Source organism: Echeneis naucrates, chromosome 3 (genome assembly GCF_900963305.1).
Source record: "Echeneis naucrates chromosome 3, fEcheNa1.1, whole genome shotgun sequence".
In the NCBI taxonomy this organism is placed as follows: Eukaryota; Metazoa; Chordata; class Actinopteri; order Carangiformes; family Echeneidae; genus Echeneis; species Echeneis naucrates.
This window is the reverse complement of record NC_042513.1, coordinates 14,235,252-14,341,675: the sequence shown is the minus strand read 5'-3', so window position 1 is coordinate 14,341,675 and position 106,424 is coordinate 14,235,252. Positions and strand designations below refer to the sequence as shown.

At 41.2% G+C, this 106,424-nt stretch overlaps 7 protein-coding genes across 12 annotated transcripts; 5 read left to right on the top strand and 2 right to left on the bottom strand.

Moving 5' to 3' along the window:
* Window positions 1-23,495: 23,495 nt before the first annotated feature.
* Window positions 23,496-32,751, top strand: ctsd (cathepsin D). The gene is made up of 9 exons (XM_029497706.1): window positions 23,496-23,668; window positions 25,927-26,083; window positions 27,582-27,705; window positions 27,819-27,937; window positions 28,043-28,242; window positions 29,796-29,918; window positions 31,318-31,462; window positions 31,831-31,929; window positions 32,221-32,751. The coding sequence occupies exons 1-9, from the start codon at window positions 23,604-23,606 to the stop codon at window positions 32,380-32,382; spliced, it is 1,194 nt and encodes a 397-aa protein (XP_029353566.1). The 5' UTR covers window positions 23,496-23,603; the 3' UTR covers window positions 32,383-32,751.
* Window positions 32,752-33,979: 1,228 nt separating this feature from the next.
* Window positions 33,980-44,930, bottom strand: cdhr5a (cadherin-related family member 5a). Its single transcript, XM_029498525.1, has 14 exons — window positions 44,840-44,930; window positions 43,123-43,295; window positions 42,090-42,149; window positions 41,910-41,999; window positions 41,743-41,829; window positions 39,988-40,092; window positions 39,720-39,905; window positions 38,898-38,988; window positions 38,250-38,347; window positions 37,897-38,103; window positions 37,438-37,551; window positions 37,259-37,325; window positions 36,775-36,935; window positions 33,980-35,744 (listed from the first exon to the last, which is right to left on the bottom strand). Exons 1-14 carry the CDS (start codon window positions 44,928-44,930, stop codon window positions 35,151-35,153), a joined length of 2,124 nt encoding a protein of 707 aa, XP_029354385.1. The 3' UTR covers window positions 33,980-35,150.
* Window positions 44,931-53,113: 8,183 nt separating this feature from the next.
* Window positions 53,114-61,181, top strand: drd4b (dopamine receptor D4b). The gene is made up of 4 exons (XM_029498524.1): window positions 53,114-53,362; window positions 54,323-54,435; window positions 55,093-55,685; window positions 60,982-61,181. Exons 1-4 carry the CDS (start codon window positions 53,114-53,116, stop codon window positions 61,179-61,181), a joined length of 1,155 nt encoding a protein of 384 aa, XP_029354384.1.
* Window positions 61,182-67,558: 6,377 nt separating this feature from the next.
* Window positions 67,559-72,181, bottom strand: sirt3 (sirtuin 3). Of its 5 annotated transcripts, none has more exons than XM_029498188.1 (8): window positions 71,572-72,181; window positions 71,445-71,496; window positions 70,626-70,787; window positions 70,298-70,530; window positions 70,101-70,201; window positions 69,739-69,900; window positions 69,435-69,644; window positions 67,559-68,587 (listed from the first exon to the last, which is right to left on the bottom strand). In XM_029498188.1, exons 1-8 carry the CDS (start codon window positions 71,654-71,656, stop codon window positions 68,564-68,566), a joined length of 1,029 nt encoding a protein of 342 aa, XP_029354048.1. In that variant the 5' UTR covers window positions 71,657-72,181; the 3' UTR covers window positions 67,559-68,563. The 5 variants fall into 5 exon arrangements, with proteins under 5 accessions (XP_029354048.1, XP_029354049.1, XP_029354050.1 ...); XM_029498189.1 differs by having other exon boundaries at window positions 71,399-71,496; window positions 71,721-72,180; XM_029498190.1 differs by having other exon boundaries at window positions 71,810-72,180.
* Window positions 72,166-77,695, top strand: psmd13 (proteasome 26S subunit, non-ATPase 13). Its single transcript, XM_029498186.1, has 13 exons — window positions 72,166-72,403; window positions 73,581-73,659; window positions 73,843-73,877; window positions 73,987-74,042; window positions 74,144-74,187; window positions 74,269-74,355; window positions 74,696-74,867; window positions 74,977-75,056; window positions 75,151-75,276; window positions 76,519-76,581; window positions 76,808-76,888; window positions 77,098-77,214; window positions 77,430-77,695. Exons 1-13 carry the CDS (start codon window positions 72,303-72,305, stop codon window positions 77,523-77,525), a joined length of 1,137 nt encoding a protein of 378 aa, XP_029354046.1. The 5' UTR covers window positions 72,166-72,302; the 3' UTR covers window positions 77,526-77,695.
* A 6,202-nt stretch (window positions 77,696-83,897) lies between these two features.
* Window positions 83,898-95,828, top strand: jph3a (junctophilin 3a). 2 transcript variants are annotated; one of them, XM_029498618.1, is made up of 6 exons: window positions 83,898-84,279; window positions 91,060-91,840; window positions 92,648-92,772; window positions 93,693-94,093; window positions 94,478-94,936; window positions 95,748-95,828. In XM_029498618.1, exons 1-6 carry the CDS (start codon window positions 83,898-83,900, stop codon window positions 95,826-95,828), a joined length of 2,229 nt encoding a protein of 742 aa, XP_029354478.1. The 2 variants fall into 2 exon arrangements, with proteins under 2 accessions (XP_029354478.1, XP_029354477.1); XM_029498617.1 differs by having other exon boundaries at window positions 93,693-94,936.
* A 3,500-nt stretch (window positions 95,829-99,328) lies between these two features.
* On the top strand, window positions 99,329-104,579 carry znf319a (zinc finger protein 319a). Its single transcript, XM_029498102.1, has 2 exons — window positions 99,329-99,655; window positions 101,282-104,579. Exon 2 carries the CDS (start codon window positions 101,429-101,431, stop codon window positions 103,202-103,204), a length of 1,776 nt encoding a protein of 591 aa, XP_029353962.1. The 5' UTR covers window positions 99,329-99,655; window positions 101,282-101,428; the 3' UTR covers window positions 103,205-104,579.
* The last annotated feature ends 1,845 nt before the right edge of the window (window positions 104,580-106,424 follow it).

Sequence of the window (106,424 nt, the reverse complement as noted above, 5' to 3'; positions counted from 1 at the left end):
AAACAGGATGAAGCTGGGAACAAAGTTAGCATTTTTAGCTGTTCCCTGGTTCCCAAGTGGATCCAGTCTGAGCGAAGGTGCAGGGACAGTGACGTAAAGAGGAAACTTTGTACCAAAACACTGGAACACCTAACCTGTTGAATTCAAATTGATGACACCTCGTATTCATTCAGATATGCTTTTCGTAGAGTTAGGATTTTTCTGCTCCATCACTCACATCTGAAGTGCTTCAGGAAGGAATCTGCTAGAGGACAAGAAGAACTATTACAGCAAGCAAAACCAGTTTTCGAGTTCAAACCAGTCTGCAGCGTTGCCAACAGCAGATTTGAGGCACTTGTGATTATTCATTCATCTTCTACTGCTTATCCGTTTATGGGTTGCAGGGGTTGCTGGAGCCAAACCAAATATAACAGACAGGAAAAACTGAAACTGAATCCTCATACTTTATACTTCTTCAGTGTTTTATATAAAGTGCTGATATCCATGATCACTGTTTTTAAGTGATACAATAAAAGTATTGCAGATTTTAGGCCACTCAATGTTGGGCTGAGAGGATTGAGGACCCAAAAACACCAGACACAGTACTGCAACCTGAGATTGGCAGTTTATCGTTTATATTGGCAAAAGCCAGACGGGAACCAGAGGTAACTGGTCAGACTGGGGCAGTCGTAGCATTAGTGCCACATGGGTGACCGAACGGTTTAGCAGCATCTGGTGGGATGAGCTGGGCTTTGTGCTCCAGGGATTGATGAGTTGATGGCGAGCAGATGAGCCGGTTGATGAGCAGCAGCTGTTAGATGGCAGAACAAGTCACACACACACACACACACACACAGGGCCCAACAGAAAACACAAGGAAAAGGTACACAGAAACACTCATGACATTCAGAGAGCAGGGGAACCAAGCGGCTGTGTGACATCACTTATTGGCTTGGTGACATCCAAAACCCGGATTAACCCTGAAGTTAAAACTCCATGATACAGGCCCCAGGCCCCGGAGTCTCTGTCCCACATAGGCAACACATTGCACACCAAGCTGCCGCTGTTTGTGTGGGTGTCAATAAGCACCTATAAGCCAAATGAGAGTATGTTCATTTACTGTTCAAACTAAAATATGAGTAGTAATTAAAATGGTAGCAGGAGATTTGCATGCAGTTATGTAGGCAGTGGCCGCCGCTCTCTGAAAAAGCTATTTTACCTCAACTGATAATTCTCTCTTGAGATTTGACAGGAGATTCAATATGCAGTGAATAACATGACTCATCAAGATGAACTGGCTCTCCACTGACTGAGAAAGGATCTATAAGAACTGGGCTGAACCTCCCCAGTGGCCCTCAGACGCTTCAGTTCTCCAGAATGAATTCAGCATTTAGGGGAGCATTAAAGTTTCATCCTCAGGAGGCATCCACTGGGAACACTGAATGTACCGAGTACAAGAGGCTGCAACGGAAATGAATGAAGGCTTTATTAGTTTGGACCAGTGTGGTGGACTAAAGTGAATTACCTCTTTTAAAACACTGAACTGTTCTCACACAAGCAGGTGGGCACAAACAATGAATGTAAATTCTAAAGTTTGGAGAGTAAAGGCTCAGTGTATTTACTTACAGCAAAAGGTTAGTACATGAGCAGTCAGTCAGAACTGGCATCCTGAGCTGAACAAGCACACACTACATAAAAAAGAGGAGCGAGACCATTGAACACAGGTGAGACAAATTAGTGGAGGAGCAGGACATAGCGCAGGAGGGAGTCCAGGCTGGAGTAGGCTAAGATCAGCAGTCTCAGATCCTCTTTTTTAATGTGGTTAGCTGGAAAAGCACTGTTGAGCTGCTCTACTCACATTTTTTTAATGCATTCATTTATTCCTCTTCAACCGCTTATCCGTTTCTGCGTGGCGGGGGGTGCTGGAACCAATCCCAGCTCACACTGGGCGAGGGCGGGGTCACGCTCGACAGGTCGTCAGTCCTTCGCGGAGCTAACATACAGAGATGAAGAACCACTCACACTCAGACCTACGGGCAATTTAGAGTCACCAGTTAACCCGAACATGATGTGTTTGGACGATGGGAGGAAACCCACACAGGCATGGGGAGAACATGCAAACTCCACACAGAAAGGCCCCAGGCCGGGAACCGAACCCATGACCTTCTTGTTGTGCGGCAACTATGTTGCTATGCCACCATGCTGCCCTCTCCTCACATCTAGCCAAACAATTTCAGTTTGATCACCCAGTGTATTGCAGAACGCCACAAAGACTGGCAGTTAAAACAGCATCTGAAAACTTGGCTGTCTGCAACATGTCATTGGAGGTTGGTGTTCTTAGTCACATTCGAAAGAAGGAGATAAAGCAGAGGGACAAAGCGTGCGACTCTTTGTGCATACAAATAAGAAACCAAAGAGAAGGAGAAAGGAAGAAGAGTAAAGAAAAGAGCTGTGGCAAAAGCAAAAGAAAACATCAACTCCCAGCAGTCTGTCTGCTTCACAAAACCAGCTCTCTTTGTGTCCCTGTACATCTCTGGTGGAGAAAATCAAAGGGAGGAGGCAAAATGTTTGGCAGAGGCAGGGCGGTTGAAGTTGTGTATCTACCTGCTATATTAAATATAGATGGATGGAAAGTCTATGCGATCACGTGTTGTGGTCATGTTGCTGTAAAAGCTGAGGGGGAATAAGTGAAAGAAAAGAAGATAGACAGCACTCAGTTTGACAGCTGAAGAGATAAAGAAGCAGCATTGAGTCTGCAATACCACGACTGCCGCCTTCATCTGCAACTCACCTCACCCCAACGCCCATCTCATAAGGTTCTGCATCCATTGAGTTTTTCCTGGCTGAGCTTGATGAGCTTGTCAGGTCAAGACGTGGTCCAGTTTCCACGCCACCTGCTCATTGGTCTTTAATGAGCCTCAGCCACGGAGATGGAGTGAAAAGCTGGGATATCCAGAGAGGAAGTTGTGGTGATGATGGCATCAGACAAAGATGCCTGGGGGGTGACTTCCTCTGAAGGCTTTCCAGGCGTCTCCATCTGTGAGGACAGCTTAGGAAAGACTCAGATATACTGCTACATGTCCTGTTCAGCCTGGGAGGAACTTGAGGCAGCTGGAAAGGACCGCTGGGGAGAGGCAAGTATGGAATCACTATCTTAGATTGCTGCCACTGTGACCTGACCCAGATCCTACAGTCCAACTATGCAGCTTCTCAACTTCTGCAGTTTATTAGTGTCAAATCTGTGCATTCATTTACAGCCTGCAATGTGTTTCCTGGCTGTCTCACAATGTGGTGGCTGATTTTGGATTGATGTTCCTTTTCAATCCTACAATGCATCCTGCAACATCTTTCATAGGTTCAAAGAAAAGATGAATTAAAAAAGGTGATGGCTCAGTACTAAAACTTCTGGGAATAAAATTGAATACGTGCATTAAGTTGATAGAAAGTGATGCGTGCTAGTTTGGCATTTCAAGGTGTAAGAGGAGTTAAAATGGTGCCCTATCAGGAGATAAATCGTAAAAAGAAGATGCTCCTGCCCTTCACCCATCAGGTTACCAAAGGCAGGAACAGGGACTTCTTTTTGTGCAGATGCCAGAAGACAATCCTAATAGGTCCTTTGTGGACTGTAATAAGAAGCATCTGTCTGTCCGACTGACATTTAGGAGAAAGTGAAGGTTCAGAAGTCACTCTGAAATTGGCATCGGTGACTTTGACCTGGGCGATCACAGGTAGGTGGTGTAGGTTACTGAGCAGCAGGGTGATGTGTGCCCATCTGTTCCTGCTGAGACGGGAGGCCTGGACCAAGAGTTTGGGTGATGCGATTTGTCTTATGTCGTACTGTGAAAATGGAATTTTGTTGTTGTGCTGCTATGTGTTTTTTGTTTTTTTTTAAATAAAGTTGCATATAAGCTTGAGACACACCTATGCAATAATTAAGGTATGTCATCAGCATGTTGATGTGTCAGTCCTGTCAGGTGGATGCAGGAGCTTTGAGAAAGAAAGGGCTTCTGTCAATAATCCAGACCTCGACGTGCACTGTTGATTGATCAATCGATTCATTCATCCATAGTAAAAGTAAAAGAAAAGATGAAGACAGGAGGAGGGAGAATCACCTAAAGGTTTTGGGTTAGTTTTAATTTGTCCCTTTAATAATTTAATAAAATGGTTTTAGAATATAAAATTTCATATATCAAAACACTCACTATAGTCCTACATTCATTTTGAGTTGTTTCTAATATTTGCACAAAGTCAATTAACATTACACCTTGTTCGAATGGTTGGTTTATTTATGATGAAATGTGTCTCAGTGCTGGTCTAAATTTCAGTTTCATCGTCTAATACTTTAAGTTTAAGGAACCAAGTCGGAGCATTTTAAAAAGTGACACATTGAAGCAGCCATCAATCAGCTGAAACTGACCTTGCAAGTATCATCGACACAATTACTTTGCTTTCAGGCGAATGAGACTGCTGCCTGTGACATTTCTGAGATTTCCTCTGACATTGAAACTCATATTTCAGACGTCTGCCTGCTGAACTCAACAGCTGATTTTTAACCGGCACTGGAAATGGAGAATCACCTTTGGGACATGAGAAATGAAACAGCTTCCCATCTTTGTCCCTATTCCTGCTTGTTGCTTCTCTGCAACAAAAAAAAAAAAAACAACAACAACCCATTTCCCATTTCCAAAAACAGTCTTTTCCATCATACATATCATGTTGCGTCTCTAAAACAGACACAGTTCCTTTTACATATAGGAAGTGGCAGAATAACTTTTCAGTTATTTTAAGTTGTTCAGTACACAACTTAAAACACAAGTATTTAATAAAGTAAAAAAAAGGTACAATTACCACCTTGTTTGATTCCAACACTCCTTTTGCCAAATTTTAAGAAAAACATTTCTCAATGTGTTTCTGACATATCATATTAACAATGCCAAAGCTGTGTTTTGTTGACTGTGGTGACTGTGTCCTTTACTTTGGTGGGAAAAGTTCAAAATCTCTCTGGGCGTCTGTAGAGTCTTAAATTTCAACACTTAAAAACTTTCTCCAGACGTTTTGCTGTTATCCTTTTTGTGGCTGAGACACTTACAGCAGTAATGTTCCTTTCCAACTGTCTTTTACATACTGTGCACACCATCTTTACTGACATCTTCTCTTTCCAGGTTATTTTCAACCAGTATGTGGATCCAGGTCCAGGTCGGAGTAGGATCAGATCAGTGTCTTAGATTCCCCTTTTTAATCTTGAACCTCACACTTATAAGAATTTAACTGTCAGAATGAAATCTTCCAAATGAATCTATAACTCAGGCACTTAAACATGACCCCTTTCAAAAATTGTTAATTTCTGAGTGGTTTTGCGCAAATTAAGCAAACAGGATTTTGCACTTAACTGTTTGTCTTTTGAATCTCCCTTCATATTTAGCAAATACACATGCCAGTGGCAACAAAAGGTTGAAAAAAATTCAGCAATGATCAAATGTGACGTTGCGTTCACTGTTTTTTCTCTGTTCAGACAGCTGGTTCACTCCAAATGGTATTGTCTCTGTAGATGACTCACATTTACACACGGATAGAACAGCCATCAGAGGACTGAAAGGGACTCCAACACTGATCTGATGATCAGTGGATGGCAAACATCAGACACACAGTGAGAGGAAGCGAGTGAACATTTGCAGCTTCAGAGCCCGATGCGGTGATTTGTGAGGTGCTGTTTGAGAACCTCCTGTACAGAAAATGTTGCAGGCTACTGCTGGCTTCACTTTGGGCCTCACAGCTCTTAATCACAGATGACTATTGGAACATATTCATTATTCAGGAGCATCACCTACTCAGGCTTGGCACAGGGGCTCAACAGACCTCGGACATTGAGAACTTGCTTGGATTGTTTTGTCTTTTGGGGAAAGTCGAGAACTGAACATGACATCTCTAGAAAGTGACAGGTTGGTATAGTCGGGAGGTGATACATGGATGGCATGAATGACTTTTTATCATTTGCCCTCTTTGAATGTATGTGTGGTCTTGTGTGCATGTGGTAACATTACAGCTAAACAACATGGATTTTTGTCTTGTGAACTGTTGAGGTGGAAATTATGCAGCCTTTGACTAAGTGCCATCAAACGCTCTGTGAAAAGCACCTCTCACTTTGCTGCTCACACCCCTGTTGTTATGCAGAGATGTGCAGCACCTTTCTCCAGAGTAATGGTGCTTCAGCCTTTTATTTTATGTCACCCAGCAAAATGCGTTTTCATAACACAAATGCAATGATTGCACTGGGCTTTTCCTTCTGTAAAATCTATACAAAGCCATGCGTTTCAGTGTACACAACATGGAATATTATTGATCCCCTTTGACGGTGTCACCTGTCTTGTTGCACTCTTTTCTTTCTGCATTCCTGTTTTGTTTCCTTTTTCTCCTTCAATTTATTCCCTGCTCTCTCTTTTCCCATTTTCCATGTTTCGCTTTTGGTTTTGAAGACAACTGAAAGCAAATCAAGCAGGAAGTTAAACTAAAATAAATGATGCACATTCTCTCTTTAAACACTCGTTATTACTGTGGAGAATGAATATGAGGATGATGTTTATTTTTTCCAATGAATATTTAGCTGTGTGCCCAGTCAATAATTTGACCTTGTCTCAAGGACACAGAGCATTCGCTCAAATTATTTGACAGTGACTGGTTTGGGCTCCTGCTTAAATTGAGGAGACAAGTGAGAAACAGAGTACATTGAAATTCATATAACCCAGATCATCGAAGAAATCCCCGTCCCAGTTCTGGTGGCAGAGTCTTTGTGGAAACTGAAGCCATGCTGAGCTCAGTTCACACAGTAAAGGCAGTTTGTGAGGAAGGCAGAAATCTCATTGTTACCTCTTTGTCATGAATATGTTCAAACAACACACTGTTGTTGTCCTAGTGGCAACAGAAAAAATGCCTACAACTTGTTTTCTTTTACAGACATATTCTCTATGAAAAGAGTTCATTCTGTGAAATGAAGTTGCGAGGTGCAAACATATTTTGTGCATATAGTAAAAAGAAACAACATCACAACATCTGCAATGCTCTGCTTTCATTATTCATTTGAAATGTTTATGCTATGACTTATTATAATTTCTCAAATTCGAGCATGTGCACTGGAGATTTGCAAAGTCTAACACCACAGGCAAAACATCGATCAACCATGGTAACAGTAACAACATGTTCCAGAAAGCCAATTCTTCTGTACTTCAGATGGCACTGTAGTAGAAGTGATGAACTTCAAAACTGATTTGTGGCCATGTGGTCATGGCATCAAATTTAGATCTCTTTGGATTTGACATAGGCGGTTTTGATTCCAGCCCTGTTGATATAAATGATAAATGAGTATATTCTTGTTATTATTCTTATTATATAAACCACGTAATTCTGCAGCAAGCAAACATTTTAAAAGATAGATGAAAAAAGGCAACAAATAATGTTGCTGCAGTACTACAGATGCTGTAAATCAGAGAAGGTCTCTCTCTTTCATTTAAACACTCAAAATAATGGTTGGTGTGGTGCCTGATTCCATATGTTTGGACTTTTGTTCATTTCCTGTTTTAGTTCACTTTCCAGGTTTTTCTAGTGGCTCATTTTTGTCATGTTTCCCTTTCTATCCTTGTATGTTTAAGTTTCAAGCTATGTCCCAATTCTGAGGATTTTTGGTGTCATCAGCTGTTCCTGTGCTGACCATGGCGTTACAGTGGAGGTCTCTGAATGATGTCTTTTTCACAGATCCTGAGGTTTGAAAGCCCAGGTGTTTCCTTTAGCTTAAACCAATACTTAGGTTTAATGGTGTCTAGCAAATCATTATTTTACTTAAATTTTAGGTCCAGTTCTCCCCCCACGTTTAACACCAATCCAACTGAGATGAGTAACATTAAGTCAATGAAAGGGTCAAAGTGCTGCTTTGGATATTATTCCAGTTAACTGCCCTGATCTCATTACAGGGCAACAAGATTGAATTGTTGTCCAAAAGAGCAGCTCAACAATTTGTCCTCTGCATTGCAGATCTATCATCCCTCAGGCCTGATCGGCAGTCTTCACGTGTTGCGAAAGAGGATAGCTGTCGTTCTGACGTCAAGTGCTGAAGTTTCCTCTGAAGTCCTTGGCAAATCAGAAAAACCGACTGATGACTGGACCCTTCAACAGACAGACAGCAGCAGAACTACACAAAGTCTTTCACAACAGAAATCACGGTGCAACGCAGAGCTGCCAGTCTGTCACATGGGGTGTTCAAAATCTCCTGAATCCAGTAAAGAGCTGAGAAGAGCTGAATCATTCCTGCATACTGAATGCACAGAAGCAGCATTACTATGGAAAAACAAAACAAAACAACAAACAACCTCAAAACATCTGTACACACGTTCAGGATGGATGCTTAACTGTGTAGAAATTATTAATGCTATTATTAGAAAAAAGGGAGGAACTAACACACTTGGAAAACCTTTCATTAATTGAGAATTGAATGCATTCTCTGACATTTCAGTGGTTTTTAATTAAGGCACAGATTTTCTTCTTTCAATAAAGCTTAGCAAAAATCCTCCTCCATCCATCATTACAGCTGACGCAAATGCTGACAATTCACAGTCATTATTTGTGATGGCAGCAACCAAAGCGCTGCTCTTACAGCAAATGCATGCTGCTGATAGTTCACTTAAATTATTTTCTCCCTCCCCTCTAGTGGAGGACATTTTTTGCTCTGCTTTGCTAATGTGACCTATGGAAGTGGTTGGGGGATTTTTTATTAATGGCATATTTTTTTTTTTTTTTTAAGTATGCGAGGAAATTAGTGGGCTGCGATTTCATTAACTGATAATTTGTATCATAAATCTTAAAGTGTCATCAAAGCTACATATAAACGTGATGATGGGTAAATGGGCTGACCTCTCATTTGATTTATTCCCTCATTAAATATTTTCCAAATGAGTTCAGGTTGTCATTTCTGGTTTTGAGCCTTCTTGATTGACAGGCTGTGCCACAGAGGGCAGAGGGCAAGCAGCATCAACTCCCTCAACTCTGTAACATTGTCAATCATACAACTCTATCGTAAAATACAACTTAGAGCTGATTGGACCCTGACTTTAAGCCTGTAGATCTGATAGGATAGAGTGGTATATTATAGTAATTACTAAATACATTTCAACATTTTGACTGTCTCATCTCTCATCACCATCAGGGAAGTGCCTTAAACAAACCCAAACCTTCTGCAGAGAGAAGGTAAAGAGGGAGGCAAACAGCAGATGGGCTGATCCTCGCTGATCTCTGCTCACTACATCATGAAGTCAGACTGGGCTCACATCACAAACTGACCTTTTTATGAAGCAACTTGAAAACAAAAACTAGCCATGATGTTATTTATGAAAGCATCCTCATTCTTCCTCCTCGGTGTCTTGTCCATGCCCTGATACAACACTACATTTATGTCAGCTTGTTGAAAAACTGACTGGAATTGAGGCGCATCAGCACACAAATACCGTGTGCTGCAGATATGACTCCGTCATCCTGGTGTGGATCAAAGGTGGCGGCCAGGAGCTTCAGTTAATGACATTACAGAGGTAATTGTGTCTGCTACGGTTGTGTCTGGAGCAATTGTATGACTAATCTGCATGAAATAAACTTGGGTTCCCATCAGAACAGTGTTTACTCACCCATCTTTCAAAAGACTTTATTATTCAGCCTCATCTCTCAAACATAGAGACAAAATAGAACTCATGCCTATTTTAATTCGGCAAATTTACGTTTCATGCCCAGATATTAGAGGACCCCACACAAACACACAAACCTGCCCTGTGTGGAAAAACACACTCTGCAGTGAACTCGAGCTTCAGCGTGAGTTTTGAAAAGATCACAATCACTAATTGACGTGTCTCACGTGGAGGGTTCAGTAACACACGTGAAAAGTGGAATCAGTGCTTAAGAGCCTTTGAGTGGAGCCCTGCTGCTTTTTTCTGTGCCTTTATCAACTCATTTCCATCCTCCATCTTTGCTAGTGACGTCAGAAAAGTCGGTGATGTCACAGCCAATCAGTGTCTCATTCAGTGGCCTAGCTGTCAGTTGCTTTCTTACGGATTTTATCCACAAAATAAGTTTTTATTCCCGCTCACAGTGAACACAGTTTTAATTGGGGGAGATGTATAATTAGCTGAGGTAGAGTAGTGCTGACTGAAAATATGCTCGTTATGCTTTCCATTCACCCAAAAGAGCCTGTTATCAGAAAGCATTTAAAAGTGAAGAAAAGCATTTTTATTTCTTGTTACTTTCAGGGATGGTGAGGGAAGATTTTCTGGATGGTATTTATGGAATGCCTTCTCCATCAATATTAAATTAATAAATAAAATACATATGAATGAAAAAAAAAAGAGTGAGTGAAAAAAAAAAGAGCTCTTACATTATTGAAAATAATAAATGTAGAAATATTGAAATAGATGTAAATACAAAGTTGTGAGTCAGCTAATCACTAAATTTTCCCATGAAATATTGAATAAATGGCATTTTAGTAAATTTTTCATGTATTTTCTTTTCTTTTCAAATTCCAAATGTATCTCCTTTCATTTTTTCTTTGTTTGTTTGTTTGTTTGTTTTTTTATTTTCTCACAGATTCAGACAGTCAACATACACAGTGGATTGAAGCCTATAACAGGAAGTATTATAATCTTTATTTCTTTTCAAAAGTTTCCTTAAAACACCACCCGTGACCAACTAAAATCTTACTTGATTGCAGGGAAAAAAGAAGCTCAAATAGCGTAGATCATCATGTTTAATATATAAAAGCTTAACCAGAACCAGGAAAGTAAATAAGCTGTAATATAAATATAGATGCAGTGGAGGGAATGTGTAAATGTATATGATTCCCACAGAGTGTAACTTCCATTTTTCTAGTCCAAATATTGCAAAATTTGCACAACCTTTTACCACTAGTTCACACTTTGTTTATATCGTCACATCTCCCAACATCATGCCAGAGTAATTTATGCTTTTCACATCATTTGTGATTATAAAAGGAGAGTTACATTTGGTCTATACAGGAAGGCAGGTGGGGCAATGCCCAGCCTTTAGCACTGGAGGCTGGAACAACAAGCGCACATTCACAGCGTCAGAAAATGTTTTTCTAAAGAAGTGACTCTGTGCGCTTCTTCTCAAAGTACTGCAGTATTTGTTTTGTTCTGGGTTCAGTATTACAGATTATAGAATGATCCTGTTCTAACTTCTCTGCTTTTCCCTGCAGGCCGGGAGAGGCTGGTGCTCATCCAGCGCTGGAAATAGAAGAGGCTATAGAAAAATGGATGTACGTCAATTTATATTTGACGTCACCTGTGATTTTGGGCTTCGACGGCAAGACATGGAAATACACACTTACTAAAGGCAGGAATAATAAAGCAGTGTCCAAATATCTACAATGTTGATTTATGTTGATATATTATATATAGACTGGCATCAGAACACCAAAGTCTCACAGCATTCACTGTAGCAGCTGGCCAAGAGTTAATGGAATTTTCAATATAAGGCAATTTTTCAGCATAGTAATGGATAACGTCAGAGAAATCACAACCTCATTACTAAGACATATTACACAGCAGTGAGCCGGGCCGCTAACGTGGAGCACAGAGGCTTACATGCTTTAGTTCAGGGACTTATATATCCATCTGAAACCCATCAGCCGTGGCTGGTAATGCTTTATTTACAACAGAGCCAATTCATTAATTTATGCTGCCTCTGGCACATTCATTCAACTACACTGATGTCAGTGTCAGCAGTGAAACCCCATCGGCTTCAGCACAGATTAATCGGGAGCTGGATTGTTGTGAGCGTCAGATACACACGAGCTGACGCGCATGCGCAGTGTCCCAAAGTTCTGTTGAAGAAAAGGAAAAATCAGGCCACTGAATTGGGGTTCAACCTGGCTCCTCGAACATTTGAAAACACAGATCAAGGTCTTAGATGGTAAACAATCTGCTCAGTGAGCAAAACGTGGGGAAAAATATCTGCTATATCTTAGCTATATCTGCTAATATATGTTTATATTCAGTGTGCCGCCCATTTTTGAGAGCTGCTCTTTTTAAGTCTCTAGTTTGTATCTTGAACAAGAAGAAAGAATATTTGGAGAGGTCGATGAAGCTGACGAGGAGTGATGGATGAGCTGACCTGCTGTGTACTATGCTGATTGTCAGGCTCATGCTGTCTCAATTTTCAATTTTACGGTCTGTTTTCCTCTAAATCACACCAAAATTTAAAAAACGTTCTATTAAATAACACCTAAAATTAGTGACCAAGACCACAACCCCATTAGGAAAACATTTACTGAGGTAATGAATAAGTGAGCGGTCGGACCATTTTGATGGAGAATGGGCTTCACTTTACAGCATCTTCCAAGTTTACATCCATCTTTGTAGTCGGTTTATGATTTAGCATCAATACTTTTGCAAAAAAATCCATGTGAACAACTTGGCTTTCTTTTGGAATTGCGATGCGTTGTCCATCTAAATTGATTGAATCTTTAAACCCAGTGAGCTAAAGCTAGTACCACAAAAACAATGATGACCTTTAAGTTTTCATTTGTCCATCCAGCCATTGACAAGTAAGCAAGTGAACTTTTGGACTTGACTGTCTGAACGTCTTTTGGCAGCAGGAACTTTCCACCATATTTCTGTTGAACTTACCTTGGGATAAATAAAGTATGTATCTACCTATATATCCATCTATCGATTCTTCTTTCAGCTCAGACATCTTTTTTACAGGCCTGGTGGGAAAAGCTCGCGTCAGATTATTCCAAAGCATCTCAGTTGGGATTAATGTTGGAGCGCTGACTGAAAAAAACAAACAAAAAAACCCCCAAACAAATCAATAATTTGTTCGATACTGGTTGGAAAAGATCGCTTGTTCTTTACATATCATTACCGATAACTGTAAACGTACATCAATACTTTGCCACTGTAGTTGAAGACTGGTTAGTAAATAATTTTTTTGCTGCTTGAGCGCAGCAGATATATTATTACCTTATGAAATATTTGTGATGACTGCGTTCGTGCACATCTAACTATGCAGCAACAATGGCATCCACAAGAAGTCCTACAATGCTCCACTGTGTAGATGAGCATTTCTGTGTTTCGTCGCTTTCTCCGGGTAACAGTCCAACTGGAGCTTCTACACACGCCACCGCTTGATATGAGCAGTGAGAGAAAAATAACAAAGATGAAAGATTCAGGTAATGATCCTCCGTAGCTTCAGCACGTTAAGTATTTCAACAAACATTTCATTCATTGATAACAACAATAAAATGGCATTCATGTTATTTCGTAAAAATGTCTTTTGTGTCTACTTCAGTTGTTGTAGACATGTTTTGGTGGTATGTGTTGCCCATTAAGCCCTCAGCAAGCGAATGACAAGGCTGATAGACAAACAGTGAAAGACTCAAATTTAACTCACATTAAATTGAAGTCGCTGACATTTAACCGTAGTAAAAATACAGATGGGAGCAGATTCAGCGAAGATATGTAAGATGTTAGAAACGTGTTAGCATCATCTTTCATGTACGCATGATATCTCCATACATAATATGTGTCAAAATGTTTGTGTCCTTAATTCAGCCAGCCTGTTTACACTGTAGTTGTGTTTCAACCTGATATGAGCTGATTATCTTACAGGTCCTTTTAAGAAGTCCAATTAAAAACAATCCCGATTGACCAAGTGATGATGTACATGCATACGAGCATATAGAATCAGAATCAGGAAGAACTTTACTGTCCATTGAAAGGCAATGGAAATCCTTATCCAACGGAGCACATGGATTAACCCCATCAAACCATCAAAAGCAATAGATATGAACTAAAATCAATCATCAACATAATAAGATAAACTTTGCTCACATGATAAAACCAAGATATTAATTCAACTAGAGGGAGATGAATGTGTCCTCAGCAGACGCTGCTGGCTCATATTTGGCTCACTTTGGCACCTCACTTTATTTATTTGAGTTTTTTATTTTTGAAGGGAGAGTCAAAAATCAAAGTTAGGCCGATGACACTGTCATAACTATATAAAAGATTGTCCAAAATTTCTAAATGAAGCTTTATTTTTGTTCAGGTGGACCAAGTTAACCTCCAGGACTACATATCTCTTAGACTTTATTTCATGTTGGTCTGGTCAAACATATTTTGCTGTATGAAGTTTGAAACTTGTGATTTATTTCAAAGGTCTCACACACACATATACACACACACACACACACACACACAGATACATTTCAGAAGAGCTGAATGGTTCGGATTGGAAAATGTTTCTGATTTGAACAAGGATCCCTCTTCATTTGGTCACCATGGAAACAAGATGTGGACTGCGAAGTGCCTACCTATCTGTTGCAGTTGAATGTGTATATGCAATCCATATGTGATGTCTGCATGTGATGTATGTAATGTAATGTGTGCGTTGCGGTCTCTCTCTTGCTACCTTCCAATCACCCTGACCCTCCTGTAATCTGATGAACCAATTTATCCACCTGTAAGTGTGTGCATTTGTCTGTCAGTCTCCCTGTCCGTCCATCTTTCTACGCCAACACCAGAACCTGATGCGTCTGTATGTCTGCTAACTTTATGAAGTTAATAATCACAGTCTGGAACTTTTCGTTTTGCTGTCATATCTTTGCAGAAAGTATTGCTTTGTTTATGACATCACATTGTGCCCGTGGGCCCAAGTTGTCATATTCAGTTAATGTTTGTGAGGGAAAAGCATCTTTATCACAGAGATAAATCAGAGAACAAAGGCTTACTGACATAAGGCTGAGACGTGCGATTTCTGGATGAAAGAACAAAGTGACTTTGTTGATTTATCTCTGTGATGAAATTTGAGGAGAAGGACTGCGCATTGCCCACATTGGGTCCTCCAGCATGTCTGTCACAGACAGACAATACCGCAGTTTTTTTTATGCAACCTTTAAACATTCATCATTTGAATTCAGGGGCCAAGTGAAGAATAGCTCACAACTGGATGAGAGGCAGACATGCATGTAAGTCCACCCAATAGCTTGTACATGTAAACTACACTGGAGCTATAATTTCACACACACTGGAGCTATATGTGCATCTCAGAAGAAAGACGTCACCTGGATTTCACCTGGCAGTGTGAAAATGGTTCATTTTGATGCAACTAAATCCCCTGTTGCTCACAATGGACCTCATGCAAGAATTGCCTTTTAGTACAATTTAAGAGAATTTGCAAAACTCAACACTTCTCGATTGTGGAATTTCCTCTGAAGAACATGCAAAATTGTGAATATGGCAAATAAAGACGAGTGACTTGAAGCTATTTTGTCTATTTTGTCAGTGACAAAGTTGGCCACCACCATCATTAGATATTGATTTGTATTTGTTTGAAAGTGATTGCAACATCAGATATTAAATGATCTAATTTCCTGGGTCCTTTCTGTGTGGAGTTTGCATTATTCGTAGGTGTGAGTGGTCTCTGCGTGTTGGCCCTGCAATGAACTGGCAACCTGTCCAGTTATATGTTGGGTGGCATCTGTTTGATTTAAATCTGCGCTGCACAGCTATTGTCTCTCTTTTCCATGTCTAACAGAAAGAGTAACTACACAAATGCTGTTTATCAGACTCAAAGAGATTTCTTTCTTTCTAGCTCTGAGAAATTGAAGGATCTAACATGGAACTTGTCAAAGAAAAAACAAATGTGACAATTTCATAATGTGAAGATGTTCTTGCAGATTTCCAATTTTCTTGAATGAAATATACAATATTTCATCTAGTTCACTTTCATTTTGTGATGCATAATAGCCCTAATGATTCTGACAAAACTAAATCCTGACATGGGTGGCCTGAACGCAGGCCGAAGCTGCAGTTCAGCTACACAACGTCAGAGAGTTTCTCCTCTGTTTTCAGAGTCTGAGCTGTGCAAAGTAAAGAGCGCAGGCTGCTGGTTATGGGCCATAGCGGAGTTTACTACATTGCATCTATGACCAAATATGGCTCCCCAAAGCATTGTGTTTCATGAATGTACTTGTATTTGAAAAAAAATTTTTTCCCCCCAGTAAATTAGATTTTTAGGCACACTTCTGCATTCTATTGCTCTGTATTCTTGCTTTTTAAATCATACTTTAAACTAGTCTCTCAGATTTTATTTTTTTAATCTAAAATTCAGTTTTTTTGATTGAAAAACAGTGAATGAGAGCAATCACCTGCAGTTCGGTTTCATTACAGGCTTTGAGTGGAGGCCCACAGGCAGGTCCATTCTGAGATGTTGATTTCTGAAGGGGCTCTCTGGCAGAGTGAACTTTGAAATATCTGAAGAAAGGAAAACAGGAATTTAGCACCAAAGGAAAGTTCAAACATCTGAATGAAAAGACTGCATCTTTTCTCAAAGCATGTATTGCAAAGGGTGAATATCATATCTGCAGGTCTTCTTGGCAGCTCATTGGGCTCAAAATGTTTTTAGTTAAGGTTGTTTGTTGCTGCTTTCTCTGAGCATACTGCAGCCAAAGGGAGCAATACATTACAATTTGAGTATTGGTAGAGCCGAGGGACAAATCAAACAAGAGGGACAGAGTGAGTGCTTTCATATATCTGCGCTGACAATAACCGTGCTTCTCTGAAATCCCTGTTTCTCCCAGTTCTAAGCATGTGTACTGCATTCACTAACCATGTTTCCTGAAGTCTCTGTCTCTCCCAGTCAGTTTCTGCTGCTGCTGCCAAGTGTTTTCTCGTCAGGGGATCTGTTGGGTCTCTTTAAATCATTTTATAAAGAGTTTGGCCTGGACCTGCTCTATATGTAAAGTGCCTCGCTGTAACTCTGTTATGATTTGGCGCTATACAAATAAATCTGATTTGATAATGACGGATATCCTTCTCCTTCCAAAGCCATCCATCCATTCATCTTCTACCACTTTTCCGTTTCCAGGTCGCGGGGGGTGCTGGAGCCAATCCCAGCTCACTCTGGGTGAGGGTCGCCAGTCATCACAGGGTCAACACACTGAGACACACAGAGACCAACAACCACTCACACTCAGACCTACAGACAATGTGGAGTCACCAGTTAACCCGAACATGATGTCTTTGGACGGTGGGAGGAAACCCACGCAAACACGGGGAGAACATGTAATCTCCACGCAGAAAGGCCCCAGGCCGGGAACCGAACCAACAACCTTCTTATTGTGGGGCGCTAACCACTTTGCCATTGTGCTGCCCTCCAAAGCCAATGAATTTAAAATGAACATGAACACAATGAGGCACCTAATTTGTAGACCGAATGTTTCTCCTAAGTGTGAGGCAAAATCCAGAGTGGGAGGAGATCAGTCAGCCTCTTTCCATGAAGTGTAATTCTCCATCAAGTCGACAGCAGATGAATTTCTCCTGTGCATCGGTCCAAAGACTTGTAGAGGCTTAATTTTTTTTTAAAGGCTCTTTAATTTTTAAAAAGTCTGCACAGAGCAGTCTAAGGCATACGCATTATCATCAGCCCACTGGGAAAGCTCATTAAAAAGTTTCAGTGTTTCGGTGAACTCCCCGCAGAGAAACACATATGTAGAAATACGTCAGACAAGTGGCTGTGAGAGTGTCTGAAGCGAAGCATCTGAAGTGATTCACTTTTTGACGTGAAATTCAATTCCAAAACAACTGACAATTTTGAGCATGAATGGCTGAGTGACAGCAGCTGTAGCGGCACCTAATACCTCCCTCTGGAGCAGGTTGTTTTTTATAGTCATCTAACAAAAGAGAAGTAGCACAAAGTCTGTGGTCCATTTTCTGTGTTCTATGAAAAATTTTTCAGAACACGTGCTGTTTTATTCCCCATCATTCCCCACGTGATGTTTCAGCACCTGCTTTGAGGCGAAATAAAAAAACACAGCACAACATCACAGAGGGGAAACTGTAATGCTGATTGTGTTGTGTACATTCAACAGTAAAGCTGCTTGTGAGTTTTACAGTAGATTTGCCTTCAAGCATTAGAGCTAATTTTGAAAATGTATGAGGCGGTTCTTTCTCTGAAGCTTAAGTTTTACCATTGATGTAATTATTGCGGTGTTTATGTTGGGTTCAAAAGAAGCGAAAAGCAAAGACGTGGACAAAACCAACGTTTGCTATTTGAAATGTTTTAGTATGTTGGCTCTAATGTGTCACTGTCAGCTCAAAGTTAAGGGCATCAAATGCTGCTGTAGGGTCCAGCCTGCATGATGACGTAGGATGTGAGTTGAGCAAGATACCTTCTTCTCCTCTCTTCAGGGTTACAACGATGGCTCATCCTGTTCTGGGGTGCGAAACGCCATATAACTATATATTCATATTCACTGTTGAGGCTCAGTTTCTGATTACAGGTTGTGAGCATATCTCTGTGGACTGAGACCTTGATATTTGATATTTTAACAGTATTGATATTAAACCTGGACCTGATTTATATTCACAGAAGAGGTGGACACACAAGGAGAGAAGTAGTTTCAAAGTAAAAGAGGAAATGGCGAGATGATACTGACACAAGACAACATCAAGTTTCAGGACATGACAGACATCTGCAGTATCTTCAGACCTTTAAGGGAGTTGACTTTTCACGGCAGATAAAATGATTGTGACAACACAGTGTGCTGAGTGACCCTCGTTACTGTGGAAGGTCAGCTCCTCAGCGGCAGCGTATCCAGTGTTGGAGGCCACAGCTGTCATTTTTTATTTATTTTTTTTTTTGTTTGTTCTGAACGTCACACACAATGGCAATGCCATTTCATTGTGCTTGTACACAGCACGCCAATGCCATCCTACAGCAGAGACAGCTTGAAGCACAGAATCCTTGTACTTCTTGTACTTGTGAGAACTGAAGGTTCAGCTTACTTACAACTTAAATCACGTTTTATTTACTTAATATTTGCTCCCAAGTATGTTTGACATTGCAGAGGGTACAGGTAAAATAAAAATAAAAGTAAATTTAGTGAGCACATTCATTACAGAGAGGACACAGGTGTAATTATATCATTAATAAGGATGGGCAGTTTGCTTGTTACTATAAACATTTGCAAAGTCTGTGTCAGGTCTCATTTGTCAGGTGTCTCAACGTGCTGTTAGAATGCTTGAATCTGACCTGCGCTATTCTTAAACTTTGATCTGGTCAAGGCAGATGGAAGCACCCTGAGTTTGATTCTGCCCGAAGTGTCTACCTCTTAAAAGCTTCTCTCACCAAGATCTTGCTCTTGCTGGAAATTGTCTATAAATAATATTGAAAGAAAAGGTCTCGTGCTGATCTGTTTGGAAGCACCCTAAGGTAGCTTCTGTTGTGAAGGGGTGTTATACAAATAAAAATTGATTGGGCCTGACGTCTGGCTGGCAGGAATTCTGTTTCTCGGGACGTTTGGTGAATAACGTATCATCATTTACCACTGCCAGCTTTACTTTCTTAGGCACATCAGGTCAAATTAGGCCCTTCCCTGTTTTAGTATGTTGTTCCTAAGGGAATGTAATCTGTTCATTCCTCTCTCCCTTGCCTCATTTACAGAGTTCAGTTGTTTCAGAACTTTTAGTTTGTGTCCTTTTTTGGTTATTACGTTACCAGGTCTTTGTCTGTTTTGTCATGAATTTTGAGTTTATCTCAGTCCTAAACTCTGTTTACATGTTCTGTAGCTCAGCAAAATCACAAACACAGGAAACGGCTCTCACAGAGATGAAAGTACAGTCTTGAATATAACAGGAGGCTGTAGCATTAAGATTTTCTCAGCTGAGGCTATGAAACCTGCAAGGCTTTAAATTGGGTCAGCTGTCAGAGAAAACCTTTAGTTAGCCAACAGGGGGCCTCAGGCTACTTGAGCAAAACAACCACAAATCAGTGACTGTACAAAAATTGTTTTCATTTGTTGTCTGTTGCTGTGAACACAAGTCACACCCCTTTCACTAACCCCTTTCACTTTGCGACCCATCTTCCTCTTTCTTGGTGTACTTTGAGTTTTGTTGGGCAAACGTTCCCATGATAGTCCACATGTTTCCCATCAGGTCACATTTTTTGTCTGGGATATTGCTTTGACGTTACTTAATTGTTTTATTGCTGACAAAAGCTGTACAGCCTCACATGACTCACATCTGTTGCAACTTCCTAATGGGTGAGTTCTGTGATTAAGTTCATTTAAAGTTTGTCCTTTTCCATTAAGTGTTAATGTTGCTTTAAAATTTGATTTGTTAGTATCTTGCAAATGATTAGTCATCATTTACAAGATGATCTTGTCTATTTTACACTACACTACATGATTTCATATATTCATTTCTACTGGTAAAAACAAAGTGTCCACAAATGAGGCTCATGAGTCTATGTTTAGCAAAATTAATTGTAATGGTGAAGAAAACCAAAAAAGGGTGATGTCCTCATATGAGTATGCAGTCTTAGGAGGTTAAAGATTATTTTTCTTAACTAGACTGATTGATTGAACAGTTTGACATATTGTTGGGTAAGGAAAGGAGTTAAGAGTTTCTAAAGTTTCCACTACTAAAGGTTTATTTAAAGGTCAGGAGATCACCTTTGCCATTAGAATTGACCTTCTGGCTTTTGAGGTTTTTTGAGGTTTTTCAAACTGTGGTGGACCGACCAACCTGCCTGACCTCATGTGAAAACCTTGTGAAAGGTAGAGTGTGCTTCTTCCTGTGGAGCAATGCTGCTCATCACTGGGGGTTGTGTGCATTTTAAATAACTGATCACAAAATGCCGCTGACTGAAAGTCAGTTGGGACCAGAGTTTAGGAACATACATTATTGGTAATACAATAACAATCGCAAATTTAACATCTGAGGGCGTGGTTCTTTTTTCTGCCCTTCTACAAGCCAATATAGAAAGCCTGAGCCAAGAGAGCTGCTGAAACTTCCATATTGTAAGAAGGAGGAAATCAGTTTAGATAGTTTGAATACATAAAATGGGATTGGCCAACTGGCAAAGGTCTGGGTGGATGTGAACAAGCATAGTTTGGACCTGCCTACATCAGCTGAACACGACACAGTCATTTCTTCCAAAGCAGGAAAATGATATTTGACAGTTTCTGGACTAAAAAGCGTTTTAGGAGCCTCATCAGCACCATGTGATAAAGACAAGCCACCAGCCGTGACTGACTCGTCATATTTTAATAGTTCTTAGTCACGCTGGAGAAAAGCGTAATATCAGGAATAAATTATGTTCCCACATGTTCAAATCTGTTTTGTTAAAACTTAAAAAAAAAAAAATCACAGTTACAACTTTAGTGGATCATTTCTTCAGAATTATCCAGCAGAAGAAAAATTATTTGGAATGGACAATAAGATTAAGAAGATATTAATTCAAGCACCTCATTAATAGTATTTCCCCTCAGGAATAATAAAATTCGCTAACAAATAGATGGCTGTTTTCTGCTGCATCCAGTCTTCATGCTAAACTAATTGCCTCAATCCTCCAGTTTCCAGACCTGTAGCAGCAGTATCCATCTAACACATCAAGAAAGTAAAGAAGTTTGGTTTCCAAAATGTTATCTCTTTAACCATTTAATGTCCTCACTAAGAAAAAAGCAATGGAAAAAATATTTCTTTCCTTTTTTTATTTCCTTGGGGCAATAATAACCACAAAATAAAAAAAATAAAAAAAATAATAAGTTTTTAAAATATAGGTCTCACCAAAAATACCACATTATGTTGTCATCTGTTTGCTCGTTCTATTGAAAAGAAACTGACTTTTAATTTTCTGTCTCACAGGACAATGAAAAGCAACATCACATCTGAGAAGATGATGCTGGAGATTGGTTTGGAAAAAATACTGAAATTATTAATCATTGAGAGAGCTGGCAGTTCATTTTTGTGGACTGATGGATTAACCAACTAATCATTGAAGCCTCTGCAGGACAGCAATTAAAATGATGTTGTCAGTATTTTTTTATATAATATTTGTGGACCCTGGCCGGATCTGAAACACTTTTCATTTAGATGCAGTATATCTTGTTTATGGACAAGAACTAGGAGACTGGATTTTGAATCAGTGGTATTTCCTAAATTAATGCACTATTTGATTGTATTTTGAATTGAGAGGTAATCATCTTCAGGTCTGCTGTTATCTCCAAAAATCACTTGTCAGACTTCATATGTATCAAATTAGAAAAGAGATGCACTGAAAATTTGCCAGGTGGTTTAAGGTCAGGTATTGTAAGTCATATTTGCTAAATTGTCCCTTTCAATTTAAATAAGCTTTGCCAGGTAAAATGATCAAAATTCATCATGCTGTTAAGAGTGTGTTCATAATTGTTATCTCCTCATGGTTTAGTTACCCCCTGAGCTTCGATGAGAAAGTGACCCAGGGGTGACTTCTGGATACTGATCTCAGATCGGTGGGACAAGGCAGCCACATGCTGTTCAGTCCTTGTCATTACACAACACCAAAGTAAAAAAAAAAACCAAACAAACATCCAAACTATTTGTTTTACATCGGCTGGCCTCACTATAACTACGAGGCAGCTGAAACCAACCAACAGAATTTGGTGTTTGTTTGTTTGTTTGTTTTTTAAGTATAAACAGATAAAGATGAAGCTGGGAGAAATAACTATATTTTTAACATTTTAAGGGCCGTGGTTTCTAGTTGTGAGTCAGCCAAAAAACACAGGAAGTGAACCACTGAACTGGCGCTGATCTTGATATTTTTAAGGCTGGCTGTCAACACTAAACATGACTCAGTCATTTCTACAGTAGCAAGATAGTGAAACACGACAGTGCTGACATGAAGAGACATGAGACATGTTTGTTCTTTAACGGACTTTTGCTAGAAAGCATAAACCTTAAGAAAGTATAAGCGCAATTAAAATGAGTGGAGAAATATTGATGATGAATTACAAGCATGCTACGCTGACACAATAGAAATTTATTTGTAAATTTTTCATAAACACATACTTTATCTCTCACACAGACACACATACACAAAACGAAAAAAAGACAAGAAAAGTGTTGCACAGCAGATTTTTCATAAACTGGCAATGCAGAAATTTGGCTCAATTAGTGATTATAGCCATTATATTATAGACAGCAGAGACTATGTTGATTCTCAAAAAACATTTCTGATGAATATTACCAGATTAAAATTAAGATATCATTTTAATTATTAGCTTTACGGTTTCCTTCTTAACTCAGGGTTAGAGATGGCCTTTCCTTTCATTTTTTTTTTTTTTTTTTTTTTTATCCTGGCAACATGAAGCTAGGTGTGCCATCCCAGATGTATGTATGTGCAAATTACCATAAACAAATAAACAAGTTGATTCAACGTTGTGTTTACGATACTTAAAATATAAAATACTTAAAATATGCAAATACACCTTTCCAGTACAATTGAAAGGTTACGATATATTTTGCACATTCTGTAGTCTTTCATTCGGGACCAGAAAAGATCACCCCTGATGTAACCAGCTGTGTGTCACAGGAAGATGATCCCGACGGGAAAACTTCGTCTGCTGCTGCTTTGTGCAAAAAGCTGTCCTCGTGGGCATCCGCCGGTAGTGACGTCACTGGCTGCCAGATTGAGGCTCACGTGACGCTGTCAGCTGATAAAAGTCGGTAGTCGGTCGGCAGCTCCTCCAACTGCTTGGTCACCGTACGGCTGCTGCAACAGCAACAACAACAACAACAACAACAACAACAACAACAATGAGGAGTTCAGTCCTGCTGGCCTTCGCCGTCCTCACTCTGGCCACCGGCGACGCTCTGGTCCGGTAAGAGACCCACTGAGTTGTGCTCGAGTGCAGTTGAACACAAGTTGTGTTTCCGCGGCCGGCGCCAGCTCGTGCTAGCTGTCACGGTGTGAACTCGTTACCTAACTGTCCGGTAACGGGAGACCGGAGATCGTGTAGGGAGCTCAGTGCCGCTTCAGCTCCATGTTGGCGTGATCCAGGTTTATCTATCCGTGCTCCGTGCATGTGATCTCTTTGTCTGATCTTGTGACACAAACTCACACTGCCAGCACGCAAACAAACATTTTTAATCTTCAGTGAGATATCGCTCATACTAATTCATACTAATTCATTCGCAGTCTGCAGAGATAGCAAGACAGAAGGTAATGGATTTAATAAAATGTCAAATGTTCTGTGTTGTTTAGTTACGAGATTTGTCTATTTTTTTTATATATATATATAAATGAGTATTAGAGGTCAAAGTGTTGTTTTACTGCTCAAAAGGTGATTTTTCTTTAAATAGAAATTAATACAGCAAATTTTCAGAAACTCACCTTTAAAACAAGCCATCAGGTATTCTGTAACATTTTGATGTCATAACTGTACACCATAGTCACCACCCTCAGTCATGTGGCCTGATCCACTGTCATTATTGTTTATTGTTGGTTATCTTGGAGCTGCTTCCGTCTCATGAACCCTGGACCTAATGGTAATTCAGGTAGACAGCTAACAAATCACTGTACAACCTGTGTGTCGAATAAAAGCAGCAACTTTATTTATTTTTTTTTTTTTTGCAACTCATGAGATGGTTATTTCTTTGCTTCTGTGAAGGGGTCTGTCCTTCCCTGTGAGACAGAGCTCAGCGAAAAATATGAAGGTTGTCATGCGTGATAAATTGAACTTTGATAAGTTGCTAAAGTTATTAACAGTTGTATCAATGCAGCCGTCAAAGCTGAGTGCACTATAGTTTCTCTGTGAACAGGACAAAGGTGGTTTCGTGTTACAGGAAAGCGAAAGGCTGGAACTAGAGAAGGCTAGCAGAGTGAGATGTATAAATCCATTATCGCATTAAATGTGTCAGCGCTAAATGGGAACAGTGATGAGTCACAAACTTGCGTACTGCAGGTTGCCCATTTCTCACATCAGTGTTCTTTAAAATCTTTTGAAGTGAGGAAGAGAGAGAGGAGTCTAAGCTCTCAAAAGAAGCAAGGGTCGGTCTGGGCAGTGTGAAATGTCTTTGGTTTGCCGCTGTGCAATATAGTGTAATAAGTTCAAATATTCATGAGTGACAATGCAAGAAAAACAAGGCGTGATCTGTTACCCTCTTAACACACTCGCACAACCGGTCAAACCTAAAATTCAGGACTTTAGGGATGTTTTGAAACCATTTTGGAGACTCTCTGTATTTGTGTAAATTATTTGTCATCCATTGGATCTCAGCAATCCTGACAACTATCAACTGTACAGTGAAGTCACTCAGCTTTTTGATCAGTAGTTTAAATTATGCCACCCGCTCTCACTTCATGCAAAAGTAAGAAACTTTCAGACCTTATTTTAGGGTAATTGGTTAATTTCTGATGAGCTTTATCTAATTTTTCTTTTTTTTTTTTTTTTTTTTTATTACTTTTAAATACCAAATAGTTAAAAATCTCTGGCAGATGAGTTGATGGTGTAAAGACCATGAGCTGCAGTGTTTCTCATTCATCAGATTATAGCATGTTAAGCAGAAAAAAAGTTTCCTCTCAGTTTGCGGTTACTCACGTTTCCTTATTATTTTTACAAGCTACAGACCAGCAGCATGGTGGTGTGCTAGTCAGGTTTCTGGTAGACTGTGTAGACAATGAAGTTAAAAGCATCAGCATTATGATTCCAGGGTAGAGAAAAGTTCTCATACAAAATTTGCTCTTATCTTAATGCTATTTCTTTAGTGGTAAACTTAGCTGAACTTGTTACAAATGATTTTAACATAATGACAAACTGGGGATTTTGTTGACTAAAGGGCAATGTATTGGTGACCTGCATTGCCATCTGTAGCACTTTTATTGCAACACACTCTAACAGTGCAGATAAGGTCTCAGAAGTAGGTCAACTGTTGCCTGTATGTATCTGTTGGTATTTTAGTAAACCAGCATCAAGATTGGACTGAATTACTGCTGCTTTACTACCTTTTTTTTTTTTTTTTTTTTTTTTTTTAGTGCTATTTTAATTACTAAAAGATCTGAAGTGTGTGCACTGATTTAAGAGGTTTATGAAACGGGCTACAGATTAACCATCTTTATCCCTTTTCTCTTTCTGTTCAGAATTCCCTTAAAGAAATTCCGCTCAATCAGAAGTGAGTTGACAGACTCAGGCAAAGGAGTGGAGGAGCTGTTGGCCAATAAGCACTCCCTTAAGTACAACTTTGGCTTCCCCTCCAGTAATGCACCCACTCCAGAAACCCTGAAGAACTACCTTGATGTAAGTGTCTCTCCAAACCACTGGCCTGTGAACTCTGAAGTCTTGACTTCCCCTAATGTACTGTGTAGAAGCTAAAAGCCAAGCAGAGCGAGAGACGCAACAAAGGTTCTCTTGTGTTGTGGCTGTCTTCTGTAAATCCTCTCAGCTGAAAGGAAAATTAGGTGTGCCTGTCACGACAAGTCAATCTGCTGTTTTTGAAAGGCAAACTGATGTAGGTTAGCCACAACTCTGAAACCAAATAGCTGTGAATAACGAGGAGCCTTTAGCGTATATCAGCTGAGTCACCCTTGTCAGCTAACAGAAATTTTGTTTGCTCTCCATGTAAATGCACCTATTGGGTAAATGACCTGTTAATCTTCAATAAGCCCGGTAATCATGTTTGATTACATGAAGAAAAATCTTTCAGCTTCACCTGATGGTTGCTGTTGATCATTTAGATGAAATTAGTGGTGGGCTTATCAATATTTGGCCTCATTTAGTTTCCCCAAGAAAAACACCTTTGGAGGCAAATGTGTCCCAAAATCCACTCGTATATGTTAAATGTTTTATTTTGTTTGTCCAGGTTTCGAAACCAAATCAAAACAATTTTAACAGTGTCATATTGTCGTCCTCTGGATTGAATCAAGCACAAAGACATTCACCTTCTGCTTTTAGCTTTGAAAACAGGGAACTACTTTGAGATCTGGATGACTTGATGGAAATTCTTTGCATTGAAGATTTTGAAACATCGTCTTCAGTCACATGAAGCACGTGTACTTCAGTTCTCTAATTGATAGAGATATTTTACAATTTTTCACAGAAAGCATGATTTATTGACGTGACTATGACTTTCGGCCTGATGAAATTTGCTGAAAGTAGCAGCTTTGACCTCCTCAGCTATGACAAGAGAACAGTTTGACAGGGGTAGTGACTTACTTTGTACAATCAGGCCCTGCTGATGCTGTTTTCACAAATAATAATTATTAGTTATCATAATTTTTCATCTTAACACTGCTTTTATTGCTTCCTCTCTTATTTCACCTTATGTTGATATTTAGTAATGTGTTTTTAGTAACATCAGTCCTCAACCTTCATTCCATCTGTACATTTTGCCTTGCCACTGTCACCAAGTGCTTGCTTATCGAGGGATTTCTTGGGTCCCTTTATGTAATTCTATGATGAGTTTGGTGTATGCCTGCTCTATATCTAAAGTACATTTCACTGAATTGATTTGGTGCTATATAAATGAAATTAGATTTGATCTGCTGCGGCAGAAATGACCAGTTTTCTTGGAGCCATGAGAAAGTATTCTAAGTATTTTTCTCAGTGCATGATATTGGCTGTGGAATTTTTTTTTTTTTTTTTAGAAGCTGATTTAAAAGGTTTAGTCAACGAAGCCATGGACATTTAACATTATGCTAAATTATTATTATAATTTTTTTTCATAATCGTATATTTGTTTGTTTGTTTTTTTTTGTTGTTTGTTTGTTTTTTTTTTTCTCTCTCTCTCTCACACCAGGCCCAGTATTATGGTGACATTACCCTGGGTACGCCTCCTCAGACCTTCAGTGTGGTGTTTGACACAGGTTCCTCCAACCTGTGGGTTCCTTCGGTTCACTGCTCTCTCTTAGACATCGCATGCTGTAAGTCCTACTGTATTTGAACACACAGTACCTGTATGTACAAATTTTGCAGACTTTCTTTGCTAAAGATTTTAGTGTCTAGCATGCTTTGAATATCGCATCTGTCTTTGCAGTGCTTCACCACAAATATAATTCTGCCAAGTCTAGCACATATGTGAAGAATGGCACATCGTTTGCCATCCAGTACGGATCTGGTAGTTTGTCCGGTTACCTCAGCCAGGACACGTGCTCAGTAAGCTTGGCTCACACGTACATACAGTGCTGTCATGATCAACTGAAGTTGTACACAAGTTTCTAAGTTGTATGTGATATTTTTATGATATTCCTGTTGTACTAGATTGGAGACATAAAAGTGGAAAAGCAGGTTTTCGGAGAGGCCATCAAGCAGCCTGGCATCGCCTTCATCGCAGCCAAGTTCGATGGGATCCTCGGCATGGCCTACCCCCGAATCTCTGTGGATGGGGTGACGCCAGTCTTTGATAACATCATCAGCCAGAAGAAGGTGGAGAAGAACCAATTCTCCTTCTACCTAAACAGGTGGGACTATAGATAGAACATCTGCACTGCAAAAACCTGCAAACCTTATGTGTAACCATCATCACAGATTCTGCTTCTGTTTTGCTGATATTGCCTATCTCAGCTCACATTGTGTGAAGCCATGTTACACGAGTCTAGATAGACTTTACAGAGATAAAAGTAAAAGAACGTTCACATTCACACAATTTAGAGTCGAATCCAGGCACTTCTTGCTGTATAGGTGAAAATGCAACAAACCATGGGTTCTTCCACTGCCCTTATTTGTTGTGAGCCTTCATTATTTTGTAACCTCCTTCCTGATTGTTCTTTCCTGGACTGCAGTGTTTCTGGTAATAAGGTGGTGTCTTTTGTAGTCTACTCTAATAGCTGGAATAAGCAACACTGTCAATTTCTGAGCGGTTCAAAAATGTGGTTCATAATAACTTGTCTCTAAAGCAGGGGAACAGGAGAAAACTAATCCTAAACGATGACCTCTGTTTGTGATTTGAATATCTTCCTGCAGTGATAAATAGCAGCACATTCAAATAAAATGAACAGGAAACTTGACAAGGTAATGCTGGCCATACTTGATGTCAGGCTTGTTCAGTAGAGCTGAATGTCAGACAGTGTTCAAGCCTTTGAAGCAGGTTAATGATGCTTGTGTCAGTCTAGGCTGCTGATGATAGAAGATGGGAACAATGTGCAGATAATTGCAGTCAGCTGAAGTTGAGGAAAAGTAGAGGGGGCAAAAATACAATTTACATTTTAATATACATTTTAAGAGATTTTTTTTTTTTTTTTTTACAAAAATCACAAATTTCAATGAGCTTCAAGATTCTGCAAGTGATCATCTCTGTCTAGATGTCACTGTAGACCAGCGGTCTCTAAATTATGACATTTAGAAAATAGCACAGTTTTTATGCCGATCATATAATTTTATTTTGTTGCATTTATATGCCACACCTTAAAGGCTGGTCCGTGGAAATATTGTCTGACATTAAACCGGTCCGTGGCACAAAAAAGGTTGGGGACCGCTGCTGTAGACCACCGGTGTCTCAGAACAACATAAATATTTTGTGTGCTGGTCCTATTCACCTGATGGCTGCATACTGTACTGTGCCAGCCTGCATGTGGCCAGTGTCTGTCAATAAACAAGAGGAGGCCCAACAGTTAACAGGAGGGTAACAAACACAAAGCCACAACCCAAAGAGAAGCTCTTATCGCAAAACAAACAGTGGTGGGGGTGTGTCTTTGTTCTCTGATAAGGATGTTACTACTCCACTTTTTTATGTATAACATTGTTGTTGACTGCTGTATTACTGTCTAAAATCTACTTTACAAAACCTTTCAACGGGTACATTTCAAAATTAACATTCATCTACAAAACTGCACTTTTTTTTTTTTTTTTTTTTTTTTTTTTCCCCCCCTGTATGTTACTGTGCGGCTCACTGCTGCATTTTAGCATCTTTTGCAGGTAACAGGGCAACACAGAAGTTCTGATTGTTAGGACCTCGAACTGAGCAAATGATTTGAACTCACTTGAACAACCTTGACACCATATTTTCTGTCCTCAGGAACCCAGACACTGCACCAGGTGGTGAGCTGCTGCTGGGAGGAACCGACCCCAAATACTACACAGGTGACTTCAGTTACGTCAACGTCACCCGCCAGGCCTACTGGCAGATCCGCATGGACAAGTAAGTGCTTGCAAATCATGTCAGTGGTTTTACCATTGAGCTCATTTTTATTAAATGTTTATTATTTTACCTAGTTATCGTTTGTGCTGCTTGCCCTTTTTCTGGATTTTTGTAAACAAATGTAATAAAGGTGAAACTCTAAGACTAATTTATATGCATCCTTTAATGTTAAATTTCCAAACCTCTGTATTGTACTACAGTGTGTTACAAATGGTTATGCAAATTATATTTTTCAAATGTTTTAAATTTATATTTTTAAAATTTTTAGTCAACTGTCAGAGTATAATTTGAATTTTATTGAACAAACCTCCCAATGATACAGTATTTTTTTTTTTTTTTCCAAAAAAATAAAAGTTAAGACACACTGTTCCAAATTATGATGCACAGCAGAGTTTCAAAATATTTCAGAACTTGTAAAGAACTGAAAATGGTGTGTGAGTATGCTCCTCAGGTTCTCAGTAGTGTTGAGATCAGGGCAGGATGGTGGCCACACCACGAGTTTCTCTCCTTTTATGCCCATAGCACCCAACGACAGAGGTATTATTTTCAGCATGAGATGGTGCATTGTCATGCATGAAGATGATTTTTGCCACAGAAGGCACAGTTCTTCTTTTTGTACCATGGAAGAAGGTGATCAGACAAAAACTCTATGTGATCTGCTTCAGGGACCTCTGAAGAGGCTGACCAGCTCTCTCTCCATGATTCTGGCCCAAAAACATGACTCCGCCACCTCCTTGGTGGGACATGGTAGCCTTCTGCCAACCTTCCACTACTCCATCTCATCAGTTAACGTTAACGTTTGAAAATGAGTCTGTGTATTTCTGCTTGTGAGGATTTGTTAGGCTGAATAGTAGGTTTATGCATAACTGGAGGCCTCTGGAGGATCCTACACCTTGAGGTTCGCAGGACTCTAGTGGCACCGGCATCTTCAAATACCTGTTTGCTGCTTTGTAATGGTGATACATTTTTCTGGCAGAAACCTTCATCATGCCTTATCTGCACTAACCTGTCTGTGCTCTAAATCAGCAACAAATCTCTTCAGTGTGATGAGCACACTTACATTTTTGTGAAATGTCTTTTGATACCTTGTCCAGGGCACTTTTTGGCAACAGATTTTTTTTTTTTTTTTTTGCTCCCCCCCTTCTTTCCCATATTGCTTGAAACCTGTGGCCTGCTTAACAATGTGGAACGTCCTTAAGTAGTTTTACTTTATTGGACTCACCTGGCAAACTAATTATCACAGGTGTGTGACGCTCAGTGGCCCAAGACACAATGCCATCCATGAGTTTAATTGAAAAACAAAAAATTAAACATGTATGCCCCTTCAATCCAATTTGCATAATGAAATGGTATGCAGTGTACACATTGTAACTGAAACATCATTTTGTTTTTGTGCCAGGATGGTAGTGGGCACCCAGCTGACCCTGTGTAAGGGTGGCTGTGAGGCCATCGTGGACACCGGGACGTCTCTGATCACAGGCCCCTCCGCTGAGGTCAAGGCCCTGCAGAAGGCCATCGGAGCTGTTCCACTCATTCAGGGACAGGTGAGAGAAACACAATGGATCTTCTCACCATGTTGTGCGAACGAACAGGTCTTGCACTACAGGTGGTTTTGGAAAATGATTTCATTGTAGCTGTAGAGGATGCAAGCTGACCTCAACACTGGTTTCAATGCCTTTGGCTGACCAGATGATTTAGATAGAAGCTAAAAATCAAATAATTCTGTCCAACATTTTACTCATCTCTGCTTATTTTTACCTAGTGATCATTTATATAGTTAAGTTATAGCCACCTAGCTACAATATTATTTTAGTGACTACTCTTTGAAGATTTGGATAGGATAGATTTATAAACCATACAGAAGATATCAGTGCTGCAGTGGGATTGAAGGTGAATGCTGCTTGTGTTTCAGTACATGGTGAGCTGTGACAAGGTCCCATCGCTGCCCATCATCACCTTCACTTTGGGCGGGCAGAGCTACAGTCTGACCGGCGAGCAGTACGTCCTCAAGGTGAGCCTGAGCCAGAAATGTTGTTTGTCATCCAGCAGGGGGCGACACAGAACTGGCTCCAGGAGGAACAATACAACACTGTGACTGCGTGTTGCATCATAACAAACCAAACAAGTGCAGCTTTGTTTGCTTTGGCAAAAGCCAGGAGGAGGCTGGTGTGATGTCTGAGGGGTGATTACCCACTGACTCATGGAGACTGCTTGTTTTTGTCTTTCCTCTCTGTGTCATATTATTGATTTCCTATCGCAGAAATGTGAATGCAACTTTGTCTCTCCCCTCCATTTCATCCAGGAGAGTCAGGCTGGAAAGACCATTTGCCTGAGCGGCTTCATGGGTCTGGACATTCCTGCCCCAGCTGGGCCCCTGTGGATTCTGGGAGATGTATTCATTGGCCAGTACTACACTGTGTTTGACCGGGAGAATAATAGGGTGGGCTTTGCTAAGTCCAAGTAAGCAAATCCAATGAAGCTACACGTTCAAAGCTAAGAATTTTAAGAGAATGAAACTGAGCTGCAAGTTTTCTGTTGCTTTGCAATCAAACGGTATTTAGCAATAGACTTTATGTATAGCATTAATGCACTGATTTCCAGCAGTTTGGATGAACCAGACTGGAGAGTGGCTAGGCTAGGCAGTACCGATACAGTGACTGTATTAGTACTGCCCTTTTCAAACTTAGGTAATTCAATTTTATTATTTTTTTTTTTATGAGGAATTCCTTTTAAACACATTTTAATTTCAATTTTAGGGGTAAGTTTATCCTCTACTACTGAATTTGTGATGTATCCAAATGTGATTGGCGTCAATAAAGTTTTTAAAAGATAATCTGGGTCCACTGAGTCATGTAGCTCTAATAGATAGATCCTTGTTGAGCAACAGTTACTTTCACATAGTTAGGGGCTGTAAAATGTACATACTCATCAATTTATCAACTTGAAATCCACCTGCTTCCAGTCCCATGAGTGAAATCAATCTCAACGGTGAGAAAGCAATTCATTGTGTCACCCTGAAACTTATTCATGTCTTGTGAATCCTATTGCATAAAATATTAACTTACAACCGATGACCTCCCTAGATTCAACTTTATTATTCCCTGACAAAAATCAGTGTACAAAAAGTCAACTATACATTAACCATAGATTTAGCCATGTTCAATAAAATACAATCCTCATAAAAAAAAGTTCTTTCAAGTGTTTAGTATTCAGTAGGTAAAGTTTTGTTTCTCTTTGCACGTTGCTCCATGAAATTCAGACACCACTGGTTCAATTTAGTAAAGTGCATGCAGAGACAAACCATTACAGCTCTACAGCACCTAGCCTCAGCACAGGAAAATCAGTCAGTGGGTTCTGTTTTTTGTTGTCTTGATGTGGCTTAAGGCAAAGCAACAGGATGTGTTATTTTATGTAGCAACTCTGATTGCAATCTTTGCTACAGTGAAGTTAGATTCCTGGAACTTAAACTGAGAAACCACCAATAAAACAGACAAGAAACAAATGAGAGCCTCTTTTTGGCTCAAGCAAATTAAATATCTGACAGGAAGTTCAAAAATAATGTAAATTCAACAATGCATTATTACTACTTTCTAATAAGAAATCCTTTGCAACAGGTTAATTAACAAATTAAAGTGTCATAGCACAACTGTAAGTCATTAACTAGAATCATGTTTATGTAATAAAAGCTCCAATTAAACATTTAAACATTTTTAGCTACGGCAATTCTTATTGATAACTTTAGTTAATTTAAATAACTTTATATACAGCTTAAATTTTTACCAACTCGGAAGCTTACCCAGAATCAGACTAACCTCAAAGGGCTGTAAACTCTAAACAAACTACAAATTCTTTATCTGAAACTCAAAGTTTGGCACATCACGGTTTCATACTGCTCCATCAAGTGTTAATAACAGACACATCAACTAATTTAAAAGCCAATAATTTCAGTCAGACCAGCAACATGGTCACGCTGATAGCATTTTAATTAGGTAATTTTTTTATGCAGATATGGCAGACTTCAATAGAAGGTGACACAGCCCAAAACACTGGATGAGGCATGAGTGAATACGAGTCTCAGCACCATGACACTGCACCGTTTTTTTTTTTGTTTGTTTGTTTGTTTGTTTTTTAAACGCTGTTTACAACAGAATCTACATTCAGACATTCATACAGAGCTTTCTACTGCTCCTCATATGGCTCCTCTACGAGACACACCCACGCTCTCACACAGTGATGAGCTGGGTGAAACCAAACCACTGACCCTCTGATTCGCAGACGACCCGCTCTACCTCCTGGCCTGTATTTTTAATAAATTCATATTTCAGAATAAAATGAAACAAGTTTCCCTAAAAAACTTTAAAAGACTAATCAACACAGTAAGCTGTGCTGTTCAGCCACAGGTAACTACAGTAACATACAACAATTACATGATTAAGATTAGTATTGCCAACTGACCTTTATAAACTGTGCCTATTGGAAACAGACAAAGTAATTTTTCTTATTGATTTGCTCCCATGAGTGTTAATTACAAATGGGCTCTTGTTGCTGTAGATGTGACCTCCTTCCTGTCAGTTATGATGAAGTTATCACCAAACTCACAGAAATATGGACACATAAGATGATGGGCCAAGAATAATTTAAGATGTTTACATACCAGCAATTTATCCAGGTTTGTGATTCCCAACCTCTGGAGAGTGAACCACCACCAGGCCATAATAACATGCAACTAAACGTCAACGGTTGTTACAAGGCAAACTAGAAGATGGCACTACATACAACCCAGAAGTGGGACTCAGCACACAAGAAGTGTTGGAATGATCCCTCTTTACAAAGCAGAGCAACAGTAAACTGCACGCCTTGGCCTTTTGGTTCAACGTTGTTTTTTTTATGTTTTCTGTGACCTACACAAGACCCAAGATGTACAGAACTGGAAATAAGTCACCTTGTGGTAAATGTTATAAGAAAACTTTCCATACTACATAGATGGCCAACACTTGTGGCAAGTATCTATTTTGAAATATTGTGTAAAGTTATGACCTCAGACATTGCTCTGGTACTCACAGCAGAAAATGAAAACCTTGTGATCTTTCAATCTATTCTTAAGATTTTCCTCTGAGATGATCCAAAGATGCTGAGACCTGTGCTGAGAGCTGCAGGCTCCAAAAAAAAAGAGGCAAGAGAACAGTCTTCTGCTCAGTTTTCTCTCATGAGTTCAACCTCTGACCTCTGCGGTCAGCCCTCCTGGTCCTGGCTTCCCTTTTCTTTTTCTGAGCTGCTGTTTCCATTGTGCATCTCCTCATTAGACCCTGTACTCTGGCTGTCCTGCCCACTGTCAGACTCTCTCAGAGGGGCGGCTGGGTCTCTGACAACCCCCTCCATCTCCACCTCCAGCTCCTCCTCAGTCTCCTCCTCCACCCGGCCCACAGTGTCTGGGATAATCTCCACCTCAATGTCCGAGGAGTCCTCGCTCTCTTTGAACCACACCGTCTTCTGGCCCTCCTTCCTCCTCTGCTTGGTCAGAATCGACCTCATGCCATACTCGTCCCCATCTCCTCTGCTCCTCCTGGCTGATCTCACTGAGGGGCTCCCCTTGGGGACGTGGTTGGTGTAGATGCCACAGGAGGAACAGTGGCGGCGCCGTCTCTCCAGGGGAATGACGCGGCTCCAGCCCTGAGGGAAGGTGCTGCGTCTGGGGAGAGCGTTGTTCCAGCGCCTGGCACCCCCTCGACTGTGGTCGCCCTCATTTTGGAAGCCGTCGTTGGTGTACTGCAGGGAGTCTCTGTGGCCGGTCCGGGGCTGGTCAGACTTCAAACAGGGACCCAGGCACTACAGGGAGGAGAGAGGCCTCTCATTAGTTATACAGCAGTTAATGAAGCATGGAGGATATGGAGGCATTATCAAATGTTACAGATGCCACCGTGGTTCCCCAGATTGAGCTAGGTTCATTTGTTCTGTTTTAAACACAGAGCCCTTCTGTGGATTTCAACTGATAAATATTCATCGAATCCACACAGGAAGAGCGCTGCACATGAAGGCATGAAACAGCTGAGTCTGTCTCTGACGTCTGAGTTATTACAGTTTGGCGATGTCTTTGTTTCCTTTGTTACAGTGAGAATACAGGCTGAGACATTCACAACTTCAAAGGGAAGCCCCTTTTCTACACACTAAAGTCACTGTGTTGTGCTTCTTTACAAAGTCATTCAAAGATTGTTTTCAATTTTAGGTTCTTGAAAATATTTCTTTCCATTTTTCAAACTTTTCATTTTCACATCTCCATAGAGCATCAAACAAAATCTACTTTCTGTTGTGCTTTAATGCAATGATATAGTTACAGATGCAAAAGTTTGGCCAGTGTCTACAAATAATATTACTGCAGCAAACAGACACTGACAATAAGTCGAAGCTAAATAGCCACATGAAGCAAGGTTTGGGTAGCCAACTGCCCTCCCCACATACAACTGCTTAATATAATTTAATGAGCTTTTTCTGGTCTGATGACCTACATAATTTATAAAAGGAAAGATGAAAGTAATTCCAGGAAGTAACTTAAAAACTTAAAATTATACATCATAGTGATACCAATAAAAAGTTCTTTTTGAACTTGAAACTGAGCTACGCTGCTGACCCCTGCTCCATACTGTAGTTAATACACTAAAGACTACAGTATTCATCTTCTCAGCATGAAAGCGAACAAGTGTAACATATGTTACAATGTAACATAAAAAACTAACACCAACACCAGTCAAAACCTTGTCTCCTGTTTAAAACCTTACCCAAGTTTGTGTTATGTAATGTCTGATGTGATGAGCGAAATTTGGACTTTTTCAGTGACAAAGCTTCAAGAAATCCAACTGACCTCGCATATTTTGTCCATACTGCCATTTCCCTTCCTCAATCGTGAAATCAAGAAACCAATCACGATGAGGCAGAGGACCAGCACAGCTGCCATGATCAGACCCAGGAGGGCCATGTCTCCTGGACGATAGCCGATGTTTGAAGGAGATGGCGTGGCCACGGCTGCAAAGAAGAGGGATCAGAGACTTCTTCCCAAAATAAAGCAAAACGAGGTAGATATTAATTATGAAAATCAGATTAATCCACACTGGCAGCTTTTCTTGGATCTGTATGATAGTGGGTATGTGGATGGAGAATCCTGCCTATGCTTCCCTAACGTTTGGTTTTCATTTCAATCTAGTTTTGTGAGAAATGCAAACTAATGGTTTGTTTTGCTGTATGCAGACGGTGGTAGACAGTAGATGATGTCTGTGTTTAGTTATGGACAAAGCAGGCTCATCATCTGCTGAGGCAAGAGGTCAGCATCATGACTCCGGTGGACTTACCGGGTATGACCTGGACAGAAAGCGCTGCTGTGCCGAACTCCCCGGTGGCCGTATCCACCGCTCGCAGCTGCAGGCAGTGAAAAAATTTTTACAACAGGGAAACTGAAGTGAGCGCCAGTAAAAGTGAGCAGAAGGGGATTTATTCAGCACTAAATGACATTTGGCTGCTCCTCTGTCACCTGAAGGGCAAAGGACTCTGTCTTCACAATTCTCTTGAGGACCATGAAACCATCTGAGGTGACGTTGACGTAGCTGCTGTACTGCACCTCATATTTTACATCTGGATTCACACCCTGACACACACAAAAAAAAAGAGACACAAAAAGACACTAAAGGAAAATGAGAGTATTCCATTTTATCCCAGCAACAGGCACCAACCTTGCCACCATTTAGACATCCCCAATGTATCAGATTCACATTGCTGATTTGAGCCACTAATCAATAAGAAAATCCATCTTGTTTAGAGCCATTTTTGTGGCCTGTGCTGCTGACAATGCTGATATTTTCACCAACCAACAGCTTCAACTACCACCTGAAAGTGAAAATATTAGTTGACTGGTGAAATTGAACTGCGGTGCCTTTTTGTTTGTTTTTTTTTTAAGCCAAATAATTTGGGAGCTTTAACCCAAAGCACTCACAGTGGCAAAGTCCTCGTCCCGGGCTCGGACTCTAAAGGGCCTGGTGGTGGTTCGGTCTCGGAGGATCATGCTCTCAGGGACAGAGTTGCTGTAGATGAACCCTTCATATCTCTCCTTCTCAAACCGAGGAGGGTTCCTGCTCTTCTTCATCACCTCGATGGTCACCTGAGTCACGGCAAACTGATCCCTGTTGGTCACCTGAGATGCCTTTAGGCCAAGAGAGATCAAAAGGTGTGTGAGTCCAAAGATACATCCAAGTTGATAATGATGATGCATCTTAAATCACCAAGAACTCATTTCAGTTCAAATCGTCTGCAGGACGATGGACAGTATTCAAAAATCTAGTCTGTTACCAGGACAGTGAGCGTGATCGGGCCGACGATGTCAGCAGCTTTAGCCATGGTGATATTTCCTGTTTCCTCATCAATCTGGAAAATGTTTCCTTCATTTCCTGAGGATGAAAAAAAGCACTAATTTAAGTTTAACTCTATTTATTAGAAGCACATAACCAAAACTAGTCTGATGCCAGTTAGTGGTACAGCATCTTACGGGTTTATGATGATGACGACTCAACATTTAGGAGGCTGTGATTTTAGTTACTTAGTTATGGTGGGAAGAATATTAGGAACACCTCTCAGTATAACTCACAGCCTCCAAATAATTATCAAGACGTCTAAAATAGATATATGGTAGATAATCTGGCTCCTAGTCGTGACGGTGATTTTGATTTTTATTAAATTGCTGTTATAACATCCTGATTTGTCCATTCAGATATTGACATCATTTGAGGTAGAAGTTCAAGTTTTGGATGAAACCCATAAAATAAAGTAATGTGGCCAGTTTCTTCAAGATTCTTTAAAGTTAGCCTTTTTCAAATTAGCATTTTATAAATCTCCATTTGGGAAAGCTTAAGAAAGCATTGGATACTGGTGCCACTGTTGAATCTGTTGTGCACTCATCAAATGAAAAATAAGAGGAGAAAAGGATATCAAATCTCAAACCTCGCAGGATCCTGTAGCTGATCTGCTCACTCCGGTTCTTGTCTCCATCCCTGGCAAATACAGGCCCAGGCTCCAGAGCTAATGGCCCTTCCTGTGGATTAAATGCAGCACACCACCTGATATTCAGACTCATTTACACTTCAACACTTCACAGTCAGACAATCAGCCGGTCCTGTAATAGCAACAACTTGCTGAACTTTCTGCATGTGATAGAATACCCTTCTGTAAAGTCATATGTAAGGGATGTACATCATTTATTATCACGTTATCAGCACCAAAGCGTTTGGAGAGGCTTGTGGTGACACCTCACTGCTCCTGTCACCTATTTCCTGTATGAATCTTGCCTCACTCAAGTGTCATCTCACGGTGATATCAGCTACTGGTTAGTGAGCTACAGTTCTGAAACCTCCAACTTGTCATTTGTCCTTCTATATGTTCATTTTGGAGGCCAAAAAAAAAAAAAAAAAAAATATATATATATAGAAGCAAAGGTGGAGTTGAGGATCTGACCTGCTCTGTACTCTATCTTGACTGTGTGATACAGCCTGTCAATTATAGTGTAGCCACGCCCACAATACATCCATTTCTTTATGTCTATTTTCCTCTAAATCATTTTTTAAAAATTAGATCATGCTGTACTGAAGAGGACTAGAGACTGAGAACATGAACTCATCGGGAAAATGTTAAATGAGCTAATAAATGAAGTAAAGAATGGAACATTTTCACATAGACTTCAATTAAATCTGATCTCTTTTCATATGACCTAATGGCCATTGGATAAAATGCAGGTTCTTCCACTTTGATTTCACTCTACAGACAGACCTCTTTCTCTGTCAGGTTGACTTTGCCTCTGTAGCCGCTGCTCACACACAGTTTGGCGATTCCTAAGTTCGTCCTCAGACACGGCTGAAACCACGGCGGCCGGTTATCAACATCCTTCACATGAACCGTAATAGTGGCCACAGAGGTGAAGAATGGCTCATTGGAAGCTGAGCCATTGAATGTGTCCTGGGGATGGGAGACGTTTCATTGGTCAGAGATCACAGAGAGAGGGCACCTACCTCCTTTTATGTTTCCATGGTTACTGTACCTGCACATGTAAGATCAGTGAGATCTTCTGAACCACATCGTAGTCTAGGATACTTTTCACAAGGATCTTTGGCCGGTTGATGTTCTCCAGGCGGAAATATTTATCCTGGATTGGCAGACAGAAAAAAAAAAATGTGTATTTTATTATTACTGCTACTGCTACTACTGCTACTACTACTACTACTACTACTACTACTACTACTACTAATAATAATAATAATAATAATAATAATAATAATAATAATAAGAGTCTTTTGCATGAGAAATAAAAAAGGAAAAAGTTTCACTTCAATAAATTGATAAAATTCCAGCATAAATTGAAATGGGCTAAAATACATCACAATAAAATAAAATATGAAATTGTGACTGAGATGCCTTGTTTAGTCTAAGTATGTTTTTATAACGGTATTTAGATACTGAATAAAAATGTCTCTTTGATGGCGATCCTACTAACTTTCGGTGTGTCCTGGCCAACCTCAGTGGGCTGTACGTTCACATGGTGGATTGTCCTTCTAGACTGTAAAAGCTGGGCCATTTGCTCACTCTAAGATAATTCTTATTTTCATTCTTGTAATCAGAATAAGGTATTTTTAACTGTAATATAATTTTAAGACATCTCACTGTTTAGTCTTAATAATAATTCTGAAATAACAAACGATTGTTGCTGTTTTACCCAAAGCGAATAATACGTTTTTCTTTACTCTTAAATTTCCAGCTGTTCCCACAATTCCTAATTAAAAGTACCAACGATTGCCAGCAGTGTTGGGACTGTTTCTTTAGAAAAGTAAATAGTTATAGTTACTTCTCTCAAAAAGTAACTAAGTTAGCAGATGAGTTCCAGCATTAAAATTGTGACTACTTACCAGGGAAAGTAAGGTTGTCTTACATTTTTTAATAGAAAATATATATGAACAAACCAAACAAACAGAAATTCAAAACCCTCACAGGTGAAAAGATATGCTGTTTAACAGTTTAATAAGTTAAATTTATTATGACCCTGGGGTCATCAGTGCTTTGCATTGTGTGTATGTGTGCGTGCGTATGGGTGTTTTTCATTTCCCGTTTCAGGTGCAGAGGTGTGATTGGCTATAGATGGCTGGCTCTCCACTTTAAAAGGGAAGTTCTCCTGAGCTGGATGCCCCTAACTCTGGACCATGCATTAACCAACTGGTTCTCTGCACAACTACATGTGTAGTGTATTATTATTATTATTATTATTATTATTGTTATTTATCCATGTTACAATAGTCCTAGAAGCTGCAGGGAAAGGAAGTTATTTGTGTTTCTTACTGCCGCCCCCGACCCGACCCCAGATAAGCGAATTCTCTTGTTTTTGCTGGGGAGGTAAGTTTGCCTTTATTTTTCTCTTTTCTTTTGTCAGGTTAGATTACAAACCTTAGTTGGTTAGTTTGTTATGTTGGCTGTGAAATCCTCGACACCTTTGCTACTTTTTCACCATTTTTCACTGCAGCAGCTCTGAGATGGCTCTTCCTTGGGAATCGAGAAAAAAGAGACTTGTGTTTTGCTTCCTCTTGACTTGTTATGATGGAAACAGTGATTAATTAGATTACCTGTTAGCTATAAAAGGAACACTTTTTTTTTTTTTCGCCCAACGCAGCTTTTCCCATCACTGGTTACTACTAACTGATTCATGCACAAAACCAACATAAAGTGCAGTTTGACTTGCCAAGCTAACCTGTGCTCGCTCTGAATAAAACCAGGGTCCACTCACTAATTCAACACAGTAGAAACTTACTGTTGCAGACTCCAGCCGATAGAACAGCGGCTCAGAGTCTATGTCTGTAGCTTCGACCAGCCCAATGCTGGAGTTGATCGGCGTGAGCTGCAGGAAACAAGAGTCAAGAGTCAACGTTGTGTCCAGAGCGAGACCAAATATAAATCAGGGTGAGTGTGCGACCTCACCTCATTCACTTCTAGTATGTAGTGGCTTTGTGCAAAGTTTGGTGGGTTATCGTTCACATTCTCAACCAGGACCTCGACAGACTCGTTCACCTGGGAGAGAGAAAAGCAATTAAGAGAGAAATATTTTGTTGTGTGTCTTTATGGGTTTTCATGCGTTTTGTGTGTTGTGGCTTTACTCACAGATCTGGAGCCAGCTCTGCTGCACTGCACCCACACCACCAGAGTTGCACTGGGCAATGACTAAAAGATAAAAAGAAAACATGAGCCACATTAGCGGCTGCAGACTGAGGGTCTGAACACCAGTCCTGATGAAGACTAATGGCCCCCTGTGGGCTTTTTCACCATTAGTTGGTGTATCCTGTCTACACATACAGAGGATGCAATCAAATCTAATTATATCTACAACTGCAGAAGGGTCAGCACCAACATCCCAGGATCTTGCTCATGAGTGAGGGTAAACTCGACAGACCGATCAGTCACCATCAGCAGTAATGCAGACCTTCTACCTGAACGGTTGTCGTGAAGAGGGAATTGGGGGGAAAAGGCACAGCCTTTGATTCACCAGTCAGTCTTTGTTCGAACTGCTGGAGTAGTTCACTCTGAGATTCAAAGTGGCTTTGCTGGCAGAATCCTAGACGCTACATCATCTTTATTTCCAGTCTGTGTCCGGGAGCAGGCTGGGGTGGATGAATCGCTCCTCAAAACACAGGAATATAACAAAAATAGCAGTGTTCATTTCCCATGTGATATTAAGAATTAATGTTGTTAGAGAACCACTACATATTATTATTATTATTATTATTATTATTTATGTTTGAACACAACTCTCCTAAACATAACCAGCTAACTAAGCTGTGGCTGTTAGCTGTGGTGGCTAAAGAAGATTCATTGCTCTCTGTACTTCTGCTGTAGGATAAAAACAACCTGAACCCTGGCAAAAAGGGTTATCAAAATATGCCTTGTTACAAAACTGAAAAAATAAATGCATCCCTAGACAAAAGTATAATAAGTGAAGGAGAATAATGCTGCGGTAATTGCAGATGTTGGAGTCCATATTTTGGTTTTATGTCCATCATAAATCATGTTTTTTCGAAGTTGTGTCCACCTCCCCCGGCATCATTATAAAGCCACTGGCCTGAAATCAGGAATATTAAGACCATCTGTTTTTGCTGTTTGGACATTATTACAATTCCACGTGATAAATGTAAATCACCTCATAGTCGAGGCCTTTCTTCAGCATCAGGGCATTCCCCCTCAGGTAGAACAGCTCCTGAGGGTTCACTTTGACTGCCAGTGTCACGTCACCACCGGCACGGATCTGAACCACCTGGACATCAGCCGTGTTGTTTTCTGGGACTGTCACAGGACCAGGAGGCACCGTGCAAACTGAGGGAGGCAAGACAAAGTCAGGTAAACCAGATGGGTAAGGCAAAGTAACATAAAGCGCAAGCTTCAAACATTAAGTAGATGATTCACGAGAACTGGATTAAGCGTTTTGATTTGACGAGAAACCTGCTATATTTTTTATTGGATCACTCAGAAAACATTCAGCCACTCAGAGGAGAGATTTTTTTTCTGATTGGCTGACGGATCTTTGCCTGAGAGTGAAAACTAAAACTACACTGAAATTGTACTTTGTGCTTAAATCCACAAGTTACAAAATGTGACAGAAACATTTTGTAAAATTAAAATGCTAAAAATAAAAACATTTTGAACATTTCCTTTCACTTTCTACTCAGATGTTAATGAGAAGCCTCAGACTAAATGGTAGGCCACTGCTATCATCCTTTTAGCTTAGCTTAGCTCATATATAGGAAATGGCTGGAAAGTTAGCTTGCCTCTATGTGACAGACAGAAAATCAGGAAGTTGCACAAAGTGATGCAAAGTAAAATCTAAATAGCATAAGAAAATATGCAAAAAGACCACAAAGACACACAAATGGTATGACGTAGAACAAACTGAGGCGCAAAGGAGTAAAAATAAACAAAGGGACACAACCGCATGTCTTTTCCAACTATCCACACTGGCAATATTTGAAGGAAAAAAAAAAAACAAGCTTTCACAAATCAGTGCCTGTGGGCCAAATCAGGTCTTTTTGACCTCTAAACAAAAGCTAAAGTTTCCTAGTTTGCATTAAAAGAGGCATCAGTATGAAGAAACAAGACACAAAACAAGGCAAACATATGGACTCCCTGATTTTTGTCTCAAACGCAAATAGGCTGCAGTGTGACAGACTAAGAAGCTAAACACTGTAGGACAAGTGTGGAGGACCCATGAGTTACAACTAAGCATCGCACAAAGCTTGCTTTATACGAACCATTTTGAGCCACATTTAGTGCTGAATGTTTGTGGATAAATATCAGGAAGACCTCTGGATATAAAGCAGCCCACAACACCATCACTAACTATGAGCACAACATTAAAGCATGGAGCGAAATTCAAGTCAACAACCCGACAGGTGGACCTGATGAAAAATGAATGCCTGTCAGTTCACATTCTGTCGCTTTTGATGCTGCGCTTCAACTCGCCACCGTCATGGGTAAACATAAATAAAGATTTTTTATTTCTCCCCATTCTGGGGTCAGTACCTGGAGAGGTGCAACTGAATCTGAGTGACCACCGAATGAAGATGGAAGAATTGATAGTGAGATGAGATACTTTCACTTCTTTAGGCCTCTGAACATCATACATATTAAATAATTCAGGAAAAAAAGCTGCTTGACATTATTATTAATCTGTGCTGTTGTTGTTGTTGTTTAGCTTTAACAGTGCAGTTTAATAGTAAACATACTTTAATTTTAAAGGCCCACAAGCCGTTAGGTTGGGTACCACTGCTTTAAAAACACTAACTACCTCTCTAACACTCTGCAGTCTCATCAACATCCATCGCTCCCTTCCTGCCCTGGGCAGAAATCAGAGTCCTACTCACGTCTTTGAGCCGCACAAATTGTACAAAAGCAGACGACGACAATGCATCCCAGGAGACCATTCACAGGTTTGCTCTCCCATTTCAGTTCCATGTCCTGATTTCAGAGGCACCAGCAAGATGAAGTCCCGAGGAGGATGAGGAGCCCGTGGTACCAGCTGGTACTCGTCCACATAATGCCTTGTCTGTGCTGCCCGGCAAGTGGGAGTCGACTACAGTTGCAATGTTTGTGACTTCATCTTACGGGCAGATATTGCATTAAGCGCCTGCCAGCAGAGGACTCGCAGCCTCCCACTAAAATAGTTGCATCTGTTTGAGCTGGACGGGCCACTCTGTATTGGTGGCCCTGATGCATTCTGGGAGCAAGTCAGCAGAGGAATGTTGGCATCTGGGAACATTTCTCACATATCTAAAAACTGTTCAGGTTAATCAGACCTACGGACCGATGAGTCCGTCTCTTATCTGCATCATCAGAAGGCATCTGGTGGATCCCAAACTTATTCTGTCAGTTCGGGGGCCACAGCAAATACTGATCTGGTTTAGGTCTTTTTCACTTCACTGCACTTTTCACTTTACATTTCTTGGCTGAAACTATTGTATGAGGCTCCATTTATTGTATGTATTAACTCCCATACAGACATCTTTCCACTTTCCAACTAATCAAATATCATTTAGAACAGAGGTCTCCATCTCCAGTCATGGAGAGCTACTCGCCTGTATGTTTTAGATGTTTCCTGCTCCAACAACGTGATTCAAATGAGCAACTCCTGATCAGACCTCAGCAGAGCTTGATGACGAGCTGATCCTTCGAATCAGGTGTGTTGGAGCAGGAAACATCTAAAACCTGCAGGACAGTGTCCCTCCAGGACCGGAGCTGGAATATATATAATGAAAAAGAGGAATGTGTGGATAATACAGAGGAGAGTGAGTCAGTTCTGAGTTCAGAGACTATTTTCATAGAGCTACCTTAAATTACACGTAAAAATGAACGTAAATAGGGCTGAAGAGCCTCAAACCAGTATTTTATCTTTGTGTTAAAACTAGAAAGATTAAAATTTTGCAGCTGGCCCCAACCCTCGAGGGAGTTACAACACAGATCAGGGATGGTTGCAACTTATTGAAGATGCATTGAATGTCACTTCAGTTTTTTCTTTTAGTTAAGGAGACACACAGACAATGGACTTTTTAAAAGCATGTCACAAGTTTCCTCTCACTCAATAATAATGACGGAAACTTAAACTGAAAAACTGGGACACATAATGATGGCTTCACATGTGGACAAGGCACCACTGTGTGCACACCAGGCTGTAATATATTGCATTAAATGCTGTCAGTGCTCACAGACACACACGCACGCACACCAATGCCCCACCATTCCCAACCCCCTCTGTGTGGGAACAACAAGCTCACAGTGTCATGATCTGACATGAAGCTCATATATTATGTTTCTATGCAGAGATGCTCCTGACTCGCTCACCAACACTAACACCAATAAACACTGATCGACTGTGACACACTGAGGCTCAGCAGGAGGCTTCTACTCCCAACAGCTCAGTGTGTCCGTGATGGTGGCGAGACGTTCCGCTGTGTCGTGTTCTGCTCCGACCATCAGGAGGAGCCACAGCTCCTCAGAGTAGGAACTGTCAGCTGGCCCAAGTTCACACCAGCAAAAGCTGCAATCATTGACAAAGACCCAAACTATCACAAAGATATCATATTACAGAATAATTCAGCCGAACATGTAAGTGCCTGTTCCACCTCATTTCAATCTGTAAAGTTTTTCATTCAGTTTTTATTATTTTCCTTGGCTCTGTTTCTGTGTTGTGAAGATTTTGATCTTGACTTTTTTGGCTTTTGATTTGTTTGAGTTTAGTATGTTTGTGATGCAAAATCTTGGGTTTTTCATTATCCCGTTTTATATAATAATTTGTGCAGCGTTGCTGACGTAGCTGTAACTTGTGGTCGGTGGTTCAGCAGAGAAGCTAATCTCATTAGAGACCTACTTAGTAGCATTCTTGTTCCTCCTGAAGCAGAGAGGGGAAAAGCTGCTGCTCTGAGCCTCGTGGTTTGATGGGACAATTGTTCCATGTCTGTTTACAGTAAATTTTTTTTGATTGGGACTGGGATGACTGTGAAGACTGAATTATAAATCAATTCATCATTTAGAAGGCAGTGCTGACCCCCAAGCTTAAGCTCTAAGCTTAATATATTAAAATGAACCAGAGGTGGAAAAGCTGCTCTGGTCCTCAAAAAATAGTGAAACACAACGAAAAAAAAAAAAAAAAAAGGCATTAAAAATGTTATATCAACACATAAATGTGTTCTCACCAAAATGTACTTAAAGTATCTGAAGAATAATAATATTAATCCAACGCTGCACAGTGCATTTTGATTATATTATTGGAATATTATTATTGTGCAAGTAACATAATTATCCATAACTAGTGCTTATTTTGTGAATCAGTTTGATGTTTAACTTTACAAAGTCAAGTCTAATTATCATGTTCTGTTGCTGAAAACGTATTTTCCACTGCACCTTAAAATCACTGCCTTTTAAATTAACTCTATTTTTTCATGTGTCACATGAACATAAAAATAGACCGAATTTGAAAACTTAACGCCTTCAGTGTTTGACTCTAGAGATGATGCTTGGCTGTAACAGTGGGTGATTTATTTTTGCCATTTGTGTGAAAGACACAACTTCCTCATAGACAGACACGCTCAAAGCACACACACAGATCTTTTGCATATTTATTGTGTACAAACAAGCAAGCGTCAAACTAACTACAATTGTTAAACTCAAACTTGCTCCATGAAATATTTTTCTCCAGAATTTAAAACCAAATTTCCGATCACTGCACAGGTCAGGTGCTGATTCCTGCATCCATCTCCTGTTCCATCTCCCTCCTCCTCCTTCATTTGAGTGTTTTATTTTCATCCAGCTTTCATCATCTACATTTTTTGTGTTTGTTGCATTTATTTGACGTTTTTAAAAAATCTGATGTATTTTCATGAATTAACCTGCAGATATAAATTGACTATCATATAAAGTATGATAGTTGATCAGTCAGTTGACAGAAAATTAAACAGGAACTACATCTTTCCATAGTTCCACATTATCAGTAATTTTGCTTTAAGACAAGTATTGCAAAGGTGTCGCTGTCGGAGCTGAATCTTCTTCCTCCAGCAGAGTAACCTGCCCATCTCTGACGACGTTCCCTTACAGTATGCTGCTGCCGCCCCGGATTAGCAGCACTGACAGTCAGGTTAAGTCACCTGGTGTGACCTGTGACTGACCCTGTGTGGATTATGGCGCGCAGGTTGGTCAGAAGGGCGTGAATGTATGAGAAACAAGTGTGAACAGCTGCCCTGGAGTCCTGTTGACATTTGACCGAGACAAAGAGAGAAGTTGGTGGGAACCTCTGATCGATAACATCCTGTTGCTACATTTGTGGCCCAGAATGAGTTGCCCAGCAGTTCCAAAGCCTCTTCACAGCAGCTGCAATCAACTTTTAAAGTAACATCTAGATGAGGTGAGAGCGGAGCAATGAACCTGCACTTCCCATCAGGATTATAGAGTTTATGTGGCACTTTCTAAACACTTGAAGTCATATTCACACACACATCCATACTGTGCTCAGTATATTCAGATGGCACCTCCATCTCACACACATAAACTACTTTGACATGTGGACTTAAAATTTGTTATATCTAATCGAGGCAGCATAGTGGTTAGCACTGTTGCCCCACAATAAGAAGGCCACAGGTTCGGTTCCCAGCCCGGGGCCTCTCTGTGTGGAGTTTGCATGTTCTCCCCGTGTCTGTGTGGGTTTCCTCCCACCGCCCAAAGACATCATGTTTGGGTTAACTGGTGACTCTGAACTGTCTGTAGCTCTGAGTGTGAGTGGTTGTTGGTCTCTGTCTGTCTCTGTGCGTTGGCCCTGTGATGGACTGGTGACCCTGCCCTCACCCAGAGTGAGCTGGGATTGGCTCCAGCACTCCCTGCGACCTGGAAACAGATAAGCAGTTGAAGATGAATTTAATGAGAATCAATGAATGACCAAGTAGCAACTCCACTGGTTGCAAAAGTCAGATTGACATTTTTAGGAAAATGGCCCTATTTCTTAGTTAGTCTCTATTTTCAATGCTCTTTCAACACATGATGTTCATTTTTTAATTCATGGTCCCATTTAGAAGAAAACCAACAATTTGGTTTCCTCTTTTTTTATACCAGTTTGCTGGCACCATCAAATTTCTGTGTGATTGTAGGCAATGAAAACGCAAATTAATTTGTTTTTTTTTATATATATATACATATGTTCTTGAAATCCTATTAAATTCATGCCGCATTTGCTAAAAATACATGTGCTGAAAATATTGCTGCTATTTATTAGCTCCAAAAAGATCAGGCTTCGCATGGCATGCCATGAATAATCTCTTCTTCACACTGTCCATCACTAATCAAACTCATCCCATCAGTCTCTCATATCACATCTTACTCTCTGATACACTTTTTAACCAGCAAAAAAAAAAAATTCCTCAAGGAGTTCCCCCATTTTCCTTAAATGTTACAGTGTTATTATAAGTGCTGCACTATAAAGAGCTTATCTTTTACCTGATCGCAAGCTGCTGGGTTACAAAAGCCTCACAGGCTCACGGAGGAACAGGCTGACCTTCCAAAACCTGTTGCCAAGTGGCAGGACTACAGTTTAAGAGGACAGAGTGGAGCTCGGAGTGAAAGAAACAGTGGGAGGTGATAACTCTTGAAATCCATTTCTGTCAAGTTTCAACACCCACAAGGCCATTCAGTCACTCCCTGTGGATAAAATGTATTTGTGTCTATCTCAGATGATTTGTGCATTTGGGTTTCTGCCTGTGTATGTTTTTTTTTTCCTGAACTACATATGTCAAAAACTGACATTGTTCTTTTGGTGGGCAAACAGTCCTCCATCAGATTTGAGCTAAATGAAATGATTAATTTTTCATTTCAAACATTTTCTCAGGGCACATACTTCTCCCTAACCTGTGTTTTTGTTTGCACAATCATCTTGATCCTCTTTCAGCAGACCCATCAGACATTTTTATTGGCCATGCATGGCTCAGTTGAGAACAGTCATTAAATGCTCAGTGTTTAAATGACTTAATAATTACCTATGCAAGCCAAAGGTTAGGTATTTTGTTAGTACTCTCCAGCTCCATCACCTGCAGACTGACAATAGTGGAGCTCCATTGCTGATAAATAGGTTTGACTGACCGACACACACACACACACACACACACACACACACAAACAAACAGTGTCAGCCACAGTCTCCCTGTACTGAGCAGAGCAACTCTCACCCACTCACGTTTTTCCATCAACAATAACAGTGATAATAACAGTTCTTTTCATTATGTACAAAGACCGTAAGAGGCTTCCAAATCATTGAAGACAACTTAAAAAGAGTTTCATTAGCAGCTCAGTGGAGCGCTACACTGGAGAGCTGCTTCTCTCTTTTTTTTTTTAATCTGGAATAAATTTCATCTAAAAATCAAAGACTCCCACCACAAGGAAAAAGACACACACATTATGTGTTTTAACTCATCAGTCAAACAATGAACCCCCTTGTATAGCCAGCTTCAGGGGTCTGCATCTTGAAAGGGGTCATGGGTCAACTGACAGCGTCAAACACTATCTTCGGCACCATCTGCCATCTTCCAACATCTCCCCCCTGAAGAATGACTCTTGCAATCATGTAACGGCAATTTGACATCATCAGCTCCAGGGGGAGTTTGTTGCACCTTCAGGTCCTCAGAAAGAGGAGCTGTTCCCAGGCCTCTGTGACCAAGAGGGAGATGCTTGCTCCTCCAGTCAAGTCTTCTGATATCCGGTCTCTCAGCTATTTGAACCTCTGGATCAGCTTGTCCCCCGCTCCACATTTGAACAGCCTGATGTTGTGTATTATTTTGTGACTTCCTTTGTGCTTTTGTTGTTGCCAATAAGGTTTTTTTTTCCTTTATACCATGCAGACGGTATGTGGACTCACTCCCTCGAGGCAAATTCCTTATTGTTGGTATTGAGTTTGATGTTGGTCGTCTCGAACTGATGTGTTTTGATGTAACTATATTTGACATAATACTGTATTAATTTAAACTTGCTCGCATTAAAGCTGAGGCTTGGCTCTTTAATATTGCTTAGATAACGTCATGCCTTACACACTACTGAGTGGTTGAGACAAAAAAATCCAGTAGGATATGAAAGGGATGACGGCTGGAGTCACTTTGCTGTTTGCTGGACAGTTGAGCAGCATAGAAAACCCACACACATCCCATTTTTCTGTCTCATCAAAACTGACAATGCATCAGTCGAATGTAGTTCAGGCTGCAATTGTTCAGATGTGACAAGGAGCAGAATCTAATCTTCCTATTGGAAGATGGACGTAGCATCTATAATGTCGCCCAAAGTTGTAACCCCTGCGTGAGCAAATCTTTGTGTGATTAATATGTAGCTGACTCCATCCTGCTCTCAGTAAATCATTGAGTTAGAACATTAGCTTTAATGGGTTCTTTTATTTCCAGCAGTGGGATGATAATTCAGTGATCTTCGTCTTCCGCATTTATGTATTTCTGCCAAAAGGACTTAGGGCGAGTTAAACATCTGCGTTGTCTGTGCGTGTTTTTTTTTTTTTTGAAACGTGTGTGCTATCCTTTAAGTTCTCCTCACCCTCCTGAGGCTTTGGGACGATGTATGAAAATCTAATTGCTACTGACTTTAATCTAATGATATTCATGCCACAGGAGCTGCCGGGACAAAAACACCTTTACACTGAGTTTCAAAGTAACAGTCAGAGGAAAAACTGCCAGCTGTTGTACGCATGTGAGGTCTGAATATATCATTATTCTGTGAAAACAAAACATCAAAATGAGCAGCTCTGATTTTTCATAGAAGCATAGATGAAGTTACTCACTGGGGTTGTAAGAACAAACAGCAAAACAAGTGTATATTATGGGGTAGTTTTCACCAAAGATGAGCGGTCCACTTCAGTGTCATCACAGCATTAAAGCTGTTCAGATATGAGATGTGAGACATGTTGTGTAAAATACGTATGTCTATGAGAGAACAGCTCCAGTTCTCACTTGATTTATCAGCACAGTAAACATTTTCCTAGTGAGTTTATGGTCAGTCTCTAGTTTCAAGTCTCCTTCAATGCAACATCATTTTCATTTAACTGATGTTTCAATATATGATGGTGTTGTTTAGGGGAAGACAGACCATAAATCAGGGTATGCATTAGGGCGCGGCTACTGTGCAACTGAGAGGCTACAGAGCAGGACAGTGATGGCCAAATTACAAACTCAAGTTTACAAACAATGGGTGAAGTCACAGTCGGATGACACCCGGCTGGAACTGAATAGCAGACTCCAAATAAATACAAATATAAAGACCAACATCATTTGAAAATTAATAAAACTAGTACCAAGCAAGAAGTACTAAGCTTCTGGGAAACACCTTTGGGATTATTATTTTATTATTTTTTTCCTTAATTCTTATGCTCATGTTCATTGACCATAATTTCTCTGAAGCAGTCTGGACTACTAAGAGCAAAACGCAGTTTCCAAACAGGAAAGGAGGGTCATTGTTTTGATGGTAGAACATCAAAAGTAAAGGTATAGTCAGTAGAAGCAATAGCAGCAGCAGGTCTACTACAACAGACGTGATAATGGGAATCTGTGTATTCTCGAAGGCTGAAGACTGGAAATTCTTATCTATTTGACATAATCTAATCTATCATTTTTTGGAGTTTTATTCAAACCCTGCAGGTCAGCTGATCCTAATTCACCAAGGCTATGGCTGCAGAATGAAACGCATCCTGTCCTGACACCTGATTTGCAGATCTGAGCGAATGGCTTTAAGCCTTTTGCCTTTTGATGCGCACACCCTGCAAACTTATTCCTCCAGGAGCAGGCTGAGGAGACGGAGGACTTAAGACTGCCACAGCCTGACAGTGTCTGTCCAGTGGACGGAGAAGAAACGTGTATTTTTGGCTGAATGAGGCGGGTCAAGGCGGATCTGGTCGCTGCGCGCTGAGTGGATTTTGCGCTCGGAGAGCGGAGCGCACGGAGCTCAGGGCGGATACTGATGAGCAGCCTCACGGGAAGAGTCCACTTTACTTCATCGGTGAAGCTAGTGCTCGTCCCGGGGCTGCTTGTCCCGGATCATTGATGAAAAGGTCCACGGGGAGAGCCGCTCGGACCCGGAGCCCGTCAGCCAGCAATCTACGGCGAGACACCGGCGACATGTCGGACAACTCCAGCCAGCTGGACAACCACACGCTGCCGGCCGCCCCAGTCACACCTTATAATTTCCCGGCCCTGGTGTTTGGGGTCGTGCTGATTGTGATCATCACTGGGGGGAACGTGCTGGTGTGCCTCAGTGTGTACTTGGAGAAGGCTTTAAAAACAACAACAAACTACTTCATAGTCAGTTTGGCGTTTGCGGACCTGCTGCTGGCGGTGCTGGTCCTGCCGCTCTTCGTTTACGCAGAGGTAAGAAGCGGACTAAAGTAGCTTTGGATGGATTATGGAGAGAGCAAATGGGGCCTGTCAGGCCAGAGGGTCCCGGTGGGTTCACACGGGGTGCTGTGAAGTGTGAGTGTGGATGTGGATCTCCAGTGAAAGGTAAAAAGTGAAGATGGTCAACCGGCAGAACAGATGGAAAACCACAAAAAACAAACAAACAAAAAGCTAAACAAAACCCTGTTCTTTGTGTCTTTGAGTTTGGGTGCTCCCACGTGGTGTGGGGGCCCTTCATTGTGTCTGAGCCTGGTGGCCTGTTGTCTCTCAGTCTTTCCATGACTGGACATTCTCCCAAACTACAGCTGCAGACAGAGCAGTTCATCTTGCACATATCTGAGGCCTCTTGGCTGAAATTAGGAATGGGATCCAATCTGATTAAAGGAAGTTGCATGTCACTAAACAGAGCTGCAGAAGTGAGCCACATTGTCTCTCTCAACTCTTTCAGGATCAAGATTCATTCATAATAGGGGAAGTGGGGGATTCAAACTGACTGTAGTAAGAGGTATGATAAACAAATTGCAATATTTCCAGGGAATTCAAAGGTAGCAAGAATGTCATTATCTCTGTAAATATCTCAGTGGCTCAGAAATGCCCTGCTGGCACTTCCCCTCAAGTCCTCCTTATTTAGCTGAGTTTGTGATCTTGTTACTTGTGCCAGTTTCTGCAGACAGGTAATCTCTGGGTGAGTGTCACACCAGTAGTTTGTTTCACGCTCATACTGGATTAGAAAACGAGTCTGTCTGAAAGTTAAGACCTCTCCTTAGGAAATGTCAGAGTAAGAGGTGGCCGTTTGTCTGAACAGGCAGCCACAGTGGTGTGAGCACAAAAGGATTACAGATTTTTACACTCAGATTTGGGGCAGCTTTTGAGAAGTTGTGTTTATTTTCCTTCTCTGCTTGTGTGTGTGTGTGTGTGTTAATGTGTGTGCAGTTCCAGGGTGGAGTTTGGACTTTGAACATGCTGATGTGCGACTGCCTGATGACCATGGATGTAATGCTGTGCACCGCATCCATATTCAACCTCTGTGCCATCAGTGTGGACCGGTATGTGTCTGTTTGTCTGGTCAAGGTTCTTATGGAACTATGAATCATCCCTCCGCTCTTCTATTTCGCATAAAGCAGCAGCTGTGTGTGACAAATGAGGTGGCCATCGATGCTTAAGACCATTTTGTTTGTGCAGAAAGATAATTATATTCTCATTCAGAAACACAAAGGGTTCATGTTGGGTGTTTAGTCTGCTTGGTGTCATTGTGAACACTGTCTCTGATTAATGAACCACTCTGTGACCACATTATAAGGACGTGGCATTAAGTAGACACTTCCGCTATCATATCACATACATTAATTTCATTGTGAAATAAACAAATACATATTTAAATAACTATGTAGTACCCCCCCCCCCCCTCCCGAAAATGTCTGGCCCTGTGTAATTATGATTGTCTCAGTTGTTTACTCTTCTTAGATTGTTGTAGCAGGTTGATGTCCTAATTTAATTTGTTTTGTGTGGTTATTTCTTTCTTTCTTCAACTACTTAATGAAAACTGCAACATCTCGATTAAATGGGCCAGAGCCAAAACATTAGTTAGAACAGTTAAATTTAAGATTAGAGTCTGGTGGAGATTAGATACACATTTTGGAGAAACTTCTTTGTTGCGCTGTTGGTATGTTCTTCAAGGTGTTACCCTCATTTTTGTATTTCAGGTTCATTGCTGTGTCCATACCCCTGAATTATAACCGTAAGCATGTGGACCATCGTCAGGTCATCCTGCTTTCGGCCACCTGGCTGTTGGCCCTGGCGGTTGCCTCCCCTGTCATCTTTGGCATCAATAACGTGCCTAACCGCGACCCCACTGAGTGCAAACTGGAGGACAACAACTATGTCGTTTATTCCTCTGTCTGCTCCTTCTTCATCCCCTGCCCCATCATGCTCCTGCTCTACTTCGGTGTTTTCCGTGGGCTGCAGCGCTGGGAGGAGAGCAGGAAAACCAAACTACGCAGCAGCATCGAGGCCTGCAGGAAGCTGCAGCACGCAGCCGTTGCCACTGCCCTCCCTCCACTGGCCGGCACCATACCGGGCCCTCTGCCCATGCCCCTGCCCAGGATCATCGAGAGGGACTTGGCCCAGTCTCGCCTGGACGACACGGACGACTACATGCAGCAGGAGATTCCTTATCCCCGGCAGTACCGAGAGAACTCGGTGCCCACAGTGACATTCAGCCAACAACAGCAGAAGAAGCGAGCCAAGATCAACAATAGGGAGCGGAAAGCTATGAGGGTGCTACCTGTTGTAGTGGGTGAGCATTTATGTTCTTCTTTTCCTCCCATTCACATAGTCTAAAGGTAGACCCCCATGTAGTCTTCGGTCAGGCCTAGGTTCTTTATCATGCTGTCAGTCAAAGGTCTCAGTCCACAGAGAGACGCAAGAAAGACAATTCAGTTTTTTTTTTGTTTTTTTTGTTTTTTTTGGATTGGCTTTGAATTCAAGTGCAGCGTTTCAACAATGTAGCATTGTCCCAAATCAAACTGTGCCACATCCATACAACTGACATCAGTCCCATCAATGCCATTCTTCAGCCACAGAAGCATCTGGGTGCTTTACTTATCAATGTGAACATGCTCAAACACTTCAACTCACAAAAGCATGTAGTATGTAAGTCTGAAGTAGTGGGGCACAGTAGAGGTACCTTATATCGGGACCAGCATCAAACAGCAAGCTCCAGTAGCTTGCGGTTCAGAATCTCAAACTCTCAGGCTCAAGCTGAGACAAACTTAACAACTTTCCCTCAGAGCCACAAAAGATTAAATTCAACTGATGTGACAATGAATAGATGTCTGTGTGACTGAAAAGCACAGCTCATCCTGATACAGGATTAAATAATTGAATGAAAAGAAAAAAATGTACATAAAACTGATTAGTCAGTGTGACAGTGATCGACAAAACTCTCCCTGTCCAAACATGCTGTTTGTTTCGGACTACTTTTTTTTTTTTTTTAATGAAAACTGGCTTTGAAAACTTTGAAATTCACTAATAAGATAACACAACTGGTCAAGGTTACTTCAATTGGGAGACAGTCAGGCTTTTTTCCTGACTGTCATATTCTTCATGGTGGCCTTGTGTTACATTTTGCTATGAGTGCGATATGAATCCAGACAACTTGGCGTAGCATGCAACAGCCTGACAGAATATCCCTTTATTCTGACACAGACTGCAATTTAATTTGGTGTGGAGTGGAAAGTTCAGCTGCCCTCGGAGGACCTGATGATTAGTTTCCTTTTTAGATGGAGCTTGTTCATTTTTCTACTGCTTCCTCATGAAGTATTGTTCATACTTGATAGAAGATAAGACCGTGAATAATGCATCCCATTTCACAGTATGTGAAATTTTCTGGATCCAGATCCACAGAACTGAGGCATTTTTGTGGAGGATATCTAAAACAACTTTTCAGGATCTTAGTCACTATGTAATGTAACAACAAAGCCAACCCTAACCCAGATCTCCTGGACGCACCATCTCTCATCAAGTGTTTACCTGAAATCTGCCATATCCTTTTTTGGTTGCTCAAAAAATAGTCAGCCAATCAGAAAAGAGGGTTCTTTGATTTGCTGATTTGATTTCTGGGGTCAGCTTTTAGTGCATCACTTCCCAGCTGGTTTTAAAAAGCATCTCCACATGCGTCAGCAGCTCACACTTGTGACCGGCTCTCTCGTGTGCACTGTCCAGTCCACCTAATGGCTCCGTATGTGAGTGTTGATGGAGAGAGAGAGCCGTGTGGAGGGGTTGAGCGTGGGCTCTAAAATTACATCAGGCCCTATTGACAGTTTTATTTATTAGAAACTGTAAAATATTTTCAGGTCATGGTGAAACTGGCACGGTCATGATGAATCAGACTGTGACTGGGGATGACAGGAGAGGACACCATCCTTCAGTGTGTTCACACTTAAAGACTGTGGCCAAACGTGCGTGACCTCAAATCTCAGATGGACCCTTCAGCTAACCCTTCTTGTGTTACCACTTACCACCGACCACCTAGCTGATTGGATCAGATGGGACTGATGTAAATACCTGGGCCCAGATGTATAAATGATGATCATACATAAAAGCCAAATCTACTTTAAGCACAAAAATCCATTTTGATATCAGCTCTTCAAATAAAACAATAAAAAGTGTAAAATATGCAACATTTAATTTATTCACAGCGATGTGCCAATCTTTTAGCTCAGTAAGTAAGTAAGTAAGTTTCTGTTTACTCTATCAAATTAGATGCGACTCTAATCAAAGCTTTCACAGTATAATTTAAAAAGTGTAAATATGGGGCCTTTAATTCAGGCTGATTTCATTATCTTGAACCCTTTTCAATTCTTTTGGCCCAGCCTTGATGTCATTCAAATGAAATAGGATGCTGTGATTAAAGTCTGAAAATGGTAAGTTTTTTCAGCACAAAATGTTTCTGTCTGAATTTCTATTTAAAAATCAAACAGGGTGACAGGCTCTTTCTCTGTAGAGCGTGTAGGAACTGATTGTTAGAGTCAAATAAGCTAATAAAGTGAATCATTCTTTTCATTCTTCTTGGATATTTGTAGGAAAACAGTCTTTTCATTCATAGGTGATGCTTTCCTAACTAGAAATCCAAGTCCATCTCCTGTCAGGGAGCTTTTCACCAAAGATTCTAAGCCTGAAGCGCCTTTTATTATGTCCATCCACTGAGGCAGGAAATGAAAAGTCAAGTTGCTCCTGATAGTAGGTGAGGTCTTTAAGTACTGAGTACTTCAATATGGTAATTACAAACCTGTTTAAAATCCACAAGACAGCAGCCGTAAGTAATTGCACTGAAGTTTCTTACATGTGGGGCTAATTAATCAAAATGGATCAGCCCATAAATTATAAGCAAAGTTCTCCAGCTCAAATTTTGCCCTTCCAACCATATCTCTACCGTCAGTCATAATTTTGTTTCCAGATGTTCCTTCAGCCTATTATATATAAGCAGACTTTGAGATGTTTTACCATTTAATTATTGTGGTGTCTGTTAGGCTGTTGACATCCCTGCATTTCACTCTTTCGTTCCAGGGTAGAAGGGTGATTCGTGATTGGCCATCTCTTAACAACTGTGCCATTATATCTTAAAGCCTTAAATCCAATTATTATGTAACGCGTGATCTTACAGTCACTCCGTCACTGCTGGACTGAGCACAGATTAAGCTCTAGTCTCATTTGCTCACTGTTTTGGCCGATGGACCCCCAGAGACTATCAATTTCACTCCGTTGTCATTGCCAAGTAGATAAAATTGCTTAGTTTTTACATTACATTAATTTTACATCCAATGGAAAGTGCAGCTCTAGGCCAAATTTAGCTAGTGATAAATGACAGTATGTGGTGCTATGAGGAAAGTTATTATTATATAGTTATTATTGGCTACAGTACACTATTTGAAGTAACCCAAAGAGAAACGAGTGTGCCTCACTTCAGTTACTGTGACTGATCCTAAAATTAACAGAAGGTCGCACTGACACAGATCTGTATTATCAGAGCTGGCCTGAATGCATCTGGGAGCAGCACAGTGGCATAGTGGTCAGCACTGTTGCCCCAAAACAAGAAGGCTACAAGATCGGTTCCCAGCCTGGGGCCTCTCTGTGTGGAGTTTACATGTTCTCCCGGTGCCTGCGAATGTTTCCTCTCACCGTCCAAAGACATCATGTTTGGGTTAACTGGTGACTAAACTGTCTGTAGCTCTGAGTGTGAGTGGTTGTTGGTCTCTGTCTGTCTCTGTGTGTTGGCCCTGTAATGGACTGGTGACCTGTCCAGGGTGACCCCACCCCTCACCCAGCGTGTGATGTGATTGGCTCCAGCACCCCCTTTGACCCAGAAAACAGGCAAGCTGAAGAAAATGGATGAATAAATGCATCTGAGGAATATGAAGCATGTGTGTCTCCACCTGACAGTAGAGCTGTGGCTTACTATACAAAATCTTAATCTCCTGGAAAAAAGATAGTGTTTAATCACCTCTCACCACAGACCTAATAAATCAGATTTATTCCCAGCATGAGACATCAAATGACACAAATGGCTTCAGTTTGATTCAGCTACACATTTCTTCATAGTCGTCCCTTATCAGGGAACTAAATTTGTTAATTTAAGCTCACGTTTGCATCCAAAAGAATACCTGTTTTGTGTTGAAGGAACAAAATTACCTACCACTGTCTCATGAAGTCACAGAGGTAGCTCTCTGGCAATGAAATGAATGAATTCTTTGGTGAGGAAAAAAAAGGAACAAAACCAATTTCACATTTAGAAATATTGCTCTGGTTCATGAGTGTCACAGATTTCCAGTTGCTGAGACAAAACCACAAGGATGTGCCTGCTGGCCATGTTTTTTTTCTTCAGCATGAAGACAACACCACAGTTCTGCTCCCATCTTCGCATGTGAGAACTACAACGCTGCAGCCCTTCAACCATGAAAGCTTGTATATTTAAGTCTGTGCCTGCCTGCAGGCTTATTTTTTTTTTTTTTCGTTTCTAGTTTCCAGCCGTCTTTAATGTAATTTATACACATCATACATCAGTTAATTTTGATCTGTGAAGCTTAAAATCTCCTGTAGCAGCATGGAAATTCCACAAGACTAATGTCCTGCCCAATCTCCTTCGTAAATCCAGTTTTCTGCACACAGGTCACTGCAGAAAACCTCTCCCTTTTTTAAGTCCTCACATGTGTGGTGCTGTGTCCAAAAGTAAACTTTCAGCAACTTATGAAACACTGTTAAAAGAGCAAAAAATGTCGTGCAGCCTGATTCTGACATGATGGATCAAGTTATTTACAACTTGTGAGAGAAATGTTTCTACTCTGAAAGTGAGAATGATGCTGTTAAAAAGGGACTCCAGGCGCCTTTTACCTTTATTTATGGAGTGTTAATTAGGACTGTAGGTTACAGGTTAGGAGAGGCAGATGACGCAGGGCTCACAGCTCAGCACAGAGTTTGGATTACAGCAAACTCTGATTGTAGGAAGTTACTGGACGTTTATTTCCTTTTGATGCAATGTGCAAATAAGTTCGACAACTTCTTCAATTTCTTTGAGTTTTTCTTTATTTTAGCTGCAAAATATAAATGAAATGTAATTTATCTTGTGCTTTGTTGTTCCTATATAAGTGCTTCCTTTTTCTTTCTTGCCTGCACATTGTACTTCTGGAGTTAGATAAATACATATGAATAAATGGATAAATATTTAGATTAACATGATTTTCCCCACATAAAAAGGTGGCTCAGTGGTTCTGAGCATACCTAAACTTACATCCTCGTTGAGAAATCTGGATGAGCGCCTGCTCACCACTGTTGTGCAATAGGTTGACAGATTGAAATGAGGTGTCTGTTGGTATCCAGAATCAGAGACAATATCAAGAGGTTAGGATGTTTGTTTATGTTGTTGGCTAACTGACAGCAGCTGGCACAGTCTTAGCGGTTAATACTAACTTTCGTTCTGTGCATTAAAAAGGTTTGGGTTTATTTATCCTAATATGTATCAAATTATACAGCAATAAGATGAACGCAAGCTACGCCAGGTGAAACGGGACTGACCTCACCTTATAAATCCATTGCAGGCTGCTTCTTGTTCTGCTGGACGCCGTTCTTCGTCGTCCACACAACACGAGCCGTGTGTCTCACGTGCGACATCCCTCCCAGTCTGATGAGCACTGTCACCTGGCTGGGCTACGTCAACAGCGCTCTGAACCCCATCATATACACCATCTTCAACGCCGAGTTCAAGAAGTTCTTCAAGAAGTGCTTCCACTGCTGCTGACGACAGGCCTCCCCCCACAGATACCAAGCCAGTCAGCTAAGGGAGGGAACCGGGACACCATCGGGCTCAGCTTGCCACAGAGGAGATGACCTGTTCGTGTTGGAGAAACAGGATACAAACACAAAACCTTATTTGAAAGACTTCCAGTTCACCCAGTGAACCAGCCCCAGTTTGTTGTACGTGGGCAGACACATGCAGCACGACATGCTGATGAGTCTGACGGAGACAGACGATTGTGTATGGATGGCAGAAATAATACCTCCTGTTATTCAACAGTGCTGTGGTGATATCAGCTTCATCTCGTCTGGTGATGAACTTTTGAGTCCTGGGATCATTGCTCAGACAAAATGATGACATTTCAGTGGAAGCTGCCGAACGCTGTTGACACAGAGTCTGCTGCTTGAAAAGAGGATATCATCTCCGTACCACTCCGTACAGAATTTTCCCTCAGTATATTGTATATGAGCCTTTGTTTGGGTTATGGTCTGTCAGCTCCAGTTAAGGATGTGAGATTCACAAAGAGCATGAGAGGGAAGTCTGCCTCAGAAGATCAGTCCAGGGTGAAAATGTCTCCAAGGATTCAGAAAGACTAAAAGACTGTATAAGCTTCAACAGACCAAAATGAGTTATTGAGCTGAAATCTTCATGACAGAAAAAAAGACCTTTAAATCAGCCCGTGACAGTGTCTAAATATATTTTGGAAAAGCTTAAAGCAACAATTCAATATTTTGCAAATTGCTTTCTAGCCTGGAGTTTGAATAAAAATCAGCAACACTTCTTGGATATCACGGTTAGGTTTCAGCACCAACACGACTTGATTAGCAGGAGAAAATGTTTCAAATAAATAGTAACTCCAACTTTCAATGATTTTTGTTTGTGAAGCAATCATGTATAATAGAAGATACCCCTCCTCCATGTCTCAGCTTGATATTTACCAGAGCAGCTCGCATTGCTGAAGCTTGAAATTTCTTGTAAATATCTATATTGGCAATTTTGTTTTTTGTTTTTTGTTTTTTTTTTCTTAATGCTGGGTTTCGTGCAATTCTTACTTTGTGTCAACAGCACAAGAAATCTTAAGTTTGAAGATACTGAGAGATTCAGAGAGGAGAGGAAATACAGAGTGAGATCAAAATTTACCAACCAAAAGCTACAGAGATCAAACAGTGATATTTGATATCTGACTCTTGGCAAGAAAGCAAAAAGTATTTCCAAAGTCTCATACTATTCCCTCAGCGGTTTACATCAGTCCTTCTGGGAAATGCTAGGGATCACCAGCTGATCAGCAAGTTGGAGGCAAAGAGGCAGAAAACACCAGAAAATATTCCAATGTTTTGTCAAAAAAAAATAAATAAATAAATTAAACATGAGTTCAAGACGTGTGAGTCGGTGAGAAGGATTATGACGCATGAAGCCAGACACAGCTGAAACCAGCTGTTTGTGTGGATAAAAACGATCAAGAGGAGCAATTTGCCTTAAAGTCAAAGGATGTATAAGTAGATTAAAAATCCTCATTTATTGAAAAGTAGATCTCAAGAACACGTCTGTCAAATCCCCAAGGTGGTATGCAATTCAAACATAACAGCGGCACCAACCAAGTGGTCGAGGCCTCCAGTGACAGCAACCAAGGGGATTGTTTTTCTGGAGTGAAACAAGAAAATGAAATGAGCAGTAAGTGTTTAGCAGCTTCAGTAGGACAGTCTAATTTATGTATTGATTACACCCCTCTGATATTCTCTGGAAAGAATAAACTTATTCTTCTCCCTAATAATGCTCCTGCAGCTGCATTTTCCTGCCTCCATGTCTTCAGTTATAACAAGAAACGTCCCTCATTTTAACATTCCTATCTCATTTCCATGATGTCGATGTGAACATTGTCTCTGTCACCTTTAGACACCTATCACTGAATGTATCGGCAACTGATTGATCATCCAATAACAGTTTTAGCTCTAAACTGAAACCTAGCGTGAGCTCGGGATCCTGGACTGAGTCGGGCCCAGTTACTGACACCTCAGTGACACAGTGTCGTCCCCCAGCACTGAATGACACAGCCAGAGGTTTTTCTTTGCTTGTGCCCCAGATTTGTTCCAGATGTTGAAGTAGCATCTGACACTCATGCTGTATATGGGCCAGTTTTTTGCCGTGATTGCTGGAGCAGAAGAAAATAAGCGTGTTGCCTGAGTATGGGCCAGAGTTATTTTGCTACAGTCTTTGCACAAGCTACAGTTTTTAGAGTCCTCTGGAAGCTTCATTTTATAACTTTTATTTTATGGATCTTGCAGCATTGCATATTTCGCTGTGTTTCTTATCTTTGCAGTGCAGTTTGGCTGAATTCGTGTTAACAAATAAGTGATTACGTGTCCTCCGCCTGATTTTGTCCACAGTCTGTGTGCTCTGTGTCATAGAGTCATATTTTAATAACTATGGCAAATGACTCTGTTTTAGGAAGACATTTTCTTTGATGACACACTTTGTCTTGTTTGATCCTACCATTACACCATCTCCGGACACTTATCAGCAAAAGAGTGTGACATGTCACCGCCTTGCTGTGTAATAATATACTGATTAAGTGTGATTAAAGGGAAAAACGTATGTGATAAAATGTGTTTATCACAAGGTTCTTCTTCCACTGAACAATTCTGTTTTTTATTAATGATGGAAAAACTCACTACAGCATAATTTTCTATGTAATGTTGTAAGTAAAGCAGTGCCGTAAGACTTGTTTATATTAGGTAAAAGCGTCCTGATAAATTGGAACCATTTGTTTTGTAATAAAAATTAGGAACGTGTGTGATTATAACACGTTAAATGTGTATAACATGTTTATTGCTATAGCAGAAAAATGCGTTCATATTTTTTGTTGTGCTACTGGAAAACTGAGTCTTAAGGAGGGAAGAGGCTTCCACTCAAACTTTGATAAATAACATTCGGATCAACTTCATCACATAATACAGCGCTCTAAAAATCTGTAGATTTAACCTTTTGTATCAGATACCACTTGCTTTCAATGAGCTGTTGAATGAAACCTTTACGTTTTAATAGAAAACTAAAGCAAAGTGAAGCTTTTCCAGTTTGTGTCGAAGTGTTGAACCTCTTATCAACGGTCATTTATGCTGTGAATGTATCCTCGGCTGCAGCGTGGCTTATGTTTGAATGGCCATCACTTGCCTGTCGCCACAGTGTGCATGTTTGTTTACTGACTGTGCCTGCTGTATTCCATATCCGCGTTTTAAGTGGAAACCTTTCTAATAAAGTGTGTCATCTTTCTGAAGGACCCTCTGGCCTTCAGTTTGAGGGCGAACTGACTCGTCTTTTAGATCAACAAATCTCTCGTGTGGGAGAACAGCTTGTGCCCGCCCGACGGAATCTAAGAGGATAAGGTTCATTTTTTAAATGACTGAGCTGCAGTTTGGTGCCCATTTTTAAAATCCCATTTACGCACAAACAAATTAGAATATAATTGGTTCCTTGGCTGTTCATTTAAAAAGCCCCCCGCAACAGTTTTCAGCACATTGCTGTGCTTGATCTGTTTTACACATCATTATGCATCTTTTGCCTTTTATGACCATTTTGAGTCTCTTTTTGACCAAAAATGGAAAAACTCAGCAGCTGAACTTGTGTATTTTCTTCACGCTGGAGTTGGAGACAGGATAGACCCCTTCAGTAATCCGTCCACATGTTCATCACAACTTTTAGTGCAAGATTTCTGCCTCCCTCACTGGAAACTGGACACTACAAGGCTTTAAAAAATAGTTGAAGCTGATAAATATTAACACATTGCAGCATTGAATTTAAAGTCAGGATTATTTCGGAGCTGTAAAAATATCCTACCATTTACTGGCATGGATCAGCCTCAGTGCATCTTGCCCAACATGTGGCCACTTTCTTAACATCAAACTCTGCCATTTATCCATCCACCTTATCTATTTTTACTCTTGTAGTGTTGCGACCGCTGAGTCAGTGTGGGCAGCGTGATTCCAGGCACAGCTGGAGGTGCAGGTCCAAACAGCCTTTAAACCAAACCTGACATCATAATTTAATGGATGGCTTTCAATAAATCCTTGTCACATGGAACAATGTGGTTTTCAAATGTGCTGCTGATCTGGTTAGTTGTTGGGCAACTGAAACTACTTTGTGTGGCGCTTTACAACTTCCAGTCCATGTTGGCTTGAAAATTGAGCCTGAAGAGTAAAACAATCTCACCTCTACAAAGTCCAAAACTCACAATATTAAATGTTCTGTTTCAGGGCCGATGCCAACAATGTTTACAGAAAATATACACTGCTATTTTTTTAGTTAAGTTTCATGAAAAATTCACAATGTTGCTGATGTAAAAAGGTCCCTAAACTTTGGACCTCACTGAGTTTGATGAAAATGATTATGACTTTACAGGATGTTTTTTCCTATGAGGTTTTTTTAGATATGTCACAAATAGATAGAGAAGGCAGAAAGCTGTGGTCATACGCTCATGTTTTTATAGCTTATGCTTGCATGCTAATAATAGGGACATGTGATGTTTACCAGCTGGCGGGAGATTTATTTATTTATTTATAAGTATTAGGAGAAAAGACCATTAAGAAATAAAAACAATGGTCTATTTAATAACCTCATCAACAACCCTATAATGTAGAGCTAAAAAGAGAGTGAGGAGGATTTAGTCTAAGTATTTAAGTTTCTCTAAGCAGCTGGCACACTTTCCTGAACAAAAAAAATCATAATTTCCTTGCAGCAGATGATATCATAAAGGAAGTGATAAAACAGAGCTTTTCTTGTTACAAAGGCGCCAGCAGCTCGTTTGTCCCAGAACTGAGGGAGAGGTGAAAATTGAACTGACGTGTGAAAGCTCTACTGACGAAATCTGAGCTGAATCTGATCAAATCTGTAATGATCTGCTACAAACTACAAACCCCAAACAACAGAAGTCAGAACAGCAGCTGGGTAGCCGAGAAAGTTCATTTCTTAGCCTAAGTAAAAACACACTCATCCTCCTTTATCCTGAATTATTTTTGGTACTATGAAGTTAAAATGAAAAGATATACTCTAAATTGTCTGTAGGTCTGAATGTGAGTGTGCGTGGTGGTTTGTCTCTGTCTGTCTCTGTGTGCTGGCCCTGTGATGGACTGGCGACCTGTCCAGGGTGACCCCGCCCCTCGCCTGGAACGCTGGCTGGGATTAGCTGCAGCACCCCCGCGACCCAGAAACAGAAAATCTGTAGAAGATGGACGTATGAAAAGACACAGATTCTGCTTCTTGGACAGTAGATCATACATCAAATGGCCTAGGTTGACGCTGATGAACAATCACGAATATGGACCAGGACTTAACTTGTCCAATCCTGTTAAGACCTGCTATTTGTAAACCCTTAACTGAGTCCTTCCCAAACATCTGGCACAAACTAGATACTATCACCCCACTGTGATGTCGCCCCTCAATGGGTGAGCTTTGGGTTAAAGTCACACATTTGGTATGTTGAATACTTAGAGTGGCCCTAAATATATATTAGGAGCTACAGAATATCTCCTTTTAATTACAATAACAATGTTGTGCATGTAGCATTTAACAGCTGCAGTTGTAATCAGGCACTTTTCTTCATCAGTGAAATTGGAGCCGCAAGATATCGACCAAAAAAAATAAAAAATATCCGCATTGCATCAACACATTGGGAGTTCAGTTTGTGCCTCTCAGTTTCAGAGCAAAAAAAAAAAAAAAAAACTGTTGATGATGGACAAGATATCGTAGCCCAAATCGTCTCTGACTGCTTCCTTAAGTCTGAATGTGGGTCTGTATAGCAGAAACACTGTGAATGGGGCTGGGGAGTGAGGCTTTTATTGTAAAGTGCTTTGAATGGTAGAAAAGCTCAAATTTGTGCATTTATGATGCAATACTTGTCGAGTCCTGGATCAAACAAGCATTTCCCCAGCTCTGGATATTCTGGATTTCTGTCAATTGTGGATCTGTAACTGAATGTTATAAGTTAAATGTATCTATTCAGTTTTTAGAGCCTGTGAAGTAGCTACTGCTCCTCAGTGCCCTCTAACAATATAACAGATAGGAGAGGTTGCAGAGATGCACAGGAGCGTGGAGTAAAAACATCTGGGGACATCGCTGGCTGCATATGGTCCACACTGCTACTGCAATGTAATTTTTATTTGCAGAGATCACACTAGATTCAAAAATATGAGATTTGCTTTCAGCACCTAAACACCTTTAATTTCCCCAGAGAGTCATATCTTTGCTCTTAATGAGATACTGATAAATGTGAGAAATGAACTTTAATGTGCTCTCTCAATGCTGGCCAGCTGCTATGATTGTTGTTGCAGTGATCACAGGACAGTCAAGCAGCGGGGCTGCTCTTTGGCTCCCTCTGCTGATGACACAGAAACATTTAAAACTCTTTATTTAACACCTGAAAAGGTAAATCTGGGGAAATAATATAATTTTTCCTGTTTACAAACTGTCAAATAGAAAAAGAACAATGATAATTTTATTAGCTAAAAAATTACAGTATGTTTTTCACAGCCTAATTTGTTGGACTGCACGGAGCCACAGAGCTCTAGTGTTTCCAGGAACTATATCAGAACTAATCAGTGAGTCAAACTTTCGTTTCATCACCGAGTACACTGTGGGGCTTCTTTATATTGACTCACCTTCCTGCTGCCCAAAAAGGTCACTACAACACCAAATGTGAACTTAACCTGCTCCTGAAATTAGCTCCCAGCTAAGAGCATGTTAATTGCTTCTCGTTTAATAAAAAAAATGAGCAGCTTTTTTAGAAAATGATTGAGCTTTTTTAGTAACTTCCTATTCACATTTCCACATTTTTTTTTTATGAACAAATGACAAGACACTGCTATCTGCCGCTGGTATTTTCACAAGAGTTCTGTCTATCAATTACCTAATTTCCTGTAATTCCCCCATCTTTACATATTTATATTAAAAAGGTAATGAAAACATATTAAAAGCCTTGGTTACAGAAGTAAATGATTCAACATACAAACAAAAGTCACTCTGAAGGCCAATTAATATGCTGAAATTTGAGTTGAATAAATAAAATCTATTGTACATCCTCATGGCAATGAGTTTCTATTATATGTTAAATATATCCAATTAAAAACCTTAAAACAAATCTTTGACCTTATCTTTGTGTTCAGGTGAAAAGGTCCTGTTTTGATTTCAGCACTTGTTTCATCCCTATTTCACACTTTCCATTATAGCAGCTCCTTTCTACTGATATAACCATGACCACAGCACAGCTGTGAGTTCATGACACTCAGAGAAACAACAAAATGGCAAAAACCCATGTGGATTTAGTCCTGAGGTTTAGGATGTTTTAGGTGCCAAGTGCATTACTGTAAGTGAATTCAAACTTCCAGCTGATTGCGGTGTCACTCCTCTGTCTTTGTTGAGGCCTGCAGGGAAACAAACACACAGTAACATTGGACAAGTTCTCCACTCACTGCAAAATCAACTCAGCTTTGTATTTTGCATTGATTAATTTTTTACTTCCGATAGAATCTGTCAACCCAATAAAAAAATCTAATCTGACAAAAACCCTGCACCAGATATAATTCCAGGCATTGAAACGAAGATTTTGATATTTATTTGCTTTCTTGTTTCACGTTTCTTGTTTCATTGTCAACCAAAAACTCTACCTCAGTCCAATGTAATTACCACATCATGCAAACTGAAAAACAAATAATAAAAATACAATACTTTCATTTCTGTTATTTTATTTTCCTGATGAATTCATGAAAGGATCTTAGATTCTTTTTCGTCAAGTATTTTGCCTCATTAAAATTTCAAAACCAGGGACTTTTTCCTCTTTAAATAAAGTAAAAAAATAAAAAAAAAACTCTAAAAGATGTACACAAATGAAAATAAAAAAGTTGCAGTAGATATTCAGACTATAAAAATATTCTGATATTTTCCCTTAGCATGTCCTTGTGCAGTATTTTATTCTTTGTATATGTTCAACATTCTCTATATTAGAGATAATGACACTGTAAAGTGATGTGCCACTTTTGTGGCAGTGTGATTTGGTCACTGTTAAAAATTGATGGGGGAATGATTGAAATGTTAAAATGCATGTGCACTGCATTGTTTTTTCTTTTGTGTCTTCAGAATAATAATAATAATAATAATAATAATAATAATAATAATAATAATAATAACAACAACAACAACAACAACAACAACAACAACAACATGCCAGAAAATCTAAAGAGTTCATGACTAAACAATCCAATCAGAACTTACTTTCTCAGAGGCGGCAGCCATCAGAGTATCCAACTCCTGAGTCCAGCCAAGGGCATCAACCAAAGCCTGAACGCCACTGACCACATCACCCAGCTGCACGACATCATGAGGGCGGCAGCTCCATGAGAAGTTCCCCACCAGGTCCCTGTTGATGAGCAGACGGGGAACTGAGCTGCGCACAGCTCCCGCCAAACTAGCGAAGGGTTCCACCTGCAGAGGAAAGAGTTAACAAAAGCAGCGTTAGAACCATACCCCAGTGTCATGTGAAGCATGTCCAGTCACGGGGACACAATGTGGGCCTCACCTCCAATGATGTACCCATGATGATCAGAAGGTCTGCTAGTGGGAAGTCTGTGAGGTACTTGAAGAAATGTTGTGGGAGCTCCTCACCAAAAAACACAATGTCGGGCTTCACCACACCCTTACAGGTGGGACACTTGGGTACCTTCCCACTCATCACATCTGGCTGATGAGATAAGGAGAGAAGATGCAAACGGTATACTTGCATACGTTTCATAAGAGTAATATTAAGAAAATATGATAAATTAACTGATGAAAATTGTTTTATTTCACCTGAGTGACTAGTTTATAGTAAACACAGTATCTGTTTCCAATGTGAACTGGCTAAAGGTTGACTAAATGTCCAGAGTTGGCATTAGGACTCACTCGTAGATCCTCGCCCTTGTACTTCCTCAAACAGACAGTGCAGGTGGCAGTGGCAAAAGTGCCATGGGCCTCAACCAGCATCTCTGGAGGAAGTCCTGCCACTGCATCAGAGAAATACACAAGAAAACGATGGCAGGCTTGAAATCAAATGTACAATTTCATTGACCTTTGCTAGGTTAAAAGGTGTAAAAGCGTACATCTTTCCAGTCCATCAATGTTCTGCGTGTACATCCTGAGGAGCTGACCCTTCTTGTGAAGCAGATGCACAAAGTAATGAGTCAGATTGGGACGGTAGTTTCCTGGATACAACTCTTTGGCCAGGGCAAAGAAGGGATTAGGGTTTCGGTGGAAAAAGCCAATCTCAAATATGGCTTCAGCATAAGGAAGATCATACTGCTGTAGGTTGTCATAGAGACCACTGCCTGGAGACCTAGGGGGGAAAACAATCTGGTGATGGACCCCCAAACCCCCCCAGTGTTGGAGAAATACTTTATGACTGCACAGGAAACTACATTTTACCTCTACCTGAAATCTGGGATGCCACTGGGTGTACTAATCCCAGCTCCTGCCATCACCACCACCCTCTTGTACTGACGCTCTCTAATGTTTCTGGCGATGTCCTTCAGGGTCTGCTGCTTGTCCGCTGCACTGCCACCACGGGAGAAAAGCCCTCGGGTTCCAGCTCGCCTGTGTGGAAGCAAAGAAGGGAATAAACATGACACTGGTGTGCGATGACAGTCCATGAGTGTTAGTTCACAGAAGTTCGGGATCGCACAGGGACTCCAAAACTTCACTCCAATCACATGAACCCCTTTTCATAAAACTAAACTTAAACTTTTGAGGTAGGATGCCTTGGTGTGCATTGTTGTGCCTTATCTTATTTGCCTGGCCTGGCTTTTGTCATCATTTCCAATTTTCATGTTTACTTTGTTTACTGTTTTGAACCCAAACAGACGTTTTCTCAATTTCCCCAGCACCACAATGCTTATGATGCAAACAATGCACAATTAATGTCCTGACATATTCTACCTTTCCAGCTTTTGCAGTTCAACTATGAACCAAATTCTGATTTTCGTTCAAGCATTTCCTCGTCCAACATGGAAGCAAGTTCACATGCATATCCCATATCTCTTTGTTTTGGTGCTCCAAGACTACATTTAGGCTTCACTAAAAGCAATAGTCTCCGTTTGTGTGAACCACCACTGGACAAAAAAAGATCCATCGATATCACAGAGGTGAGTGAACGGGCCTGGTCGGGGTGCGGCTCGTTTTGGCCCATTTTAAAGGTAAACCCTGACCTTTTGTTTGATGAGTGCCTTTGTGTCGTATTTCTGCGGAAAGCACCTGAGCAGAGCTGCAGCACCTTCCGCTCCACACAAGCTCCTCTGACCGAACCCTGTAAAGATAAGTGACACTGAAGCACACAGACACTTCTTCTGTTGCAGCAGGCCAGCTCACTGTGGCTACTGACCGAGTCCACACAGTTTCCTGTTCGATGCCGAGCACAGGCTGCGGTACAAACCCCCCACTGCGACAGGTGCCATTAGAAGAGCCATAGCACAGCGAACAAAATGACCGCCAGACACTTATGTCCGTTTAAAAGACAAACTAAGGACAGACCTGCTGCTAAATGTGTGTTGTTGTCCGTCGACCTCCTTACAGTGCAGAAAAAAAAAAAAATACAGTAATGGACAACGTAGTTTAGCTACCTTAGCTCCTCCGGTGCTGTTAGAGGATAAAAACAAACTCAACACCAGCCAAGAAAGTGATGTTGCTATTTCCAAAGCTAGCTCTTAAACGACTCCTACGTTTCCCATCGCCCCCCTCTTCGTCTTTTAGTTTGGGGACAGTAACTGTCACACGCAACACGGTTAAAGTTTAAATAGAAATAAGAGGGATCCGTAAGGCCACGACGAACAGATAGCTTTTATATCGGCAACGAAAGCTATAACTTGGGGAAAAGAATAATATGCATGTTGAGAAATATTTGTAAAATAACACAACTAATTTAGCTAACTCGGATGTGGCGTCGGCCTTTGGTTGTTGTGATGCACATTCTTCCGGCAGTACGTGAACGCAGCTACGCCGTATGAATTTCCCGTCATTCCTCGCGGCTAGGAGCTGTGCCGATTCATTGACTAGTTGGTGTCATCTAGAAACCCTGCAACACTTGGCTCCTCGATCACCTTTAACTTCGACACCATGAAAGATGTTACCGGGTACCTCAAACAGCAGCAGAGTAACAGCTCCACGCCGGAGATGGCGGCGGAGTGGCACAGTCTGGAGGATTTATATAACAAAAGGTAAAAGAAACCATTACGAGCCAAACGGCTAATGCTCCAATGCTATGCTAGCGTTTGGCTAGCTATGGTTAGCTCGCACACTCATTGGAATTGCTCGCTGAGTCATGCGCGGAGCTAACGCTAACGCTAAGAACCACAGTTTAGCTGACAGCAGTAATAATATCAACAATAAAGGTTATAACCACACGGTGTGAGTTTAAGATCCCAGTGGGTGTATATCAGCCAGTCACAGGTTTTTCTAGCGGATTGTTGGCGGATGTGCTAGCTCATAGCTCATGGTGACTTCATCGTAGGGAGTTTAATGTAACTGTGTTTATTTTGAAGTTTGGAGGCAATCGGAAGTGTTGTGGCCGTACATAGACACGTTATCCCATTGAAATACAAAGGACCAACTAAATTTGTGTGTGTTGAAATTAGATTGTTAACAACGTTGATATCCTGAATATTCAGCACACGCGGGTTTCACCTATTCACATCAACACTTTGTAAACAATGTTTTATTATCAATAGATACGTAGATCCATAGACGTTTTTCAATCCAGGCAATACACAGTTATTGCAGAATTTGTATAACACGGACCTGGTGTTTGACCTATAGTTTATATTGTTTAATAGCCATGTTTTAAACAGTCTATGCTACTTATTGTTTCTTTTGTTACATGCATTTGTGTTACACGTCATGATTAAGAAGCAAGCTTGTTTTGTCTTTTTATGCCTTTGGATTGGTCCCCAATTTAAAGTATTTTTGCCCTTTAACTGCAGTTGTGAGTGTGTTTGTAGCGAATCTTTAGCATTTGTTGTTGAGAAGTTATTGAGGTTTACAGTCCTAAAGTCATAAAATGCATTGTATCTTAAATGAATTTAATTCTAAAAGTAATGTCTTTTGTATGACTCAGAGTTGTCCTCATTTTAAGGATATCTGACTGTCACTTCTTACATAAGTATCGGGATCAAGTAGACCTGTTCGGTAATGGATTCATGAGTTTGAGCCATATTAATTTATTATTATTTGCCATATATACATTTCTTCAAATTAAATTTGCATACTTCCAATATACACACTATCAGTCAACACCACACAGTGTTTGTCAATTAAACAATTACATTGTGTCTATGGAGCATGTGGCTTTCTCAGGTGAAGTGCTGAGCATCACTAATACTGTGTTGTTATTGATAGATTGTGGCATCAATTGACTCTGAAGCTCACAGACTTTGTCAAAGATCCCTTCTTCAAAAGAGGAGATGGCCTCATACAGGTAGCTGCACCACAGTCACACTTCACTCTCTAGTTTAACCTCTTTGCATAAATGTGGATCTGACCAATTCTAATGAGCCATGTGATGGGTGCATTACATCATTGATGTCATTGTGGTTGTTGTAGGGGGTTTGAATAGTTCTCTGTGACCTGATAGTTTGTTTGTCTGTTTTTTTTCTTTCAGCTCTATGAAAACTTCCTTAGTGACTTTGAACACAGGTGATGTGAAAAATAGCTTAATGTATTTATTAAGCAGTAGTTAAGTGTTTACTCTTGGTATTGATGCTGATTGATTTTATTATTTTTTTTTTTCCCTCGCTCTCAACAGAATCAATCCTTTGTCCCTTGTGGAGATTATACTATATGTTGCCAGACAGATGCCAGGTAATGACCACATGCATGATGCAGTGCAGAATGTTTCTCTGTCCAATGAACTTGTCTTTGAGGGTTTACTAATGATAAAAACAATAATGTTGTGCTTCCAGATCCAAAAGATGCCATCACTTTCCTCGAGAAGACCAAGGAAAAGGCAAGCTGACAGAGTCCCACATGACAGTTCTTATAAACTATAATCTGAATAAATTTTAACAATTCGCTGTGTCTGATCCAGGTGAAAAGCAGTGAAGAAGCCGTAATCCTCTGCAAGACGTCAATCGGCAGCCTTAAATTGGAGATCAATGATCTACCTGCCACTAAGGTAACAGATCCAAGATCTGCTCTGTCTTACTTTAACAAGCTGCTACAAAAACCAACACCATTAAAAAAAACAAAAACAGCAGTATCTCAAATGACGCACGTATATAGAAAACCTTCTTTAATTAATATATATATATATATATAATTTTTTTTTATGTCCTTGAATACACACCACCTGCTGAATTTGTATGTAGCTCAACTTTCTAACTAAAACATGACACATGAGCATTCAATCAAATTAAATGAAAGATGGAAAACTGAGCCTGGAGATAAAAGGTTCAACAGATGTGATCTGCATGGAAAATATGTGGCACACCAACTATTTTCTTTTCATCTTTCAGAAAATTATTGAAGAGGTTGAGGAAATGTTAAATAACTTGCCCGGAGTGACGTCAGTCCACGGCCGGTTTTACGACCTCTCCAGCAAATACTATCGCATCATAGGGAACCACGCCTCCTATTACAAGGATGCTCTGCGCTACCTTGGATGTGTGGACATTAAAGACCTTCCTGGTGAGCAAAGGCATAATTGGAAACGAACAAACTGGGCTCGATTTCCTGATGAAATGGAGTGTACTGGTCATATGAGTGTCTGAACAAATGATTGTTGTGGAATCTACAGAGACAGAGAAACAGGAGAGGGCGTTTACACTCGGACTGGCTGGACTCTTGGGAGAAGGAGTTTACAACTTTGGAGAACTGGTGAGACTCTCTTGACCCATTTCTGTTTTTCTTTTCATGTTTTTCCTCCAGATGAAGCTCCGTGTGGTAACACATCTGTTGTTTGTCATTGTAGCTAATGCATCCTGTGCTGGAGTCTCTGAGGAACACAGACAAACAGTGGCTCATTGATACACTTTATGCCTTCAATGGAGGCAATGTGGAGAAATTCCAGGGCTTCAAATCTGCCTGGGGCCAACAGGTATTTAACATATCCTCAGATATTAGAGGTTAAACTGATCCACCGATCAGTGAGTTAGAACTGAAAGGATGAAGTCTACTGAAATCTGCCGCAAGTTTAGTGGCAAATTACAGATATGGAGTTTTAAAGGGCCTTTGTGGTATAAAGGCCTTGTTGTGGTCTCGTTCATTTCAAAGCAGATCTAGTTTCTATAACAATAATGTGGAACCATCAAAGGTTTCAGTCAACAGGAAATGCTTAGACTGTATTTTTAAATTAAGCCTTACAACTAGTTGTCAGGACTTGAGGAACTTTGTGATGTCACAACAAAACAATCACTGCCCACCTGGTCCCAGCATCCAGTGTATCAGGATGTGCTTTCTCTAAATGTTAATCTACAATCTGCCATGTTATCTTTTATTGGCTGGTTTAGCAAACAGGCAAACTGGATCAATGATCTGTTGATGCTAGAGAGAGGAGACATAAAACTACAGTGAGGTTGTTTTCTGTGCTCAAAACTGAAAATATATCTTGTACTTGAGCTCAACACTTCAAATGAAACAGGGAAATTGTGAAATGTGGAAACTTGAAAAAGAGTTCCGCTCCGCACAAGGAACTCACTGCAAAGACTTTAAACCTTCGAAACCACGAGAAACTCGATCAAGTCTCAGCCCGTTTTGTTAAGAAAAGTCCCTATATTTTAACAATGGAAATTCAGAATAAAGGTGAAATATTCCCACTTAAACAGGCCGTGCAAAGGGAGGAAAAGAAAAGCTATATTATAAATTTGATGGACTTGCATGGTTGAAATGATGCAATTGAATCATCCTACACATCACCCTCTCAGTTGCTCAATTCAGCCAACTTTTAATCAACAATATGGTAATGGTGACACCTTTTAGACACCTACTGGGTGTAGGCAGCTAAAAGAAATGTAGGCACAGGGCAGATGAGGTGTGAGAGTGAGGAGGATGACTGAAGTTGTTCATGTTAGCTGTGATTAATGCATTGAAGGACTTAAGCTTGGAAACACCTGAAATCCTAAATTGAGACGAAGTATGGGAATGAGTTAATCTTTGACAGATCTCAACAAACAATAGCTCAGAGTTTCTTTGTATTTTTTTTTATGTCATTTTGAGTCAAACAAAGTGAAAATAAATAGACTATACCATTCAAGATGTTAATGTTCTCTGTGTTCTGGCAGAGACTTTCTCTTGTATGTGGAAGTTTGTTCCCTGATTTATTTTCCTCCCTCGATTATAGCCTGACCTCGCAGCACATGAGGCTAAACTGATGCAGAAGATCCAGCTGCTCTGTGTCATGGAGGTGAGCACACTCCCCCCTCTTCTTCTCTTATCTCTAACAACAGTTAGTGTTCTGTCATCACTGAAGCCCCAATAGTGTTACATTTTTTTTTAATGGGGAATTGAATTGATTTCAGTGGACTCACAGGCATGAATTCACCAGGAACAGTCAAGGCAGGCATGGCTGTCACTGGATGGTTTACATATAAAAATGCTACATCACTTGAAATGTCTCCTTCTCCTTCTAGATGACTTTCACGCGTCCTGCAAACCACAGACAGCTGACATTCACTGAGATCGCTCAGAGTGCCAAAATCCCTGTTAATGAGGTTGGTTGGAAGATGGCTGTACTTAATTAGCAAAGCAATAGGCGTCAATACAAACCCCGTGGTTAGCATGATCAAAGTTGATTGGCAGTCTCAGTTTTAAGCTTCGGATCCTCAAGTACATTTTATATGAAATTTGTGACAATGCTTCAAGTTGTCTCAGCATCAAAGAGCATTCTGGAGGATCAGCTGTGTACATCTGTCTCCTGCAGGTGGAGCTGCTGGTGATGAAGGCTCTGTCTGTGGGCCTGATCAAGGGCAACATTGATGAAGTGGACCAGAAGGTGCAGATGACTTGGGTTCAGCCCAGAGTGTTGGACCTGCAGCAGGTTAGTACACATAGTTTATTTGTTCTGGCACAGATTGATTTTGTCTTTACAACAGTCTGAATCGTCCTCCAAACTGGTCCAATGTAGATAAAACATGTAAAGCCCACATCAATATATTTCTGAGGAAAATGTAATAAACAAGATCATTTTTGTGGCGTCTCCGTGGTTGGTTTCTTCCAGCTCGTCTCAGTCTCGCCTATTGTTTACCGTTTCAGATCAAAGGTATGAAGGAGCGGTTGGACTTCTGGTGTGGTGATGTTAAAAACATGGCAATGCTGGTGGAGCAGCAGGCCCACGACATTATCACCTAAACAGGTTTCAGTCCACAGAGGGAAACCTCTCTTCTTCCCAGAGATTTCTTTTTTGTATTTTTTTTTTTTTTTCCCCCTGTTGGATGTTGCTGTCATTTTTCATTACCAACCTGTAATTTACACTCTATGTTACAGACTATTGGTTGTAAAATTATCTTCACCTGCCTAAAACATAAATAAAATTCTCTATAAAAATATTTGTCAATGCTAGATAATTCCATACATTCCGTTTGTTTTGAATTATGTGTCCTGTGTTGGGTTGTAAATACGTTTAGTTTTTTTGTGGTTTTTTTTTTTTTTTTTTTTTTTTAATGACTATAAATGGATATAATCCTCAGACACTATCAGCTGTATTGTAGATGTAGTCATGCACAGAGAATTTTGACTCCATGTGAGACATGTTTTGATTCCTCAGCACCATTCCAGTACAATACCCTCCTAGTTGAGGAAAGCCAACACGTAATATATTTAATGGTACAGTGTGTTGTCACACAGTTTGAGTAAGCATTTCAACGTTTGATACAGCAGGCTGATGGGAATATCATCAGTTTCCAGATAATTGGCCATAAATCAAAGTCTGGAGAGAAAAAAAAAAAAACTTGGATTAAATACATAATTGCAATTACCAACCTTATTACAGCTCAGTCTGAAGGACATCCTTCAAAAGTTGATGTTTCTGTTGGGACTAAATGTTGGAGGGACCGACACTGCCAGCTCCAGAACCTCAGCAAAGCAGAAAATTGTTTTAAATCAGCATTCAAATGACTAATTCAATGGTGTAGGTTGTACTGCCAAGCTCACTGAGGGGAAAAGTGCCAAATTCTGCAGCTATAGCCTCTAGAATTTACATTTTATTATCTATCTTACCAGTCAAATCACATACAACATATATAGTTTGAAGGCAGCTGATGGTTAAGCAAGTCACAGTTACAGACATAAGAAAAATAATAAGGGGAACACCTCAGTCAGTGAGGGTTCATCCTCTGGGGAGCTTTGTGCATAAAAGAATGAATGTCCACTGAAACTTCTTGGATTTCTTCCAAACTCATCAGTAAACAGCTGCTAGTGATTGATTGGCTCTTTTTCCTGACTCAGGTCTTTTGATCTCAGAAAAACAGGCAAAAAAGGTTTGGATAATTTTACATCATCATGATCTTGAGATGATACTGAGAGAATATGAAGTCATTTGGACAAAAACTGAAGCAGGAGGTCATTAAAGTACCACGTGTGGTAATCGCCAAAATCAGGCCAAAAACCTAAAAATGGCCAACTTCCTGTTGGAGTGAGGGTATGGGTCCTTGTGAATTTTTTTGTGCAGGTTGTCATGATACATATGTACACCATTTTTCATTCATGTACGTCAATCCTGAGCAAGGGTCTTTATAAAAAGTGTTTCTACAACCAATGAAATACTGAAATTTCACACAGTGCTGACATGCTCTAAATTTCATGAGTTTTGCGGGCATGTCTATGCCCCCAAAAAGGCAGTTGAAGCAGCAGAAGAAAAATCCCAAAGAATCCATTAGGGCTCTCGCAATGTCACATGCTTGGGCCCTAATTACAGGATATCATTATGTTATCCTTAAGTTTAAGTTAATGTACACTGACCAACCCCCAGCTCAGCAGGGCCGGCCTTGAGCCGCCTGGGAGGAACTGTGTATATGCTCATATTTTACTGGATACTGGATATAGCATGGGGACAGAGTTGTGCTGCAGTTAACATTCATTTCATTTTTTCTTCGGAGCTCTTTAAATCTTGTGTGATCCTGCTTATGTACATGTGTGTCACAGGATGTTTTAAATTAAAGTTGAACCTGTTTTGCCATCATACTCATTTCAGGTGAAAGAAAATGCGGTGAAAGGCAACAAAGGTTGTGTCGAGCACTGAGCAGACAGCAGTTCATTAAACTCTCCCACAGCCTTCACTGCTAACTGCACGCACATCCAACTCTGAATCTTTCCACAGTGACTGCCTGCTGACATGTCTCTGATAATGTCTTCACGTGTATTCTGTGGTTTGAAATGATCACAAAGGCATTTCCAAGACTCTGAGGTCTTGACAGAGAGATAATGTCAAAAAGAGGTGTTAATTCACTTCTGCTCTGTGTTGTTTTCTTTTTGAATGCTGCATCATCTATTTCCCATCCTCAGTCTGATGTCCTTTTCCCTGCTAAAATCTAGGAGACTCTACTCTAAAAAACATTGTGTGTATAAATCGGTTGAAAAAGAAGATATTCTTGACTGTCACTGTCAGAAATGACATTTTTCTTCTATGCCTCTCAATCTAAAAACACTGTTTATAGGACTGTCCAGGTGAGTTTGTTTGCTGAATCTGCCAGTGTAGCTTGTCCTCCACCTCCTGCACCCTCTACACTTTCATGCCCCCTACCTGAACCAGGGTCTGTATCCCCACCCTGCTCTTACTGGTGCAGTTGGTGAGAGGTTAGAGTAGTTGTTTTTGTGTGAGTACAAGGGGAGTGACTCTGGGACGCCAGTGATCACTGTTTAGCCTCCTGGAGGTGTTGTGGGCCTAACTAGACAAAACACCGGTGAAAGGAGGTTCCCACCTGATGACCCCAAAGACATGTTAGCTATCACCGCTCACTGGCCTAGTTAGATATTATCTGTGGAGCACAGGGGCAGGGCAAAGTTTGTTGTAAGGGAATTAATCACTGAGTCTGGTCCATTTTTTTTTCACAAATTTTTGTGTTTACTCTAAAATGTATATTGGATAACACACAGTATAGGTTTTGTTCTGTTAGCTACACCTCCAATTTTTTTTTTATTTTTGAAGCATCTGATTACATGGCACATCATGTAATTAAATTATTTTTTCATTAAATGCAATAAACGCTGACCTTCACACCAGGAATTTTTTTTTTTTTCACACTGTGATGCAGAGTACGGCCAATTAAAAGCATTGAAGACAGTTTCTTCGGTCTCATTTGAGTCTTTATTGACACTGAATAGTTTTCAGGTTTGTCTTTTATGTATTTTGTGCACACTAACATGATGCTCCAATGAACACCTGGGTCACGTTCAGCCCTGCCCCAGTAGTGCATTAAATGTCATGCTGGTGAAATGTTGCCACTACATGCTATTATAAAAATTAGTAATTGTTGTATCTTGTGTTATTGTCCATTTAAATGTTTTATATGCGCTATGGTGTAATGTGTTGATAGCAGTTTGAATATTACACTATTGATTCATTTCACTGGTTTAATGGGATTGTCATTCAGTGTTCAGTGTTTACCAACACATCTACACATTCAGCTGAAAATCTGACATATTTATTTGTTTATTTTAATGGTAAAGCACCCATTAAATTGGTTATGCGGTTCAACCATAATAGCAAGGCCAGTTGATCTCAGCATGCCAGCTTAGATAATATATGATAAATGCAGTGCTTGTCCTTTGTTGTTGTTTTTTATGTGTTTTAATCCCTAACAGATTTTAAAGGAAACTGCAAATTAGAGACCATCATAATTGGATGGATTTTGTTACCTAAGCTACGCTAAATTTCAAAACAAACAAAAAAAACACATATTCCTCCCCCCAATTTTTCCCATTTTTCAAAAAGCTGCTTGTGTCTATGGGTGTCTTCACAATTGGCATTTGTGACATCGTCACATGTAACAGCGGTTTGTCCTCCATGTTGGTGTAGAAAGGCCGCTGAAGGTCTCAGTCATGAAGCAGTTCTCTAAATACAGATGGTGTACTCTGCTCCTGTCGACCTTTGGCCTCCTCTCCTGCCACCTTTTGCTCCAATGCAGGTTTACACCTCACCAATTAGCCTTTGTAATCAATGAGTCAGTTTACGCATACAAACGGAATAAACATACGTCATAAACATACAAATATAGCATAAGATTTTACTGTGCTACTGGCTTTGGCTGAGGAGGTGGGACAAGGCATGGGGAGTGAGTAACTCCTGAGAAAGGCGAGCTGCGGCAGGTGACTGGGAGACATCCCTGTTCACTGCCCCGCCACCAGGAGATGCTCCGGGTCAAAGGGGCGAAACATCCGTTAATGGTGGTCCCCGGCTGATGACCCCACAGCTAGCATAATGGGCACCCGTGGAGGTGCGGCAGGTAAGAACATGTACCTATTCAAACCCACTTTACCATATTTAGCTTGAATGCATTTCGTTCTTAAATATTTATTATTCCTAATTATTATAAATCATTGGAAAAAACGATTCATAAATAAAAATTTTAAATACAAGAAAAATTGAAGAAAAAAAATCTACATGAATGAAACATGAAACATGGCATTCAGTTTTTCATAATTTACATTTTTTTCTTACTTCGCTTTTATTAATTTCATTTTATTATTACTAAAGAAATACTAAAATAAATGTTGATAGATTTATTTTATTTAATTAGATTTAATGTTATATACAGATATACAAAAGTCATATTGTTATCATATAATTCTAGATATAAACAAAATTAATATAAATATGATTTCTTTGATATTTTATTCATTTGTTAATCTATATATATTGTTTTTATTAATGTATTAATTGTTTTTTATTTCAGTTAATCATATTTACAAATAATATCAGTACATATGTTTACTCATATATACACGTGTTCCTCTTTTATGTGTCATGTTTGTGCATATTTCTCTTTGTATAAAAAAACCAACAGATTGGCTTCAAAATGTAATTTCTCGTTTCTCATCTTCAGTTTAGTTCCAATTATTAGACACAGGTGAATGTTAGTCCATTTTCTGATCATCATAGGATCCAACAAATGGGGTTTTCAATGACAAAGATTTCCAATACCATCGCTCTTCCCTAGTTAATTAGAAGGATATTAACCATGTGACAGCTCTGAAAATGCGATGAAGCGCCCACATTTTGGTGTCAAACTGGCAAATAGATGTTCTATCTTGAATTTTGTGGGCATTGTGCTGTTTAAAACAGGTCATTCTGAGTCTCTAAGGTCTCCAGGAAAGCTCACTCAGCTCCCAGCTGTAGTCCATATGAGACGACAGCAAATAAGACCAACAATTAGCTCCAGGTAGGAGGGTGGAAGAGGATCAATGAGCCCACAATCCTCGAGTTATCAGGGAAACGGACTGCTGACTGACCAGATTTCGGTCTTGAAGGAGCAGTGCGAGAGTGAAATGAGGCTGGATAATCAGGAAAAGAAGGTTGTATCCCCAAAGGGAGAAAGCGGTGAGTGCCATACTTGCAGCTATTCGCACCCTCCCTCTGTCTCTATCTCTTTAAGAGCTGAGAGAAGGAGTGTGTGTTCAGTATGCGTGTGTGTGTGTGTGCGTGTGGGGGAGGGGTATTGGCTGGGGTGGAACAGTCCTGTAATGAGCAGATTTTAGAGAGAGAGAGGGAGAGAGAGATAGAGACAGAAGGAACGAGAGAGGCCAAAAAACAAGACAGGGCAGATGACTTGGTGGAATTGGGATACAACAACAAACCAGATTTAGGCGAGCGCTAACACTGAGACGACAAAAGGGAGAAGGAGAGGAATAATAATTTTTTTCTGCTTCTGATTTTTCTCCTCACCCCCTGATGCCCAGGAGAGAACCTCATCTTTAGATAACAGCAGAGCAAAGAGCAAAGAGGGGGAAGAAATACGAAGAGCCGAGGAGATATTCTTACCCTGTTATGACTGCTGAGGTGGAGGTGTGTGTGCCTGAGGCTGAGGCTGTGCGTGTGTTTTGCGTGGTTATGGATGTGTGTCTCTGAGTGTTAGCCTGGATTGTTTGTTTCCAGGCCATGCTATAGAGAAATATCTTCAACTTCTCTGCTCCTCTGATATTTCTTTAATGGCATTCGAGTGGGGCAGCATCCCTGTCCGTGCACTGGTGCGGCAGGAATGATGCGAGGATGCTGTAACGTCTGATTGAGCTGAGCTCGGTCGCTGCTCCTGCCTCCGCCACTCCGTGGGCCTCTGGGACTGCTGGAAAAGCCTAGGCCTCGCTTGTCTGGAGCGCCCTGCTGCACAGTTAAGGCGACGGGCCAGAGAGCTCCCTGGCTGCGAGGCTGCGTGGAGCAGGAAGGTGGAGGAGGAAGTGGAGGAGGAGGATGAGAAGCACTCTGAGCCTGTCTGCCCATGGGGAGCAGCATGCAAGACAGCTACGTTCGCCTCTCCAGACCCATCGCTGAGGCTTAGATGGCTTCTCCATCGTAAGGTGATGCTCTTTGGACCAAGTTCTGCTGTTTTTAAACCAAGGTGCTGGTGTTTTACATCCTAATCTAACGGGAGAGGGAGAGTGGAGGCCTACGCCTTCCATGCTACCTGAGTCGAACGAGGCCTCCTCCCTCCTTATTCCTTCTGAGTGAACCAAGCCCTTGTTTTTTCTTTTTCTTCACATTCTAAGGATTTGCCTAAACCTGTTTCATGCATGTCCACTGGAGGCAGGTTTGACTTTGATGATGGGGGGTCGTACTGCGGGGGGTGGGAACAAGGTAAGGCCCATGGCAGAGGGGTCTGCACGGGGCCCCAGGGTCAGGGTGAGTACGCGGGGGCCTGGAGCCACGGCTTTGAGGTCCTGGGTGTGTACACGTGGCCCAGCGGGAACAGCTACCAAGGCACCTGGGCACAGGGCAAGCGGCATGGCATCGGAGTGGAGAGCAAAGGCCGTTGGGAGTACAGAGGGGAGTGGACGCAAGGGTTCAAAGGCCGCTATGGGCAGCTGGAGAGCACCACCAGTGGGGCCCGGTATGAGGGGACGTGGAGCAACGGTCTGCAGGATGGATACGGCACTGAAACCTACTCCGATGGAGGTAAGGTTACTAAAAGTGATTTTCTGCACCACACAAATCCTCACCTGACAGAGCCACCTCACACCCCAGCATCATCCTGGTTCTCATGTTTCTGTACCGGTGTCACACCCGTCTAGAGGTCAGATTTATCCTTGTTTGACTTTGCTGAAAGTATAGCAACTTGCTTACTCTTGCCTATCTCCATCATAGACTACATAAATAACATGTAAGTCACATCCACAGCCATAGACTGAATTATGGGGCACAGAGGCCCAGAGGCCTGAGGGGTCAGAGGGTCCCTGAGGGACACATATTTTGTATAGGGTACTATAGATTTTAGTGCACTACCTGTGCAGAGCATCTGTGAGCAAACGCTTTAGGCAGGAGTGTGACAGCCTCTCCACCTCCAGTGGGAAGTAAATACTGAAGTTCAGCTGCAGGTTTTAACCCAACCAGTGTTGCTGTAAGAGACACAGAACAACAACAGGGAAGAAGAATTCAACACAAGATGACTAAAAACACATTGGTTGTCTCAGTGTGTTGATCTTGCTCTAGCCCAAGCGAGGGAGGGGCTGCTCCATCCACATCCACAGGTCCACAGCAGGTGGGCTGTCAGTAGAGAGAGATCACCTGGCCCACTGACCAGCCTTTATTATTAGATGAATAGAAATCAGCAGAAACAGGCTGTGGGCGTTAAAAGGAGGACGTCTGTCTAATATTAGAAATTAAACCATGCTGAATTCTCATGAGTCCTGTTTGGAGACACACGGGTTTATAAAAACACCCCCCCCCGCAACTCCCTCCCTCACCGGCGCTGTGAGGTCTCCATGGTAACGGGAGACAGCAGGTCAGCGTGTCACTAGGGGCCAGTCCGCAGCTCATCTGCTCTCTGATTGGCTCTTTGCTTCTGTCACTCTCGGCTTCTTGTAATGACTTCAGGGGCTTGTTATCTAGGCCGTTTGATAACTAATGCCCGCGCCGCCCGTTTCCGAGCACCGAGCAGGACCCGGATGATCGAGATAGAGATGGAGACGGAGGTCAATGAGTAATGCAGCGGGTGTCTGTGTCGGGGCTGCCTCGCTTCATCTGGGGTGTGAGGGGGTGGAGGGCGGCTTCGTTCCTACACTGTCAGGCTTAACATGCGTCTGCAGAAAGAGAGAACAAACAACCAACACAGGAGGGAAAAAAAGGACTGCGTCACGCGATAGAGCTGCTCCCCTCTTCCGCTCACGTGGGAGACCGCCGACAGATGAAAATAGCTCGCACGAGTTGACACATTTTCCATCGCCCAGTAAATGTGCAGGACGCTGCTTTCCTCATATGCACCCGGGACAGGTCTGTCAACAGAGCTTGAGCTTATTATAAATGATAAGAGACTAATAATAAAAACTAATTTAGAAACCACATAAAGCAGCCGCGTGGACACAGTCGGTTTTTTAGAGCGCGAGACACTGCCCGTTTGCTTTCAGCACCGCGGACAGCTCCAGTAGGGCAAAAAAAAAAAAAAACAAAAAAACAAACCCAAAACAAAACAGAAAATATATGAAATACTAGCTGCAAATTTCACACTGATGAAACTACAAACGCATTATCTAATTAATTTAAACGATCAAAAGTAAAAAAAAAAAAAAAAAAAAAAAAGTAAAATCTCTCCTGTTACTGATTATATGGGGGCTAGTGTTTTTGAGTGCGGTGGTGCTTACCTCTTAGTAATAAAAGGAAAAAAAAACAATGAGGTGGCATACAGAGCGGTGAATATAGTCACAGTCTGTAGAATACCCTGATAATGATGAAACATTTGATTTTAGACCCAGCTGATTGGGTTGAGTTCAGCTCCATCTGCAAACAGAATAGCTGTGTCCCATTTTCAGGCTACATAGGCCTGGGAATCATATGCAGAAGTTCTATATACACCCGATGTCTACAGAAAAGAATTTCACAGTTAGCATACAATAAGGCAGGCGGCATTCCTTAACATGTTCCCAAACAGATCTACAAATGAAATGGGGGAGCTGCAAACAGCAAAAGTACATTGATTTCATACTGTTGAATTCTGTTTTATACCATTTGGAGGCTTGAGACGTTTTAGACAATTGTTGGGAATGTACAAATGAAAGGGAGATGATACATCTACATTTAGGGGGGAAAAGAATAGATGGTAACCCCTTTATAGGCACCTTAGGTTTTGTACACAAGCCTGAAAAGTTATGGTTAGGTTAAGTATTTATTGATTGATTATTTATTGTTTTTAACCTTACTTTGAAAAAGCAAATCATAAACTTAGAATGAGCTGAAGAAAACCTAAAATCGGGTTAGATAAAAACAGGCATGGGGATAAGGCCTGAAGGATTATCTTTTGACTGAACATGACCAAACTAGGACTTGAATCCAAATACACAACTCCACAGACAAAGGTCTAAGAAACAATCTTTTAATGACAAATTATCAAAGGAAAATCACTCTTACAGAGTGAAAGAAAAAACTACCAAACACAGTGTATGGGGGGGGGGGGGCTCTTGAGGAAAAACTACTAAGACTATATAAAAAAAATAAAATAAAATAGGTTCTCTGGCTTCACAAACTAACACACACACAAGGTAATGGGAAACAGGTAAAAACAATCAGGGTGATGCAAACCATCAGAGCAGTGGGAAATACGAGGGGAAGAGGTAAGTTACCTGAAACAAGAGGAGAATTAGATGTCAAAATAAAACAGGAAGCCACAAGACAAAATAGACAAGAGAAAACGCAACACTTCTCGGACATGACAGTAACCCCCCTCCCAGGGACAGACCAGGATTCTGAGGGTTATTATTGTAAAAGTCTGTGGTGAGGTCAGGGGCCACAATGGAGGGACCCACGATTGTTCCTCTTGAACGTAGCCCTCCCAGTCCCCCAGGAATCATCTGCCCCAGCCCCTGTTGCACACAGCTAGAAGGGCCCTGACCTCCCCCTTGGGTGGAAGGGGTTTGGCTGTGGGAACCATGGGAGTCTCCTTGACTGATTTCACCTGGCTGACATGGAAGACGGGGTGGACTCTCAGGGACCAGGACAGATGAAGGTGAACAGAAGAGGGAACAATGGCTTTGGACACTGGAAACGTATACAGTTTTCTGGAGACAACATGCAGGGGTAAGTCCTGTGTCAAGAGCCAGACCTTCTGGCTGGTATGCTGGAGCAGGACGGCACCTCCAATCTGCAGCTCTCTTCATCTGGGCCATACTGCAAAGGAGGACTGCGTGCGGCTGCCCAGATGCAGTGACAACGCCGGACCATGGCCTGAGCAGATGGGACAGTGATCTCCTTTTTTTTTGCCTTTTGAGAAGACAGGGGGCTGGTAACTGAAAACACACTGGAATGGTGACATGCTAGTAGCCAAGTGACAAAATCCAAAGAGATCTCAGCCCAGGGATGAGTAGAAACGGGAAGTGGCTCCAGCTATCCCATCTGCACTCTGGAGGAGCCCTTGTTACGGGCACAGATGGAGCATACCTCCAGAAACTCTAAACCTCTTGCTCCACGGAGGGCCAGCAAAACCTCTGGGAAATGGCATACAGGGTTCTTTTGACTCCTCAATGGCAGGTGAACAGCAAGGTGTTAGCCCAGTGAATCACCTGTGGATGCATATTAAAAAGGGACAAACAAGCGATTCACGGGACAACCACTAGATGTTGGGGACTGACCATTAGCAATTAACAATCCAAGTCATTGGGCTTGGTGTTCTGGGACCATTTAATGAAAGGATGCTGCACACCCTCTAACCAATGTCTCCACTCCTCCAGAACTATTTTTGAGAGCCAACAATTCACAGTTCCCAACATCATAGTTCCTCTCAGCCGGTGAAAGCTTCAGAGACAGGAAGACAGGGTGAAGGTTGCTGTCTTTTTTCAGAGCGCTGGGAGCGTACCACTCCCACCTCGTCATTTGAGGCGTCCACCTCCACCACGACCTACTGGCTGGGATCAAGAACTGTAAGGATGTAAACTGTTCTTTGATCTGCTGTATGGGCTCCTGAGCTTGAGAGACCTCAGGAATGGAGCCTGTGGAGATGTTAGAGCATGGAGAAGTGCAGGTATGGCACTGAAGCTTCTGATAAACCACCTGGAAAGGTTAACAAATCCCAAGCATTTATGAACTTTTTTTCAGCTATCAGGTGCAGGCCACAGTGTCGACATGAAACTCACTCTTTTCAGCTTTGACATACAATTGGTTCTCCAGCAACTGCTGGAGAACATGAGAGTCTGGGTCCAATGAAAAGATCAAGATGCCATCCATAGACAAAGTGGTTTAGAAAGTCTAAGAACGTCATTGATAATGGCTTGGAAGACAGCAGGAGCATTAGTCAACCCACAGTTGCATAACCAGGTATTCATAATGGCCACTAGGTGTGTTAAAGCCCATCTTCCATTCATCCCCCCAGGTGGAAACAATCAGGTTGGGGCAAACAATCAGACCAGTAGGGAAAAAAGAGGAGATAAAGCAAGTTAACTGAAACGAGAGGAGAGTTAGATGTCAAAATAAAACAGAAAGCCATAAGACAATATAGAAACAAGACAAAGCGTGACTGAACATGACGTCTTGGATATGATACCATGGTCACAAGTCATTTTCTGTGTCAACAACAGTTTTAATGATAGATATTAGACTTTTATTTAGGTTCTAGGTGAAAGACCTGGGCAGGTCTGGTAAAGACCAAAATACCTAGTAAGGCCAGGGTTAGGGTGAGGCTGAGGTAAACATGCTCATTTCTAACCACCATGAAAAATTACGCTACTGATGAATGTTTTGTAATTCTAACAAAGCCCCTCCATTTGTCACACTCTATATCCTATACAGCAGGATGTAGAGTAATCACAACTAACCTTTACTAACTGCTCATATTACTGCTTTCATGATTGTGTTGCCCTATGATAAGTACAATACTTTGGCATTTTTGACTTTGACATTTTAGGTCTTTGTGTTTTTACGTAAGTAGACATAAAGCTATACTTAGAAGAAAAGAATAACCTTAGAAATAATAAAATAAACATTGAGAGATTTTCTTTCATAGAGTAAAGATCAGTATAAATGTGAGTTCAAGCAAACATCCATAAATGACATAGTTTTTGCCTCACAGCTCTGACTCACTGAGCGGCAAATCACTGTCTCTAATGCTGCTCTCCTGCAAGATTAAGTCTCTGAAGTGAAAGTTATCATTTTCCTATTCTTAGGAATCAGACAATGCACTGAGGGCTCAGCAGAATGTGTAGACTTTCTATGGATGTATGAATGGAGGTAACACCCAGAGGCTGTAATTCTATTATTATGAATGTATGTGACCCCCACAGAGCAGAGCTATTGGTTATATAGTTGACATTTAACCACATATCAAGCACATATCAAGTCAGCATCAGTCCGGTGATCAGAAAGGAAAAGAAATGAGAATAAGAAAATAAAGGGTTAAGACATTTTACAAGCAAATGTTTTTAAAAAGGTGGTGACGGTGAAGCTGGGACGAGAAACGTAGAGCAAGGTAAGAAACAGGGCCGTTAGCTTGTAACGTAAGCTAACTGGACAGCTCTAATGCTAACGTCCATTAGCCTAGCTTGTATTAAAGCCCGACACAAAACTTATCTTTGATAGAAACAGCTGAGTTTGGGAGCCCCATCAGAAAGGAAGAGACAGAGAGAGAGACAGGGAGGGTGCTGCTGGGGGGTGGTTGGCGTTATTTCCACACAAAGATATTAACCAGAAGAAGAAGTACTCCACCGCTTCGGACACAACAACACACACAAGGACCGGGACATTACTCGTTGTTAATGTGTTGTGTGTGCAGAAAGACAGACAGTGATGAGGAGTTGGACCGTGTTGTCAGTGATGTCCACAGAAGACATCCAAACTCTGGATACAAGCTAATGTGTCATCCAGGTAATAATACAGCCACGATGTATAATGAAGAATGAGCCGATCGTTATGGAGAAATAATCCAGGTAGGATGAGGATTATACATCGTGGCCTTATTCTTGCCTGGAACACACACAGAGGAGTGTGTGTTACCAAAACAATTACAATTGAAAGCAATGAACAGTAATGTTAGACTAGCGCAAAAGTAGAGAGTATGGAGAGCATCAATAGAAATGTAGTGGAGTTAAAAGGACGATATTTGTCCTTCAAATGTAGTGAAGTGAAAATAAAAGTATCCCCCCCAAAAAATACTCAAGTAAATTTACTTCGTTACAGTTCACCCCTGCTTTTAGCTCATAGTTGTGGTTTTCCAGCCCACTATTTTAAAGCCTGGGTAATTGGCCTTGTTTACAGGAGCACTAGCCAGCTGTTTCCACAGAAAAAATGGGGGCTGGGGTATGGTGACCATAGCAACTGTCACACCAGAGACCGGGCCTCAAAACCACAGTCCAGTCCACCAAAAGCACATTGGTTAGCTTCAGGAAATCTGGGTGTTTTTTAAGCACCTTACAACAAGATGGTTCTGAGTTAAAGCTACGTCTAGGTTCTTTCTTTGTAGAGCTGCATGTAGCTGCATGTTTTCCTTCCAGTTTCCTCCCACAGTCCAAAAAAGCACATTTAGGTTAATTGATGACTCTAACTTGCATGGTGTGAGCGTCAGTGAGAATGGTTATTTGTCAGCCTGGTGACCCCACCCTCACCCAATTTCAGGAGGGTCCCTTAGGATCTGCTCCAGCCCCCAGCAACCCTGCAGGAGTTGTCATGCTGCCAGCATGACTAAGAAACTAAGAAAAAAAAAAAAAACTCCCACAAGAACTTGTTCTCCCTCTGATCTGATATTGTATGTTTATCTTTCAGGAACCTACCAGGGCCAGTGGCTGGGTGGGATGCGTCATGGCTATGGCGTACGGCAGAGTGTACCGTACGGTATGGCAGCCGTTATCCTATTCCCTCTGCGAACATCCATAAACTCCCTTCGCTCTGAGCACAGTCACGGCCCCCCGGCTGTGCTGGAGGATGGCACCGCCACCACACCCACAGACAGTGTAGTGGCCGGGCTGGCTGGGAGCCCGGTGGGACGAGGTGGGTTTGCTCTGACAGCTCCAAGTGAAGCAGAACGCCAGAGGAAGAGAAAGGGCCGTTTCCGCCAGTCCATCCTGAGCGGCCTGAAGCTGCGGCGTTCTGAGTCCAAAAGCTCTCTGGCGAGTCAGCTCAGCAAACAGAGTTCCTTCTGCAGCGAGGCTGGCATGAGCACCGTCAGCTCTGCTGCTTCCGACATTCACTCAAATGCCAGCGAGAGTGAGCAAGGCACCCCTGTGGATGCCACTGTCACAGAAATGTATGCTGGTGAATGGCGGAGCGACCAGAGGGCCGGCTGGGGCGTTAGTCGGCGCTCAGATGGCCTGCATTATGCAGGTGAATGGGCGGGAAACAAGAGGCATGGATATGGCTGTACCACCTTCCCTGATGGCACCAAGGAGGAAGGGAAGTACAAGCAGAACGTGCTGGTGAGTGGAAAACGCAAGAACCTGATTCCACTGAGAGCCAGTAAAATCAGAGAGAAGGTGGACCGAGCTGTTGAGGCTGCTGAGAAGGCCACAGAGTCTGCCAAGGAGAAAGCAGCTATCGCCATGTCAAGGTAAGGAATTACCTTAAAAGGCTCTGAAAACGTTTTCTGCTGACTGTTTTACTACAAGCATGGAGTGCCATCAGATCAACTTTATCAAGTGATGCATATCTGTCTCTCTGTATCTCTCAATAGTTTGGAGTGAGCAGAGCTGTATTATAAACATGCACATCAGGACTTAGCAACATTTAAATCAGAATATATGACACTATATGTGTTGTTACTTACATTGCTGCCACTGTCCATCAAATTTGTTGAACCCATGCCCAACCAGTCCTGATGCTTCCAGGTATGGATTTGTCCAGCTGGTGCTCCAAGCCCAACAATTATTAAGGACAGATCCAACAATTCAAAATCACAATTTTTAGAATAGAATATTTTCCATAAATCATCTAATCAGTCATTTCATCAATTTATCATTTCTGATCTACTTGTTGTATAAATTATGTTCTTATGAAATGTCTTCATTTTTAATAATAAATAATGATATCAAAGCTTAATCTGTTATAATACTTAAAAAACAGTGGAGTAGTATGAGTATGAATAAACATATAAATGTACTTAGTGACATTTCACCACTGCGTGAGACAATAGAAACAAAAGTAATGAAAAAGATGCATTAAAAATGTGGCCATTAAATTTATTGGCTACCTAACCTTCAATAATTTTAGCCCTAACTATTACTGTCTCTTCCTGGATGTCATTCTATAAAGGTATAGAAAGGAGATTTGGCTTAAATGAGCAGAAATATGTAGCTCTAGAATCAGTAATGACCTTTAAAACCTGTCTGACAGAAGTGCTTCTATCTGTCCTGTTCAGGATGAGCCATGCTCGTGGGAAGGCAGAGGCGGCTGAAGGTGTGGCGCAAAAGGCCATGGAGGAATGTCGGCTGGCTCGGATAGCTGCCAAAGAGCTCTCCCCCTCCTTCCACATCTATGGGAACGGTGAGTGGACAACAGGCACTGAATTTTAATTCCAGGCCATTGTGATGGATTCAATTTTCCATCGTATTATCAGACAAATGAATTTGTATCCTATATAGATTATTAATACTGATCTATAGGTGTGATGTGATATTTGAAAAAAATCTATTGTTGTATCATTCAAAAATCTTCAATGTAAGTTTGAAGTTTTTAAGGACCAGCATTGACAGACTGAAATTGTGGATTGCTGGTCAAAGGCACCAGGACTTAGTGCCCCTGGACACCTTTGGGCTATTTTGGGTCTGTGCCCTGGAAGGCCTTCGTAAGAGGCAGTTTATCGAACAGACCAATATGAAACCTCTGAGACAGTGAAAATAAGTGATATAACTAAAAACTAACTAAAAAGGTTTCTGTCTACTGCAGGTCAGCACGTATATCATTGTTTATTCAGTGATGTCCTTCTGGTTAGTGTTTATGACAATAAAAGGCACATGTAACTGTCAAATGACCACAACTTTTTCTTGCATTACCTTACAGGCCATTAGCTTCCGTTTTCGTTGTACATAAGTTTTTATTCAATCCGACTTTGATAGAGACAGTTTTTGACTGTCTCTGGTCACCCCCTACGCTCCATGTAATATGTAATATGTAATTGATCATTGACCACAATTAATCTGTATTTATATGTCAAATTTGCAGCTTGAACTTAACTACAGAGGATTGGCTGGAAGTGCATTCACTTCCATAATCACTTCCATAATCCTCCATAAGATAACATGCATGATGATTTCATGCACAATATTCAGTTTGTATGCAGCTTGCTCTCCCTTTGTGACTCTGCATGCAAATAACACTGACACACACACACTGTAGGGCTGATAGACCTGTAGTGGATCAGAGCCAAGTGCTTCAATGCTCTGCTTCTCCAACTGTTTTCATAGGGCTTGAGTGTCAGAGGCCCAAGCATCAAGATGCCAAGGACAAAGACCATGAGGTCATCTCCACAGGAACAGACAGTCCGGAGCTGTGCACTCCGGACACCACGCCGCCTGTAATAACACCTGATCTCAGCCCCGTGCTGAGTGCACCCACCTCACCCCCCCGCAGCCCGCCCAAGCACGCCCATCGCCCCAGAAATGCTTGTTTCATGCGCCAAAGTGCTGTGGACGATCAGGTTGGGGCTGAGATCCAGGTACTCGTAGAGGCACGGGGGGTAGATCTGCCAGGGGGGGGGGCTAACAATTGGACTGATGACATGTATCCAGAGCGAGGAGGCAGCACCCGCTCCACCACACCTTCCCTTCTGGAGGAGCAGGAGGGCCAAATTAATGGCCACGAGCAAGTTCCTCTGTCCAATCACAAATCACGGGAGAAATCCTTATCTAACCACAAGTCCCGGGAGCACGCTTCCTCCTACAGAACATGGGAGCACTCCTTGTCCAACCAAAAGCCCTCCAAGCATGCCTCTTCCAATCACAAGTCAAGGGAATACTCATCCTCCAACCACAAAACATGGGAGCATTCTTCCACCAATCACAAGGCCTGCGAGCATGCCTCTTCCAACTACAAGCCGCAGGTGCACATTTTGTCCAATCACAAAGCCTTGGAACATAACATGTCCAATCACAAGACTTCTGAGCATGCTTCTTCCAATCACAAATCCCAAGATTATATCTCCTCTAATCACAATGCAAAGGACTACGTCTCTAGTTATAACCCTCGAGAGCATGTCTACTCCAACCACCATCCAAAGCAGCACAACCCCTCCAACCACAAGCTTAATGAGCATGCTGTAATCGACCAAAGGCTAGATGGCCTCAATGCGGGCTGGACTGCTGGAAGCACTCTTAGGTGGAGCCCAGCCCACTCTCGCCTCACAGAGCAGGACGAGGAGAGGATGAATGACTATACAGTTGACATGAGGCTTCAGAGCCCAGACTCACAGACCTCTCGGGGGCTGGGCCAGGAGTCCCCCACCCCCATAAACAATAGGCTGCGATCCCGAGGCCTTCAGCCAGTCAGAGAAGGATCCATGGACTCTGTACAGATGCTGGACAACCTGAATGTGGGGGCAGAGCTGGAAGAGTGGCCACTGCACAGGGACCTCACCCTCTCCCCACCCCTAAAGTCTCAGCCCATCACTCTGGAGCAGGAAGGAGAGCATCTCACCCTCAAATCAAACTCAGTGAGTGTTTATACTGACACTTTAAAGATAAAGCTATTCATGCATTTACAGTGACATGGAACCATGATCTTCGTTCTGAGGTAGACTGAGAAATTGGTGTTGGTCCCATATTTCTAAGTTAAATATAAAGCTTTTGTTTGCATTAGTCAAGGCCAGGCAAAATATAAATGTAGACCAGAAGAAAAATGTTAAATTCTCACCTAAAATTTGTATAATTAATGGCTGTGAAGGCAGAGACCATGAAAAACATTAAATGGGCCTGAAACAGCCTAAATTCCATATAATATGAATTACCACACCTCTAATTTTATCAGTCCAGCAAACACATCCTTGCAACTCTGCTGCTGTCAGTGTCTCTTTTTAGAAGAAATATTTGTTGTTTATTGTCCCACGTGTTCTATTTTTCTGTTCTTTATGACGTTAGGCTATCAGTGAAATCACATTAAAAGCCCATCAATTATTGAAGCCAGAAGGACTTCTGTGGAAATACAATTACCATGAGTCTCGGTTTCGCTTATTCATTGGGACATTGAATAATTGTTCAAACAAAAAGCATACTTATAAAAGATGTGAATGCAATATTGACTAGAGACATTATGCTACATGGCAAATTTGAGTTGCACTAGCTGGACTTGTTTTGTGAAATATCATGTTCATAAATAGGTTACTTAAAAAGTTGTAGTTAAACCATGTTTTACCACAACCAAAACATAACAATCAAACCTTGATAGCTTTTGCACTTCCATATTATATTATGTCTGATATTTGTGTGCGTTTCTAACAGCTTCTTTTCGTCTCTCTTGTCTCCCAGGGCTCCAGCTCTATTCTGGTGGTTATGGTCATTTTACTCAATATTGGAGTAGCCATTCTTTTCATTCACTTCTTTATTTAAGCTTAAACAGGTATGATCTACTAAGACTTATTGATAATTACAGTATATTACATTGTTACTTACTGAGATGGACATTCTGCCTATTCGACTCGAGCCCACAGTCCGAGGGACGGACACAGCAGAATCTTTCTATTGTTGCTACTGGTCTTTTCACATCTGTTGAAGCCCAATTTCAGTTTTTCTGAGATCACTGTTCTTTCTCAAGCTTTTTTTGAGCTTGCAACCATCGAAAGAAGAGGTGGTAGGGGAAGAGACATAGGAGAGTAAAGAGTGCAGCTTTAAATGAACATGGTTTATTGCGACACACATGCATGGGTGTCCATCACATACGGATTGAAGATGGCACAGGCAGTTTTGCCCATCTTTCCATCACTCCCAACAAGAATATAGCAAGCCTTGTTTCCTGGTTGTCATGAGCAATATGCTAACCAAGAGCATGGCACACACACTCCCTCATACACCCCCACGATTCCTCTTAACCTTTCCCTTCTCAGTCCAATCCACCAGTCTCTCCCCACACCCCAACCTTTCACACTATGCGCTACATACAGAACAATGCTGCAAGAGTAGATCCATTTTAAAGGGCTCCGTCATTATTCTTTGATTTTTTCCACTACAAACTACATGAACACACACAACAATTGCATGAGGCCGTGTGGGTTTTTAAAAAAGTGCATCTTCTATCCCTTTAACATCACTATTCTTGTCTTCATTTGTACGCACGCCGTCCCCATTGTCCCTTCATGTCACCACCTGTCAGCAGAGATTTGGAAATCACTTTGTATCCAACCAAATCACAGAATCTGAACCGCTCAGATTCACGTTTGATTCACGAATCAAATGTCACGCAACCAACACGACGCCAAGGCTCATGGGCCTAAATCTTCCAGGAACTTCCTGAATTTTGTTGTAAGTGAAGTGAAATTTTATGTCGATTCACTCTAAACATACACATTCGCACGCAAAAAAAAAAAAAAAAAAGACAAGTTTAACTGCTGACATACTGAGGAGGATTCAGCCTTGCCCCTTTGTACAGCCTAGAGACTGTTATGTTATAACCACTAATTCTACTATATATGTGTATGTGTCATTATTATTCAAGTTTGTTACTTTTTGCAGTTTGCAAGACAGAGGGAATGCTGAGTGCCTCGTACTTATTCATTTTCCGTCTCAAATTTATTTAAACCCCGACCCTGCAAAACACTCCAACGTGGGTAGCGTAGAGGCATACCCCTCAACATAAAGAAGGGTGACCCTCCACCTGCCCCACACACACAAACCTTCCTCTTCACCCCAAAATGGCATGCACTGTTTTGTCTCTCTCACCCAGTCCCCCTTTGGACCAGTCAAAAAGGGAAAAATGGGGTTTCTACAGTGTCATTTCCAGACACTATTTGGGCCGGATGAGATTTTTTTCAGCATGTTTGTTTAGCCTGCTCAATCTGGTGTCAGTTTGTGAGTTTCTCCCTCTCGTCTCTTTTATCCAGCAACACAAGGCTACGTGAGACATGGAGAGCAGTGTAAAATAAATGCTAGCTTTTAACTCTCAGTGGGTACTGAAAATGTCCTGAGTTTATGAATGATATAAAAAGAAACTCTCTGCTACTGTATGTTTTATACTTCGCTCCCAGTGGCATCATCATGTTGTGACATCATTGCATGCCCGAGCATGCTCTTTCTTACTCTTTGATTTATGAGGTTGTTTCAAAGTTAATGTGGAGAAAATAATGAAATGTTTGAAATTAATGAGTTTGATGTGGTTATTACTGTTTGACATGATTCCCAATTCTTGTGTGTTAAAGAAAACTGTAGCTACCAGAGACACACAGCAGAAACAGGGTCGCGTGAAATGATAACATTACTAGTGGTGGAAGAAGTACCCAAATCTTTGGCTGAATTCAAAGAAGAAACACCATAGAGAGATATAAGACACAACAAAAAATCTGAAAGAAGGCGGTGTCAACACTACAAAAAGATGAATACATGTCTTATACATATCTTGCAAATAGTTTCATATGGTTCCTACTGGAGTTCCATCATGGTTTTAACATTTCAGTCATATAATTTCCTGTATACCAAATAAAAAAATGAGCATACTGTTGAATAAAATTGTGAATAATGTTGTGCATAATACTGCACACACCATGGTAATAATCTTATGTAGTATATGCCTTAGAGTTGTTTAGCTTTCCTTTAATTAGCCTAAGTCAGAAAATATCTAGCTCATGCAAATATTAAGTAAAAGGCTACTTCTACTTTCTAAATTATGAACAAAAGTTTAAGTGTTGCCTGGTATGCGTCCTCTCATCAGGTCCTGGGTAAGTACAATAAACCAAGAATCAAAATTTTTTTTTTTTCTCGATTCAGAAAAAAAAAAAAAAGTAAAATCGGACTGCTTAACAAAGTGAGCAAAATGAAACACTATATCCAATGGACAGTTCATCCAACAGACAACTTGTTCACCTGTAGCAACAAAGAAATTAAGAAAGGTGGCACTAAGCATTTTGTCTTTTGGACCAATTTTCACTTCCACACCTGTTTTCTCCTGACATTCTGCCTATGTCAGCCTCAGAGGACACAGCGAAAATCTCGAAACTACAAACTGCACGATTCAATTTGCTCACGCAAGAGTTTATTAAACATGGTCCACACACCAAATCTTTACTTTAGCACACAAAATAAGCTCATATGATCACTGATTGACTGGTTGTCAAAGGGTTTGCCCTTCGCATTATATTTTTAAATTTTATAGTTAATGTAACCTATTTTTCAGAATTTACACCAATAATGCTGCTTGGAAAACTGTTATATAATACAGTTATAGTCCAAAACAGAAAGGATGCGTGAAGTTGATTTCTGTTAGTTTAACACAACACATCTTGCTTTAATAACATAGTTGTATGCCATATTGAGTGAAATTTTACAGAATACTATATAAGTATGATTTGGTGCTGAGATAAATTATTAAGATTGTTAAAACAGACTATCCATTCACTTAACTTTGTTGAATATGGCGCACAGTTTCATTCATATGTGCTGTAATAAGTGTAATTGTTAAAAACAAAAAATTAAGGGCAAAATTATAGTGTCAGGTTAGAAGGGTTTTACAATAATTACCATCTATTTCTCAAGAAGTATGCCTATAATTATGTCCTTTACTTTCTCCACCTCTAAGAAAAGCAAAATGATCCAGTTTGAGTCTTTGGGTCCAGACAGGGACTGAATGAGAACCACTAAGTTTGTAGAGAGGTCTCCCCCATCTTTCTGCTTTGACCCACTTCCAGCGGATGCGGATGAGCGGCGGCTTTGTCCCTCTTAGCCGTCATTCAGTGTTTTTAAACGGGTCGTCCTGCGTCCAACAGGCCTCTTAGGTTTCTCATCTGAGACCACAAATAGGTGCAAATGTCGGTTCCAGGTAAACTGCTCTCCTCGGCGTTTAAGTGGGTGGACTCGGCGAAACAGTCCCCCCTACTGTCAAAATAAAGAAACGTCGCCGTTAATAACTCGGCAAACTCGTAATCTCCGCCGTATTTGTGTCAATGTTCGCCACATAAACTGTGGGAGCACTTTCCGTCCAGCTCGTCGGCGGCTGTGGCTCCGGTGTGAAGCTCCGCTCCGCTCCGGTCCGGTCCGGAGCGGCTGAGGCAGCTGCAGCAGTTCGGCGGCAGATCGCTGCGTGGCGGTTTCCGGTGTCAGTCCGTCTGTAGGAGGATGGCGTCCGGCTTCAACCGCATCCCCTCCACCGCCGGTCCTCCGAGCCCCCAGAACACCGAAGGTTGTCGACCTCTGGCTGAAGACGGCGGCGACGGGCGTCAGTAAGCTGCCGGGTAAGTTATGGCGGGGAGTTTTTCTGGGTGCCTGGCTGTATTGGTGAGGTTTGCGGGGCTCGGCTGCAGGAGGCGGATTTCCCCTGCAGCTCCGCGGAGGCCTAGTTTTATTCTGGGTCCGCTGGCAGCGAGAGCTCGCATCAAACGGTAGATCAGTAAACGCTTCTGTGGCCTTTTATCAGGCGGCTTCCCCACCGAGGAGTCGGGGCGCCGCTGACCCTGGCCTGGTGGTTGCTTTCTCTCTCTGTCCGGTTTATTACGGAGTGGGGGGGCGGGAGGGAGAAGTTGTTAGATGGTGCCGTAGCGGGAGATAAATTGAGGTTATCACAAAGGAGGTCCAAGTGTTTGGTAGCGTTAGCCGAAGCAGCTAGCTCGGCTGCAGCAGCTGACGAGCTAACGTCTGGTAGCCACATCCTGTACCCGAAACACTTTCATTTAATGTCTGATACAAATCCACATTTATGCCCCCCCGCCTGTCTCAGACAAATCTAGATAGATTCGGCTGCATATCTTAAACCTTTTGGCACCATGTAATGTATTTTTTTTGTTGTTTTCTTCCATGCGATTATCGGAGACATTGGACCATTACCAACTAGATTTGCGTTTCAGGAAATAGACTGAGCCATAGTCTTTGCTTTTACCTGTTTGAAGGTTTCGTTTCAGAGAGCCTGGTTGTGTACAAATGCCCCATTTATCACATTTACAAACAACACTACTCACATAATACTGCGACATCCGTTTCACGAACAATCCGAGGGGCAAGCTGTAGGCCTGCAATGCTAACCTCGGCGGGCAATGGATACTACCGATGAATATAATTAGAATTCATTAAATATTACAGATTAAAATATCGGTTATTTGCGCGATAAATTATGGATAGCTAAAAGATTGAAAAAAAATTTAAATAATAAGATCATTTCACACTCATTCTCGAGACTTTAAAGTCCAAGCTAACATAGCCTTTAAATTAAGATTGTGTTTGATGGACTATTTTCATGGTAGATCTTTTTATTATTATTATTATTATTATTATTATTATTATTATTACTAAAAGTTCAGTTCAGTGTAGATGAAAAAATGTGGGGAACCTCCCTATTACAAGTTTTCCTGTGAAAAGGACTGAAATGACTTATCGATTATGAAAACAGTTTGCGGTTATTTTCTTGCCAAGCTACAACTTGATTGACTGACGAATAGTTTCGGGTACAGCCTAACACCAAGGGCATACAAAGAAGAGAAACTGCATTCATCATGCATGTTTGCTTAAACTAATAATTGAAAATAGGAAATACGGTTAATTTTCCTTCCAAGTGTTTTCTTCTCACCACAAACAAGACTAGACATATCACATACGATTGTGACCATTCACACACTTTCTCTTGCTGAAATAAAGCCATTAAATAGAAATCTTTGAAGTTGGTTTTGATGACTGATACAACTATTCGAAACACATTATGTAGGAAACTATTGCAGTTTATTGTTCCATAAACTTTTATTAAATATTAAATTCAAATATGTTATATTAAATTCCTATATTGAATTGTATTTACTCTTTGGAATAATTAGGGTTCAATGTTTACTTGGTGGTGTTGCTTATGCTGTTTTTTTTTTTTTTTTTGTCTCCAGGTTTCCTCACCTATCTCACAGGAGGTGTGTAAACACAGATATAGTGCTCTGCTCTAGTCTGTGTGCTAGGTACTATTCTAAAATCACATCCACACACACAGTTTGGTGGTGAAACCCTCACCCATCTCCTGATTATTGAATCCCTGCATGCGAAGTGGAAGGATGACAGAGGCGTGGCAGCAGCAGCAACATGCAGTGGCTCCACCCTCTGTTGTGCACACGCTCCCCCAGGCGACTGACAACCCCCTGGGCTGCACTGTGTACGGAGTAGTCCTGCAGCCAGATGCCTCCTTGCAACAGCCCCAGCATGGCCAGCAGCATGCAGTTCAAGCCCAGCAGCCCTCCTTACAGGTCGGGGGTGAGAGAGGGCACAAGTGTGGAGCCTGTGGCCATGACATATCTCACCTGGCCAATCCCCATGAGCATCAGTGCATGGTGAGCCAGGACCGCTCCTTCCAGTGTACACAGTGCATGAAGATATTCAGCCAGGCGACAGACCTCCTGGAGCATCAGTGTGTGCAGGTGGAGCAAAAGCCTTTTGTGTGTGGTGTGTGTAAGATGGGCTTCTCACTGCTAACTTCCCTGGCTCAGCATCACAACTCACACGGCAATGGAAACAACCCAATGAAGTGCTCCATCTGTGAGAAAACCTACCGACCAGGATCTGGAAATGCCACTCCAACTTCGTCAGCTGCCAACCCTCAGCAGCCCTCCACCGGTGAGACGTCCGGCGGCGGAGCAGCAATCAATGCCTCCTCTCCTCCTGCATTTGAGGCCTCTGCACCAGACAGGCCATACAAGTGCTCAGTGTGCCATAAAGCTTTTCGGCACTTGTCAGAGCTGACCCGCCATGAAAGGGTACACACTGGTGAGAAGCCATATAAATGTGACACATGTGATAAAAGCTTCAGCCAGTCTTCACATTTGGCACACCACCAGCGTACACACAGTTCTGAGCGGCCATACAAATGTGCAGTATGTGAGAAGAGCTTTAAGCACCGCTCTCACCTGGTGCGGCACATGTACGCTCATTCAGGTGAGCACCTTTTCAAGTGCAATTTATGTGAGATGCACTTTAAGGAGTCATCTGAGCTCCTTCACCATCAATGTCAGCCAGAAGGGGAGAGGCCTTTCCGCTGCGGCTCATGCGGAAAGAGCTTCAAACGGCCGTCTGACCTGCGGCAGCATGAACGCACCCACTCAGAGGAGCGACCTTTCCAGTGCGAGGAGTGCCAGATGAGCTTCAAACAGCAGTATGCTCTTGTGCGCCACCGTCGCACTCACAAAAATCCTGCTGATCGCCCCTTCAAGTGTAATCTCTGCGATAAGGGATTTCTACAGCCATCCCACCTGCTTTACCACCAGCAGGTTCATGGCATGGAAAGTTTGTTTAAATGTGCATCCTGCCAGAAGTCTTTCAGCCAATCAGGAGAACTGCTGAGGCACAAATGTGGAGGTGAAGTAGAAAAACCCTACAAGTGCGACGTGTGTGGCAAAGGTTATAAAAAGAATTCAACGCTGCAGCGCCACCAGAACTCTCACTGCACAGAGAAGCCACTGAAATGTTCCTTGTGTGACAAGCGCTTTGTGTCATCCTCTGAGTTTGTACAGCACCGCTGTGACCCGACCCGAGAGAAGCCGCTGAAATGTCCCGACTGTGAAAAGCGTTTCCGGTATTCATCCGAGCTGCAGCGCCATCGCCGAGTTCACACCGGGGAGAAGCCTTTCAAGTGTGCCAGCTGTGACAAGAGCTTCAAGCAACGGGAGCACCTGGCTAAGCACCAGAGCGTGCATTCGCGGGAAACACAGTTTAAATGTGTGTGGTGCGGGGAGCGTTTTGTTGACCTCACAGCTTTGCAGGAGCACACAGTTCAGCACACTGCTGAGGGTGAAAGTTTCCCAGAAGCTCCCTGCATCCCATGAAAGCACTGCTCTCCAGTCCTGGACAGCAAACGTGACATTTGCCATCAAAGCAAAATGTGCGAGCTTCTGCTCACCCATTTAATTATGTTTTTATGAATTTTAGTATCTGTAAGACTGAAATCATACTCATTCCTTGTTGAGTAAAAGGCAAAACCCCCTACACCGACTGAGAGGATTATTCTTATTTTGGAACACATGGAGAGAAAAAACAGAATGAAAAATTCTTGTAAAGTTAAATGTGGTAAGATCTTAATTTTTTTTTTTTTTTTGTAATGAGTGTAGGACCTTATTCTGTGGTTGCATGTGATTGTATGTTTTGTAACTGTTCATTCTGTTGTTGAGAAAGATGGCAAGACCTTTCAAGCAGTTGTCAGATACAAGTGTGCTCATGTTTGGCTCCTCTGGAATCCATGTGCCTTTTTTTTTTTTTTCTTTTCTTTCTTTTTTTGTGTGTGTGTGTGTGTGTTTGTTTGTTTGTTTTTTTTTCACTGATCACTCCTTTTTGTCTTTTTGTTCATTTCACGTCCAGTGTAGCCGAAAACCTCCCATCCTTATTCAGCGATCGGCTTGTGCAGCAGTATATTTTCTACATACTAGGTCTTAGGTAGTACCATCTGTTTGTGCATGAAATTTATCACACTTAAATATCACTGTTGTATTATAGGTTTGGTTTATTTAGGAAAACATCCTAAGAAGAAGAAAAAAAACAAGTGGATTTGTGAAAATGTATAGCCCGTGTCCTATGAAATCTGTGTTGTTGCATCTTTGTATTAAAACAGATGACATCTAGGTAACTAACCCATACCTACCATGTCATACAAACACTTGACATTAGCAATAGAACATGCACAATGTAATATTTATGACTACTGATTCATGGCATAGTCTACTCTTGTTATATTATAGATTGTGTGTATACGCTTATGTAAACATTGAAAACTGTATAGTGCTTATATTACATGCTTTTGTATTCACCATGAATGAGCTTGCTGTATTTTGCAAGCACTTTAGTTTCAGTCACATATGGCTTGTCACAAGGTTAACCCAACAATTTCAAGGCATTTTATTTCTCAGTTGCCACAAACTAGTTGCATTAGTTACTGTGCGATAGATCTAACAAAAGTAATGTTATTTTTTATTGAAAAATTGCCCTTCTAATACTCTCATGGGACTCTAGCCACCTCCTGGTCCACATCAAGACATTCAGCGGATTAATCCCAGTAGCCTCAAAGTTGCGACTTCTGTGTTGGTTTACCAGGGATAAAGTAAAATAATGTGTGTACTTTAGTTTAACGTGTGGATTTCTATATTCTGTACAATCTTTGCAGTATATTTAAAAAAAGGTTTTGAAGTTTGAAAATGGATAAAGGGAATAATAGTGGGTGGGTGGGTGGGTGGGTACAGAGACTGTGTGCCATGGTTTGTCCTGGTGAGTCTGCTTCAAAGCCTCCTGCAGGAGGACGAACAAGTATGATGAAGCATTGGCTTTACACATATGGATATCAATATAGACTCCTGTTCATATTGTATACAGACAATTAAAATAAACCACCCTTACGAAAACAAAAGCATATGTTGTTTTCATAGCTGCTAATTCTAGTGCATGTATTTTGGTTGAAGATTCAAATCAAAGTACATTTTTTTTATGGATTCATCATTTTGTACATAAAATGCCACACTAAACGGCATGAATTAAAGTATGAAGTGTGCAGACTGTGATGAGTTAAAGTACCTCTGTCTACAATATCTAATTTTAACACAGAGTGGTTTTCACAGCAGGCTAGTATTGGCCACAGTTGTCAGTGATGCAATGTGGTTTCCCAACAGATTGGCTCCAAATGATAGATGACCCCTTTCCTGACCACAGGTCATGTTTTTATGTGAAACCTACAAAATATCTGACACCACAAATAACACTTCTGAGATCCAGGACAGACTCTTACAGTGCAGGCCCATTATTCTTTGTTTGCTTGTTTGCTATTATTAAATATTATATAAAAGAAGAGGTGATTTGACAATGAATCCATAATAAATCTAAATTAAGACATTTCAGTAACATGACTTGCTGGTAGGTTAAAAAGATGATTTCGACTTTAGGTTAATAACATTTTGTTCAACTGACATGTTCACGTTAATACCACATACCAAAGACTCTAGATTCTTTTGGTAATTCAAATATCAAATAATATTTTTTGTTAATTTTTTGTGTAATGATGATCACATGACTCAGACGTGGCTTTTAAACCACAGGTCACACTCGGAAGTGTGCGAAGAAAATATTCCCCTCACCACTTTCACCAATGTGACTCAAGTCAAGTAGGATCTATGGTTTCTATTAATAGTTTTTGATCCCACTTCGATGAGAACACAAACCAAAGCTTCTGATCTTCGTCTGTATTACTGCTGCCACACGATTTTTTAAAATTGTGCACAGGAATAAGCAGGTGTTCAGGTCTTTGTAATGAAGTGCTCATACACTGCTTTTGTGAATTTGGCAGAAGCAGTCATGTAAAGTGATTTAGTTTTTAAGGCTGCAGACTCAAAGTCAACCAATGTCCTGATTCACTGAAGGCTTTCAAATTTAGTGGGACTGTCGGTCAATTAAAACTACAAAGTGCCCACAACTACACTTGAGCTTTTTGTTTTTCAGTCAAAATTTTTTCATTTCCATCACGTGACGATCTCTCCCGACTATTAATACAATATCTAGAGGCAGTTTTGTTGAACCCCACCTCGCGGTGATTGTTAAGAGTTTTTCGGATCACCGAGCATCGTAGTGATGGGACGTTCCGATCTTTTAATATTTTTTTCCCCAGTCATTCGTTCATTTCGTTCACTGGAACCAGTGTGGCGCTGTAGCTGTCATTTGAGTAATGACTGAAAAAGCACGGCACCCAAACACTGAGGAGCAACATTGCTTGCTTCACTTGGCATATAATACATAGGTTTGCCTTTTGGGCCGTAGCCTACTGAAGTTGAAATGACTGATTACTTCATTTGCTGGTAGGAGAGTGATCTGCCTATCATTAAAAAGTTCATTCACATTCTATTTACGTTAGCCTAGCTGGCCACTGAAGACCCATAAAGTATGAATTTGATCCAACAGAAAGGCAGATTAAACATCCATCACAGCTATATAGCTAACGTCAGATAGCTCTCCTCCCCAGTAATAACAGCATTGGTCATCTTACTGCTGTAACCACGTGAATAATGAACGAAA

Coding starts and splice junctions, on each gene's coding strand:
- ctsd (XM_029497706.1), top strand. CDS start 23,604: ATGAGGAGTTCAGTCCTGCTGGCCTTCGCCGTCCTCACTCTGGCCACC. Junction 23,669..25,926: donor ACCGGCGACGCTCTGGTCCG/GTAAGAGACCCA, acceptor CTTTCTGTTCAG/AATTCCCTTAAAGAAATTCC. Junction 31,930..32,220: donor GCGAGCAGTACGTCCTCAAG/GTGAGCCTGAGC, acceptor CATTTCATCCAG/GAGAGTCAGGCTGGAAAGAC.
- cdhr5a (XM_029498525.1), bottom strand. CDS start 44,930: ATGGAACTGAAATGGGAGAGCAAACCTGTGAATGGTCTCCTGGGATGC. Junction 40,093..41,742: donor ATCGGCTGGAGTCTGCAACA/GTAAGTTTCTAC, acceptor CTGCCAATCCAG/GATAAATATTTCCGCCTGGA. Junction 36,936..37,258: donor TTCTGTCCAGGTCATACCCG/GTAAGTCCACCG, acceptor TCTTCTTTGCAG/CCGTGGCCACGCCATCTCCT.
- psmd13 (XM_029498186.1), top strand. CDS start 72,303: ATGAAAGATGTTACCGGGTACCTCAAACAGCAGCAGAGTAACAGCTCC. Junction 76,582..76,807: donor AGCTGCTCTGTGTCATGGAG/GTGAGCACACTC, acceptor TTCTCCTTCTAG/ATGACTTTCACGCGTCCTGC. Junction 76,889..77,097: donor CCAAAATCCCTGTTAATGAG/GTTGGTTGGAAG, acceptor TGTCTCCTGCAG/GTGGAGCTGCTGGTGATGAA.
- sirt3 (XM_029498188.1), bottom strand. CDS start 71,656: ATGGCTCTTCTAATGGCACCTGTCGCAGTGGGGGGTTTGTACCGCAGC. Junction 70,531..70,625: donor AGTGGCATCCCAGATTTCAG/GTAGAGGTAAAA, acceptor TTTCCCCCCTAG/GTCTCCAGGCAGTGGTCTCT. Junction 68,588..69,434: donor TGGCTGCCGCCTCTGAGAAA/GTAAGTTCTGAT, acceptor GTTTCCCTGCAG/GCCTCAACAAAGACAGAGGA.
- znf319a (XM_029498102.1), top strand. CDS start 101,429: ATGCGAAGTGGAAGGATGACAGAGGCGTGGCAGCAGCAGCAACATGCA.
- drd4b (XM_029498524.1), top strand. CDS start 53,114: ATGTCGGACAACTCCAGCCAGCTGGACAACCACACGCTGCCGGCCGCC. Junction 54,436..55,092: donor TGTGCCATCAGTGTGGACCG/GTATGTGTCTGT, acceptor TTTGTATTTCAG/GTTCATTGCTGTGTCCATAC. Junction 55,686..60,981: donor GGTGCTACCTGTTGTAGTGG/GTGAGCATTTAT, acceptor AATCCATTGCAG/GCTGCTTCTTGTTCTGCTGG.
- jph3a (XM_029498617.1), top strand. CDS start 83,898: ATGTCCACTGGAGGCAGGTTTGACTTTGATGATGGGGGGTCGTACTGC. Junction 91,841..92,647: donor GCAGCTATCGCCATGTCAAG/GTAAGGAATTAC, acceptor TGTCCTGTTCAG/GATGAGCCATGCTCGTGGGA. Junction 92,773..93,692: donor CTTCCACATCTATGGGAACG/GTGAGTGGACAA, acceptor CTGTTTTCATAG/GGCTTGAGTGTCAGAGGCCC.